The 129,409-nt window shown below is 36.0% G+C and overlaps 9 protein-coding genes and 3 long non-coding RNA genes across 13 annotated transcripts; 3 read left to right on the top strand and 9 right to left on the bottom strand.

The window, feature by feature from the left end:
• Nucleotides 1-4,679: 4,679 nt before the first annotated feature.
• Nucleotides 4,680-5,936, bottom strand: LOC103035506 (dynein regulatory complex subunit 2). The gene has a single exon (XM_049482782.1). The coding sequence runs from the start codon at nucleotides 5,934-5,936 to the stop codon at nucleotides 4,680-4,682; it is 1,257 nt and encodes a 418-aa protein (XP_049338739.1).
• Nucleotides 5,937-9,040: 3,104 nt separating this feature from the next.
• On the bottom strand, nucleotides 9,041-26,485 carry gpaa1 (glycosylphosphatidylinositol anchor attachment 1). Of its 2 annotated transcripts, none has more exons than XM_022678153.2 (13): nucleotides 26,394-26,485; nucleotides 24,508-24,593; nucleotides 24,097-24,276; nucleotides 21,570-21,681; nucleotides 20,279-20,426; nucleotides 18,576-18,677; nucleotides 17,282-17,478; nucleotides 15,615-15,811; nucleotides 14,732-14,885; nucleotides 13,745-13,816; nucleotides 12,371-12,567; nucleotides 10,392-10,562; nucleotides 9,041-9,817 (listed from the first exon to the last, which is right to left on the bottom strand). In XM_022678153.2, the coding sequence occupies exons 2-13, from the start codon at nucleotides 24,579-24,581 to the stop codon at nucleotides 9,574-9,576; spliced, it is 1,848 nt and encodes a 615-aa protein (XP_022533874.2). In that variant the 5' UTR covers nucleotides 24,582-24,593; nucleotides 26,394-26,485; the 3' UTR covers nucleotides 9,041-9,573. The 2 variants fall into 2 exon arrangements, with proteins under 2 accessions (XP_022533874.2, XP_022533875.2); XM_022678154.2 differs by having other exon boundaries at nucleotides 24,508-24,590.
• A 709-nt stretch (nucleotides 26,486-27,194) lies between these two features.
• On the bottom strand, nucleotides 27,195-42,175 carry LOC103037032 (lymphocyte antigen 75). Its single transcript, XM_049482781.1, has 15 exons — nucleotides 42,075-42,175; nucleotides 41,922-41,992; nucleotides 41,563-41,586; nucleotides 41,423-41,449; nucleotides 40,831-40,964; nucleotides 40,078-40,212; nucleotides 39,086-39,194; nucleotides 38,939-39,002; nucleotides 33,852-33,925; nucleotides 33,101-33,124; nucleotides 31,087-31,113; nucleotides 30,790-30,926; nucleotides 28,852-28,986; nucleotides 27,540-27,648; nucleotides 27,195-27,447 (listed from the first exon to the last, which is right to left on the bottom strand). Exons 2-15 carry the CDS (start codon nucleotides 41,971-41,973, stop codon nucleotides 27,380-27,382), a joined length of 1,119 nt encoding a protein of 372 aa, XP_049338738.1. The 5' UTR covers nucleotides 41,974-41,992; nucleotides 42,075-42,175; the 3' UTR covers nucleotides 27,195-27,379.
• A 4,834-nt stretch (nucleotides 42,176-47,009) lies between these two features.
• Nucleotides 47,010-52,732, bottom strand: LOC111194333 (galactose-specific lectin nattectin-like). The gene is made up of 8 exons (XM_022678159.2): nucleotides 52,673-52,732; nucleotides 52,476-52,580; nucleotides 52,284-52,325; nucleotides 52,134-52,160; nucleotides 51,896-52,020; nucleotides 50,193-50,327; nucleotides 49,733-49,841; nucleotides 47,010-47,135 (listed from the first exon to the last, which is right to left on the bottom strand). Exons 2-8 carry the CDS (start codon nucleotides 52,534-52,536, stop codon nucleotides 47,053-47,055), a joined length of 582 nt encoding a protein of 193 aa, XP_022533880.2. The 5' UTR covers nucleotides 52,537-52,580; nucleotides 52,673-52,732; the 3' UTR covers nucleotides 47,010-47,052.
• Nucleotides 52,733-63,536: 10,804 nt separating this feature from the next.
• On the top strand, nucleotides 63,537-69,650 carry LOC103030232 (uncharacterized). Its single transcript, XR_002650989.2, has 4 exons — nucleotides 63,537-63,606; nucleotides 68,089-68,127; nucleotides 68,209-68,423; nucleotides 69,583-69,650. It is a non-coding gene; the product is annotated as an uncharacterized LOC103030232 (long non-coding RNA).
• A 347-nt stretch (nucleotides 69,651-69,997) lies between these two features.
• Nucleotides 69,998-71,264, top strand: LOC111188235 (snaclec 5-like). The gene is made up of 2 exons (XM_022677719.1): nucleotides 69,998-70,001; nucleotides 70,900-71,264. Exons 1-2 carry the CDS (start codon nucleotides 69,998-70,000, stop codon nucleotides 71,262-71,264), a joined length of 369 nt encoding a protein of 122 aa, XP_022533440.1.
• Nucleotides 71,265-72,631: 1,367 nt separating this feature from the next.
• LOC111194205 (lactose-binding lectin l-2-like) lies at nucleotides 72,632-80,277 on the bottom strand. Its single transcript, XM_049482844.1, has 8 exons — nucleotides 80,198-80,277; nucleotides 80,034-80,104; nucleotides 78,792-78,815; nucleotides 77,961-77,987; nucleotides 76,170-76,300; nucleotides 74,595-74,729; nucleotides 73,370-73,478; nucleotides 72,632-72,792 (listed from the first exon to the last, which is right to left on the bottom strand). Exons 2-8 carry the CDS (start codon nucleotides 80,083-80,085, stop codon nucleotides 72,725-72,727), a joined length of 546 nt encoding a protein of 181 aa, XP_049338801.1. The 5' UTR covers nucleotides 80,086-80,104; nucleotides 80,198-80,277; the 3' UTR covers nucleotides 72,632-72,724.
• A 3,089-nt stretch (nucleotides 80,278-83,366) lies between these two features.
• LOC125803972 (uncharacterized) lies at nucleotides 83,367-84,680 on the bottom strand. Its single transcript, XR_007440434.1, has 2 exons — nucleotides 84,632-84,680; nucleotides 83,367-84,322 (listed from the first exon to the last, which is right to left on the bottom strand). It is a non-coding gene; the product is annotated as an uncharacterized LOC125803972 (long non-coding RNA).
• A 385-nt stretch (nucleotides 84,681-85,065) lies between these two features.
• Nucleotides 85,066-89,949, bottom strand: LOC107196907 (lactose-binding lectin l-2-like). Its single transcript, XM_049482779.1, has 6 exons — nucleotides 89,886-89,949; nucleotides 89,386-89,412; nucleotides 88,751-88,899; nucleotides 87,431-87,568; nucleotides 85,990-86,098; nucleotides 85,066-85,890 (listed from the first exon to the last, which is right to left on the bottom strand). The coding sequence occupies exons 1-6, from the start codon at nucleotides 89,947-89,949 to the stop codon at nucleotides 85,820-85,822; spliced, it is 558 nt and encodes a 185-aa protein (XP_049338736.1). The 3' UTR covers nucleotides 85,066-85,819.
• Nucleotides 89,950-91,742: 1,793 nt separating this feature from the next.
• LOC125803958 (lactose-binding lectin l-2-like) lies at nucleotides 91,743-101,108 on the bottom strand. Its single transcript, XM_049482778.1, has 5 exons — nucleotides 101,048-101,108; nucleotides 99,748-99,893; nucleotides 93,819-93,953; nucleotides 92,307-92,415; nucleotides 91,743-92,109 (listed from the first exon to the last, which is right to left on the bottom strand). The coding sequence occupies exons 1-5, from the start codon at nucleotides 101,106-101,108 to the stop codon at nucleotides 92,039-92,041; spliced, it is 522 nt and encodes a 173-aa protein (XP_049338735.1). The 3' UTR covers nucleotides 91,743-92,038.
• Nucleotides 101,109-102,303: 1,195 nt separating this feature from the next.
• LOC125804044 (uncharacterized) lies at nucleotides 102,304-104,248 on the bottom strand. The gene is made up of 3 exons (XR_007440542.1): nucleotides 104,221-104,248; nucleotides 103,617-103,643; nucleotides 102,304-103,519 (listed from the first exon to the last, which is right to left on the bottom strand). It is a non-coding gene; the product is annotated as an uncharacterized LOC125804044 (long non-coding RNA).
• Nucleotides 104,249-109,865: 5,617 nt separating this feature from the next.
• Nucleotides 109,866-127,907, top strand: LOC103047721 (alanine aminotransferase 2). Its single transcript, XM_049482967.1, has 12 exons — nucleotides 109,866-110,224; nucleotides 111,746-111,835; nucleotides 113,384-113,492; nucleotides 114,353-114,483; nucleotides 114,590-114,833; nucleotides 116,261-116,340; nucleotides 118,013-118,149; nucleotides 121,412-121,586; nucleotides 122,592-122,747; nucleotides 124,103-124,215; nucleotides 127,531-127,623; nucleotides 127,675-127,907. The coding sequence occupies exons 1-11, from the start codon at nucleotides 110,120-110,122 to the stop codon at nucleotides 127,619-127,621; spliced, it is 1,431 nt and encodes a 476-aa protein (XP_049338924.1). The 5' UTR covers nucleotides 109,866-110,119; the 3' UTR covers nucleotides 127,622-127,623; nucleotides 127,675-127,907.
• Nucleotides 127,908-129,409: the final 1,502 nt, after the last annotated feature.

Below are 129,409 nucleotides of genomic sequence, written 5' to 3'. Positions count from 1 at the left end.
ATACGTTGATTCAATATAAAAGCAATTTTAACAGTTTTCCTATATTCAGATGGTCAAAGAACAACAATACTACCAGTTTTGTCAAGTTCAGAGGATCATAATAAAAAGGGCACAGTAATATATGTTGTTATTTAGGCTATTCACAGTCTACTAGTTTCAATTTTTTATTTGGTGTCAAATTCAACCGACTATTTGATAATCTGTAGCTAGGGCAACAGGTAAATTATTACTTTATTCTCCTTTTATATTTTTAAATACCAAGTTCGGAGGGTCATAATAAAAAATGGTACAGTAATATCTGTAGTTCTTTAAGCTATTCACAGGATACTAGTTCTATTTTCATAATTTGGTGTCAAATTCGACAGACTAGTTGATAATCTGGATTTAGGGCAACTGGAAATATGCAGAACAAGCATATTGTTCTTACTCAATATTTCTTAAGTGCTGAGTTCAGGGGATCATAATAAAAAAATGGTACAGTAATATTAGTAGTCCTTTAGGCTATTCATAGTATACTAGTTCTATTTTCATAATTTGGTGCAGATGGACGATATCATCATTTATGACCCAACAGTAGCCACGCCCACTTTTTTGTTTTTCCAGAAACATGCACTGACCTTCTTTAGGTCCCCTTACCTAAAACTTTAGCAGGGACTGTACAGAAAAAGATCAAATCGGGTATATAATTATATGAATTAGAGAGTCAGGGATGAAAATTAAAATGTCCTACTGCTACAAATATGCCTAATTGGCATATTATTATATTATTTATTATTATTATATTATATATATATATATATATATATATATATATATATATATATATATATATATAATTAACTATATATATATATATATATATATATATATATATATTCTACTATTCTATTATCTAGGTTACAGCTTGTCTTAGTTTTTTTTCTACATGTCTGTAGATATATAGTAATTTTAAACCTTTCATGTTATTCATGCAAATAGAATAAGCCTGCTCATTGTGCCTGTGGAAACATGCTCATTGTCAACCAGTGTCAGGCACGTTACTTTGAAAAAGTAATTAGTTATATTTACTAGTTACTTCTCCAAAAAAGTAACTGAGTTACTAACGGAGTTACTCCACTATAAAAGTAACTAGTTACCAGTAAAAGTAAATATTGCCTTACTTTTGTTACTCGCCCCTTAAAAAATGTACAAAAGAAAATAAATTATGTAATTTCTATTATTATTAGAAAAATAACAAACGAAAATAAACCCAAAATGTTGACAAAAATATAATCTTAACGAATTTCAAAACATAGAAACGAAAAACGTTAAAACCGTATTAATATAACAATTTAAAGCAAAAAGTTATAAAGATTTAGCGTCAGTCATAAGGAAAGCGCGCGGCATTGCGATAAAAAAAAAAAGTTTTAAATAAGGTCCTATCAAGTGAAGTAAAATATATGGTATTAAATTCACATATTTATTGATATTTAATCAAGAGAAATCAGGCAAAATGCGCTGCGCTCTCTCTCTCTCTCTCTTCCGCAGCGCAGAGCTGAATTCAGCGCGAGGCTAGAAATAATTTGAAAACTCAGTTTAGTTAAATAAATTAAGATGAGTAAGGACCTGTAAAGTTAATCAAATAATGTCAAATATAAATGATAGGTTGAGGTTTTGGGGAGCTGTTTCAATTATTTGAAACTGAAACTAACTGAAACTTTTATTATTCTTTGAAGCCTTTGATTGTGTTTTAAATTAGTTTATATTTTATATTAATTATTTTTTATTCATTTTAAATATTTTTATTATTTTATTTATCAAATTATTCTTTTCTTCATAAGATATAAATTCTTTATTTTTTATGTATCAATTTTTTATTATCTTTTTAAGTCAAGTCAAGTCAAGTCAAGTCAAGTAGTTTTATTGTCAATACTGCATATGTACAGGACATACAGAGAATTGAAATTACGTTACTCTCCTTCCCAATTTTACAGCAAGTACAGATAATAGATATAATAAAGGAGAATGGGAGACACTATGAGTACAATACAGCAGGGACACAAATAGACATACATGAGACAAAAACAAGGTGCAGTGGTGTGGGGGAGGAATAGATATATAAATATAATAAATAAGTAAAAATAGATATATAATTATAATATAAAAGAGTGGGAGACACTATATGTTCAATACAGCAAGACACAATAAACATACGTAAGACAATAGTGCAATATTGATGGTGATTGAGATGGAATGACAGTAAAAATAGTAAATAACAGTAGTGCAAATACGGTATATGGTATATAGCTTAAGAATGGTAAAGTGAATGGGTGCGTAAGTCCTTAAAGTTCACAGTTTAATTAAGTGGAATTAAAGTGCGTATTGACAGTGCAAGTATATCAGTAGTGCAGGTGTTGTGTAGTGCAAGTCCGTTTGGAAGGGACCAGTACTTTGTGCATTGTAGTGCAGAGTTTCAGTACTTTATTAGTGGGGGGGTTCAGGATGCTGAGTGAGTGTGTGCTGGGGGCAGGATTGGGATGGGGGGTAGAGCAGGAAGAGAGTTCAGCATCCTCACAGCCTGATGGATGGGGCTGTCTCGCAGTCTGCTGGTCCTGAAGGCATTTCTGGCCTTCAGGAGCTTGTGGACCTCTCCTGTCAGCCATGGTTTCTGATTCGCTCGAACAGTGACGGTCTTGAGGTCGGTTACATCATCAGTGCACTTGGTGGCAGAGACAGTTTCTGTGTACTCCTGAATGTCTGTGGAGTTGTTGTGGGTGGCAGCCTCTCTGAACATATTCCAGTCTGTTGTGCTGAAACAGTACTGAAGTGCCTCTGAGGAACCCTCTGGCCACACTCGTACCTGCTTAAGAACTGGTTTGGTGACTTTAACCAGTGGTCTGTAAGCTGGCATTAGCATAATGGTGAGGTGATCAGAGGCTCCCAGGTGGGGGAGGGGGGAGGCTCGGTAGGCTCCTCTGTGTGTAGTAAAGACCTGGTCCAATATGTTGTTTCCCCTGGTTGGAAAGTCTATGTGTTTAAAAAGTCCAGAAAACACACTCTTTGGGTCTGCATGGTTGAAATCTCCAGCCAGAATGAGAAAAGCATCTGGGTGTGCTGTCTGCTGTTCACTGATGTACTGGTACAGTTCATTCAGTGCTTTACTCCTCACGCTGTTGTTGGAGGTCGGAGGGATGTAAACAGCAGCGATCAGCACGGCGGAGAAATCTCTCGGTAGATAGAACGGACGGCATTTGATAATCATCAGTTCCACTACCGGTGAGCAGTGTTTACAGACCACAACAACGCTCCGACACCAAGCATCGCTGATGTAAACACAGAGCCCGCCGCCGCGGCTCTTACCTCCGTGTCCTATTTTTCCTTACTTACGTGTATATTTTATTCGTCTATAGTAAGTGTCAGTTTTTATTTCTAATTTCTAATCTAATTTTCTTTAGGCTATTCACAGTATACTAGTTCTATTTTCATAATTTAGTGTCAAATTCAACAGACTATTTAAAAATCTGGAGTTAGGGCAAATGGAAACACAAAGAAAAGGCTATTTATTCTTATACAGTATTTCCTAAGTGCTAAGTTCAGAAGGTCATAAAAAAAAACTGTACAGTAATATTTGTAGTCCTTTACGCTAATCACAGTCTGATAGTTCTATTTTCACAATTTGATGTCAAAATAAAAAACTGTACAGTAATATTTGTAGTTCTTTAGGCTATTCACAGTATAGTAGTTCTATTTTAATAATTTGGTGTCAAATTCAACAGACTATTTAATAATGTGGAGTTAGGGGAACAGGAAATATGGAGAACAAGCAATTTGCTCTTATTCAGTGCTAAGTTCAGAGGGTCATAATAAAAAATGGTACAGTAATATTTGTAGTTCTTAAGGCTGTTCACAGGATACTAGTTCTATTTTCATAATTTGGAGTCAAATTCAACAGGCTATTTGATAATCTGGAAATACCCAGAACAGGCAATTTATTCTCAACATATATTCTTTAAATGCTAAACTCGTTTTGCTTAGCCAAATCTTGCTAAACCCCAAAAGTCTTTTTTTGATTGGTTTGATTGATATAAACACACACACATATATATAAGCTTCATACGCTGCAGTAGACTTAGTTACTCAGATAAATATTTATATATATATATATATATATATATACGTATACATATATATACCTCTCAAATAGTGTGCAACAAAAACCTTTACTGTTAAACTAATCACCTGCGTAACTAAGTCTACTGCAGAGTGTGAAGCTTTTAGTTTCTTGATCACATTACCATTCCACCTTAAAACACATTTCCATTCCACCTTAAGAGTTTCCCTAAATTAAAACAAAATTTCTCTACGTTAAAAAACAGTTCCCTTTTTAGACCCCAATACGCCCCATCATTCGCACCCTGACACTAATAGATAATGAAATAAATAAACAAGAATTTATTTACATAAAGAGAGGGAACCCCCCCCACCCCCAAACAGCGGAAGAGTGATGACGTCATGAGTGATCTGAGTCATAAGTCATCTCGCTACCATCATTGCCTTTTATTCTTTTTATATTTTATAATTTATGTTTGTCATACTAATAGCCTTTTATTCTTTTCTTTTGTTGTTTTTTTTTTTATGCACTTGCAGAATAAAACCTCATTCTGCAAGTTTCAGCCGGAGCACTGAGTTCTACTGTTTCCTCAAAGCCTCGGCAGCTCTTCCAGCTGCTTCTCCTTAATCCTGAGCTCGAGCTGCTTTTTCTCCTGCTCTAAATCTGCCTTCTCCTTCTTCAGGCACAAGCATTCCAGCTGAACCTTGCTGTAGCGCCCCCAGAATTTTTCCAGTGCTGCGCTATCGTCCAGTATTTCCTGCACCAGCGGGTGTTCTGATGGTGCTTCCATCGAAGTGCATGCTTCCTCCTGACTCAGCTGCTCAGCATCTAATGACGATGCCGAGGAAGATGGAAGCTTCTCCTGCTCTGTCTCTAACTTGCGGCACATTTTGGCCAGACGCAGCAACCTCTCGCTTTTTTCTATGAACCTCTGTAACTTGTCAGTGGTGGTTTTGCTTTGGCTTATAAGATCGATCAGCCGTTTTTTCTCAGCTGCCTGAGCCATGCTGATCTCAGTGCGGAGCTTAATGGTCTTATCTGTAACCTCCTTAAGGCTTGCACGAAGGTCACGCAGAGTTGCCTCATTCTCGCTCTCGGAGCTCATCTGATTTCGAAGTGCAGTGATGGCGTCCTTAGTTTTATGCAAGACTCTCTCACTGCATTCGAAAGAAACAGGGATGTCCCTCTCATATCGCATCTGCTTTGCCGGAAACTTGTCCACTAACTCCTGTATGGTGTCTTTCAGATCAACATAATTGGCATAAGTCTTCTCTCTGTACTGCTGTTTCACCTCTTCACAAACAATATGATAGTCCAGCGCGACCTTGCTGCTCCTTTCAGAACTTCGCAGTTCATCGGCCAATGCAACGTGCTTCACATAGTCCTCTTCTTCACGGCGGGTGATTGCGTCCCATTTGCAGCCACTCTCAGCGCTAAAATCGTCAAAGGTTTTTTCTTCCCAATCTGACTCCGTATCTAGCTGTTTCTGCCTCAGCAGACGATCCATAAACCGCTGCTTCATCTGCTGGGGCCTCGCTGCCTGCTCCACACCTTTGTTCAGATCCTGCGTCAGTGAGGTGGTGATGCCCTTGGTCGATTCGAGCGCCCTTTGAAAGGTCTTGCTGTATTCCCAAATTTCCCCCCTCAGCTCGTCGGCTCGAGTCTCGCGAAGGATGGACCGCCACTTGCCTGTCACCTGAGCCTGTATTTTCTCGCTGGTACCAAGTTCGCTCAGCATCGTCTTCATGCGGCGCTGAACCCGCTCCATGGCTTCCACTCGCTGTGCAATTATTTTATCCTCCGTCAGTGCCGATCCTTCTCTTTTGTCTCCTCTCTTCCTAGACATGGCTGCTTTTGTCTCCTTCTGTATATATATAATACAGTCCCAAACACACACACACACACACAGTACTAGTCTTCCGCATATGCGTGCTTTGAGCTGGGTAGGCTTACTTATATAGCGTCAGCTCTGATGACGTCATCGCGCCGAACGGCATGAGGCAGTCGGTCATGACGCACCCGGCGCTAGGACCCAGCAGCGCCAGAGCAGCGCTTGTGAGCTTGTGTGCATGTAATTTGTTAGACTAGACCGGCAGGGGGCGCTCCGGGCCGAGCGCGCTCAAAAACTATTGGGTTCCTATGGAGCGTTTGAGCAAAATCTATAGTTTATAAACGTTTAATATATTGTATTAAATCATTATCATACTGAAAAATGTAATTATTTACTCATTCCCTCAAGACGGACCATTATCACACGTTTGCGAGCATTTCTGCCTGTTTTGCTGGGTGATGTTGGTTATAGCCGGCTGGAATGTGCTTAGGTTAGTGTAGCTAGCTTTAGCTTAGCATTAGCTTAGTTTAGCCTACCCTGGCTGGTTACCGTTCCGACTATTAGACTGCGGCCGAGATGACTGATGGATTTTCTTTCTATTTATTCCCACAAAAGACGAGCCAGCGCTAAGGGCTGCGGGCGAATGTGCCTTGGCTGGGCGCTAGCCTGTGCTAAGCTAATGAGCTAATGCTGCTGCTGCTGGCGGAGGTGATGATTCAAAAAGGTCTTGTGTTTATATGCCGTTATTTGGCCACGCGTCCGCGGAGTGATACAGATTTAGTGTGAGAAGGCCGTTCGAACTAACTATTGTGTGTGTGTATATATATGTATATGTATATGTGTATATATATATATATATATATATATATATATATATATATATATATATATATATATATATATATATATATATGGAAAGTTTTTAACACAGAATGGAATAATAATAATAATAATAATAATAATAATAATAATAATAATAATAATAATAATAATAAAACATCATATCCAGTCAGGACATGACACATTAACCTTCCAGTTAGTTCAATTTTACCCCAGCAATATGAATCTGCCAAAGTTTATGTTGCATTCTATATTAGTTTGTTGACTATTTAAATAGCCTTTAAAAAAATCTACCACCCACCCACCTCATACAACCAGAATACATATTATGCGACCATGTAGACATATACACTTCACCATCAAATCTCACTGATTTACCTTAAATGTTACATAGAAATCTTTTTGAAGTTTAATGGCTTTATATTATTTCTAAGTACATATGTTTGTAATCTAAAACATTAAAACAATATTTAATGCCATCAACAAAAGTAACATCATTTATCCTCTGGGTCAAATATAATATGGTTGTCTTCTATCCTCCCCCTGGCACGACAGACAAATAAATGACATAAAAAGAAAAGTTGCTTTTGTCTTTTAATTACAAATGTTTATTCTGGAAAACATCACAAGCTCAAATTTTGCATTAAATCAAACAAGATGAATTGGAGTCTAGAGGACTGTTACATAAAATAATTTTTATATAGTTTATTAATAGTGCATAACGAGGAAATAGTAGGATGTTAAGAACAAAGAGGAAAAAAAAGATGATTCTTAAAATACTGCAGATTCAGGGGTTTTATTTCCCAGGAACAGGTTATGGAAAACTGAGTATGTTATGTTTCAGTCCTGTTGAATCCTAAAGGAGAGTTAAAAGGTGAAGAATATTAACAAGAGGTCAATACATGAAATTGGAAATAGAAAATGTTAAAGGAGGATATGGGCCCTAACAGAGACATAGAGAACAAATTATATTCAATGAGCAAAACAAACAAAACCCACGTATGAAGATGCTGCTCTATGAAAATGATCATCTTTTATATTGACTCCAGTCCATACTCAAGCCTCGTCAAGTTCTTGCTTAAAACATTCACATTAATATGAGATATTAAATAAATTAGCTACGTGCCATCAATTCTTATGGATATACAGTACGGTAACAAAGTTGTAGGCACCAAATCAAATCTTTTTTTCCTGTTAAAACAGATCATATGCAGATTAAAAAAAAAAAAAAAAAAAAAGATATAGATATATATAGATATATATATATATATATATATATATATATATATATATATATATATATATATATATATATATATATATATATATATATATATAAAGAGAAGTACAGTTACATACTCCTGCCAAACACAAGAAATTGTTTAAAATGCAGACTCTTAATTGTCCTACCAACAAAAAAAGCAGTGTACACTATAAAGGATATAAAAGAGTTAAACGTGTTACTTCATAAATGCCAGTATAAATGTTTTGTTTAGTCTGTTTTGTCTCCTGGATTCATCTTCTTGCTTGTTTTATGTTGTGTTGTGTTTTTGGAAAGTAATAAATGGTAAATCATATTAGTTATTCTACCTTTAGAGAGAATAATTTTTTTTTATTTTATTTATTTTTTTTTTTAGGTCAAAAACATTTTTATTTCAGTGCATCTCCTGTAAAAAGAACCAATATTTTCTCATTCTGAAGAAGTAATGGAAAAGTAGAAGGGTTCCAGATTTCTCCTGGACGGATATGTTTTGGTACCCAAGTGTTCAATTCTATCAGCTACTCACCTGATTTACCATCATAAGGCTCTGATTTACCAAACCAGCTGTTGATACGATGAGAACTATGAGAGCGGGAGATCTTTGATACATGAAATCACTACCTTATGTATGAATGTTATTTGTATTTATTGTTTGTTTTTTGATTGTACTGAGCGGGTCGACCAGAGTAGGATGGGTTCCTCTGACAGAGTCTTGGTTCCTTCCTTAGGTTTCTTCCTCTTAAAGCAAGTTTTTCCCTTGCTACTGTGTCACCATAAAAATTGGCAACTCTGTGGCACTGCTTATAAGAGGTTTGGACCCATTTTTCTCTGTAAAGTTGCTTTGTGACATACGTATATATATATATATATATATATATATATATATATATATATATATATATATATATATATATATATATATATATATATATATATATATATATATAAATTAAATTGAATTAATACTGCTTTCAGTGTTATTCAGATAAATGCCTAAAACATTTGCCAGTACTGTATATTCAAAGAGGACCTAATTCTATTCATTTGCATTTTTTTTCAATTGGTACATGCAGACATTCATACATGGTAAAAAAAACTAAATAAATAAACAAAAAATTATATAAAACTTGCGTTCCAGTGTCAAAATTGTTTTTAACTTTCTTCAAGGTGTAAAAGTACCAAGTTTGTGGTTTGTGCAAATAAATTATTCCTTTTTTTAATGATTATAAAAAAAAAAAAAAAAAACACGACCAGAGGTGGAACAAGTGTTCACGTTTACCTCCCATTTTTTTGCCACTTAATTAACTCCTGGAGGTTCTCGATTAGGCATTGATTAACAGAGCTCCTCCCACCACATTTCTGGCCACACCCTCTTTGGATACACAGTAAGCCCCTCTCCATCTCCCATTCAACATATTCCTGATAGTATCCTTTTTTTTCATCATTAAAACTGTGACAGCGGAGGAGGAGGAGGAGGAGGAGCAGAGGGCTGGTCAGGATCTGAGCCGAGCTGATCCGGGAACAGTTTATGTTCACAGGACTGAGAACTTCTCACTTCCAGAACAGGATGTTCCAGAGCAGCAGCCAGCAGGGGTAAACGAGCAGCGCCAGCAGCGGGTAGACCAGAGAACCGAAGAGAGAGTGGTCCAGGATTCCCTGAGAGATGACTGACAGGAAGAGCATCCAGCCCTCCGACAGAGACACCGGTGCTTCCTGCAGCTCCTGGAAGATGAAGACGCAGTAGAGGATAGTGCAGCCAGGACTCAGCAGTACCATCGCCAAAGCACTCACGGCCCTGAGGAGCAGAGAAACGCAGCAGAGAAATATAATTAAATCATTAAAATATCCAATGTAATAAATACAGAATTGTGCAGCAAGAGGACTTTTTAATTAAAGAAGAAATCCAGTGTAAAATAGACTTAAGGTGTAGTGAAATATAAAAATGAGTATGAACTTCTGTTGAATCGCCCACCTCCATTTACTCACCACCAGCATTCCAAAACACAGCGTTTTTAGCCAATGCTGCCCAACAGGCTTACAAGGACCTAGCCGTGTCACTGAGCCCCCTTATAAAGACTTGGGCTCTCTAGACACCTATGTAAGACCTTATGCTAAAAATCTTGGCGTAATAATGGACTGTGATTTTAAGTTTGAGAAACAGTTAAACTCTTATTAAATCCAGTTTCTTTCAGTTAATTATAAATACTGCCTCCATCATTATTCCACAAACCCAACTGATACCAGATATATAATAATCTGGAAATTAGCAAATCACATATCAAGTGTAAGTATTAAATTGCCATTATATATTTTTTTTAATTATTATTTATATTACAGTCTAGTCTCTGTCTGTGTGTTATTTTACTTACTTGGGCAGATGTGGTGTGACGCAGGCGGCCACAGGCACCAGTGTGATGGCTAAGATGAAGCCCAGGGAGAAGTTAATGAGAGCCGTGCAGCCCAACAGCACAGCCAGGTACAGCAGAGCCACCAGCTTCAGCACCCTCCAGCCCTGCTCCGTCCCCTCGCCTGAGATAAACCTGAGGGGTGAACAACAGATCACTTTAAACTGCAGCATCCATGACTAGCCCACTGCTATAAATCACATGTCCTGCGCATTACAGGGTTCATACAAGTTTTAACAAATATATTTCCATCATTTTTTTTTTTTTATGACTTTTCCATGCCTCCAAGGCAAATTTTCATGACCATCAGTGCGGACATGGACAATAAAACCAAAAAGCAACTAAAACTGTAATCAAAACTGCTTACAAATTTGATAAGGGTGATATACAATCTTTAATAATAAAATAAGCGTCAGATCCTGAGAGCTTCATTGGGTAAATAGTGGCTAAATTACTGAATTAACTCAAGTATTTGTTAGATTGTAAAGAAATTTATTTTCTTCATTTATACAGTAAACGCAAAGATTTGTAGACTAAATTACCATGACTTTCAAAACCTTCTCATACCCGTCAACTCTCCCGTTTTAGCCGGGGAAACTACTGTATTTTACTCATCTTTCCCGCCGTTCTCCCGTATTAATATTTTCCTGTAAATTTCCCGTGTTATATTAGAATAAAAAAAAAAAAAAAACTTTTATTATTGAGGAGACAGGGCACTGGCCACTGTGTGTCTCTTAACCAATCGTAGTGCCGGTTCAAGGACAAAGTCCCGCCTTTCAGGTGAAACAGCCAGTCAGGTTCCTGGTTTTGCGGAGCACAAAGTAGGAAAGCCCCGCCCCCCTCGCTGTGAGAGCTAGTCAGAGCAGCTGACGTTAAAACATATCTGGATATACAGCGATTTTTCTAAAAGAGTGGTAGCGGAGCTAAACATGTAAACTGTGATGACGTTTCTGATAGCTGTTTAAAAAAACTCATCTCTGAATTGAAGCACATAGATCAAACCGGCTGTGTGCTTAAGAAAATACAGCTTGTGACTCAGTTAGCTTAACTTTAGAATTAGCTAGATAGATGGTCAGGGTTTGAGAAAAATCGTTGTTTATTAATTTAGGATTGCAGGCCTACTGTAAGCTATAATGAACGAAAATCCATTTATTTTATTAGTCCAGGCCTAGTTTTAGGGTTTGTTAGAATTTGTTCAAATTGTGGTGTAATTTACTGTTTAGAAGGGGCAGAAGAGATGGTTGAGCTGGAGAGAGAGAGAAAATGTGAAGAGGGCTGAAAGTAACTGAATTGATCAGGACTGGACTGATCAATAAAAAGAAGTATTAATGAAATTATTAATTGTGTAGGCCCCTTAGGACTTATATTTACTTATGGAATATATCTGGTCCATGTCCTTTTTGTAAAAGCTTATGATGCTATTTTTCATCAACGTGATCAATCATTTTGCAGAATGTGTGCACCCTTCAATTTCAATTTTAAATCTATTTTAAAAAATATGTAAATATACATGTAAACATCTAGAAAAGGGTTTTACTTAAACTGTATTATAAGAATTACATATGTAAGAATGTCCACAATATGTCAGTGTCAACAAAGATAGACCTATTAGATTCTGGTAGTCTAATTGTAGTTTGTAAAAGGTTCACAGGTGGTTATTTTAGATTTCTTGTAAACCTGTCTTACAATGTAAGGGATTCTGAACCTCGGTTGGGTTGGTGGGCGGCTCGAAGCGGGTGATGGAAAATTTCCCTTATTTTTAAATCCAAAACTTGACCGTTATGCCTTCTGGGTATTTTTATTTTTCCAAAAACTAATCCAGGCCTGGAAATTGCTATTTTCAAACTTCTTGACTTTTACCGTGCGAACCCTGCATGACTGAGTATGACTGACTGTGTTGTGCAGGTGCACATCATCCATGTGTGTAAGCACACTGTACCTACCTGTGTGTGTTGTGGGGCAGTGCCAGGCCTGCAGTGTAGATGGCTATAGCAGTGAGAACTACAGCCTCGGTCTCGGACACGGGGAAGTGCTCTACTGCAGTCTCCTGAGAGAGAACCGGCAGGGTGTACAGAGCCACGCCCGTCAGGTGACTGATCACCACCGGAGTCAACACGGACAGAACCCCTGGGCTGGACGGCTGGAGGGAAAATTTAATATGAACAGAGCACAAAAATAATAATAATAATAATAATAATAATAATAATAATAATAATTATTATTATTATTATTATTATTATTATTATTATTAAGGATTTGGGTTTGGTTGAGTTTTTTTTTTTTCATGTTGTCTTGTTAAATCTTTGGTGATTAATCTAAAAGTTTGTTAAAGTCCCCTTTAAATAGAGCCACATTTGTGGGCATCAAAATTTGTTGCCAAAAAGGCACCAAGGTCCATAGTGTCCATGAGTTACTCTGCTGATAGACCATAGTGTTTGATAGGGGTGTCTCGACTCTCTAAATCCACGATTTTATTTTATTTCCGATTTTAGGGTCACGATTCGATTCTCGATTTTCTTTATTCTTTTTGTTTACAGCAGAGAGGCCTATGCCAGTTTTAGATTAGTCTATGGTCATTCATTGGTTTGATTCATCAAATTTACAATATCTTATTTCAAAAGTTGAGCTTGATATAAGTGATGCAAAGTGATACGAGTGATCTGTAATACACCACATTAGGCACTAATGGTCAAATTTAAATAATTTAATCAAGATATATTTGTAATGCCACCTAGTGGCTTTTTTTGGTAGCAGCAGTGTGCACTATTAAAACAGCAATGTGCAACATAACAAAATAATCAAAAAATACAGGAACAGTCATGTAAAAACAAACTGAAACAAACTGAACTCTATCCTACTATAACAGTTAAACATGAAAAATAAGACAGATTTTTCGGTCCCTGAGAAAGGACAAGTGTTTTACTTTAATAAAGATATATTATTAACTTTATCTGAGAGAAAGATGCTCCTTAAGGTACCAAAACTATTAACATATTTGAGGCTAGACAAAACAACTGTTATTTTTATATTTTCAAGTTTTTCTTTATGAAGATGAGAATGTTCACATTCTCTGGAGAAAGAGCTGCTCTTTGAGCTACAGTGTGCTGCGCCATTTCCGGGAGGGATCGTCGATCCTTTTTTGACTTTGATGCTCGAGACCATGAAATAATTTCGATCGATTTCGATGAAATAGCGAAATCGTGTCACCCCTAATGTTTAAGTAACAGCATTTGAAAGGTAGAATGACGTTTACTGTACAAATCGATGTAGATGTGAGTCAGAGGGGAGTCAAATGAGCCCTGGTTGTTGATACTGACCGGTTCCACCTCGCCGACTCCATCCTCAGTTACTTCAGTTGGTGTTCCCAGCTGGACCCATAAATCTAATGCCTGTAATGCAGTTAAGGATTTTTTTTTTTTTTATACTGGCAAAAGTATCTGCTGGCCTGCATTGCTGTGTTAGGTGATGTGTGGCTTGGATGGATTTGAGCTCCTCAGCCATGAAAACTCTCTATTCCATGAGTCTCTCATGAGAATCTGATCTGAAGCTACATAAAGTTTGGAGGTCTGTAGGGATGTAGTGCTTAGTGTAAGTACACCCAAATGTCAGTAAATCCTGACGGACAGATAGCAGTGTTCTAATCAGTCTGCAGATCCAACTGAATAAATCTCATTGAATAAAAAGTAAAGTTTTCATTCACGCAAAAAAAAAAAAAAAAAAATGCATATGAGAATTCATTTTATACAATTTTACAGCAACAAATTAAATCCATGGTACGTTGCCTTTTGCTAGGTGGTTTAGCCAACACATAGCCCTATGTATTAGGATATAAATAAAATGTAAAGGCTATTAAAGCAGCTGCTTTAACATAAAGGTGACTGAATTAGGAGAACACAGTGTTATGGTTTAGGCAGAGATGTATACTAATGAATTAGAACTACTTTACTACAGTACTTAAGTAGTAAAAAGCCGTATCTGTACTTTACTAAAGTATTATTTTATTTTCTCCAACTTCTACTTGATTAGCCAGTCAATCAGCCAGTCACTGAAATTTTGACTTCTTTCTGTAACTACAATGCCATTGTATTTTTAATTTTAGTACCTTAGTAAAAAAAATAGAATAAACTACTTGCAATACATAAGTAGCAAAAATGTCAAATATTTTACTACTTCTACTTAAGTATGATGCATAAAGAACACTAACATTTACTCAAATCCCTTTTTTGACAGACTACTTGTACTTTTACTCAAGTCTGAATCTCTAGTACTGTATACATGTCTGGGTTTAGGCAGTGTAAGGATACTCGCAGCAATAGTATGGTGGCCAGCAGGCCAAATGCTGGCATGTAGTAGCCAATAGAGACGAAGCGAGAGAGCGAAGGCATCAAATAGAAGAAGTAGGATTGATGAAGCCGCTCCAGGAGATTGTTCAGCTTCCGGAACATTCCCTCCAACAACCTGAAAAAACAAATGAACACAAGACGAATATTTAATGTGCAAACTTATAACTATATTATATACAGTATCTTAAATAAAAACTTGATAAAACACAGTGGATCAACACCAGCAGATGACATGTCTCTCCATCCAAACCATCACTGATTGTAGAAACTTCACACTAGACCTCAAGCAGTTTGGACTGTGTCTCTCCACTCTTCCTCCAGACTCTGCTCCCTTGATTTACAAATAAAATGTAAAATTTACTGATGATCAGTGATGGTTTGGAGAGACATGTCATCTGCTGGTGTTGATCCACTGTGTTTTATTATCAAGTCTAAAGTCAGTGCAGTTTTGTTTTCCCACAAAATCTTACAGCACTTCATGTTTCCTTCCCTCTGCTACTGAGACTTTTATGCAGATGAGGATTTCATTTTCCAGCAGGACTTGGCACACTGCCCACACTGCCAAAAGTACCAACTGGCTTTATTTAATATTCTAATTTTCTGAGACACTGATTTTATGGGTTTTCATGGGCTGTAAGCCATAATCAATCATCAATAACAAAATAAATAAACACTTAAAATTGATCACTCTGTGTGTAATACATCTATATAAAATGTAAGTTTTACATTCTAAACTAAATTACTGAAATAAAATAACTTTTTAAAAATACTCTAAATTTTTGAGATGCACTTGTGGTCAAGAACTCTTTACATTTTATCGTATGATAATAAAAATATTACAGACCTGCCAACAGTGGTGGTGTCGGTCTTGTACTGTCTGAAGCTGTTGACGCCGCGGACTGTTGCAGCCTCAATGTGGTAGCGGAGGAAAAGGCCATGGTCACCCCAGGGACGCCCACTGGCCTGCTTAAGCACCATCAGCATCATGGTCTGGACAGCGTGAGTGTAGCCCTCTGCAGTGTCCCAGTCGCTCCTCTGAAGCTGAGAGAGGGCAAAAAAAAAAAAGCACCAAAATAACCAAGAGTAAGTATTATAGCCCAAACAGATTACAAATGTATTTAAAAAAGTAATCTTCCTTCTAAACTGCTAAAAGTATTCGCTCATACATCCAATTTATTGAATTTATGTTCCAATCAATTAACTCCATGTCCACAGGTGTATAATAATAAAAGCAGCAGCTAGTCATGCTGGGATTGCTTCTACAAACATTAGTGAAAGAATGGGTCTCAGGCTCTTAGGAGCTCAGTGAAATCCAGCACTGTGGTACCGTGTGATAGGATGCAGCACCTGTGCACCAAGTCCATTCGTGAAATTTCACTACTCACTACTAAATATTCCACAGCCAACTGTCAGTGATACTATGACACAGTGGAAGCAACTGGGAACAACAGAGACTCTGTGCTCGGTCAGTGTAAAATAACAGGGCGAGGTCAGCGGATGCTGAGGAGCATAGTGCACAGAGTTCACCAACTTTCTGCAGAGTCACTATACATCACTACACATCTCCAAACTTCATGTAGCTTCAGATTAGTTAATAATCACTACACACCTTCAAACTTCATGTAGTTTCAGATCAGATCACCACTACACACCTTCAAACTTTATGTAGCTTCATCACTACACACCTCCAAACTTCATGTAGCTTCAGAGTTCACCACTACACACCTCCAAACTTCATGTAGCTTCAGATTAGATCTTCACTACACACCTCCAAACTTCATGTAGCTTCAGATTAGATCACCACTACACACCTCCAAACTTCATGTAGCTTCAGATTAGATCACCACTACACACCTCCAAACTTCATGTAGTTTAAGATTAGTTCATCATCACTACACACCTCCAAACTTCATGTAGCTTCAGATTAGACCATCATCACTACACACCTCCAAACTTCATGTAGCTTCAGATTAGATCAACACTACACACCTCCAAACTTCACGTAGCTTCAGATTAGATCATCACTACACACCTCCAAACTTCATGTAGCTTCAGATTAGATCATCACTACACACCTCCAAACTTCATGTAGCTTCAGATTAGATCAACACTACACACCTCCAAACTTCATGTAGCTTCATATTAGATCATCACTACACACCTCCAAACTTCATGTAGCTTCATCTTAGATCACCACTACACACCTCCAAACATCATGTAGCTTCAGATTAGACCATCATCACTACACACCTCCAAACTTCATGTAGCTTCAGATTAGATCATCACTACACACCTCCAAACTTCATGTAGCTTCAGATTAGATCATCACTACACACCTCCAAACTTCATGTAGCTTCAGATTAGATCATCACTACACACCTCCAAACTTCATGTAGCTTCAGATTAGTTCATCACTACACACCTCCAAACTTCATGTAGCTTCAGATTAGACCATCATCACTACACACCTCCAAACTTTGACAGTATAGAGCGTATTCTCATCTCTCCTACCTTCCCCTGAATGGTGCACATGACGCCTATCTTCTGGCAAAAGGCGTGGAAGAGGTTGGCCAGGTCCAGGTTGGGGAGCTGCCCATTCAGCCCTTCCAGAATCAGGTCAAGACTGGTGATAACATCACTGCTGAGCTCCAGAGAGAGAGCAGCCTGGATGGAGCCGGCACGGCCCTGCAGGGGTGTGTAGTCCATGCCTGAAACACCATGTGAGAAGAGGCATTAAGTCAAATCCAGTATATATTTATTTACAGGGTTCATACACATTTTAACCAATACATTTCAAGGATTTTTAATGACTTTTTCATGCCTTTAAGGCAATTTTTTTGCAGTATATATAATATATACAATATATATAATATGTAATATTTAAATTCTCTGAAACACTGATTTGTAGATTTTCATTGTCTGTAAGCCATAATAAAACAACAATGATAGACACAAAAATAGGCTTAAAATAGATCTAGATAATATATACGTTTTATTTTATTCTAAAATAAAATAACTTTTCAATGATATTCTAATAAAATGTTGACTCTCAGGATTTAACTCAGAGCTGAAGTATTTGTTATATCAAAATATATATAGTTTTTTTCATCAATAAACTGAAACAAATATTTGTAGAGCAAATTCCATGACTTTTCCAAAACGTTCTGGGTATTTATATTTTTCCAAAACGTATCCAAGCCTGGAAATTGCTCATTTCAAATTCCATGACTCTTTCTGGTTTTTCATGATCGTACAAACCCTGTATTTATATAAATGAAAAATCACAATATTTACTAATAAAATGTGTCAGTTCTGTAATTTAGCCCTACGCAATAGAGCTCTCAGGATCTAACTCTGAGCTGAAGTATTTGATAGATCAAAATATATATTTCTTTCATCGATAAACTGAAGCACAAATATTCGTAGAGCAAATTCCAAAAAAAAAGCCTGGAAATTGCTCATTTCAAATGCCATTACTTTTTCAGATTTTTCATGATCATACGAACCCTGTATTTATATAATACAAAAAAAAATTAAAAAAAAATCACAATAACTAAACTGCCTCATTTCCTGTCCTTTTACTTCATTACTTACAGAGTTTCCACAGTGGGGTGGGGGCCTTCTGGACAAGAGCTGAGCTGAACTGAACAACTCGTCTAGGCCTAAAAAAGGTGTACTTAAAATTTAAGGAATATGAAGAAAAGCATCTGAAAATCTTGAGTGGTTTTAAAGCTCCACAGTTGGACCAAGATGGACCTGATCAGTCATTTGTGTTTGGTTTTTAAAAAGCACTGAAAGTACTCACCAGAGATGTTGGTGTGATGGTAACCCTCTAACCAGGCCTGCATTCCAATGAGGTCATGCTCATTCACCAGGAATATGATGTCCTTCGCCCAGTAAATCTGATCTGAGAGAAGAAGAGGGGATTAGAGTGCTACATACACTATTCTATTGCATTTGGTGATGAAGGGTTGGATGCAGCATGAATCTTTCCACATTACTGTTTTTGAGCTAATCTAAAGTTAATTAGATAAAGTGATTAAACCAGCTAATCTGTAAGCAATAACCCAGCATTCTAGTTGTTACTGCTTTCTAAGGCAATTTCCTACAACATTCTTGAGCTATAATTTGTCTACAGTGTGTGTGTGTGTGTGTGTGTTAGACGAGTAGTGAGTGTGAGCAGGTGCAGTACAGGACAGGACTTCCTCTGTAGTCCAGCCAGTTTCTCCCTGCTGCTGCTTTACTGTAGGAGGTGGGTATCAGCAAGAGCCACATGGTCTTCACTGGCCTCGCCTTCATTAACCTCCACAAGCTAAGATCCATTAGTGTATCTTCTAGAACACCATGCTGACTGAAGATTTCCCATGAAAACAAACAGTATTATATATACACTTTTATTTTATACAATTTTACCAAAAGTATCTGCAATCGAAAAGCAGACTATTATATAGGACCAATTGCTACTTTTGGCAGTCTGCCAAGTCCTGCTGGAAAATGAAATCCGCATCTCCATAAAAGTTGTCAGTAGCAGAGGGAAGAAGCATGAAGTGCTGTAAGATTTTGTGGGAGAACAAAACTGCACTGACTTTAGACTTGATAATAAAACACAGTGGATCAACACCAGCAGATGACATGTCTCTCCAAACCATCACTGATCATCAGTAAATTTTACATTTCATTTGTAAATCAAGGGAGCAGAGTCTGGAGGAAGAGTGGTTGAGGTCTAGTGTGAAGTTTCTAGTTTCTACAATCAGTGATGGTTTGGAAAGCCGTAAGCAACTTTTATGGAGATGTGGATTTCTTTTTCCAGCAGGACTTGGCCCACTGCCCACACTGCCAAAAATACCAATTGATCTTATCTGATATAATATTCTAATTTTTGAAGACAATGATTTTTGGGTTTTCATTGGCTGTAAGCCATAATCATCGAAAATAAAAGAAATAAACGCTTATAATAGATCACACTGTATTTAATATGAGTTTCATATTTTGAACTGAATTACTGATATTCTAGTTGTTTGAGATGCACTAGTATATGTAAATCATACAAAAGCTATATTCTTACACATTAAATGTTTTGTATGTGTATAGATCATTGTTTTTATATGCAAGAGCCTTGCATTTCAATTTCTGACTTGAACCAATATTCACTATAAGCACCATTACCCAGTTATATCACTGGAATAATTTTCTATACTGCACATAATTGTATTTATCATATTAATCGGCTGTCTACTGTACTGCATGTTCATGCACCTTGTGTCTTGTCTTGCATAACGTCTGTCTAATGTCTTTCTTTGCACTAACGTCCCTCTGTATTGATGATTTAGCCACACAGTGTTTCATTTTACAATACAACCCAGTACCAGTGTAACAACAAAGTTGAATTGAATAGAAATGCTACAAAATTGGACTTGTAACGGAGTCTTTTAACCTGAAGTCCACCTAAAATGACATAAGTTGCATGACTGTGACAAAACATACTAAGCTTAAAAGAAGGCACCTTACTTCTAAAATACTGTGCCAGACCCAGCAGAAGGCCCACTGCCTGGTTGTTGCTGTTGTCAGGACTGCAGGGGGCACTAAGCACCAACGCTTCTGTTCGTGGAGCTCGAGGAGCACGCAGGATCCCATACACATTAATGCCTTGGACCATCTGAGGGAGAGAGGAGTTAAATAAATTAAAATTTATTTATACATAATAAATTTTAACTGATGTCACAAAGCAGCTTTACAAAAATGTGGAAGCAGGACAGAGGATCAGACAAAACATTGAACAAGAACCTGCAGTGAGCAGTGGAAGCAAGATAATTATAAGTCCATCAGAGCTGGAGGAGGAAGGAACCTTGGGAGGAAATTATGAAATACTTTTGGTAATAGTGTATTTCAGTGTTTTTAAATGTTAGCTAGTTTAATCTATCTCCTCTCTTTCTTTTTTCCTCCTTGTCACCTTGCTAACATGAGGTGTATATACGTACTATTGCATCTCAAAAAATTAGATCATTGAAAAGTTACTTTATTTCAGTAATTCAGTGTAAAATGTGAAACTCATTAAATTGATGTATTACACACAGAGTGATCCATTTTAAACATTTATTTCTTTTATTGTTGATTATTATAGCTTACAGCCAATGAAAACCCTAAAATCAGTCTCTCAGAAAATTAAAAAATTATATACAAGACCAACTGGTACTTTCAGCAAAACACCAGCAGATGACATGTCTCGCCAAACCATCACTGATCATCTGTAAATTTTACATTTCATTTAAAGTAAGTCAAGGGAGCAGAGTCTGGAGGAAGAGTGGAGAGACACACAGTCCAAACTGCTCGAGGTCTAGTGTGAAGTTTCCACCAATCAGTGATGGTTTGGAGAGACATGTCATCTGCTGGTGTTGATCCACTGTGTTTTATTATCAAGTATAAAGTTAGTGCAGTTTTGTTTTCCCAAAAAATCTTACAGCACTTCTTGTTTCCCGCTGTTGAGAACTTTTATGGAGATGCAGATTTCATTTTCCAGCAGGACTAGGCACACAAAAGTAACTTTTCAATGATATTCTGATTTTATCAGATGCACTAATACATTAAATGACAAGCAAAGTGTAAGTGTAGATGTGTGGCAGCAGGAGCAGTGCAGGATGCAGACTCTGCAGACCAGCCAGTTTCTCCCTGCTGCTGCTTTACTGTAGGAGGTGAGTATCAGCAAGAGCCACATGGTCTTCACTGGCCCCGCCTTCATTAACCTCCACAAGTGAGGAGCTGTACTAGGAATCTGTGTGTATGTGTGTGTGTGAACACTCACATATCGCTCCTTGTTCTCATCAGGAAACGGCAGAGTGCGAGAGAAGCTTTGGGTGAAGACCTCCAGCCCTCTGTCCTGCATGGTCTTCACCAGCCAGTCTACTGGCATCCCCCTGCAGGAAGAGAACAAGAATAGAAGACAGTTATGTGGAGAGTGTGCGAGGTCACCATGCCTGATATCAAACATAGACTATAGTGTTATACTACTGCATGAACATTACTGATATTTCACATTTGAAGACAAGCAGAATTTGTGCATAAAGATCTGCTCTGTGGAACTAGGTTAGAACTAAAGAATACATTACAGTAATATTTACATTTATGGCACTTAGCTGAAGCTCTTATCCAATGTGACTTACAAGGTTATTGCTATTACAGAGGTTAGCCAATATAGTGTTAGGAGTCTTGCTCACAGACTCTTATTGGTGTAGCACTGCACAGTCACCCAAACTTGGAATTAAACCCCAGTCTCGCACATGGTAGTTCACAGGCAGGCAAAAAAGCATTTGCCCCTAGGGGTGTGACGAGATCTCGTGGCACGAGATCTCGCGTGATTAAAACGGCCGATATTTCTCGTCAGGCTTAAACCTGTCTCGCGGGGCAAAACAACAGTTAAGTGTGGACTTTTTAAGAGGGATCTGGCAACCCAGTAGCGATAGAGTATGATGGCTGAGCAGTGAGAGAATATCTCAGCAGAAGAGGAAAATTCAGGCATTTGTATAGAAGATGCTTCTGCTACTTTTAAGTTGTATGTCTTGCTGCATTTTGGCTCCAGTGGAAACAATAAATGGTAACAGAGTGACCAACAAGACAAACCATAAGTAAATACTGTAAGTAAATCCTACACGTGACTGTTTCATAGGCAGGTGTACTAATCCCTTAGCTCTGTACTGTATTAAAAAATAAAGTTCCGTCTCTGTTTGCACTTCAAGCATAGTCTTAATATGACTGGTTATGGTTATGCATAGTTAAATTACAGGAGATTTAGGAGAAAAAAAAAAACAAAAAAAAAACCACAAAGCATAGTCTTAATATGACTGGTTATGGTTATGCATAGTTAAATTACAGGAGATTTAGGAGAAAAAAAAAACAAAAAAAAAACCACAAAGCATAGTCTTAATATAACTGGTTGTGGTTTGCACTTATTGTTTGCACTATATAAGACCTAGAAAAGTTTTATTTTTATTTTTTATTCTTATTTCTATTTCTTATAGAATTAATGTGTAAGAGTAACCAGTCTGTTAAGTTTGCGTTATATGATTGTCAAATAAAACTGTAGTTTTCAAGCCATTTTTCATTTTTGACGTTTTCTTTAAAATTGTATTTTTAAATCTCGTCTCGTGATATTAGTGTCTCGTCACACCCCTATTTGCCCACATACAAATTTATTTTGTTTTTGCTTATTTGTCATACATTTTTCAAATGAACACATACATTTAATAATCATACAAAGATAAACTAAGCTAAAATTAAAAGCAGTCTCCGTTTACACATCATGGCTACGGGTGTATAAAAGCAGCACCTAGGCATGTCGACTGCTTCTACAAACAATAGTGAAAGAATGGGTCACTCTAAGGAGCTCAGTGAATTCCAGCTTTGTGATGTCCAGTCATGAGGTTTTCTTTCTACTAAATATTCCACAGCCAACTGTCAGTGATATTATAACACAGTGGAAGAGACTGGGAACCACAGTGACTCTGTGCTATGTCAGTGTAAAATAACAGAGTGGGGTCAGCGGATGCTGAGGAGCATAGTGCACAGAGTTCACCAACTTTCTGCAGAGTCACTACACCAATCACTACACACCTCCAAACTTTATGTAGCTTCAGATTAGATCAATAACAGTAGAGAATACGGCCGAGCAGCTCCATCCAGGCCTTACATCACCAAGCACCACGCAAAGCGCTAGATGCAGTGGTGTAAAGCAAACCCCCAACTGGACTCTAGAGCAGTGGAGACATGTTCTCTGGAGTGACTAATCACGCATCTGGCAATCCAATTGACAGGTCTGGGTTTGGTGGTTGCCAGGAGAAAACTGTACTTGTCTGACTGCATTGTGTCAATTGTAAAGTTTGGTAGAGGGGGGATAATGATGGCATGGGGTTATACTTCAGGAGTTGGGCTCGACCCCTTAGTTCCAATGAAAGGAACTCTTAGTGCTTCAGAATAGCACCAGTGCACAAAGCAAGGTCCATAAAGATATGGATGAGGAAGTTTGGTGTGGAAGAACTTCACTGGCCTGCACATTAACCTGATAAAACACTTTTTGGATAAATTAGAGCAACATCTTTGAGCCAGGTCTTCTTATCCAGCATCAGTGTCTTACCACCCAAAAATGTGCTTCTGGAATAATAATAACAAACCCCATAAAAACACTCATAAACCTTGTGGAAATCCTTCCCAGAAAAGTCAAAGCTGTAATAGGTGCAAAATGTGTGTGAAGGCAGACAAGCAAAAACTCTCAACACAAAGTGAACCGGACCAGAAATAGAACACGCCTTGTTCAGGACAAATTAGGTCTCACTTACCCAGCCTTTCTTTTGTGGCCTGCGAATTCCCTCCCAGTGGCCAAGGCTCTCTCTCCTGCTGGAAACCGTTCCTCCACCATGGTAGAACCCATGGCATTCTCAGACATGTATGTTCGTAGAGTAAAGGGTTCAAACGCCAGGCCCATGAACCAGGCAATGCCCGCCAAATAGCACACCACGCTAAGAAGTGAACCGAGGAAAAACAGAAGATCAGAGCAGTTAGAAGACACAGAGGAACATTTACAGAAATCAAAGCAGAGCAAACAAAGCTTTCTACCTGATTTTCCACCTGAACTGATTTAAACACACTATATAAACAACTCGGCAGATATCTATCTATGAAAAACAGCAAACTGCAAATACACAACACTAAGGATATTGACTAACTACGAATGAACACTGGAGACATACCATATAGGTGTGTTAAGGCGGGTGAGGAGAGTGGTCAGGGCCTTCCGTCGATTGGGGTCAGATAACAAACCCATGGTGTTCAACTGCTAAAATGGGAAAGGAAAAAAAATATTTATATTTGGAAAATACAATACAATTTTAGAAAGCCATAGACCGAGTCAATTTCTGGAGAAGTGAGAAGATTAAGCAGAGTGATAAAAATAGTGAAGTCTTTATATAAATACATTATATTGCTAAAAGAAATACCTGCCTGCCTGCATTAGGTTTGGGATTTAAAGCTTGGATGAAGCTGCTTAAACACAAAACCCCATTTTGAGCAAAACTTCAGCCTACCAGCAGACCAGGCAACATCCTATCATAGTACCATGCTGGAGTTCACTGAGCTCCTCAGAGCGAGCCATATTTTCATGACTAGGTGCTTGGTTTTATACACCTGTGGCAATTAAAGTAACTGGAACCTAAATACAATCATTTGCATGTGACAATGGCATTTAGACGAGTAGTGAGTGTGAGCAGGTGCAGTACAGGACAGGACTTTCTCTGTAGTCTGGCCTGTTTCTCCCTGCTGATGCTTTTCTGTAGGAGGTGGCTATCAGCAAGAGCCACATGGTCTTCACTGGCCTCGCCTTCATTAACCTCCACAAGCTTAGATCTGTTAGTGCAACAATGCCTAAAATGCTGTAGTTTTAGAGAAGCTAGCAAGTTTAATTTTTCCTCTTACTCAATGTTAATAGAACCTGCTAGACTAGTTAAGCAAGATGTTTCATTTGCTTTGCTAGATGGGTCTAGGAACTGACTGCTAATCTGGAACTGCTGGGTCTAGGAACTAACTGCTCGGTCTACGAAATGACTGCTGGTCTGGAACCACTGGGTTTAGGAACTGACAGCTGGGTTTAGGAACTGATGGCTGGGTCCAGGGACTCAGTCTAAAACTGCTGAGTCTAGAACTTGAACTACTGAGCCTAGAACCTACTGAACTGCTAAGCCTAGAACCTGCTGGTCAGCTCTTAGGCTCTACAAATAAATGATGTCTGCCACGCCATGGTTTAATGTAATTAACTATCTATCTGCAATATTGCATGTATTTAATTGTTTCTATAGTATTTATAATAATAAAAAAGAACTGATATTATATTACTGATACAATTAAATAAACATTTTCAAAGAATACAAATGATTTAATTTACTGAAATGTAAAATAGCAACATATTTTCTTGCACAAAAAATAAATTAAATGGAAAAATCCTGCACCCCTAATAACATTTTGATGAACTGTTTTGAACCTGCTGAGTCTAGAACCTGCTGAAATGCCGAGTCTAGAGCCTGCTGAAATGCTGAGTCTAGAGCCTGCTGAAATGCTGAGTCTAGAACCGGCGGAACTGCTGAGTCTAGAGCCTGCGGAACTGCTGAGTCTAGAGCCTGCTGGTCGGCTCTTAGGCTCTGCAAATGAATGGTGTTTGGCTTCCTATTGAAACTGTCCGTTCCACCATAAGAAGGACAGCGGTTAAAATGGGCAGCCCGAACACGCCGCTCTCATAGCCGCACTGTAAGTGCTGCAGTATTTTAGGTGGTTCGGAAAATTCGAGAAACCCAAGCCACAGTATTATAATTACGTGGCCCGGTTTTCTTATCTAAGGTTAAATTACCACTACAGGCCTTTCTCCACGCATCTAATCAACAGTTCCCCAGAACCGCGAGGCTAAATGAGGGTAAATAAATTAAAATAAAGCGCAAATACAGACAGGGCTTCGAGTCCAGCCCGTACTCGCCGCTTACACCGGCTTTAGGACTAAACCTGCGGCGGCCCTGCAGCTTTAATCTCAGATTATTAATCATCAGAGTCAGATTAACACATCAACAGTATTAATATTATAGGAGATTCTCACCTCAGCGCGGAAAACAGCGATAAATTACGATCAGAAACGAGAGAAACCAGGGCAGGGAGCGGCCATCTTCACCCGGTATCATGGGAAGCAAACCGGAGGAGCAGAGCCGCGCTACAAAAATACAAAATAAAAGCCCTTTTATTACCTAATTACATCTCTGGAAAAAAATTAGACCACTTAGAAATAATTCGTTTCTTTCGTTTTACCAAATTGAAAACCTCTGCAATATAATCAACGAGGAAGATAAATTATCACATGCCATCAAACCAAACTGAATTGATTGAATTTTTGCACTAGGATTAACGTACATTTATCCAAAAGCAGTGTGAAAGACTGGTGGAGGAAAACTTAAAATTAGGGCTTTTTCCCCAAATATTGATTTCTGAACTTCTAAAACTTTATGAATATGTTTTCTTTGCATTATTTGAGGTATGAAAGCTCTGCATGTTTTTTTGTTATTTCAGACATTTCTCATTTGCTGCAAAAAAAAAGCTTCTATTTTTTTTTCTTAATACTTTTATAAAATTGTATAAATCCAGGGTACAAATTGTTTCCACTTTTGTCCAATTGCATGATAATACATTTTTATTAATTTCAGGTTTGGGTCTTGGCTTTGCATATTTTAGAAAAATACTATGTGCATGCATATATAGTGATTTGTTGTATTTTACACTTTTCCTTCATTAAAATAGATAAATATATTCCCCCAAAAATTATTTCACATAAATTTTTTCCCTTTGCCGCAAGTGTCCTGTTGTGTGATGCTTGCAAGAACAAAAGTGAAACAAAGTAAATCATTACTTTTTTGCAAAAATGAATCAGGTTTTGTTTTTATTAATATTTTACAAAAGGTGTACAGAAAATGAACAATACATTGTTTTCAGAGATTAAGAAATTTTGCATTACATAAACAGAATAAAAGGTTAAGATAAAAAAAAACATCTAAAAATATATAAAACAGATGTGTGTTCATGGATTACAGGGCTTCACAGCTTCCTCACGCAGACAAATGGATTCCCAATATGACATTGACAGTCATTCCAGTTCTTTGTGGCTGTAGACAAAGAAAAACAAAAATTAACATTGAAAAGATTTTCCAGATTTTTGCTAATTGCAGTAATATAAAGTTTTAATGAATAAACGTACAGCCCCAGTTGATGGCTACACAGCACTCCCCATTGATATGATTGGGTTCACCAGGGTTCCATTTGCTGTATGTAAATTTTGTCCCATCAGACCAGATCCAGCTGTTCTTCTGTTATTTGTTAAAATAAAAAAAAAATAATTTTAGTTTATTAGAGAATCTAAATGAATGTGACGGCTTAATAAGTTGCTGTGGAAATTTAAGAGGAGTTAAAAACATTTTAAAAACCTTTAAATAGGAATTTTAGGCATATTTTCAGAGATGGGGTATGGGATGTTTAGGCTTTGTTTAAAATGGCTGCAAGACTCCATTGATGAAAATTATTTTTACTATTATCAATATTAATTTTTAGAAGGCAAATAAAAGAGTTTAGTTAGAGTCTGCAGTGTGCAACTATTTTACAGTCAAGCATGGAAACATAATATAACACCAGGGTTGTCCTAGTCAGGTTATTTTGCACCCCAATATATTTTAGCAGCAGTCTATATAGTATAAAGTATATATATATATATATATATATATATATATATGTATATAAGTATACAGAGCTTTCATACCTCAAATAATGCATTTTTTTTTTGCATTTTTAGCGAAGTGTTTTAAAAACAACTGTGACAGTAGTTCACTTAAAGTACAATGTATCATGTAACATTTTAGCAAGTAAATTAAATTACTACATGTAAAAAAATTAAAGTAAATTTTTTACTCGCTAAAAATTGTAGTACAGTAAATTAAAATGTAATGTTATACCCAACGTGTGCTACTTACAAAAGACAGGAAAAAGAAGTCTATTTGAACACTCCTGATGTTAAATTTATTTAACATCAATTCTTAGTACATTTCTAATACACCTTGTGTATAATAATAATAGTGATACAGTGGTAATAATCATTAAATGTATTAAAATTTTACTGTAAGTATATTTAAAAGATGAGGTTTAAAAGTTACTTAGGTATATTTTAAATAGTTCCGTTTTAGTACAGTTAGGTACACTTAGCACAATTTAAGTAAGACTTTTGTACTATTTTTATATATTTAAAGTATAATAAGTACAAAAAAAGTTGTCCCATTTTAGCACTCTTTAAATATACCGATTAATAATGTGGCCACAAGTACACTACTGTATTATGCTGTAGTATAATAATGCATAATAATGCATTATAATGCTTAGTAAACTTTAATCTACTTTTTTCCCACTAGGGTCTGCATGTTAAGTATGCATTTAAAAAATATACTTAAATGCACTTTTCTTTTACAAGGGTCCTCACAAGCCTTTTGTGTAGTTACTTTTGTTCGGCATCCATATTATCTTACCTTCTGACAGTTGGAGAGGCCAATCCATGTTTCTTTCTCGCTGGGGTCATAAGCACGGACCAGAGCCTTCACCACCTGATACTCATTCTCACTGTGTATCGAGGCCAGGTTTCCCCCCAGATTTATACAGTAAGCCTAAAAAGCCAAACAAAATATCCGTGAACTGCTGATCAGGCAAAGCCAGGCCTTTCACGATAAAATAGATTTTTTAATGGACGGTGAATTGTCTCCATTTTGGCATTAATAAAGGTTTATGCTCTCTTATCTATAATAGTAAAATCATTCAATTACATCATTTAAAAAAGTAAAGTAACTTTTGATAGTAAGGGAATAAAAAAATAGAATTAAAAAATGTTTAAATGTTCTACATAAAAACACTTATTTTGTAAGTAAAGTCAACACACCAGCTCAATCACTTTAATAGGATCTTCTAAGAAACTCCAGAACATGATTCTAGTAATCTATGCTCTTGAACTGCTTGTATTCAGCAAACTGTTTGCAGACTTTCTTGTGCATCAGCTTCAGAAGAAGCTTGCTTCTGATTTGATGCAGCGTGTGGTGTATGGGCAGAGCAATGCAGGCTGACCTCCCACTTCTTCAACCTCTGCAGCAATGATGGCTGCCTTTGGCCACCAAACTGTTGCTTAATTTACTTAGTTGAAATCTTCTTACAGTTTAGGCCATTTTTGTGAAGAGCAAACATTAAATTTCTTACATTCTCTTTTTTTTTTTTTTTTTTTTTTGCCATGAGGTGCGATGTTGAATATCCAGTGGCAAGTCAGAAAAAATTACACTTGAAACACCAAATACAGAGGACAGAGGACATCCAATCTATATGGCTATACAAGCTGTACACTAACTAAAGATAAAACTAGCATAAGTTATATACTAGTTTTATTTTTATAGTGTTTCCCCATGAAAATATATAATAAAATATTTGCAGAGCAGGACTGTGAGCGGGGAACTCACTTTTGTTAGATGCTGTAAATGCACATAATGTTAATAAAATATTATACCACAGTTAGTTCTGACCCTGCAATGTGATTGGCTGAGGGGCGTTCTATGAGTGCCATTATCAGCCAGTAATGCACTGTAACTGAAGCTCCCCATGTATTACTCTGCCATTTACAGGTAACCAAGCAACGAGGCAGTGCTTACAAGCCAAACAGCGCAGCTACAAACAGAGCAACAACGAATTTTTATTTTTTTTTATTTTATTTTTACTTGCGCAGTGTTTTAATAAACAGCGATAATGGAACTGTGGTATAATCGCAATAATACACTTGAGGTTTGTGCTATAATGTGTAATATTGGCACTGCTCTTCTGATCTACGTCCGCAGCACAGCAGTGCAAATATTACATGTTATAGCACAAATCTCAAGTGTATTATTGCTTAAATATACTGTAAGCATGACACTACATATGTAAGACTGTGATACCATTTCTTTTTTTTTTCAGATTTTTCCCCATTTTTCTCCCAATTGTCCCACCCCTTTGTGCGTCCCCATCACCGGTGACGCCCGTGACCCTTGAAGGATGCGGACGAGCACACGCCTCCTCCGACACGTGTGAAGTCAATCACCCCTTTTTTTGAGCTGCTGCGGATGAATCATTGCCTGAGCAGCTAGCGCGCTCGGAGGAAAGCACAGTGGCTCGGTTCCGATTCATCCGCTCACAGACGCCTCGTGCCGCCCAGTGCCACCTTAAGTGTGATGGGGAAAGAGCGCCATCTACCCACCCCAGAGGGAGCAGAGCCAATTGTGCTCCCTCTAAGCACCGGCAGCTGATGGCAAAGCTGCATGAGCGGGGGTTCGAACCTGCGACCTCCCGCTCATAGTGGCTGCGCATTAGACCGCGGGACCACTCGGCGCCCCTGTGATACCATTTCTAAATCTCTCTTTAATAATTTTTAACTAAACAGAAATCAGAGAGATTACCTCAGCGGTGACCCAGTCCACAGCTTGGCCAAAGTAGCTGAAGCAGCGTCCGTTGAATTTCACCCAGCCATACGGACAGCTGGGCTCACATGTGTCCTTCTCAGAATTCATTCTATTTACTGGGCTTTTGATTTGTTCTGTTCAGGAAAAAAACATGCAGGATTAAAAAATCTTGAGTTGGCTGGTGTTGGATTAGTGCAATTCCACTGTTATTTCAGCTTTTAAAAAAATGTAAAGCAAAGTGAAAGCAAATTAAATTGTCTTTAATTTGTGGAACCAAACCAAGTATCTTTTTACCTTGAACTAAAGCATGTAGATCAGCTTCTAGAAAAACAGACAGATAAACAGACAGACAGAAATCATGTTAATACAGTTATTGGTTTGAATTATATGTCAGGTTCTGTACCATATTTTTCGCACTATAATTTGCACTTAAAATCCTTAAATTTGACCAAAAATCATCAGTGTACCCTTATAATCTAGTGCTCCTTATGTATGAATTTTACCAGTAAGTTTGTAAAAAGCAGTAAAGCCACTCCGCTATAGTGCAGAGTTAAAGTTTAGTTCTATAGTTTAGTTCCCCAGCACCAGACTCGACACTAGCAGTATTAGCATAAGCTGCTGCTTTGGCTGTCCAGAGGTGAGCATTATCGGCCTGTAGTCTGCTGCTAACCCCGGCTAGCACTGCTGCAGCAGGATTAGCATTACCTGCTAACTGCTCTAATCACTAGCTCTTTCGATGTTCAGGGGTGAGTATTATCGGCCTGTAGTCTGGAGCTAACCCCGGCTAGCATTGCTACAGCAGCATTAGCATTACCTGCTAACTGCTCTAATCACTAGCTCTTTCGATGTTCAGGGGTGAGTATTATCGGCCTCTAGTCTGCTGCTAACACCGGCTAGCACTGCTGGAGCAGCATAAGCATTACATGCTAACTGCTCTAATCACTAGCTCTGTCGCTGTTCAGAGGTGAGTATTATCCACCTGTAGTCTGCAGCTAACCCTGGCTAGTACTTCTGCAGCAGCATTAGCATTACCTGCTAACTGCTCTAAGCACTAGTTAGCTCTTTTGCCATTCAGATTTTTTTTTCAGGAGAGAAAACTGTGTAGATCAGGGGTGTCCAAACTATGGCCCGCGGGCCATTTGCGGCCTGTTTCCTTTTTTGGAGCGGCCCGAGAGGTATTTTAGAAATAGAATGAAAGTTGGCCCGCTGTTAAGCAGGTTTTTATAATGTGAGATTCCAAGTTTGAACGCTAGGTTCAGAAACAGAAACAGGCCAAAGAGTCTAAAAGCGGAGAAAGTGCACATTTCTAGCACAGAAAAATGGGCCAAAGAGTCTAAAAGCGGAGAGAGTGCGCATTTCTAGTGCAACAAAACGGGCCAAAGGGTCTAAAAGCGGAGAGGGTGCGCAATTCTAGTGCAGAAAAACAGGCCAACGAGTCTAAAAGCGGAGAGAGTGCGCATTTATAGTGCAAAAAAACGGGCCAAAGGGTCTAAAAGCGAAGAGGGTGCGCATTTCTAGCGCAGAAAAACAGGCCAAAGAGTCTAAAAGTTGCCATAATTAAGGAGTTTAATATTAAGAGACATTTCATTAATCATGAAATTAAACATCAATGTGAAAAATCTTAGTTTACACAACATTGTCAAAGATGAAGATAGTAAGTCAAGTAAAATGGTGTGTAAATGAAATAATCAGGAAAAAAGTGGTATATTTCATTATTTGTTTTATTACAGAGTCTGTGGCCCGTGACTTCAAATATATTTCTCCTTCTGGCCCTCAACAAAAAAAGTTTGGACACTCCTGGTGTAGATCAATATCCAGCACTCCTTTGACTGTAAAATGAATTCGCCTTATAATCGGGTGCACCTTATGTATAAAAATAGACCAGAAAACAGACATTTAGTGACAGTTGCCTTATAATCTGGTGCACCTAGTGTGAAAAATACGATATGTATTTCCATCTGGGTAACAGGTTGTGTTTAACTGTATCTAGATATTTACTTTTAAATTTACAAATTACAGTGCTTCATATTTTTTTATGATAAGAGGCAATATGAGGTAAATGCTGGATGGCCTGTTTGTAAAAGCCTAATATAATCTTAATGTTAATGCATCATTTCAGATAAAATATGCATGCAAAAACTGGAAGAAGTTCCCATCATCCAATGCTTTACAAAAGAATCACCCGTTTAAAGATTTCTTATACCCACACATGTCCTTTACAAAAAAGTTTTGTTTAATTTTGTATTTAGATTCTATGTATTTTATAGGTGTTTTGTTTGTATGTGGCTAACAGGTGTAAAATTATTACCTGAGACAGGTTTTATCACAAGACCTGCAATAAAGCAAAATGGTAGAAAACAGCAAATTAGTCATTGAAAACAATCTCTTCTGTATAGTATACACAGATGGCATACATGAATGGTGTATATCTCACAAACTCTCCTAAACAAACTCAGTAAAAAATGACTATATACTATATATACAACTCTGAAAATAATAAGAGACCACTTAAAATTTTGAGTTTCTTTGATTTTACCAAATTTAAAACCTCTGGAATATAATCAAGAGGAAGATGGATGATCACAAGCCATCAAACCACCAAACTGAACTGCTTGAATTTTTGCACCAGGAGTAAAGCAGCATACAGTTATCCAAAAGCAGTGTGTAAGACTGGTGGAGTAGAACATGATGCCAAGATGCATGAAAACTGTTATTCCACCAAATATTGATTTCTGAACTCTTAAAACTTTATGAATATTAATGTGTTTTCTTTGCATTGTTTTAGGTCTGAAAGCTCTGCATCTTTTTTCATTGGCTTATTTCAGCCATTTCTCATTTTCTGCAAATAAATGCTTTAAATGACAATATTTTTATTTGGAATTTGAGAGATTTTTTGTCCGTAGTTTATAGAATAAAACAACAATATTAATTTTAATCAAACTTATACCTATAAATAGCAAAATCGGAGAAACTGATTCCGAAACTAAAGTGGTCTCCTAATTTTTTCCAGAGATATATAGTATATGGTCACTGGTACGTATTTAGATTTGGACTCTTACCAGACACTGATGAAGCCACACAGAGAAAAGCAAGTAAAGATATTTCCATCAAACGACCCATAATGTCTTTTCTTTAGGGACTGCAAGCAAAATCTGAGGTGAGAAACTTCAAATATAGAACATTAAAAAGCAAGAAACAAGTAAAGAACATTTTTTTTTACCTGTGGTTTGTTCTTTATGTTGGTCTCGATGAGGTGCAGCTTGTGGTTTGGTTGTGGTTGAACCACTGGGAAAAACTGTTGTAGCTTTATGCTCCTCAGAGGTGGAGACCCCTGCACACTCCAGTCCCAACACATGTCTCCTCCAGTTGACAGCACTGTTTACAAAAACGTGACCATTCCTAGCACAGTCACTCCGTTTCCTTCGTGTCTCATGTTTTCTCACGTTTTCTCATGCTCTTCTGTTGTAACATTTATAGGTATGATAGTTCACTGATAAGCATGCGTGCCTGTGATAATAAAACATGAGCTCTGTTGTGTTTCATGAGTTCTTAAGATGTATACAGTGCATGAGCATAAAGTGCTGTGAAAATGTATTTGCCCCTATGGATTTCTTGTGTTTTGCTTTTTTTTACCCTATTAGATTTTTCAGATTAGTCAGAACAAATATAACCTGAGTAAATATAAAAAACATTTTTTTTATTATAAATTCATTTATTAAGGTAAAATCTACATACAATCCATGTGGAAAAAAGTTTTTGCCCCTAAACTTAATAATAGCCTGGTTGTATCACCCTTGGCAGCAACAACTGCAATCAAACTTTACTTAATACTGGCAACTAGTCCTTTTCATCTCTGTGGAGGAATTTTGGTCCACTCTTCTTTACAGAATTCTTTAAATGTTTGAGCATAAACATCCTGTTTAAGATCTTGTCACAGCATCTCAATCATACTTTGACTTGGCCAGTGATGGTATAGTTACTTTGAAAAAGTAATCCGATTACTGATTACTGATTACTCCTTTAAAAAGTAACTTAGTTACTTTATGGATTTCTTTGATTTTAAAAGTAACTAAGTTACTTTACAAGTTACTTTATTAGTTACTTTCAGCAGCTGCAGACACCACCTCCCGCCGCCTTAACATAAACATTATAACCAGTTTCCCCAATATTTCCCTTTGGAAAATGCATTTTTATAAAAATAAAAAAATTAACTTAAGATAAATATTTTTTTTATAAAAAATAAAATATGGTCTTTCTTGATTTTACTTAACATAAATACTTGTTTTTATAAAAAAATATATAAAATAAAGAAAGTCTTTCTTGACCTGACATATTTAACACTGTAAAACTAAACATTGAACCTGTTGTTCTCTGCAGGGCAGCAAGGAGTGGTTTTATAAAACAGAACCGTGTATATGGTCTAGGCCAGGGATCAAATATATGCGGACTGTGGTCCGGGTCCGGACCCAGACTTTGTCCAATGCGGACCCAAACCAATAAACTACTGAGAAGGATTTCATTCTGACTGTTCATTGAAAGCGTCAGAACTTTTCTTGTCTTTACGGTATACGCACTCTGCGGCACAAAATCTTCAAACGCTCTCCTCTGCCAATCAGATCTGTGCAGACCGCTGCCCTGGCTAGTGAATTGGGACGCGGCCTTTATAAAGAGACAGGGAGCCCGAGAACTGGTGGAAAAACGAGAACGGGTGGAAACTAAAGACACGCCGAGCGCGAGAGAGAGACGGGAGAAAGCGAGACGTGTGTGATTGGGGGAGAGCGGAGGGGGGATGGGTAAGGGAGCTCGGTGTGTGTGTGTGTGTGTGTGTGTGTGTGTGAGGTGGAGAGAGAGAGAGAGAGTAACGCACAGTGACTTGGATAAGTAACTTTAATCTGATTACTGGATTGGAAATAGTAACGCGTTAGATACTGAAAAAAAGGGTCAGATCAGAGTAACACGTTACTAAGTAACGCGTTACTGACATCACTGGACTTGGCCACTCTTTGCTTTGGGTCATTGTCCTGCTGCAGAACCCAAGTACACCTGAGTTTAAGGTCTCGAATTGATGAGCAGACATTCTCCTTCATGATTTTTATTGTAGAGAGCAAAATTAAACAAATTCAGTTCCATCAATTAAAGAATGTTGTCCACGATCTGAAGCAGCAAAGCAACCCAAGATCATCACACTACCTCACCTACCTCATTAACAGTGATAGGAACCAACGGCATTACTTTTTTCAGTAACGAGTAATACTAATTATTCTGACTGTCACTATAACGCCGTTACCATTTCCGACACCCCGTTACTGCACGCTACTTTAGCCGCTCAATCAACTTTTTCTTTGCGCATACAGACAAAGGCGCAAGTGTGTGTGTGCACTGTGTGTGTGAGTCACAAGGGACGGGAGGATGAGATAACCAACTAAGCAATGATTGGCTAAGGTATAGTAAGATCAGAGAAATCAGGTGGGGGTCACGGGGGTGAGTAAGATAAAATAACGCAATAGTTGCTTTTACTGGTAACTAGTTACTTTTATAGTGGAGTAACTCAGTTAGTAACTCAGTTACTTTTTTGGAGAAATAATTAGTAACTACAATTATTTACTTTTTTTAAAGTAATGTGCCCAACACTGCTCATAATTACTTTATCTCTCTCTGTGAATAATAGCTCTCCCTGTGGTTTGCTGGAGTCCCAAAGCTTTAGAAATTATTTTGTAACCTTTTCCAGACTGATAGATGATCAATGACTTTGTTTTCTCATCTGTTTTTTTTATTTTTTTTTTCAGATCAGGGCATAATGTGCTGCTTTTTGAGATATTTTATCTGTTTCATGTTGTCAGACAGGTTCTATTTAAGTGATTTCTTGATCAGACCTGGATGTGTGTGTAGTGACATTGAACTCAGATTGATTTAAGGTGCATCAGTATGTCTTTGCTATCGTAATGACGAGAAAAGTATGCCTTGCACGTCTTGAAACGCACAGAAGGCATTGTACTCATTTTCTTAATTAATTATGGGTGTGTTTTGGGCATAACATGCAATAAACCAATAAGTGTGTCACTTGCCATTCCCTTTATGAGGCAGGTGAGCTCTGACTTTGGCGCGTTCATATCTTAATAGCACAGTGCTTTGTGTGTCTCAGCAGAGGATACTGACCTGCGTGTTCACACTGTGAAGATACACCATACAGTAGGCTACAATCAAAGTAAAAAATAATGCATCAGGACTGGTTGGAAAGAAATGAAACCTTATATGTGTAAATGTAATTGTGATATACAGTATGTAATTGATTACAATATTATAGTGAAAGAATACAATTATTGGGAAAAAGTGTACAATAAAGTAGCTTTAATAAAGATGTTACGTTTTAATGTGGAGTCAGGTTACTGACCACTGTTATGAATGAGATAACATGTTACACTAATTACGGTGTCCATGTAAAGATAAAGTCCCGCCCTTTAGCAAAAAACAGCCACAGTGTCCTAGTAGGGTAGGTTAAAGTATACTATGCATTATTATGTTTTAGTGCACTAAACTGTACTTGTAGCCACAGTATTAATCAGTGTATTTATAGAGTGCTAAAACACTGTTGTACGTATTTTCCTTGAATTGTATAAAAATAGTACAAAATCTTACTTAAATTGTGCTAAATGTACTTAACTGTACTAAAATGGAACTATTTTAAATACACTTAAGTCACATTTAAACATACTACTTTATGTATGTAACCCAATATTTTAAATATGTTTACAATAAAATTATAATACATTTAATGAGTATTACTATAACTGTATCACTATTATACACCGGGTATAGTAGGAACGTACTAAGAATTGATGTTAAATATATTTACATTAGATTACAAATATGTTTTTAGTTCCTGTCTTTTGCAAGTAGCACACTTCTAGTATACCTTGTTGGGAATAAAATATATTTTAATATACTGTACTACAATTTAGTTGTTACAAATGTGCTTACTTTTTTAGTAGTAATTGTTTTAAAAAGTTACTTTCCAAAAAAGTTACATGATACATTGTACTTTAAGTGAACTACTGTAACAGCTGTTTTTTACACACTTTGCTAAAAATGTGCAATAGTATATTTGGAAATTAGTATTTCAGAAATATATTGAATTACATTAAATTAAAAGTGTATGTTTATTCAAAATACAATATACACTATTAGGTATGATCAAAGTTTACTTTCAAACATTTGATGAAAGCATAATATTAATCTACTTTTAATATATTTTAAGTACATAAGTACATAAATCTGTTATTGTATTTACAGCATACTTAGACATTTCTCAATATGTTTTAAGTGCAATAAAGTATATGTTTTTATCACCAGGGTGCGCAGGCGCAGTAGACATTAGAAGCTGAAAAATCAAGCTTTTTGTGCATTAAAGAGTCGAACAGCATAAACAGTTGATTTAGGTTTTTATTAGAGGACCTCATTAATAATTTTAAATATGTTTTTAAAATGAGAATCCTACATTTGGTTTCCAGTATTTTGGTCATCAGGGTTTAAGGAAGTATTTTCTCACTTCTTGCTAAATTCCTGTAAAATGATTGTGACATGTTTGTGATAAGAGTGATTAGGAAGGTTTCTGAACTTCTTATATTACATGTGTTTACAGCTTTACAACTCAGTTACGCCTCTGTTTAGTCTGTGTTGTGTTTCTTTGAAGTTGCTGCACGTGATCTGCTGTTTGTAGTACCATGCAAATTGTGCAGCCATTAATCCATCCATCCATCCATCCATCTTCTTGGGTCCAAAATAGCAGCTAATTTAGATTTTTTTTTTACAATGAAAATTGGATGAAAACTCATCAAAAAGTAATATGTAGAAACGAGATGTATATATATAATAATAATAATATATATATATATATATATATATATATATATATATATATATATATAATATATATAATATTATATAATAATAATAACAATAATAATAATAATAATAATAATAATAATAATAATAATAATAAAAAACAGTGACCACACTTTAAATGAATTATTCTTTATTCACATGCTTTTTTTTTATAACATTTTCTTAATTTTTTCTTTATTTTTATGAATGTAGATTAACATCTTAATCATGAATGGAATGTATTTCTTGGGTATCAGAGTTTCACAGCCTCCTGACGCAGACGAAGGAGTAGGCCTTGTTGCATGCAATATCATTCCAGTCCTTCTGGGCTGTAGGCAAAGAAAAAAAATGTGATTTTAAAACTGAGTTAACAATAATAAAGAAATAACTTTAACTACAAACTGAAACTTACAACCATAGTTGATGTGCACACAGCACTCTCCACCGCTGTGATTGGGCTCCTTGTTGTTCCACTTGCTGTACCTGTACCTGTTCCCGTCAGACCAGAGCCAGCTGTTCTTCTGAAATTGTGAACACATTTATGGGTTATATTTTTATAGTATCATTTTTTAAAATATTTTTTAATGAACTTCTCCTCAGTTTAGTTAAGCCAATTGTTATGACTGCAGATCTACTGTATCTGTGTCATTCAGGATTTAGTTTCACAGAATTTCACAGCGGGTTTACCCTATTTATATAATTATAGCACCACCATGTGGAGTACTGGATTAGTAACTTTAGTAAGTCTAATTGGGGGACTAGTCTTTAGTGTATAGTTTAAAACACCTATGTTTCAATTTTAAAAATCCATATTTGATGACATGTATCCATAATGTATCGCAAACAATAAAATATACTCTGATACTAATACAGTGTTGTACGGAGCCCAGGAGGGGCCGTGGATAAAAAAACAATAATTAAATCGAGTGAATGATAAAGCAGTTTGTGCTCTCGTTTTCTTTAATTCTGTGCAAAATTAAATTACTTTAATAGTGTGCAAAATCTGCACATTGTATTATAAAACTGTGACAAAAGAGCATTAATAATCAGCAGGATGTAAATGTAGATAACTGATCATCATCACAGCAGCCCTGTAACAGATCAAGAGAGAAAAATGCTCCTTTCCCTCTGAGCTTCTTTTCTTAGTGCGCATAAGAAAACGTTCACTCGAATGACAGAAAACGTGAGCGCGAACTGCTATATTGTTTACTCGATTTAATTATTTTTTTTATCAACGGCCCCTCCCTGGCTCTGTAGTGTTGAGCTGTGGAACAGTGGGACTGTGTTTTCTGGAAGGATGATGCTCTATCCAGTACTTCCATCATGTGGTGGGATTCCTCACTACATTTTTCCCTTACAGTATCATTTTTTTTTTCTAAGGCAGCTCCAGCTTCCTTATCTTACCTTCTGGCAGTTGGAGAGACCGATCCATGTTTCTTGCTCTTTGGGGTCGTAAGCACGGACCAGAGCCTTCACCACCTGATACTCATTCTCACTGTGGATTGAGGCCAGGTTTCCCCCCAGATTTATACAGTAAGCCTGGAAAAAGAGCAGAAATTAAATCTGTAACACAGTTCTTACTTCCAGCTGATTGTATAGAAAGGAGTTGACAAACCAGGTAAAAATCCAATGTTTTGCCCATTTTGTAAATATTATTTATATAATTATTTATAGAAAATAAAATTATACAAATATGTTTTGCCTAAAATAAAATGTAACTTTGGCTTTATGATCATCCTGACCTACCTATATTGATTCAACATGCCTGCAACTCTAAATCAATCACATTTTCACTAGTGCAAGTTGCACTACAGGGTGGATGATTTTAGTGAATATTGGCATTTGATAAAAGCATGGCAGAGCTAGAGTGGCAGCCAATAAATAGTGAAAATATGAAGTGATATACTGTAAAGTAATTAAACTGGAAGATTTCTGTGTAGCCTGAAGCCTTATAAGTATGATAAATAGTATATATATATATATATATACAGTATATATATATATATATATATATATATATATATATATATATATATATATATATATATATATATATATATATATATATAGTCCCAGTTTTCTGATAATGATCCAAAAGCTTGATATTAATCTACTACTTATATGATCTTTGAACTGCATTATGTCAGAGTTTCGTACCTCAGCAGCGGCCCAGTCCATTGAGTACCCGAAATAGCTGAAGCAGCGTCCATCAAACTGCACCCAGCCGTAGGGGCAGCTGGGCTGACAGTGCCTCGCCTCAGCGGTTCTCTTTACTGGGTTTTTGAGTTGCTCTGATGAGGGAAAGCAGATGTTCAGTTTTTTGCACAAGTAGTCATTTGTTCATTGTTATGGTTGTTTGATTATTTCAGGTTTAAAATAAAAAGGTAAAGCAAAAAACAACCGACAATAGTACTCGCCAAAAAATCCACTGGCAAAAACTAGACAAAATATATGTAATTTGTGATGTTTATTCTTATACTAAGCAGACAAATCTGCCAATGGGATAAACATTTGTTTTCTTACTAAGATTCCTGAAATAATTATTTTTTCTTAAACTGATAAGAGTATAAGATATATATTACAAGATTTAACATATAACATTTTACATCTTATAAATTACTTAAAATAAGGTATCTTACACTTACGCAAGGCTAAGTAAGACAAAACTTCTTATCAGAAAAAAATGTAATGTGATTTATTGCCTTGTAATTAGATAATTTTTTTTTTTGCACAGTATGCAGTTCCTTACCCATAACAAGCCTGTTCAAGTCAACCTCTGAAATTAGAAGTCGAAAAAAAGATAAAGTTAATAAATCTTAATAAATATTATAATATGATATAATATGTTATTAATAAATATTATGAAATAGCATGAGTTGCCATTATTACCTGACACAGGTGTGATTGTCAGGCCTGAAAAAATAGACAATGAATTAAAGAAAGATTCTGATTTTACATTCACATAAACAGTTCTCTAAAAAAAACTTACAGATTTCTTTTAATTTTTTAGGTGAGGTTTAGGGAAATAACTACGGAGCCTCTGAAGGGACATGGTGTATTTTTTGCGTAAAAAAAGGGGTAAGCACCATATACTAAGTTGTGAGCACCAGATAGTACCCAGCTGCCCACCAACGTCAATAAAAATTCATTTTAGGTCTTTTATTACATAAGGAATACACCATGTCCCTTCAGAGGCTCCGTAACTAAAAGTTCAACAGCTAACTGCAATAAAGTGGAGAAATTCTTACCAATAGCTGATGAAGCCATGAAGAGAACACAAATCAGGACCAGATGATCCATACTGACTCTTCTTCAGCAGCTGAAATAAAAGTCTGAGGTAAGAAAGGATAGATATGCACTACTGAATATTAATAAAGATTAATCAGAATGAAGTTTAATACCTGCAGATAGAGCCTGGATGAGGAACAGTTCGTGGTTTGATGTATCAGTGGGGGAAATTCTGTGGCTTTATATATTTTTTAGAAAGTGGAAAACACCCACTAAACCCACTTTACACACCACCATTCAAGAGGGTGATGTCTTGCTTAGCAGCTGTTGTGACTCCATAGTGTGTACACTTGCTGCTGCCAGCCAGATGCTGTTTAATGGATTTATTAATATGGCAAATAACCATAGTATGCATGTGACTTAGGTTTAAAAAAGACAAAAAAAAGAAAGAAAACTAAAAAAAAAACTAAGCTGTCCTAACCATTATAGATTTAGAAATGGGTATTTAATTTTTTTTTTTTTTTTAATGTTATTTATTTTTTTAGCAGCATAATGTAATTTAATATGATGTATACAATTAGAATATTTATGGTTGCACATTGTTATTTAATTATTTAGTTATATTTATCTTCTTGTTTTGCTTTTTTCTTATTCTATTGTTTCTTATTTTTCTGCCACAAATTCAATCTCACATTTTTCAAGATTGTTCAGTCTTATGGTGTGAGCTGTGTCTGTATACAGCTTTTAAACCCTGTTTTATTCATGCTTATTCTTTTTTTATTTATTCTTTTTTTTATTTCCATTTTTGTTTTTTTAACTTCTCTTTGTTTTTTTCTAATTTATAAAGCATTTTGAATGACTGTTGTGCTATATATATATATATATATATATATATATATATAAACATGCCTTGCCTTGTCTTGTATTTGTTCGTTTTCATCCCCATAGGATCGCTATTCTTTTTTTTTTACAGATTATTATTCTGTATTTTTGCTAAATCAATACCATTTTGGATATATCTCATGGCAGACCCTACAAATTTACTGTTGTTTTGACCTGATCTAATTTATTTATCATTTTGGTTTTATCCCTTGTGACTCCCAAGTTGTACTTTTTTTTGTTCGGTATGTTTATAGGCAGTCAAAGATTGCAGTTTCTTTGCAAGATAACTTAATAGAAACAGCATTGAACTGCAATATACTAAAATATAACTGCATGTAATTTTGTAACAATGGCAGTTAATTGTTAAGGAAGAGATTGGACTGAAACGTCTTTATTCTGGATTAACAGGGTATTTATTATATATATTTTCTGCATAAATAACACCAGGCATTCTCACAGGGCACACAGGAAAACTCAGGCTTCATCAGACCTCTTTTTTTCTCTTTTTCAGACATTTTTTGGCCAGTTTTGATCAAGGCAATTCATGCTCACTCGCTATCCACTGGGGTTCCTAATTATTTCCCCAATGGTAGCACAACCTACCTACTGATACCAGGGCAGGAGAGTCTCTCACTACCTTTAAGAAGCTCCTAAAGGCAGAGCTCCTCAAAGAATACTTACTCTCCTAACACCTCTAACAAACTAACTATAGGGGTTGGACAATGAAACTGAAACACCTGTCATTTTAGTGTGGGAGGTTTCATGGCTAAATTGGAGCAGCCTGGTGGTCAATCTTCATTAATTGCACATTGCACCAGTAAGAGCAGAGTATGAAGGTTCAATTAGCAGGGTAAGAACGCAGTTCTGCTCAAAATATTGCAATGCACACAACATTATGGGTGACATATGGGTTCAAAGGAGGATAAATTGTTGGTGCACGTCTTGCTGGTGCAACTGTGACCAAGACAGCAAGTCTTTGTGATGTATCAAGAGCCACGGTATCCAGGGTAATGTCAGCATACCACCAAGAAGGACCAACCACATCCAACAGGATTAACTGTGGAAGCTGTAAGAGAAAGCTGTCTGAAAGGGATGTTCGGGTGCTAACCCGGATTGTATCCAAAAAACTTAAAACCACGGCTGATCAAATCACGGCAGAATTCAATGTGCACCTCAACTCTCCTGTTTCCACCAGAACTGTCTGTCACCACAATAAATTATTGTGGTCTAAAACCAGGTGTTTCAGTTTCATTGTCCAACCCCTGTACTTCTAACCTCATTTCCTTCCTCCCCTACTTTCCTCCTCTATCCCACTATAAACTCCTCTTTTAGGCCTTGTCAAATAATGTTTTGCTTTGAACATCTATGTTCTCTATTGTTAATTTGCATCCTTATTTATAAGCAGCTTTGGATTAAAGGGTCTGATAAATGTAATGTAATGAAGTGAAATGTAATATACTGTAATTGCAACAGAGAAGCAAAATTCAGTTATATATTTGAATAACTAAAACCTGCAAAGCACTAAACCTGCCATCCCTGCCAGACATGGCTTAAATTAATATTTATTCAGTTAAAGCCATAGAAGTAATAGAGGACTCTTATCAAAGGCAAACATTGAGTGAAGTAATTTAATATTCCTGAGATAGGGGAGATATTGACTAAAGGCTGCTTCTGTGCAGTCCTATGATTCAGATATTTAGAATTATTTTATTTTGCTAACTGGCTCCTGTCACACAATAGCATTCATGCTAAGCATTTTTTCAGGATTTAAAACAATTCTTAATTAATAATTTATATGTAGTCCATATACTTTAGAGAATTGTTTAGACTTATATACAAGTGTAAATTTGATTGCTGTATTGTTTTAATTTTGGGTTAATAGTCTTGACCTCCCCAACCCATCATTGGGGACAATTAATATTTGATTCTGTATTGTTTTTAGTTATTCATGTTTGCTTTTTTTCTTTTCCAATAAAAAATAGACAGATTTTGATTTAGCAGTAACAAAATTAACTCACTCTATCTATGATAAAGGACTTGGAGGAGTGTGCCAAATGCCTCCATTCATAAAGATTTTTACATGTTTCACTTCATTTAGGTGAAAGTAGTTGAAAAACACTTTCAAATACATATATTTTAAATACTCAATACACAATATAATTCCAAATACTTATCTTCATATATTTCAAATGCAAGATACACAATATGACTTCAAATACTCAAATTCATATATTTCAAATCCAAGATACATAATATAACTTCAAATACTCAACTTCATATATTTCAAATACAATATACACAATATAACTCAAAATACTCAACTTCATATATTTAATGTACCTGAAATAGAAGTTCGAAAGCTCTTTTTAAATAGTATAAAATATATTTCCATATAGTCAAGAAAAACTGAAGGAAAGTCCAAATCCTTCACTCTATCACCTGAAAACATGAAGTGTGTTCAGGTAAATTTCTTGTGTAATTTCTATTTTGGTCGGGAAAAACTGAAAAAGGTGCTCCACTGACTGATTAAAACCCTGACAACAGTCAATCATCAGAATCCATTCCTGTAGGTGCTCCAAGCGCTTGTATTCCCCGCTTGTTAAACACATACACACACACACGCACACACACTCAACAATAAACAGAATAAAGAATAAAATAACATTGCTGGTCTCTTAAATGAGCTTCTGGTGTACCTTCACAGCGTGAACAAGCAGGGCAGTGCACAAGATACGCGACAAAAGGTAATTACAACTGGCGGACTGATTTATTCTGTTTATTTATTTTTTTTGCCTAGTTTATCTTTTCTTTCTGACATTAAAAATGAACCAGAATTTTATTATTTATTTTCTCTGTTTTATATGGTTTATATCAATATGATTATTCTTCAAAGCAACAATTTTACTTTATTTATTGTATTTATGTCAATAAAGGTACGTTCCTAAGTTCATTAGATCTTTGTATTTGTCTCTCTTTCTCTCCTTCCTTCCCTCCTTCCTTCCTTTCTGCCAGGCCACAGTGACCACACCCCCATGCCCCAGGCCACGCCCCCCAGTGAAGAACTGTAGATCATTTAAGCAGCTCTGCTGTAGATCTGAGACTAGACCAGTCCTGCTGACGAGTGGATGCAAGATAATTTGAATGTCAGTACAATATCTACATATTTACTGTATATGTGCTGAGTCTTTTGTGTTTATAAGTGTTATCCTGCTGTATTAAATCTGTCTTGAACTCATTAAAAAATAAATCATTTATAATTGTTATCCTGCAGCTTATTGTAAAAAAAAAAATCAGTCCAGAATTGCTTTTGACAGATTTATTGAAAGAGTATTCAGGCAAGAAACAGTTTAAACAGTTTTCTCGATACAGAAAGGAAGAAAATCACAAAAGGATGGAAAACAAAATTACAAGAAACCATTAGAGACATTGATTAAAATAATTGATTGGTTTAAAATAAACTCTTATTTTTCTCTCGATGTTTAACCTTATGGCCTTAGTCAGACCACACAATAACCAACAAATTCAACTCTTCGCTTGCTATTTGTCAACCCCTTGTTATCTGTTGAATCAATGCCTTGGTTTGCTAATCATCTGTGGTGTGTTCAATCTCCAGGAAAACTTTTACCGATTTTGTCCATTTTGGAGTCCTAAGAATACCAAGAATACAATTTCTGACCCTTCCACCACAGGAATTACCAACCTTGCTCTTGTTCCTAGAGAGCTAACACCTCTATCCTATAACTAAGGCTAATGAGACTGTAGGTGAAAGTGGCTCAAATTTCCTAATCAAATCGAGTGTTCAATTAAATTGTTCACTTTATATTTTTAATGTGCATATATCTGCCATTTTTCTGAAAAGTTTGTGTAAATAATGAGTGGAATAATGGGAATAATGAGTGGGTGGAGCTAAAGTCTGCTGTAAGGTATAGCTTTCCAGGAACAGGGTTGGAGACCCCTGATCTAACTGCTCTCTCAGAAAGTGTTTTCCCACTTCAATCTGCATTTATATAAAATTACATACAGTAAATGCTAAGCTTACACATCTTGCAGACTCTATCAGTCTACAGAGGCCTTGCGTGGTAGCGGTTACATCCCCTGATTAAACTCTAAATTCCCCTGAATATATATTTAATTCATTATAAATCAACAGACAATCTTAAATATAAAAGATAAAAGAAAGAAAAAGAAAGTTGTAGATCTTATTTGGACCAAACAGAATGCAATCTTAACAGTATCAGTCAGGGGAATGTGTTACTTGGCTGTCAGCGTTCAGGCGAGCCTCTTCACACAGACAGAAGCAAGCGCACCTGAACAGAGGTTATCATTCCACTCCTTGTTTCTTGTATGCACATCTGTAAAGAAGAAACACAGGCTTTGAAACAAACTCCACTATACACTGAGGTGCTTCATTTTATCACAGGTGGGTCAATATCAATGTGTAGTGGCTTGGAGAAATATTTAACATTTTGTCACCTTACAGCCAGAAACTTAAATGTGTTTTATCGAGATTTTAAGTGATAGACCAACACAAAATAGCAAATAATTGTAAAGTGGAAGCAAAATGATACATGGTTTCAAATTCTTTCTGTACACTTTTAAAGTTCTCAGGGCCTTATATTAACCCTTGTGTGGTGTTCATATTTTTATTACTCGTTTACTTTGTTACTTGTATTTAATTCAGCAAAATTAAGCAATTTTACATTAAAATGCTTTACACATGCTTGCTTCACCTAAATTGCAAACAATATAAACAGCTTACATGGTTAATATTTGCTCTTTACCTTTCTTATGTTACATTTCTTTCAAAAAGTGCTACTCTTTTTTTTATTAGTTTTTTAATAAAATGTAAAAGAAAATGAATTAAACTCAAGATATGAGTAGAAAATTTGTTTAGTTTCAAATTTACAAATGAAGCAATGTTTATTAGCCCTTGGCTAAACATACTGTGTCACATCCTGGTCTCGTCTCATGTCTCTGTGTGTCTTCCCCACGTGACCTATGCTCCCCTGTGTCTCCCGTCTCAGTACCTTTCCACCACTTGTCTCATTTGTAGCTCCGCCCCTTTCCCAGGTGTTTCCTATTATAGTGCGTTTCCTGTTTCTTTAAATAGCCCTCCTCTGCCACTCTGTCTCCGTCGGTCTTTGCACCTTCCTCTGTTGTCTGTCTCTCTGCGTTTCTGTGTTGCTAAAGCCCTAGTTCTGTGTTTTATTCCTAGTTTGTTTCCCTTGCTCCTTATTCTGTGTTTTTCTGTTTATTTCTAGTTTCCTGTTTTTATCCATTGTTTTTCCTCCCTTGCCCTGCTTAGTTTAGTTTTCCCTTGTCTAGTTTAGCTTCTTGTTTATTTCCTTGTTTATTTCTAGTCCTTCTCTTGTATATATTCTGTTTATTATTTTATTCTCTAGTTGGTTTAGTTTAGGTTCTCTGATTTGTTTTGGTATTTGGTTATTTGTGTATTTATCCCTGCCCAGTTTTGTTTTGTATTTATTAAGTCTCTCGCTTGCTTCTTTGTTTATTTACTCACGGTTTGTTTGTTAGTTATTATTTATCGAGTTTAGTTCCTTGTTGTTATTCCCTGTTTGTTTATTATTATTATCTCTTGTTTGTTTATGTTCTCTAGTCTCCCTCGTTTATTTTGGTTTATTATCTTTGTTACGTGTTTACTTGTTTCTTCGTGTTTCTTTGTTATTTATTTAATAAATTATTTATGTATTTCACCCTACCTGCACTTGTGTCCTCGTCTCCCTGCCTGGGTACCCTGACATACTGTATGTAATATAAATGGTTGGGGGGTGGGGGGGATTGGGTGTACAGTGTGTGTTTATCGAAAATGTGTTTTGATATATGTTTTTCACAAAAAATGAGCCAATGCCAATGAGTTTGAGTTAGAAAAAATATTTTTTTAGTATCATTTGATGAAAAATGAAAACGGGTCCCACAGACCCGAACACCACACAAGGGTTAAATGTCAGTACCTCCAGAATTCTACCAGTGAAATCTGGAGCTATCTTTAACTTGTTAGTGGTGTACATATTAGCCATTTTTTTGCATAGGCAACTCTATGCCCCTATCATCATCATTGTGGCTTGTTGTGAGCATCGACTAAAAGCGCTGTATTTCATAATGCTGGGGGAGAACAGAGGTGAGATATTCAACAATGGTTTGTACTCATTATTATGTTTCACTACAACCCAAGTCCATTTTGCACAGGAGTTCTCCTTTAAAAAGTTACCTTTGACAGCAGTGACATCACAACTTTAACACTGTTTTATTTCCAATTAAATTGATTGATTTCAATTTATATTCTTAATATTTCTCATATTGTCTCCACACTTAGCTGAGGTAAGGATTAAGCTGAAAAATATGATTTATGTGTGGTCTGGTAAATAGTCTTATAAACATGAAAAGTGTTCAACCAAGTATTTTTTTTCTCATTTTGAAGGTCAAAAGGCACAGCAGTGTGATAGCAACTCAAGTGATTTATTAAAACCAGTAATTAGCAATGTGTTATCAAGATGTATTTGAGAAAAGAAATGGACAAACTGTGTTAGACTGTGGCCCTGCTAGTGATGTATACCCCTCCTATTAGCAGCAGATATCTGAATACAAACATACAGTCATATGAAAAAAATGGGCACCCCTATTAATCTTAATCATTTTTAGTTCTAAATATTTGGGTGTTTGCAACAGCCATTCAAATCAATAAAATGATAAGGGTGCCCATACTTTCGCACCGGTCAAATTTTGGTTTAATGCATATTGCACATTTTCTGTTAGTACAATAAACCTCATTTCAATCCTGAAATATTACTGTGTCCATCAGTTATTAGATATATCAAACTGAAATGGCTGTTGCAAACACCCAAATATTTACAACTAAAAATGATTAAGATTAATAGGGGTGCCCAAACTTTTTCATATGACTGTATGTTGGCTTTGAGCTGAAGCTTACCAAGCCAGTTGATCTGCACACAGCATTCGTCATTGAAGCGGTTGGGCTCATTTGAATTCCATTTGCTGTAGTCGTACTTTGTCCCATCAGACCAGAACCAGGTGTACGGCTGAAAAGGAATAAGAACAAAATAGAGGCCAATAGAGTGGACAGCAAATGTTTGGGCAGCTTGGTCAAAATGTTACTTTAATAAACAAACTAAATGTAATGTAACTAAATAAACAAAAGACGCAAAAGGAATGAATTTCAAGATTAAGCATTTTATTTTATTCAGTGGTTATTCCAAGTTTACTTGTTTAGATTACCATCTTTTACAGGTTCAGATTAACACAAATATCATTGCCAGTAGCTAGTAAACCCATTATTATTATTTTTTTAATTATAAAAATGATTATGACTATTGCTGTTTGCTTCTATATTAATGAGAATCTCCCCTGCAGTACTGCATCCTGTTTCTTACCTTCTGGCAGGCGGACAGACCGATCCATGTAGGGTTCCCGATGGGGTCGTAAGCTCGGACAAGAGCCTTCACAAACATGTTTTCGAGTTCAGTGTGTATGGAGGCCAGATTAGCACCCTGAGAAACACAGTAGGCCTAGAAAGAGAGCAACAGTGACATGTGAGGTTCTAATGCATCTTTTCTTTGGGTCAATATCAATGTAGTTGAATAATTTGTTGGGTCAGTGGTTAAATATCAAATGTTCCTTTTTAAAAGTATGTTTCCTTTTAGTGTTAAAGGAAATGTTCAGAGAGCGGCGGCACGACAGGCAGTCTCTGTCCTCTGTCTCTCGCCTCACTGAAAGGCTGACGTTAAGTGAAGTTTAGGGGTTAACTTCATCTAGCACTCAGTACTGTATCTTTATAACTAAGGCTGTATCTCTGAAAACATTTTGTCCTTTAAGTTTTAGAGCTGTAATAATTGACTGTGGTTGGAGGGGTTTGATTGGGGACGAAAGGCAGGTAGACGTTCTCTGCTTCAGTGCTGTTTAGCCAATCAGTGACGATATGTTTGCATATATAAATATTCATGAGCAAGAGCGAAAAACCTGTTTTTCTTCAGAGACCTCTAATTCAGTGATCTAAAGCAAGGCTAAATAGAAACACCGGGGCACCTTTTACACAAAAAACGGTTCACATGGCATTCATCCATACTAGAGACCACAACTAGACTGTTTAAAATGAAGTTAAAAATGATGGAATGAGACCTTTAAGCTGTTCAAATGTTAAACAAATGTCACCTATTCATCTTGGGATAACCTAGGGTGACCAAACGTCCGTATTTCCCGGGACATGTCCTTATTTCACGTCCTGTCCCGGGCGTCCCGGATTTTTTTCAAAAAGTGATGTCCTGGAAAATGTCCTGTTTTTTTAAATGACCTTCATTGGACCATTAAATTTACAGGCACTAGGGCACTGCGCACAGTGCTGCGTGTGACATAATCCCTGAGTCGCGTTAGTGAGAGCAGCCCTCTTCTGGGGGCTCTGGGGGGTATGCAGCCTAGAGGGGGCGCCAAATCAAAACTCCACATAAATTTCCTCTCCGGAGAAACAGCTTGCACCCCCCACCCCCCATTCACCACACAGCCTATCACTCACCTCGTCCACAGTGTCTCAATATCTATTGAACCATTGAACAATTTGTCTATGATAGGTTTAAAAATAAAGAAAACTTAAGAAAACGTAAAAAAAATAAATAAAACAAACTAAAACCCTAAAACAAATGTGGAATAACAGTTCAGTCTAACTGCTGCTCTTATAATAACATTTAAGAACATGGCAAAAACCTCATTTATGTACACATATTCACGTAAAAATAAAGTTATTGTAAAAAAAGTGATGACCTATTTAAAAAGCAACAGAAGTTGTTCATTTGTATAATTTCTAACATATTTAGGGTGTTTTTTACTCACTTTTTTCCCACTCCCACAACCTTAATCCTTTACAGCTTCAAAAAATGTATTATGCAAATTAGGTGTTGACGTCATTTAGCCAGGTGTCCTGGTTTACCCAAATAAAAATATGGTCACGCTAGATAACCCAAAGCATTGAGGCATTCTTTAAGACATTAAACTTTAACATAAATGACATCACAACCTTCACACTTCAAAAAGTAAGGAGCCTCTAAATGACGTAATTCAGATCAACTTAACAGGTCAGACATACCTCAGCACTGGTCCAGTCCCTATATTGAGAAACGTAGGTGAAGCACCGATCTCCATATTTCACCCAGCCAAACGGACAGTTAGAATCACATGTAGCAGCCCTCTTCACTTTGTTTTTGATTTGATCTGTTCACAACACAAAACAAAAAATTAATAGAAATTATTAAATGGTTAATGATTAGTAGATGAATGATGATAAGTAAAAAAAATCACAGCTGAAAGCTATATCAGTTCCTTACCTTTAACTAGGGCATTCAGGTCATCCTCTAGAAGTGCAAACAGATAAGTTATTATATAAGTGGTAATATATAAGATACATTATTAGTCCTACACTAATAATGGCTTTACTACGGGAAAAATATTATGAGGAGCTGAACTGCCATCATTACCTGTTACAGGTTTTATCACCAGATCTGCTTTTGGATGATTCTCTAAAAAAATGATGAAAAAAATAATCACATCCTCAATCACGTGCCAAGTATACAGGTTTACGTTAAAATTAACCTGTCCTACAGGGTATGTTTTTCTACATTTTTCACACAGTTCTTGATGAGATGCATTGAGATTCTTAAAATTCTTACCAGAAGCTGCAAAAGCAACAAAACAGACAAAAAGCAGGGACAGTTCTGCAAAACGACCCATGATGATGAAGATAGTGATGGTGATGATGAGAATTGCTCTAAAAGCTGTGAAAATCAAAGTTGAATTAATACAAATATTACATATTCAGCATAAATACAGTTAAAGTAAAACATTGCTCAAGTTCAAGTTTTCATACCTGTAAGATCTTCCTATTGTGGCTTGACAACGGGATTTGATGAACCAGCAGTGAAAATTCTGTCGTTTTATACTCTTCAGAAAATAATGGCCCCCACCCAACCCCCCTCAGATCCAAATAGTCTTATCTTGTGAGCATCTTTAACTGAAATATGATCTTTCTTGGCAATTGCTCATTGTTTGTTTAACCTTCAGTCACCTTCTTCTTGTTGTCACGATAGGTTGGATTTATTGACACGTGTGGAAAAAATTTAGTTTTTTTTTTTTTTTTTTCGTTTCTTCTGAAATGAAGACCTTTGAATAGAGTTTATTCTGATTTTGTTGGAGTTACTGTCAGCGCTGTCCAGAGTAAAGGCTTTCTTTTAGATTTTGAAGCATGGTTTCTGTGTGGATTTGACTACATTCAATGACAAGAGTTTTAGCAGTTATCATTATCATTATTCCAGACATCACTGGGCTTCTCCTCTAGAAAAGCCAAGCTCTGCGGTCAGAGAATCCAAAGTATGTATTAGGCATCCGATACAGAGACCACTTCAGTTTCTGAATCAGTTTCTCTGATTTTGCTATTTATAGGTATATGTTTAAGTTTTCAGAAGTTCAGAAATCAACATTTGGTGCAATAACATTGTTTTATATTCACATTATGCATCAATTCCATGCATCTGGGCATGTTCTCCTCCACCAGTCTTACACACTGCTTTTGGATAACTATATGCCTTTACTCCTGGTGCAAAAATTCAGGCAGTTCAGCTTGAATACTTATTGTTTGATGGCTTGGGATCGTCCATCTTCCTCTTGGTTATATTCCAGAGTTTTTTTTATTTGGTAAAATCAAAGAAACTCATAATTTTAAGTGGTCTCTTACTTCTTGCAGAGCTGTAAATGCTCAAAGTACAGAACAAAATATTTCCTAAACATCCTGTCAAATGTTGGAGCTTTTATACATTTTAAAGCTGAGTAAATTATTTTAAAATTATTTTAGTCATTTTAATTGAATATGTATTTTGAAGTTGAAAACATCATATAGTGCATTATATTTCAGATGTTTTAGGTCAATGATACATCATATCATTAAATCGTTACCATTTAACCCTTGTGTGGTGTTCGGGTCTTTTGGGACCCGTTTTCATTTTTCATCAAATGATACTAAAAAATATTTTTTCTAACTCAAACTCATTGGCATTGGCTCATTTTTTGTAAGAAACATATGTCAAAACACATTTTCGATAAACACACACTGTACACCCCCCCCCCCCACACACACACATTTATATTACATACAGTATGTTTGACCAAGGGCTAATAAACATTGCTTCATTTGTAAATTTGAAACTAAACAAATTTTCTACTCATATCTTGAGTTTAGTTCATTTTCTTTTACATTTTATTAAAAAACTAATAAAAAAAAGAGTAGCACTTTTTGAAAGCAATGTAACATAAGAAAGGTAAAGGGCAAATATTAACCATGTAAGCTGTTTATATTGCTTGCAATTTAGGTGAAGCAAGCATGTGTAAAGCCTTTTAATGTAAAATTGCTTAATTTTGCTGAATTAAATACAACTAACAAAGTAAACGAGTAACACAAATATGAACACCACACAAGGGTTAAAATAAGACTACCTTTATAAAGGGTTTATAAATGGTTTACAATTAGTTTATTAATGGTTACTAATTAGGTTGTAAATGTCTTAAAGATCATTAATAATCAGTTATAACACATACGTGGAAAGGGCAACAATGATCTGTTGTTTGCCAAATAGTGAACCCACAGCCATCTATACTGTTGCCCTTTCTATGTATGTGTTATAACTGATTATTAATTACAACCTAATTAGTAACCATTAATAAACTAATTGTAAACCATTTATAAACCCTTTATAAAGGTAGTCTTATTTTAAAGTGGTACATCATATTCTGCAGTGTATTTCAGGTATTTTAGGTCAATGATGGTTATTTCAGATGCATGTGATGATGTTTGTACTTAAGTTGCTGTGTATATTTGCAGAGACATGTGCTAAAATGTCTTTATGACAATCTTTGTAGATCATATCTTTTTGTTTGTGCTCACATCCTTTATCTGAAAAACTAATATATAATTATTACTCTATGTCTGTGTATTTACAGTAGAGGTTAGAAGGTCAGGTTATTTAGAATGGCCTCTCTCACAATCCTAATCCTAATACAAAATATTAGATTTGTTATTCTTAAATTCTGAGTTTCTGAGAGACAAAAACGTGATCACATCATCCGGTTAACCCTCAACAGTCCTGTAATTCTATACTAAATACATTATTATTTTATTTATTTTTTTATATTTAAAAATGTATATTATCAAACACACAAACATATATACACTTGATAAAGTGTGTAATATTAAATCAAGTAGTTTCCTTATAAACCAATATACAGCCCTGAAAAAAACTGAGATCACTTCAGTTTCTGAATCAGTTTCTCTGATTTTGCTATTTATAGGTATATGTTTGAGTAAAATGAACATTGTTGTTTTATTCTATAAACTACAGACAATATTTCTCCCAAATTCCAAATAAAATTATTCTCATTTAGAGCATTTATTAATGAGAAATGGCTGAAATAACAAAAAGATGCAGAGCTTTCAGACCTCAAATAATGCAAAGAAAACAAGTTCATATTCATAAAGTTTTCAGAAATCAATATTTGGTGTAATAACACTGTTTTTTAATTACATCATGCACCATTTCCATGCATCTTGGCCTCATGTTCTCCTCCACCAGTCTTACACACTGCTTTTGGGTAACTTTATTCCTTTACTCCTGGTGCAAAAATTCAAACAGTTCAGTTTGGTGGTTTGATGGCTTGTGATCATCCATCTTCCTCTTGATTATATTCCAGAGGTTTTCAATTTGGTAAAATCAAGGAAACTCATAATTTTTGGTGGTCTTTTATTTTTTTCCAGAGCTGTATATGCACAAGATACAGAAAAAATATCAAATTTCGGAGCTATTATACATTTTTAAGCTGAGGAAATTGACGTTTAGTCATTTTAATTTAAAATGTAATTTGAAGTTAAAAACATAATACACTGCATTATATTACTTAAGTTGCTGTGTGTATTTGTATAAGGTAGAGGCATGTGCTAAAATGTCTTTATGACAATCTTTGTAGATCGTATCTTTTTGTTTGTGCTCACATCCTTTATCTGAAAAACTAATATATAATTATTACTCTATGTCTGTGTATTTACAGTAGAGGTTAGAAGGTCCGGTTATTTAGAATGGCCTCTCTCACAATCCTAATCCTAATACAAAATATTAGATTTGTTATTCTTAAATTCTGAGTTTCTGAGAGACAAAAACGTGATCACATCATCTGGTTATCTGCTCAACAATCCTATAACTCTATACTAAATGCATTATTATAATATTATTAAGTATTTAATAATGTTGTGAAAGTAAGATTGTCAGTGGCACGGATGCAAAGTGTTTTTAATAAGCTTTTTGTGCACTTTTTAAGTCATGAATGCCTTGTTTAAAATGTCAGGGCTCTCCGGATTCTAGAACGGAGGTATAGAGCTACTTTGAGCTGGATAACGGTGGAAAAAGTGATTTATTGGGGCAAAAAATGCCCTGTGTCACCCAGTCTGATTTCTGGATCTCAGAACGCTGTGGGAGAACGGAGGTAAGCTATTCATCAAAGGTAGGTACTTTTTATCATGTTTTACTACAACAAAAGTCCATTTTACAACAGAGTTCTACTTTAAAATACAGTATAAAGATAAAAATGATTTTTTTTTTTGCTCTTTTGTTGCTCTGCCACTAGTTTTTAGTTTTTAGTCTTTAGTGTAATATTAGTAGTCTAATTTGCTCATTCATTACTTCAAGGTCACAGACATCCCCTCCTGGACATTTTCTCAGAAAGAACTACATTATTACATACATTAGTTACATAAGTAAGGGTCTCAACCAGAGACTGTAAAAAAAGATGGACGTCGTGTCTCCGTTCCCATTCATTCAATAAAAAGGAAGCCAAAATCTTCCTCCATGTTGGCGATCCTGAAAAGCCAAGTCTGTAGAGCGCAGTAGAGACCAGAGGAGGGAGAAAGACTGTGGAGAGACAGCCTACTCATTTAAATAACCCCGCCCCCTGAGGGCTGCCTCGAGGTCACAGGCTGCAGAGCGGAGCTGACGGTAATAACCACACCTTTTTTAAATAGATCTGAATAACATTTTAAAATATGAATTCTGTGGGGAAATAAAAATTTAACAATATAAGCAGAGGTTACACTAGCTGCTGCATTTAAATAAAGCAGGTACAATTACAGTATATTAGAAAAAAACGTGATTGAAAGTTGTTCTGTTTTGCCATTTAAACCTATGGGGATGGGTGGGGTTACCCAGCTTTCTGAAACCGAACAGCAGGGGGCGCCCGACCTGTGGTTTAGAGACTTAAGTGAATTCACTTATTTAGAAATGTCACATAAGAACATATTAACAGACACAGTAATGTTGTTGAAATGTTAGGTTTTGGACCAATTTAAATTTTATCTCATCCATTGACTGGTAGTCTCTTAAGTCAGGGGTAAGTGCTCATCAGTCTAAACAGCTGATTCTGCTTATCAGACAACACATTGAGCAGGCCTTTTCTAAATCAGTGTCCCTCATGTACAGTTAGTGCTGACTCTAGATTAATAATCCCTGTATAAATTCATAGAACTGGGCTTTCCTTTTTTGAGTAGGCCAGTGCCAGTTCTAAGGCTCCTTAACCTGGTTGCTGGCAGCAGTCCTCAATGGGATTAACTATCCTAGTCTAGTCCTAGTTCCAAACCCATGGCTCAACCTTTCAAGCAAGAGCAGCGATCTTTAAAAGGGAAAAACTATGAGGGATTTCATGTACAGGATCCCTGTAATGATTGTCTTGGACTTGTAAAGATTACAGTGAAGCCCTACTACCTTCTGCATTCAACTTCACCAAGTTGGACCAGCACAGAGCCTACAAAAATTGCATTGAATGGTCAGTATTACCATTTGGTTCAATGAATGCTCCAGCTACCTGCTGTATGCTTGTCTACTTGGATGATATTTTAATCTACAGCAAGACTTTGACAAGCTTGTAGCCTATGTTTGGCAGGGTGTTTAGCTGCATCTGGATAAATAACTGTTTGTGAAATTGAAGAATTCACTTTTCCATGTTCAGATGGTCACTTTTCTATGATTTGTGGTATGTGAGGTGTGAACAAGTCACTAAGTTGCAAGGAGACTGGAAGAACTTGACTGGCCTGCAATATTCTTGCAGCATTTCAATTTCTGAATTGAGTTTCAGTCAGTTTAATTAAATATGTATTCCAAAGTTAAATATATCATATACTGAAGTATTTCAGTTTTTTTAGGCCAATGATGTCTCCATGTGATGATGGTTCCACTAAAGTTGCTGTGTGTATTTGTATAAGTTAGAGTCATGTGCTAAAATGTGTTCATGGACATTTTTGTAGATCATATCTTTTTGTTTGTGCTCACATCCTTTTTCTGAAAAACTAAGATATTTATCACTCTATGACTGTGTATTTACTGTAGAGTGATCTTCATGTGGAAAAACATGAGGGACTTCATCCCTGTCATAACTGTCCTGAACTTATAAAAAACACAGTAAAACATACTACCCTCTGCATCCAACCTCACCAAGTTGGACCAGCACAGAGCCTACAACCATTTCAGGGTAAAATTGACTTTTGTTGTAGTAAAACATGATAAAAAGTACCTACCTTTGATGAATAGCACACCTCCGTTTTCCCACAGCGTTTAGAGATCCAGAAATTTTAAGTTTGTCCAAACACCCTTCAGACTCAGTGACACGGAGCATAATTTGCCCTGATACATCACTTTTTCCACCGTTATCCAGCTCAAAGTAGCTCAACACCTCCTTGTTAGAATCCAGAGAGCCCTGACATTTAAAATGAGGCATTAAGAACTTAAAAAGTGCACAAAAAGCTTATTAAAAACCACTGTTTACATCCCATAATGCTAGCTTTAGCTCCGAGCGCCGCCATTACTGATCTGGAAATGACATAGACATATATATATATATATATATATATATACATAGACTCTGGCTGCTATGCTATAAGGAGTCTATGACTTTATAATTATCAATATTTAAGAAATGAGAGAGAAGGGGTAGGGAAAAAATATGATTAAAGGATTAAACATAAACATTAACTGTGTTAATTCCTGGATTAGACCAGACCAAGAATATACAGTAGGATTTTTTAGCTTTGGTGATCTAAAGGAAAAAGGCGGTCAATATGCAATCACTTTGTTTGTATCTTTGTATCTTTTTCAGATTGTATTCTCTGGAAAAAAAAAGGACAGAGTATCTTCTGGAGACCAACTTTTTTTGCTTAGTAATAAGGAAATGGAGAAAACACAGATATACCCAGCGCTTATGGTAAAAAACCCAAGGAGGCTTGAGAGAGAAACCAAGGTTATTTTTTTCTTTTTTTGTTTTATTTTTACTTTTCACACTTTTAGTACTTTATAGTTTGACGTTTTTTATTATGTCTTGTAGCTTTTTATTTAAACATTGCTTTGTATTACGTCTTTTATCTCTCTGTTAAGCACTTTGCCTCTGTGACTTCTGTAATGTTAACATTTTAGAGATAAAATATTTTTTAATTTTTTATTCCTAATCGTTACACAGGATAGAAGTGTGAAAATCAGTATAGATCAGGGGTGTCCAAACTACGGCCCGCGGGCCATTTGCGGCCCGTTTCCTTTTTTGGAGCGGCCTGCGAGGTATTTTAGAAATAGAATGAAAGTTGGCCCGCTGTTAAGCAGGTTTTTATAATGTGAGATTCAAAGTTTGATCGCTAGGTGTCAGAAACGGGCCAAAGAGTCTAAAAGCGGAGAGAGTGCGCATTTGTAGCGCAGAAAAATGGGGCAAAGAGTCTAAAAGCGGAGAGAGTGTGCATTTCTAACGCAGAAAAACGGGCCAAAGAGTCTAAAAGCGGAGAGAGTGTGCATTTCTAGTGCAGAAAAACGGGGCAAAAGAGTCTAAAAGTTGCCGTAATTAAGGAGTTTAATATTAAGAGACATCATGAAATTGAACATCAATTTTAAAAATCTTAGTTTACACAATACTGTCTAAAACAAAGATAGTAAGTCAAGTAAAATGGTGTGTAAATGAAATAATCAGGAAAAAATTATTATTTAAAGTGGTATATTTCATTATTTGTTTTATTACAGAGTCTGTGGCCCATGACTTCAAATATATTTCTCCTTTTGGCCCCCAACAAAAAAAGTTTGTACACCCCTGATCTAGATAAAAGAAACTCATAGACATGACTCGGATAGGACAGATTAAAGCCTTGTGACAGTGTCAGAAATGGTTTTAAACATTTATTTCCTGGATGTTAGTCTTTTTTTCCCTGAGCCTCTTTACACCAAAGTATGAATATATTTGCTCACATTGAATATCATTCCACTTCTTCTCAATGTTATTATTGTAAGTAGTGGCAGGTGGCCGTAGTCAGCCAGCAGACAGCTGGTCTCAGGCTGAACGTGTGGGCAGTTTTAACTCTAAAAAAGGTAAAAGGTTGGAATTAGTTCTGATTAAATTTATTATGTACATAAAAATGAAAAGATTAGCAGAATGTGGCTAACTATTTTTTATCACTACATGCAAAACTACGTAGTCAGTGTAGCTGTAATGCTTTATTGTGTGCAATATTCAATTCGCAATGTGATCACTACTGTGATCTCTTTATCAGCATTTGTGCAGTATGTTTAACGTGCAATATTTTCTCACCTTTTATTTTTGTTATTTATTCACTGTTAGTCCTTGTGCAATAATACTGGTCACACCCTACCATAATCATATCTCCTCTGACCAAACTGTTCCTTTATTATATTTTTTTATTTATAATTTTTTGTATGTATAGATTTATTATTTTTTATTTATTTTTTTTCTTGACCTGTTTCTCTGGCCTTTTCCTCTGTGCTGCTGTAACATTGCACATGAAAAATTATCTTGAAAGAAAACAAAAGGCTCACAAATAATGAAAAAAGAACTTTTAAAGAAGCCACAAAAGAAGTGAAAAGATCTTAAAAGAAAACAAAAGGCTCACAAAAGAATGAAAAACCATATCTTGAGCAGCACCTAAATACAATGCACAAACCGGCAATTTAATCTATCAGTAATCCAAACAAATAACAATACAAATATATAAAGAAAATAAAAAATAATAATTTATTTGATTGAGTTTAAAACATTAAACAGTTATGCCTGCAGTGCTGAAACATTTAAAATAGTTCTGTGTTGAGGACATAAGTGCATATTTGAGTTTAAATTGATCAGACGTGTAGGAACTCTGATTTTACTCAATTGCTCAATTGGAACACATTCATTTTGTACTCACTTTAAGTGGGTATTCTCCTCTCTTGATATTCTCTGGTTGGGCATTGCTGGTTCTCGCATGTATTTAGTTCTGGCATGTTCTCCTGACAAAACGTGTTTCTGGAGAGCAGCCAGGTGAGACAACGATTTCCTGGAGTAAAAAATCGTGTAATTTGTGATCCTGTGTTGCTGATCAGTTATTTAGTGTGAAAGTATCAACAACTGAAGACCTTATGATTACAGCATAATCAGTCATGTTGTGTGAACAGCACAATTACCTCCTTGCGCTAAATTCCACTTTTTCTTGTTCTTTGTGTAATACGATAGGTCTCTCTGAGTTCGTAGGGAGTATATGCATGCTGCACATGACACTGTTCTTCAGCCTCACTGTCTACAGTAGCTAAAAAAAGAAAATCCTCAGAAATACAAGTTGATCAAAGAAACGTTAGGGTGTCTACGCCCACCTCGGCTCAGAGCTAAAGCTGGGCTGCAGCAGAAGGAGCTATAGCCAAAGAGGAGCTTAAAGCTTCTGTTTACACAGCTAGTTAATGTTAATAAGTAACTATAGGTTTAAATCGGATCTCCGGTTGATTCTGCATTTTACAGAGACCTTAAATATACACTAGGGAAGCACAGTTTGACAAGGCAGCACAACTCGACAGAACACCGGTCAAAGTGGACGACGTTCATGTCAGATTTTATGATATAGAGTGGACTCTGGGTCTTCGACGTGGTGAAACTGCCCAATCAGTAAATCACTGGGGTAAGAGTTTTGTACCGTTATTTCAGCTAAAAGAAACGTTATCAATGTTATCAATGTTATCTAGACATTAAACAAAGTTTAAGAGTTAACTTTGTCTAGCACTCAGTGATGTACCTTTGCTATAACTAAGGATGTATCTCAAAACCTGTCTTTTTCAAGAGACCTCTAATTCAGTGATCTAAAACAGGGCTAAATAGAAACACCGGAGAACTTTTTTTTCACAAAAAAAGGCTCACATGGCATTCATTCATACTAGAGACCAAAAGGGGACAAATTGCTGGTTCATGTCTTGCTATCCAGGGTAATGTCAGCATATAATACCACCAAGAAGGACCAGAGAAGGTTATTTCCTCTGCTGTAGGTTCCATAATTGAGGTAACCAAAGACAATGTAACTTATTGTTTTAGTTTTCTCTCATAAGTACCTCAAATATTGATTTGTTCTGCTCTTACTCATTATTATTACAAATCTACTTAGTAAATATTTATATCATTACTGTTGTATCTCTCATGTGACGGTTCCTTTTGAATGAAAAGATAGCAGTGTTTGAGGATCACTGTCCATGATCTACAAATAATACCCACACTTTATTCAGCTAGACAACGGTAAACAGATTTTATCTAAGCTAATTTGCATTTAGTCATAGGTGTTTGTATAAGGCAAAGCATTGTTCTACATTGTGTGCAGTTATTGGTTTTTTAGGTCACATGTTTTCTATGCTAATTTCTTATTAGCTTATCTATGAAGGAACAATACTTTCATTCTCTTTACTGCATGTTTAGAACCGTGTGTAAAATGCTATGCAGGACAGAACATTGTAGATAGTAATCACTTAAATTAAAATGTTTTAAAAGTTTTAAAACGTAGAGTTTTTTAGGGTCTAGAATTGGCCAACTGGAATACTTTATTGCACAACCCCAAACAAGAATTCAAAACTTCAGTGTCTCTGCAGTGTCCAGGGCCTGGACGCTGCAGTAAAAAAGTTGGTGGAGCTGAGCCAAAAAACTCCAAGTCCCAGAATCCCTAGCGGTAATTAGCACTGACCAGGCTCAGCTGTGAGACACAGCATAAAACCCCCAGTCAAGCAGCAGTTACCTGCTAAATAGAAACACAGGAGAACTTTTTTTTCCACAAAAAGGCTCACATGGCATTCATTCATACTAGAGACCAGAGTTCAAAAGGGGACAAATTGTTGGTGCACGTCTTGCTGGCGCATCTGTAACCAAGACAGCAAGTCTTTGTGATGTATCAAGAGCCACGGTATCCAGGGTAATGTCAGCACACCACCAAGAAGAACCAATCACATCCAACAGGATTAACTGTGGATGCTGTAAGAGGAAGCTGTCTGAAAGGGATGTTCGGGTGCTAACCCGGATTGTATCTAAAAAACTCCAATAAAACCACGGCTGATCAAATCACGGCAGAATTCAATGTGCACCTCAACTCTCCTGTTTTCACCAGAACTGTCCCTCACCACAATAAATCATTGTGGTCTAAAACCAGGTGTTTCAACCCCTGTACACACTAGTGAGCACACCACACACACCACTGAACTAAGCGCATAAACCCTCTGTAAATAGCTAGCACTACTGCACTGGATTTGATGTGGTATTTGCCGCAGTATCTTTGCATATTGTTTGCATATTTTCTGGAAACCTGTTATGTAAATCCTAATTACCTGCCAAAGCATAAGACAAAGACAGAGCTGTACTGACTCTAAGTAGTTTCCTTTATGCCTCTGTACACGTACACACATCATAAAGTGAATAGACGAAAAGAGCAACAGACAACACAATCTTTAACAGGTAAGAAACTTCATTACCTTTTTATTTAAAGGGTAACTGCATAAGAGGAACTCACAACACATTCATAATTATTTAATTATTTAATAATGCATTTACAAAGCAATGTTTGGTATCACTTTATTTGGATGGTCCATTTAAGAGTCACATTTTTATTTACACTTTATACAAATAACTGCATTGCTCAAGAATCAAATCAATATATAGACACCAAAAATGATGATGAACAGGTTCAGGAACTGCTTTTTCCACAGTCAGTCATGCTGCTTAATCAAGGCTGTAAGTCAATGGATACACTGAAAAAAAAAAAATACTTAGAAAAAGTTTTCCACCTTTCTGCATTTGCTTTTTTTTAAGTAAATTTAATTTCACATAAATTAAAGTAACTTCAACTCGGTTTCAAGACTTAAATGTTACATAGAGTAAATAAGTGAACTGAACTTCAGTCAATCCTTACTTTTAGTAAACTTTACTTCATTTATTTTGCTGAATCAGTCCTTTCTTTTAATAATAATTATAGTTACTTAATTTATACAATATTATTATATATAATTTTAGTTAAAACACACATTCAAATATTTACATAATATCAAAGATTTATTTTGTAAGCAGACCAAGTCTCACTGTCTTAACACACAAATGGCACGTATTACATTCTTTTTAGTAAAAATAATGTATTACATGCCATCCATGTGTTGAGACAGTGTAATATGTGTGTTTTAACTAAAAATATTTAAATTTCAGGAATTATAATATATTATGTATCATAAATTATTTAAGTAATATTGTATAAATTAAGTAATTGTAATTAGGTAATATGGTCTGCAGAAATTAAGTAAAGGTGACTTGAAACTAAGTTGAAGTTACTTAAATTGATCTGAAATTAAATGTACTTTAAAAAAGCAAATGCAGAAAGTTGTAAAACTTTTTTAAGTAAATTTTACGCAGCTATTTTTTCAGTGTAGAACATTCATCATTTTCATCTGATCATCATTTTCACACATGGATTGAGAGAGTTCACCACAGAGTCCAGATCTTAACCTCTTTGAGAAAATTTGGGATGTGCTGGATGGAGAAGAGAGGCTTTGAGAAGTGGTCAGACTACATGCAAGATCTTGGTGAAAATTTAATTAATGCAACACTGGATTGAAATAAATCTTGTGACATTGCAGAAGCTTATTAAAACGATGCCACAGTGAATGTGTGCAGCAATCAAAGCTAAAGGCGCTCCAACCAAATATTAGAGTGTGTGACCTTTATTATTTTGGTGGTGATTTTTTTTTGGCCAGGCAGTGTAGAACACAGAACCTCTAGTAAACCCAAGCAGAGGCTTGGAAAAAGTCCCTCAGAGCTTAAGGAGGAACAAACTTTGGGAGGAACCTTTCCACACAAGTATTATCAAGGCTAATAAATAAGGGGGGACCCATCCTCCTTTGGTCAAACAACTTATCAATTAATGTTAACAGGTCATTCACATACATCCATATAGGTCTAATATATTCATGCAAAAAAAAAATCCTATTTAGAGTTTGTATAAACTTTTTATGAATTTATGAAAACAGACAATATCTAACTCTGTTAACACAGAGAGGATATTCTTTTGTAATATAATAAAATATAATATAATATAATATTTAATATGATATTGTACAGCTTTATACATTAGTATGCATTATGCTCATGTTGTGTCAACAAAGCCTCTTTCATGCATATACAGTATCATGTTACGAGTGCTTTCATAAGCTAATCATAATCAGCTTAAATAGAAAAAAAAATCATAAATAAAAAGAATGGCTTTTTAAACGCATTATTTAATGTGTCTTTTTCCGAGTATTATGAAGCCCCTGTATACAGAAGGCACCCTTTAAACAAAATGTTACAGAAACATCTTAAGGAAGTGTAAAGTTTAGGTTAATGAGCATTAATGAGCCTGAGCCATACTTTGCTGTTTAGAAAATCGATAGCATTTATTTACAAAGCTTTTATTAAGTTTAATTCCTACCTTTTACATTTTTTAAAGAAATATTAAAGATAATGTAACTCTGATATGTGTATTATTTCACTTGTTTAATTGTTCTTACATTAGTTAATGGTGTATGACCAAATTAAATGTGTGTTTTTTTCTGAAGTAGTTTCTTTTAGTTTTTTTTTCTAATCAAATTTATCACAATTCCACCTAATTATTCATATTTTAGTAGATTTATCTTTACAAAGTTACTTATCTTCACAAATATTATCGTATCTGTTTCTGTTTGCACCAAGCAAATTTATGAGGTTGTTGTTCGCAATTGTATTTGATATTTTATGCAATTGTATTATAAATTCTATATTATATTATATATATATACAGTATTATATTTTGTTAATTATCTTGTTTGTTTATCCGGTCTTATCTGTTGATCTACTGTTTGCCCTCAGAGTCTGTGACGGTTATTATTTCCTTTAGAAAATTTCTGAGGGGTTTTCCCTGTGTGCAGCTCTGAAGTTTGGCATTTCCTCTTAAAATTGGCTTTTTCCAAAGCTTGTGCCGATAATCACACTATCAGACATTTGCAGATGACACCGATTGGGTGTTAAAGGGACTTATTCAGTTCAGTGTTAATCTCTGTATTAGCTTATATTATTATTATACAACTATACTGTTATTTTGCGTAAATATTATTGTTATTTTTATAGGTGCTTTCTTTACCTCACTTTTTGACGTGCAGTTTTCGAGATATCGACACCGTTCCAACTCCATATTGTGCGGCCTGATGGTGCGAGGCGTACTTGTATAAACCTTTTGATCGGACGTGCGGTTTTCGTAAAAACTTCGTAAATGTACGCTTTTTTGCCCATTGAAAATGAATGGGGAGAAATTCGCACGCCCGTGAACGTAAAAATTTTAAGATATCAAAACCAACCCCGGATGACCTACAGAAATGATCCTGTTCTTTCCGAAAATATGCTGTATGAAATGATGTACAATTGTTCTACAAATGTTTTACCGTAGGAATGAATGGGTGCACGGAACCCCTGTGAGTGTATGGAGGAGCTATTGGATAAAGCAGCTACCAGTCAAAAGTTTGGACACCAAGCAACATGCAAACATATTATTACCCGATCTATGGAAATACGTTACTTAGCAGCCACCTACCAACACCATAGCAAGTCCTTAGCAACCACCTAACAATACCATAGCAACACCATAGCAACCGCAATTATTACCATAGCAATGCCTTAGCAACCACCTAGCACCGCCTTAGCAACCACCTAGCAACTGCTTAGCAACACCATAGTAGCCACCATGCATACCATAGCAATGCTTTAGCAGCCACCTAGCAACCTCTAAGCAACACCATAGTAACCACCATGTATACCATACCAACGCCTTAGAATCCATCTAGCAACACTTTAGCAACCACCTAGCAACTACTTAGCAACACCATAGTAACCACCATGGATACCATAGCAATGCCTTTGCAACCACCTAGCAACTGCTTAGCATCACCATAGCAAACGCCATAAATACCATAGCAATGCCTTAGAAACCACCTAGCAGAGCCTTAGCAACCACTTAGCAACACCTTAGCAACACCATAGTTACCACCATGGATACCATAGCAACTCCTTAGAAACCATCTAGCCACACCTTAGCAACCACCTAGCAACTACTTAGCAACATCATAGCAATCATCCCAGATCCCATAGCAACACTTTAGCCAACACCTAGCAACACCTCAGCAACCATCTAGCAACTGCTTAGCAACACCATAGCAACCACCATGGACAACACAGAAATGCCTCAGCAACCATCTAGCAACACCTTAGCAACCATCTAGCAACTGCTTAGCAACACCATAGCAACCACCATGGATCCAATAGAAATGCCTTAGCAACCACCTAGCAACCAGCTAGCAACACCATAGCAACCACCACATATACCATAGCAACACCTTAGAAACCACCTAGCAACACCATAGCAACCATCATAGTGAATGGCGGGAGCCATTTTAGCTGCACAACCACCCTGTGTTTCTTCAGGAAATGCACTTTTCTAGTTCTGCATGGTTTTCCGTGTAGACCACTTCAGTTCCTGAATCAGTTTATCTGATTTTGCTATTCATAGGTATATGTTTGTTTAAAATGAACATTGTGGTTTTATTCTATAAACTACAGAGAACATTTTTACAAAATTCCAAATAAGAATATTGTCATTTAAATAATTTATTTGCAGAAAATGGAAATGGCTGAAATAACATTTTAGACATTAAATAATGCAAAGAAAACAAGTTCATATTTATAAAGTTTTAAGAGTTCAGAAGTCAGTATTCTCATTATTTCAATAGCATGTTCAGGATCTGCTATTATAGCTTGTGTCTTTGTGTGATGTGTAGCCCTTAACTGTGTTTACCTCTGAACAATCCTATTCAACGCTTAGCCCCCTTAATCCTACATCTCTGGAGATGTCCCTGGTCTGAACATTCTGTTTTTTTTTCTTCACAGTCATGAGTTCAGCACAGCAGTCTATCCTGATTTTCTCAGGTACAGTAATATAAATAGCTTTATAATAATCTGTACAATTATCTGCTGCTTCTTTACTGATGAGAGCTTTTAATCCCACAGCTCTGTGGACTCTCTGCTTGGGTAGGACCACTCAGTTTCATGTGATGAAACAAGCAATGGTCTGGACTGAAGCTCAAAAATACTGCAGGGACTATTTCACTGATCTGGTTACCATTCACAACCAAGAGGAAATGAACACCATAATAGCAAAAGTGAATGGAATAACCGGCCATTTTTGGATAGGATTGATGCCCAAAATGCAAAACAACAGTATTGTAAGTAAAAAGTAACGTGTGATAAATTAGAATCAGTGTTTTTACTAAAATATACATTTTAAATATTTAAAATGGCAATATAACACATGGTCCAGCACACTATTTCCCCCAATTATGAAAACTCCATTATACTCTAAGCAAACATGTTAATATACTGCACAAATATTAATTCTGTTTTTATTTTTTAAAATAATTCTAGCCTTTTTTATAACTCACAAGTCTAAACATATACTTTTTAGTGCCTTTTAAACATATAAAGCCACTTATTTTTGTTTAGGAGTCAAAATAATCCATGTGTAGTTTGATTGTTGCATTATTTAAGATATTACAAACCTTCCACCTGTGATTGTATCTCATTTATAGTTAGTAATTAGGTTTGTTTGTAAAATCCATTAGGTTTTTCTAAGATGATGATGATGATGATGTTTTCTGCCTAGTTCCCTAGTCTCCCCTAGTTGTTGGAACAAACTACCTTCCACTACCAGATCAGGAGAATCTCTCACTATCTTTAATAAACTCCTGAAGACAGAGCTCTTCAAAGAGCACTTACTCTCCTAACACCTCTAACTAACTACCTTCTACTACCAGATCAGGAGAATCTCTCACTATCTTTAATAAACTCCTGAAGACAGAGCTCTTCAAAGAGCACTTACTCTCCTAACACCTCTAACTAACTACCTTCTACTACCAGATCAGGAGAATCTCTCGCTATCTTTAATAAACTCCTGAAGACAGAGCTCTTCAAAGAGCACTTACTCTCCTAACACCTCTAACTAACTACCTTCTACTACCAGATCAGGAGAATCTCTCACTATCTTTAATAAACTCCTGAAGACAGAGCTCTTCAAAGAGCACTTACTCTCCTAACACCTCTAACAAACAAACTACTTCTAAGCTCATTTCCTTCTTCCCCTCCTTTCCTCCTCTGTCCCATTATTTCCCTTTGGTCTCCTTTAGGCCCTGTCTTAATTTTTTTTTTTTTTACCTTAAACTTCTATTACCCTATCTTTAATGTACATCATTATTTTGGACAAAAGCTTCTTCCAAATGTAATGTAATGATGATGATAGTGATGATGATGAATATGATAATAATGATGATGATGAATATGATAGTGATGATGACGAGGATGATGAATTAGGTATTAATTTGTTCTTAGACCTGGGTCTGGTCTGATGGGAGCAATGCCTCGTACAGATACTGGAATACTAGTCAGCCAGGTGCTGCTGGGATCGGTAACTGTGGGGAATTACGCAGTGAAGGTGCATACAACTGGACCGCTATAAGCTGCACTAACTTACATTACTTTGTCTGCTATGACGGTAAGTAGTAACACACACACACACAAAATCACACGCCTGGGTTATTGTGTATTAATTGCGTGTATGACTGTAAAGCAGAGTGATATCATAGCACATTGCTATTTTAGTGGCGCAGCTACCTGGATTTGTCAAACACGTCCATTGCAGCTGGATTTAGGGCATGTCAGTGTGTCTTTTGTATCGTGAGAGTGCATATATGCCTTGCACGGCTTGAAACATACAAAAGACGTATACTATTTCTCTTAATTAATCATGGGTTTGTTTTGGGCAGTTGTCGTTTCCTTTAAAAGGCAGGTGCGCTCTGGCTTTGGCGAGTTTGTATCTTAACAGCACGGTGTTTTTTTTCGTCTTAGCAGAGGATGCTGACCTGCACGTTCGCACCAGCAGCTTACTTAAGGGAACAGCAAAGTTGAATTTTCCTTTTTCTCATTATTGGTGAGGTAAAATCTGGATTTGCGTGCTGCAGCATGCCCGTGTGTGTGTGTGTGTGTGTATGTGTAAAGTTGTACGCGTGCTGAGTGTGCTTAAAGTGCATCAAGTTCCTACATGACTAAGATAGGATTGGGTGGCTGAATGTTGACCGTTGTCAGGGTTTTACTCAATCAGTGGAGCACCTGTATTTCCTGCCATCAAGATAGAAACACCTCAGAAATTTACCTGAACACACCTCACTTTCAGACCACCACACACATCAGTGTAGCGGCGCAGGTGCAAGATGTGAAAATAGACTGTTGACAGGGTGTAAGCATAGATAGCAAAGAGCATCGCAACATGCCTTTTGCATGGTGTATGAGAGGGCACAGGGTCTTTGATATTTGTACAGAGCTGTATGAGCAAACCTGCTCCACATTAATACATTAATTCTTTTAAAATACTGCAATCCTTGCACTTTATGTACATATGTACAAGTCCCAGGTCAAGTCACATAAAAATTATATACTTTTGGTATTTTTATGGAGTGAGAAAAAGGGCCTATGCACATTGTTTACTACAGACACTCCTGCATTAATGGATTTTATAATTTCCTTTGAAGATTACACAAGGCCTAAGGTCTAGTGTCAAGCCTTTCTTGATGATTATATTATTAAAATCTTATTAAATTCTTTAATTTAGTAGGGATTTTGGATGAACATATCAGATTTTTGTGCTTGCAGAAACTCCACTGATTCTGGTTGAAGAGAAAAAGACGTGGTGGAACGCTCTGAAATACTGCAGGGACAATCGGATGGACCTGGTCTCTGTTCACAATGAAACAGTTCAGCGCTTGGTGGAGAATGTTACTAGAACTGTCTCCACTCCCTTTGTGTGGTTGGGCCTGCGTCACACCTGTGCTCAGGACTTCTGGTTCTGGGTCATTGGATCTACCGTCTGCTACCAGAACTGGGCCCCGGGGAACGGTACGAGGGTGGAGGACTGCAGCGCGGGTGAGAGGTCAGGAGCGGTGCAGCCCGGGAGTAAGCAGTGGGTCAGTCTGCCAGAGACTCATGAGCTCTACTTCATCTGTACCCCCTTTACCTAGCCTTCGAGAAGGTCTGGCGCAAATGTTAAGCAATACTTCAAGATTTAAATGTTTAATTACACAAGATAGACATATACAGACAAATACAAAATATCTTTGTGTGTGTAAAGGGGGGGTGGTGTGTTCAGTTCAGTTTTTGTGTGAGTGTGTTGGGTGTGTGGTGGGTGGGGTGGGGATCAGCTCTGTCTCTGTGCGTTGAGGAGTCTGACTGCCTGGTGGAAGAAGCTGTTGCAGAGTCTGGTAGTGGAGGCTCGGATGCTCCTGTATCTTCTGCCGGACGGCATCAGAGCGAAGAGTCCGTGTGAGGGATGGGTGGGGTCATCCACAATGCTGGTGGCTTTTTCGGATGCAGCGTGTGGTGTAAATCTCGAGATGGAGGGAAGAGGGACTCCGATTATCTTGGTTTTTTCTAGTTATCCTGTTTTTGGTTCATTGTTTGTCTGTTTTCTGTCTTCAATAAATATTACTTGCGTGTGCACCCGCTCTTCATGTCCTCTCCTTGCTGCACAATTACATTGAGCTTTGGAAATGAATACAAAAAATTCCAATTTAGGTCTAAGTCTTTAGGCCCTATTATAATGTCCATCAACACTTTATTTTCACACCTAAATCTACACTGATCTGGAAGTGAGTAGTGTACAGGTAAATTTCTGCCATGTTCTGCCAACTGCTGTCCAATACAAAACAAATATCTCCAAAACAGCAACTTTAGAGGAGAGAGAAAAGGATAAACAGCTATTTAGTCCCAATCCTCTGAGTTCCCTTTAAATTGTACATGTGGTAAAGCTCTTACTATCACTGTTAAACATGATATCCCTGAATTCTAGTGTTGATTTCTATGATTTAATTTCACCAAGTGATTTAAGTGATTATCGATTAATTTCGATCACTGTAAAAAACAATTCTGGAAGATGATTTCCCCCAATGTCCTTCCTCTGTTTAATAATCTGTTCTTAACCTGGATGTGAAAGTTCTTAACCCGATTTTAGTAGTTTCAAAGTTTTTCTCCTTAGATGTTTCCTTTGCTTGATGCAAATAAATTAACTCTTCTGAAAAAGATTTACGTCTTTTTTACAACCACAGGATGAGTCCTTTCTACATGGTTGTTGAAGTGAGAAGCTACTCCCTGCATCAGTTTAGTTAAATAATTTGTTGCCAGCTGAAACAACATAATTACCCATGCAGTAATTATCCAATGGGAGGCTCTTACCTATTCTAATCATGTGTTTAATTATTTTTTGTGAAGATTTGTGAAGTTTTTTTATCAGTGAATATATATGTCTGATAAGAATCATATATAATATATAATCATATATAAAAACAAGACAAAAATCACATGACTCATGTATTCACTTTCTATGCTTTATTTTTATTTTTTATTTTTAAAATTTTAATGATTAAGAGATTTTATTGCTATATTTTAATGTAGATGGACATTATTTTACTGGCTTCTTAGAATTTCACAGCCTCCTGACGCAGACAAATGGATACTTATTTTTACATGGGATATCATTCCAGTTCTTCTGAGCTGTAGACAAAAAAAAAAAACAGAAACAACATTTCAAAATATGTAACTTTAAAAAAAGAAATACAGCTCTGGAAAACATTAAGAGAGCACTTCAATTTCTATCAAATTCCAAATAAAAATATTGTCATTTAGAGCATTTATATGCAAAAAATGAAAAATGACTGGAAAAACAAAAAAAAAGATGCAAAAATTTCAGACCTCAGATAATGCAAAGAAAACAAGTTCATTTTCATAAAGGTTTGAGAGTTCAGAAATCAATATTTGGTGGAATAATCCTGGTTTTTAATCACAGTTTTTATGCATCTTGGCATCATGTTCTCCTCCACCAGTCTTACACACTGCTTTTGGATAACTTTATGCCTTTACTCCTGGTGCAGAAATTCAAGCAGTTCAGTTTGGTGGTTTGATGGCTTGTGATCATCCATCTTCCTCTTGATTATATTCCAGAGGTTTTCAATTTGGTAAAATCAAAGAAACCAATATTTTTTTAAATGGTCTCTTATTTCTTTTCCAGAACCATATATGAAAATATATATAAAACAATTTATACAAGATGTAATAAATACATGAAACGTACAGCTGTCATTGATGTGCACACAGCACTCTCCCAATTTGTGATTGGGCTCTCTTGGATTCCACTTGCTGTACCCATACCTGCTCCCGTCAGACCAGACCCAGCTGTTCTTCTGCAATGGCAAAGGAATAGTAGAAAATATAAGTAAATATCTATCTATCTATCTATCTATCTATCTATCTATCTATCTATCTATCTATCTATCTATCTATCTATCTATCTATCTATCTATCTAGCTAGCTAGCTAGCTAGCTAGCTAGCTATCTATCTAGCTATCTATCTACTGGTTCAGCACTTCCATATAATGACCAAAGCAATGACCTAAAGCCTAAATGTTTTGTAGGGTAAGACAATTCAACAGATAATCAGTACAACACATTTTTATAAGCACATTTTTATAAGCTATGGATAATGCAAAAAAAAAAAAAAAAAATAGCTATAAAAATTCTACACAACCATTTGCATGAATGACAAACACATTTGCAAAATGTGAAACACAATGAGAAATGCATTAATGCATTTATGATGTGCACAAGTAACAAGGAAACGTGGAGATTAAATGAACTGTTTTGAGAATTCTGTTTTAAATTCTGATCTGAGAAATGTACCAAATTGACTGAGAAAAACTGTAACCCTTTCAGACAATGGACAATGGACATGGTGTATTTTCTTTTTTTTTATTTGATGTTTTGGTCCATATATCACTATTTGAGACCAGTTGTGCATCAGAATAGACCATGAACCAGCCAATAAAAAGTTTGCAAGCCAATGAAACAGTAGATTAGCCCTGCCCCCTGCACTGAAAAAAACAAGAGCTCCTATTTTCTAATTTTTATGTTATTTAGAACCCTTTATATTATGGAGATTAAGATAAATTCAATATTTTAGTTAATTGGATTTGATTTTTATATATTAGAGTTTTTTATGTGTGCATTACAGACAGAAAACAACATTCATATAATTGTCTCTCACTGGAACGTAATTCAGGTCTGAAAGGGTTAAACATTAATTTTGTCCTCTTTTATTCTTTATAATTATTTATATTACTATTCTCTGGTTTATGTTGTAGTAAAATATGGGACTCTGAATGCCTACAATGCAAAACCTACTACTCCATACTCACCATGTGTGTTGCTGTTATATTACTAATGTTATCATAATGTTAAATTGTTAAAATGTTCACAGTTATTTTTGTTTTGTTTGCTGTGTGGAATTAGTTTTTTCTTACCTTCTGGCAGTTGGAGAGTCCGATCCATGAAGATTTCTCTTTGGGGTCGTAAGTGCGGATGAGGGCCTTCACCATCTGATACTCATTTTCACTGTGGACTGAGACCAGATTACCACCCAGATTAATACAGTGAGCCTGGAGAGAGAGAGAGCAGATAATAAAATGAACAAATAATCTATCAATTGTTTTAGATATGAGAAAAATCTCATCTAATTTCTCCTGAATATACAAAGACTGTCATGGTCAGAACAGAATAGCAGACAAGCGCAGATACTGATAAAAATAAAGTATGTTTATTATAATAATAAACAGATGTAATCAGGGTCGATACAGAAACAATGGTGATCACCAGTAGACAGAGCAATGAAGACAAAACCATACCATAAACGAGAGACAGTCCAGAGTTCATACACAAGCAATCCAGTATCAGAGATAATCCAAGAGGCGGTGGTGAAAGCACAGTCCAGGTCATACACAAAACAATCCAATATCAAAGGCAGAGGCAAGAATCGGCGTCGAGAAACAAAAAGCAAGGTCATACACAAAGTAAACTGAGACAAGAGATAAGTAACGCTTTGTACGAGGATAACCTACAATACGCGGCGTGGTAGTCTGTTTGGCGTGCACCTTTATAGTGCCAGTAATCAGTATTCGGGACTTCCAGGAGGAAGCAGGTGAGGTGTCACGTGATCAGGTGAGTGCGTGATGTCAGCGGGTGGTGCATTCTGGGTAGTGTAGTTGTTAACCTGAGAACCTCCGTTAGAGCTTGGTGTGGAAGGGACAGAGGAGCTAACAGCACCAGACGTGACAAAGACAGCATAACACATCTTTTTTTCTACATAGTAAATGAATACTGAAGTCATTCAGACTATGGAGGAACACATAAGGAATCATATAGTAACTTAAAACTGTTAAATAATCCAAAATACTCTGTGAAGAAGCATTTAGGTGCTCTTGAGAACGTATTCTGAGAATGTATCCTGTACAACAGAGGAAATTCTTACTCTTCCTTTCCTGGGGCGGTCCTGATGAGAGCCAGTTTCATCATTGTTGTGACTGCACTTGAGAATACTTTTAAAGTTCTTAAAATTCTTCTTTTTGGATTAACTGACCTTCATTGTTTCACTTAGTTAAGTATTTCTTCTCATACTATGTATTAGAACATTACTCAAATATTCACTATTCACTGTATACCTGTAACTCTACCTCTTCACTACTTTACTTTAACTGATGCTCTCAAACACTGTATTAAGAGACAAGAAATTCAAGTAATTAACTCTTGATGAGTTCAGCACAGCTGTTAACTGAAAGCCTGAATTCCAGGTGACTCTACCTCATAAAACTGACTGAGAAAATCTAAAGCCAAGATGTGCAAAACTGTCTCTATCTAAGCAAGAGGTGCTACTTTAAATAATCTAAAACATAAAATATATTTTGGTTTCTTTCAATTTTAATATTAATCTACAATGCAGAAAATATACAAATATACAGTGTATTTATTGGTTTGTAGAAAACTTCACAGTTTTCTCTTTAAGCTTTATTTAAATAATTATGAGATTTTACGGTAGAATTTACCTCAGCACCTGCCCAGTCCATTTCACTGCCAAAGTAGGCAAAGCAACGTCCATCAAACTTCACCCAGCCGTACGGACAGTTGGGTGTACATGAGTTCTTCTCTGATGCTGTCTCAGGGTTTTTGATTTGTTCTGTTCAATGGAAAACACATTGTACAATATTATTACATGTTTATTATCACATTATTACATTATATTACACACTGCAAAAAGTGAAGCATGGAGCTGTTCATTCAAGCTAATAAATATGATTGAACACATAGTACAATTATTGACTTCATTGTGAAACTCAACCTTTTTGAATTTTGATGTGTCAATTTTGATTCAGACTAAATTAATTACAATTCTGAAGGAAATAAACCAAATGTTTTGGTTCCACTGAAATCATACTCGAAGAAAAGAGATAAGGATGTAATATTTTTAATTTGAATCAAACATGAATTGCGCATGCGCACTGTGGAGCACGGGAGAAGTTGTAGAGAAGTGCTTCAGAGCACTGAGGGAGAGAGGGAGAAAGTGCCTGAACGCGCTCGCGAGAGAGAGAATGAGAGAGGGAGAAAGTGCCTGAACGCGCTCGGGAGATAGCAACGCATGCTTATGGTATTGTGGCGTCGGGACTGGAGGGCGGGCGGAAGGAATTATGGGAGCTCACCCTGTTGGGGGAAGTGGGTGTTTTTCTGCGTGTTTATGTTACTGTTTATCCCAGAGTTTCATGTCATGTTTTATTATCACTGTTCTAGTATTATTCATGTAGTTATCAGTTATGTGGTTGTTTTGTGTAAGTGCCTCACCGTTTGTGTGTTTTCTGTGTGTGGGAGTGGGGTTAGCTGCGTTGGAGCTGTAGTTAGTTTCACTTTCAAAAGTGGAATCCCATGAAAATCCAGCTCTTAGTGTCCTCCTCAGAGCAAAATAAAAAGAGCAAGAGAGCACTGAAACGAATCTCGCTGGTAATCCGTCCTCTTCCACGCCACAGTAACTTCTGGAACTGGAATATGCTGCCATGTTTTTTTTTAAGTTCGGTTCAATTTAAATGTATTAGTTTGGTTCCGAAACTGAAATGTAAAGAATTTAACTTGGGTCAAGGTGAATAATTAATATTGGGTCGAGTGAAGTAATATGGTTTATGTCAAAATAAAATAATCAGGTTGTAACAATTGACTTTATTTAGATTGAGTGAAGTCAAATAGTTTAGATGCAACAAATGGACATCAATTTTTTTAATTTGAGCAGGGCTACACTTTTTACAGTGCACTATAATGACTTTAGTTTGTTTCTAAAGTTTTAAATAGTAAACAAATGTTGGTACCAATCCAAAATAAGTCTCCTTTATAATGGGCTTATAAAGAGTCTATGAATAAATTGATTAATTATCATTAATTAGGTTGTAACTACTTTACAAGCCATAAATAAGCAGCTATAACACATACATAAAAAATAGCAATAGCACATATGGCCTGTCCTTTATGTAATCTGTTATTTATTTAAACCTCAGATATTCCTGAATACTTACTTAACTTACTTTGTCCTTTCCATCAGTCAGCATTAACATCTGTAAATTTCTTTATTATTTAACCACAAAAGATTAACCATTTATCCAGTAATCATAATGTGGTTAATACTAACACATTAACATGACTAAACTTTCTTTCTACACTTTCTATATTTTTCTATATTCATATCTTATTTATGGTATTTTCAACCTAATTTATAATACTAACAAACATTTTTATAAAGGAGAAAAGTGGTACACAATTTTCTTTTGATTAGAGAGTTAATTTTAGATGTTCTTTACCATGAACTAATTGATTCAGGCTGGAATCTAAAAAATAATACAGAGAAGAAATGTTAATGCAGGCATTACAAGTACCAGTGACAATAAATGTAAAAAAAAAAATAAAAAAAAATTCAAGGCTAAGAAACGATTATTAAACAGTTAGAGATATTGTACAAGGCGTTATTACATATATACTATGCTCCCCTTTAGTGTGTAGTCATTTCCCCATGGACTTTCTCTTTCTCTATCTAATTGTACATTAATATCTAATTGCAATAAGTACAAACTTTTTATTTGTTTAACAAAACTTTACATTTGTTTTAGTAGGGATGCATCAATACCAACAGTTGAGTATGTGTTTTGTTTTAGTAGCTGAAGTTACCAACCAAAGACTACTTAGAACTGAGCAATCTGGTGCATCATGAAAAAGTGTAGTTGTTAGTGTAGTGCAATGCAACAGTTAATTTTGATGTTAGAGACACATTATATACATTTTTTTTTTATTTACTTTTCCAAACAAGCAAATTGTTAAGACATTATTAAATCATGCTTAGATAAAAAAAAGAGTTAAGTTTTACTCTATGGACATACCATATTTTTCGCACTATAAGGCGCACTTATACACTTATACGCCTTATACTCCAGTGTGCCTTATAGTGTGAAAAATACAGTATTTTAATTTCCCCAGTGTCCTCATGTGTCAAGTTATCGAAAACAAGAGTTGTTTGTTCATTAGTGCAGCAATTTGCTCTAGGTATCAGATGTTGGTATCAGAGTTTGGTTGGTGAATACTAGTGAGCACTAGTACATTTTGAATAATACAATGAATAGCTTAACTACCATCATTACCTGATAAAGGCTTTATCTCCACACCTGATTGAAAGAGAAAATAAGAAAATTAATAAACAAAACAATCCAACATCCTACGGGCCCTATTATACACCCAGTCTACAGTCTATATTCACGTTTTGTGCCCACACTGTTAAAATAGCATCTAAATTCATGAATAAATCTACACTGATGGTCTTGTGTGGTGGTCTTGAAGTGAGGAGTGTTCAGGTAAATTTCTGGTAAAATTTTGGCGACAGGAAATACATGTGCGCAACTGACTTATTAAAACCCTGACAACAGTCAACAGTCAGCTGCTCATTCCTATCCTAACCATGCAGGAGCACTGTGTACACCTGTCTCTCTTAAAGAGAATGGCAACTGGCACACTGATTGGTTTATTTTAAATTACGCCCAGAAAACACTTATGGTTAAAAGGCAGATTCTTGTTGTTTAGCTGTGTAGCTGTTTTCATCAGATTTTTAATGCTGAGCTGATCCTAAAGTGCTGACTCAGCTCCTTTTAGTTATTTTCTAGAGGGAAAGGGCAAGGAAAGCTTACAAAAGCTCACGGAAATTCAGCATTATATATGTTTTCCTATTTTATTTAGACTACTGTCAAATATTGTCAATTATGTATCATAAATATATGTATCAATCTATTCAATACAATGATGATCCAAGATTAAAATTACTGCTCTTTTGTCTTAAAATTGTAGATTATCTTTTTCCAATAACATATCTGAAACTCTGATTTTTTTATTGTCCCTACAAACAATAAAAAATCCCAGGCACTAGTTCATTCTTATCAAAACATGGTCAAATTAATGCAAATATCAAAAATGGATTACAATTCATTTAGCAAATACATTTTAGTAGAGTAGGATCTCTTAAAAAAATAACAATATTTGACATGTTTAGTAAGTATAGGTTGTTCAAGATACCAAAAAAAAATTCTTAGGGCTCTAAAAGCAAATTAAGAGACTTAACTCATGCCTTTTTTAGCATTTTCGAGAAACGCGAGACAAAAAAAAGACACACTGACATGCCCTAAATCCAGCTGTGCGATGCGTAATTGACCAGTGCGCTATATATCGCTAAAATAGGGCCCTTTATCTTTTAAAATACGTTTTAATTTTTACAACTGAAGTGTATCTTGCAGATGATACATCTAAACAAACCCTAATTGTACATTTTTTGTATATTTTTGTATTTATGTCCTTCAGTTGAATCATATTTGAGTCTAAAAAAGTGAAACTCTTACCAAGAGCTGATGAAGCCATGAAGAGAACACAAATCCAGGCCACACGACCCATACTGGCTCTTCTTCAGGAGCTATAGTTTAAAAAAAAAAATAGTCTGAAGTGAGTAAGAGCAGGTATAAACTAATGAATATTAATACAGATGATGTAGAATAAAGGGTAATACCTGCTGGCTGTTCTTCAAATAGATGTAATAAAGATGAGGATCTGCTTGTGTGGTTGTAGTACCACCAGAGACAATGCTGTCGCTTTATATTCTTTCAAAATTGGTGGACACCCACCACACACCCCAACTCAAACCCACTTTATCTAGGAGGAGACACCATTATTTCAGTCCTTATCTTTTTTGGGAGGTGTTCTGTTTATTCTTGCTGCATGTTCTCCATCTTGTCTGCTCTCCTCACTGCCAGCAAGATGCTCCTTAATGAATTTATAGATTCCAAATTCCATAATCATGATAACCATGTTATGCTTATACAGCACCAGTCAAAAGTCTTAGAACACCCCTACTGTTTAGTAGTCCATTAGCAGTGCTGTACGGCCCAGACAAGCTGTTATTTTATTTTCTCATCTTAGCAATGACTAATAATGGAATGTAGTAATAACTACACTTCTTCACCTGTCAGACCAATAATTCTTCTCCCTACTGCAGAAACTCAGACTTATTCCAATCATGTTAAACAGAGCTAAAGGCTAAAGCTGTTGCCATGTGGGTCAGCTATCCATCCATCCATCCATCCATCCAAAAATGATCTATCTAAAAATTATCCATCCAAAAATGATGAGTTTCTTTCATTTTACCAAACTGAAAACCTCTGGAATATAATCAAGAGGAAGATGGATGATCACAAGCCATCAAACCACCAAACTGAACTGCTTGAATTTTTGCACCAGGAGTGGCATTAAGATATCTAAAAGCAGTGTGTAAGACTGGTGGAGGAGAACATCATTTTTTCATTCATTTTAAAATGTTTGGTTGTGGTCTCTAGTATTGATGAATACCATGGGAGCCGTTTTTTGTGTGAAAAAAAAGTGCTCAGGTGTTTCTATTTAGCCCTGCTTTATTTCACTAAATTAGTGGTCCCTGAAGAAAGACATGGTTTTGCTCCCCCTCTCCCTGCGGACCCCCACTCCTACTCCAGCGCTGTCTGTGGGCAGTCCTGAACCGAGGTGGGCAGGGCCATGAACTCCCTGGTTGATGTAGACACCAGAACCTTTCCTGATCAACTTGTATTTCTGAGGATTTTCTTTTACTAGCTACTGCAGACAAGGGAGGCTGCTGAACAGTTTCATGTGCAGCATCATATACAACTCAGAGCGGAAGGAGACCTTTAAAACTTAATGAATATGAACTTGTGTTTTTTTTATTATTATTATTTATTTCATTATTTGAGGTCTGAAAGCTCTTCATCTTTTTTGTTTTTTCAGCCATTTCTCATTTTCTGCAATTAAATGCTCTAAATGAAATTGTTTTTGGAATGTGGTTGAAATGTTGTCTGTAGTTTATAGAATAAAACTCAGATTAAAGCTCAGTTTAAATTATTTTAAATGTTAAAGTTAGTGGGTCTCTGTGAACAGATCTGAAGATTTCTCTCTTTCCCTAAAGCCTTTAGAAAAAAAGAGTGTAGAGACAGATGAGCACATATGAGCAGGTAAGTGATTTAAATAGCCAGATATAAATATCAACTATTTCAATATATTAATTTACATAACGCTACACATTTAGATCGCTGTCTCTTATCAGTTATTGCAAATGTTATGTTAAGTAAATTGGTATCATTAGTAAGGTGTGCTTTCAGGAAAGGGTATCTTTGTATTGCTGTATAATTCAGATGTTTATAGTTTTATAACTCAGAGTCATATTGCCTCTCAGGCTCCTGCCACTGAGTCATTCCATGACAGTGCAGACTGACCTTTAAGTATTTCGTTTGTCAGTCCTATTACTATCTGTCTGCCTGCCATGAACTCCTTCTGAAAGAAGGATCTTCTGAAAGAGACTCCACTTCCCATGATGCACCTGTGATCAAACCTCCGGACATGCTGGGTCATGTGACGCAAAATAAAATAAAAAATATTTTGTTAAACAAAGCAGAATATGTTTTATCCTTTATATTCTTCTGAGTAGCACATTTATCTTTGAGGTATTTTAATCTCAGTGTCTTCATGAGGGAGAGTCACCTGGAATAGTTTTCTCAGCATCTTGAAGGAAGGAGTTCCTGGAGGTGCTGAACAATAGTTGCTGCTTTTTCTTCACTTTGCTGTGAAGCTCCAGCTCATCCCAATTAAATCACCTCAAATCACCTTAATCTCACTTTTTTGTGAAATAACTTTTTTACTGTTTACTACATAATTCTATATGTGTCCCTTAATAGTTTTCATGTCTTTAATATTAATCTACAATGTAGAAAATACATTAAATTAAATTAAATTATATTATATTAAGGTATTTGTTAAATTTACCAGCTTATAAAGCAATAAATGCCTGTACCCACCCACACAGACATGGCCATCACCTCCCTTTATTTAATTTGATGGCTGTTTCCGTGATAAATATTGATTTAAGTAATTTGCTGCTGAGATAAGACTGGTAAGGTTGACTAAAGGGTGTTTCTGTTCTGCTTTATAGCTCTATGACTCAGTTATTGTGTTCTTTAATGAATATATAGTTTGGAACTGTCACTGGTTGACACTCTGGGCTCTAAGGGCATTAAAAGAACTTACATATACCACAAACCCACATGATTTATATCAAATTATTAAGAACAGTCTTCACTCTCTTAATAACAAGGTCTCATTAGCTCTAGATTAAGTGTAAAGTGATAATCTGGCCCTAAACCTGAAAAATCTGATTTAAGAATTTTTTAATACCACTTTACAATAAGTGTCATAAATAACAGCACTAATAACAGTAATAAACATTGTTAAATGTTATAATTAAGAAATCGTTAAAAGTAACCAAATTTTAATGCTGAAGAATGTTGTAAAAATAATAAATTGACACATTCGTTTAATTTTTTGTAATTATTAATAACTAGTGTCAAATGAATAAATTGTTAAGGCATTCTTTTATAAGTTATATTAATGAATGCACCCTTATTGTAAAGTAAAATGTTACATATATAGAGCCCCAGAAAAAAATTAAGAGACCACTTAAAAATGATAAGTTTCTCTGATTTTACTAGTTATAGTTATATGTTTAAGTAAAACTAACATTTTGGCTTTATTCTATAAACTACTGACAACATTTATCCCAAATTCTGAATAAAAATATTGTCATATAAAGCATTTATTTGCAGAAAATGAGAAATGGTCAAAATAGCGAAAAAAATTTCGCTAAAAAAAATATCAAATTTATATTTATTAAGAAACAAAAACAATACAAACAATGCCCATTACAGAGATAAAGGGTGTCAGGGGCCAGCAGGAGAGGAAACACGGTAAACAGGAAGGCTACACTCCGATATACTCGCTTCTGAACGGCAAAAGGGCTAACTAGCGTGATTAGCAGGTAATGCTAATGCTGCTCCAGGAGTGCTAGCCGGGGTCAGGAGCAGGCTGCAGGCCGATAATTCTCATCTCTGACTAGTGAAAGAGCTAGAGCTTAGCGCGGTTAGCAGCTAATGCTAATACTGCTCCAGTCTCAAGTCTCAGAGCTGGTGAACTAAACTCAAACTCCAATGCTGTAATTCAGTGAAGTGGTTTTACTGCTCTTTACAACCTGACAGGTAAAATTCATACATAAGGAGCACAAGATTCTCATACAGAGTTCCCCAATGGTGGAACAAACTACCTTCTACTACCAGATCAGGAGAATCTCTCACTATCTTTAATAAACTCCTGAAGACAGAGCTCTTCAAAGAGCACTTACTCTCTTAACACCTCTAACTAACTACCTTCTACTACCAGATCAGGAGAATCTCTCACTATCTTTAATAAACTCCTGAAGACAGAGCTCTTCAAAGAGCACTTACTCTCCTAACACCTCTAACTAACTACCTTCCACTACCAGATCAGGAGAATCTCTCACTATCTTTAATAAACTCCTGAAGACAGAGCTCTTCAAAGAGCACTTACTCTCCTAACACCTCTAACTAACTACCTTCTACTACCAGATCAGGAGAATCTCTGACTATCTTTAATAAACTTCTGAAGACAGAGCTCTTCAAAGAGCACTTACTCTCTTAACACCTCTAACTAACTACCTTCTACTACCAGATCAGGAGAATCTCTCACTATCTTTAATAAACTTCTGAAGACAGAGCTCTTCAAAGAGCACTTACTCTCCTAACACCTCTAACACACTAACTACTACTACCAGATCAGGAGAATCTCTCACTATCTTTAATAAACTCCTGAAGACAGAGCTCTTCAAAGAGCACTTACTCTCCTAACACCTCTAACTAATTACCTTCTACTACCAGATCAGGAGAATCTCTGACTATCTTTAATAAACTTCTGAAGACAGAGCTCTTCAAAGAGCACTTACTCTCTTAACACCTCTAACTAACTACCTTCTACTACCAGATCAGGAGAATCTCTGACTATCTTTAATAAACTCCTGAAGACAGAGCTCTTCAAAGAGCACTTACTCTCCTAACACCTCTAACTAACTACCTTCTACTACCAGATCAGGAGAATCTCTCACTATCTTTAATAAACTTCTGAAGACAGAGCTCTCCAAAGAGCACTTACTCTCCTAACACCTCTAACTAACTACCTTCCACTACCAGATCAGGAGAATCTCTCACTATCTTTAATAAACTCCTGAAGACTGAGCTCTTCAAAGAGCACTTACTCTCCTAACACCTCTAACTAATTACCTTCTACTATCAGATCAGGAGAATCTCTCACTATCTTTAATAAACTCCTGAAGACTGAGCTCTTCAAAGAGCACTTACTCTCCTAACACCTCTAACTAACTACCTTCCACTCCCAGATCAGGAGAATCTCTCACTATCTTTAATAAACTCCTGAAGACAAAGCTCTTCAAAGAGCACTTACTCTCCTAACACCTCTAACACACTAACTACTACTACCAGATCAGGAGAATCTCTCACTATCTTTAATAAACTTCTGAAGACAGAGCTCTTCAAAGAGCACTTACTCTCTTAACACCTCTAACACACTAACTACTTATAACCTAATTTCCTTCTTCCCCTCCTTCACTCCTCTATCCCATTATTTCCCTTCGGCCTCCTTTAAGCCCTATCTAAAGATGTTTTACTTTGAACTTCTATTACTTTTGTACTTGACTATTGTAAGTCGCTTTGGACAAAAGCGTCTGCCAAATGTAATGTATTGTAATGTAATGTAATGTAAAGGATTATAAGGCACACTGACGATTGACATATAGAGTAAATTCTACCCAAACAAAGTTAGAGCAAGTAGTTTTTCTGCATGTGATAGATTTGATGTGTATATGCCTGCCGTTTATTCTCACAACAAAGCAGTAAATTGCTGGAAATAACTTAAATATTGCACCTGTTTTCCCCTCAAATGATACTGTTACATATACAGGTAGGATCTGTATTCATAGTGCATCCCAAGATGCATTGTGTTCTATAGTTTTACAACAGAACATTGTTAAAAATTGTTAAACGCCATTAAAAGTTTACTGTATGAATTTTAAATATAGCATTTGGTAGAAGATAGCACATTTTGTCTGAACCCAGTTATTATTCTTGCGAGCAAAAGTATTGGAACATGTGGCTGTCAGGTATAAAAACAGATTCATTGCTATAATGATATTTTATTGATATAATGACATGATTTTCCTGTCTGTCAGATTTTAAGGAAGCTTTTTGGCACAGATGAAAGCAAATTTAAAATTGCATGGAATGTCGTTCCAGTTCATCTGAGCTGAAAACAAAGAAGACAAAATATGAATTATAATTAATTTATGCAAGAGTGCACTCAAAACACCAAAGAAACAGCTAAAGAATAAAGCTTACAACTTACCACCAAAGTTCATATGAACACAACATTCTTCATATGCAAAATTGGGCTCATTGGGGTTCCAGTTAGTGTAAGTTAATTTGCTGCCATCAGACCAGATCCAATTGTATTTCTGCAAGGAAAAGCAGACAGACAATTAATTTAACATAATATTTAAAAGTCATCTTTAAACGGAAAATGTTAGCAATTAGAAGTCTGTTTTTTGTATAATGAAAAATTATGTATGACATTAAATGTCACTGACTAATGTCATATCTTCAAAAAAGCAACCTGCTGTGTGAAGGACAAGAAAAAAAAGGTGTAAAGTCGGTGTAAAAATATTATTTTTTTAATATTTCAGTTATTATGTTATTATGTTATTATGTTATGTTATTATGATATTAAGGTATTATTTTGGAGCATTTCTATTGGTCCATTCATTCTTCATCAAGTTGTGGCCTTGATATTATTACCTATTATTACTATTTAATATATTAAGCTCTGTCCCTGTACAGTTATCTAAACTATGAAGAAAAACATATGGAATTATTTAGTACACAAAAAATGTTAGACAAACCAAAATATAAAACCAGTTTTATAGTTTAGATTATTCAAAGTAGAACCTCATGCTTAGATTAGACAGTTTTGCACATCTTGGCTGGATTTTCTCAGTTTTATGAGGTAGAGTCACCTGGAATTCAGGCTTTCAGTTAACAGCTGTGCTGCTGAACTCATCAAGAGTTAAAAACTTGCTATAACAATAAAATATCAGTATTAAGTAATGGCATAAGCTGTTCATAAATAAATTGAGTTTTTGTATTATTTTAAAATGTTCTGAATTGTAATCCTACTCAATCCTATTCATCTAAAAAAAAAAAAAAACATGTTAAACAAACCAGAATTTATAACCAGTTTTAAGTTTTAGATTCTTCAAAGTAGCACCTTTTGCTTAGATTAGACTGTTTTGCTCATCTTGGCTGGATTTTCTCAGTCAGTTTTATGAGGTAGAGTCACCTGGAATTCAGGCTTTCAGTTAACAGCTGTGCTGAACTCATCAAGAGTTAATTACTTGAATTTCTTGTCTCTTAATAAAGTGTTTGAGAGCATCAGTTAAAGTAAAGTAGTGAAGAGGTAGAGTTACAGGTATACAGTGAATAGTGAATATTTGATGTTCTATTGTTCTAAGCCAGGTTATGGCGAGAACTTATCAAATAAAGAAAAAAAGGACTTTAGAATGACTTTATTTTAAGAACTTTAAAAGTATCCTTAAGTGAAGGCACAAAGACCATCAAAAACATTATGATTAAACTGGCACTCATCAGGAACACCCCAGGAAAGGAAGCGCAAGAGTTCTCTCTGTTGTACAGGATAAGTTCATCAGAGTTCTCAGCCTCAGAAACCCCAGAAACTGGAATCCTCTTCCACTGTTTCTGATGAAAATTTTAATAATTGAACGTAATTTTACCTTCTGACAGGCTGAGAGTCCGATCCACACAGCGTATTTGTCTTTAGGATCTTTATCTCGGATCAGGGCTTTCACCAGCTGGTACTCGTTTTCATTGTGTATGGAGACTAAATTGGCATCAAGGCTTAAACAGTGATCCTAGAAAGAGGAAAGACATATTTTTGTGAAAAATAAACCAAGCAATAGAGTTAATTATGAGGTATAAGTGTATATTTTATATGTACAAAAAATGGTTTTACTTTATCTGAAGTCTACCCAGCTGGCACACAACTGACCTTCAACGTTAAAATGTGTTTAAAATATGACTAAAGTAATGTTTGTTGTTGTTTTAACGTTTAAATAACGTTGAATCAACATTTAATGTTCAATGGTTGTGCTAACGTTGAAATTTTAACAATGAAACAATATTTAATGTTCTGTAGGTATCCTTTGAAATAAGAGTTACCAAAAATATTTTTATTTTAAAAGCAACATGTTCGATCACCAGTGTTGGGCACGTTACTTCTAATTTTTTTTAATTAGTTATAGTTACTCGTTACTTCTCCAAAAAAGTAACTGAGTTAGTAATGGAGTTACTCCACTATAAAAGAAACTAGTTACCAGTAAACATAAATATTGTGTTACTTTTCTTATTCGCCCCGTAAAAAAAATGTACAAAAGAAAATAAATTATGTAATTACTATTATTATTAGAAAAGTAACAAACGAAAATAAACCCAAAAGGTTGACAAAAATATAATCTAACGAATTTCAAGAAATAGAAATGAAAAAGAAAATTACTAAGACTTGTAATACTGAAAACAAAAATAGGAAAAAATAAACACGCATCAAATAAAACTGTTTATTTATTTAAAAATAAATAAACAGTTTACACTGTTTTAAATATTTTAGGTAACTCTCTCTAAAATATTTACTATTAGTTTCACTGTAGCATTAAATACATCTATTTTATCAGCAGCAGATTCAGACTGTTTGAAGAGCAGGGGTTTAAAAATAAAAAGGGGATTTCCATCAGGAAACTTTCCACCATTGTGTAAAGGGCACATTTTAATATTGTACAAAGATAACCTGAGTAAATATAAAAAGCAGTTTTTAAACGTCAATTTCATTGAATAAAAAATCTTTAGTCCTAGACAATATTTCTGTAATGATTTCCACACTAATAGATGATCAATGATTTCGTTTCATCATCTGTTTTTGAATTTCTTCAGATAAAGAATTAAGATTAAGTTGCTTTTTAAAATGTTTTAACTGCTTCTGTTTAACTGATTTCTTGATTCTACAAGTCTGTTTTTTTATTCAGAGAGGAAATGATACTGACCTCAGCAGAGATCCAGTCAAAAGTATTGTTAAAATACTTGAAGCAGCGTCCGCTGTAGGTCACCCAGCCGTCCGGACAATACGGAGAGCATGATGAAGAGTGGAGCACAGTAAAGTGCTCGATCTCAGAGATCTTTCCCTGCAGAGAGTCTGAAGGAAAATATATATTTTTAATCATTTAGAAAAAAAATTAATAATTTCTGCAAAATACAACAATTTTAAACACTGAATTTTTAATCAGAATAAATCAGAATGAGAATGTTAGAAATCTCACATAGATATTACAAAAAAACTTTAATAAATGCTTGTATACAGATTTCCAATCCAAATTATTATACATTTTGTGCAAAACAGCAACTTCACAGAAGGAAAAAAAGGCTTGTATTAAAATCCAATGTTAAAATATATAGATTTGTGCATATATTTTAGTGAAAAAAAATCGAATAAGCGCTCTATACTTGTCTAAAGGAAAACAAAAACGTTATTCTGCAGAAGGAAATAACCATTTTAAACGTTTTATTATTTTAATTATATTATATATTTATATTTTTTATATATTATATTTGTATTTTTTATATTATATTATATTATATTTTATATTATATTTTCATTTATGTTTTTGAAATGATGTTTCACCTTTTACAACTTTATCCCAGTCTGTTCCTAAACACCAAGCAGAAAGACACAGAAGAAGGCATTGAGAATATAAATTTAATGTTTAGAAATAAAACATGGACTTTGAAAACAAGGGCCTAATAATATAATCATAAAAATATTACATAAAAAATAACTATAAAATTGTGAGGCAGAGTTTAAGAGTACATAAAGACTACATAAATAGTAAAACGTAAGAATGAATAGATACAAAATATTTAAATTATAAATAAAATAAATAAATAAATGAAAAGGGGAACCTTAAAATTATTAAATTGATCAATATTATTACCTTGTGTAGGTGTCACAGTCACAGCTTAAACAAGAGAGAACATGGCAAATTATTCTCTAACAGTGTTAAATATTGTCTATAAATAAAGTATTATTCAACTCCTTGACTATTTCTTTATATATATATATATATATCTTTATATACATTCTGTTTAAAATTCACAACTGATACTGTAATAAATGTAACTCACCGAAAGCTGTTGAACTCACAGAGATGGTGAAAAGCACAGGCAGGGTAATCAGGTAATGGATCATGTTCGCTGTTCTGAGTCACGATTTAATCTTAAATCATGAGAAAAAGGAAGGATGGGAAATTTCGAAATATTGCAAAGATTATATACAGCCTCCATCTCTGCCAGCGTCCGCCCCCGATGTATTTAAAAATGCATGTTAAAGCAGAATTTGTGTGTACGTGAGCAGTAGCACATAGTACCAGTCAAAAGTTTGGACAACACTTCCTATTTATTGTCTTTTCTTTAGTTTTAGTTTTATACATATATATGTATACTCATAAAAAATAGTTGTACTCCATAGAAAGTAATGGATCCAATACTTTCTATTAAGTACAGGCCCTATTTTAACAATCTATAGGCTATAGGTAAAGGGAAACAATCGTGTACCGTGCAGCCTGATTTAGGGCGTGTCAGTGTCTGTCTGTCTTTGCTATCATAATGATGGGAGAAGTATGCCCTACATTGCTCAAACTATAGACTGTGTATAGCTGGACAGAGCATCGTCTTTCAAAAGTGAAGCCACCACAGGTCGGGCGCCCCCTGCTGTTCGGTTGCAGAAAGCTGTGTAACCCCACCCATCCCCATAGGATTCAAAACAGGCAAAACAGACAACTTTCAATCACGTTTTTTTTCCAATATACTGTAATTCTACCTCCATTATTTAAATGCAACAGCTAGTCTAACCTCTGCTTATATTGTTAAATTTTTATATCCCCACAGAATTCGTTTTTTAAAACGTTATTCAGCTCTATTTAAAAAGATGTGGTTATTGTAAAAGGGCGGGGTTACACCTAGCCGGGGTGGGATCATAGACTGTGTGAGCTATGTGGAGGCAGCCCTCAGGGGCGGGGTTATTTTAAATGAGTAGGCTGTCTCTCCACAGTCTTTCTCCCTCCTCTGGTCACTACTGCGCAGACTCGGGTTTCAGGATCGACAACATGTCGGAAGATTTTGGCTTCATTTTCATTGAATGAATGGGAACGGTGACGCGGCGTCCATCTTTTTTACAGTTTCTGGTTCAAACACTCAAAAAGCATGTACTAATTCTATTAATTAATCATGGGTGTGTTTTGGGTATAACATGAAACAACATGAGTTAGGGGTGCTCTGAGGTTTTGGCAGATTGTTATTTTAACGGCGCAGCTACTTGGAGGTGTCCAATGCTTCTCAGCAGACTATACATTTACGGTAACAGCAATGTTATTTTTAATATTTGTATTCCCTTTATTGTTAATGTAAAAGTTGGGTTTGTGCACTGCTGTTGTGGGCGCCTATGTTGCCATAATAGCAATGAGCATCTGACTGTTTTCTGTCTAGGATATTCTTAGTCAGTGGTGCACCTGTGTTTTACATTGCCAAGATAGCAATACGCCAGAATTTGACCTTGTGCAGTGTGTAAGATAGGCCCTTAGACTGATATGGAAAAATCTTGAGCTTTTTTTCTTGATATTTGCTGAGCTACACATACTGTACAAATGTAGGGTGTAACACATTGTAAATCTATGATTCTTAATAGAGTTCTGTGTTAATCCATCTCATGCAGATTGAATATTCACACAATATTCTCTCAGTTCCTGCAGATTTTGCAGTAGTGGTGTGATAGAAGCATCACACACATTTCCAATCAGGGATATGTCTCAGGATGCGCCTGCACATGGCATAGCATCTGTATCTTCAAGATTAACTCTTGTGAAGTGAAATTATGTAAATGCTTTTTCTTAGAGTAAATTGATTTGTGACACTAAACAATACAAAAATGCAAAATCATCTTTATTACTATAATAATGATTACATGTTATTCATACTGTCATTCATAGTGATAGATATACAGTAGTTTCCGCTCAGATTATGGACTATTAATGTTTCTACCATCAGGAGAGTTCTTCAAAAACCTTTCAATCCCATCAACCGCTTACAATAACATCAACAATCATCTCAACCACCACCTTACAGCTTTCATTATTGTTTATTTAACTGCTAAATTATATATTATTCTACAGTATATTATGTTATAGTATGCTATATTATTCTAATATTCTGGCATTCAATTTTAGAATGAGCCATAAATGGATCTATGGATCAAAAAAGAGAAAAGAAATATCATCTGTATTTCAGGCGAGCTTCTTGACACAGACGAAAGGATAGTTAAGAGAACATGGGATGTCGTTCCAGTTCTTCTCGACTGAAAACAAAGAGAAAAAGGTATTGGAAATGATGTCAGCTATGCAACATTCCAGTAAACAAACATGGAATTCAGTATCCCCGCCAGGAAAAGCACCCCCTCCTAGCATGGTGCACGCTGTGTCGCTATGTATATAACCGTGACATTTGGCGCATATTTATAAGTACGTTAAACGGATTATCTCCGCTCAGACGTACCTCCAAAGTTCATGTGAACACAGCACTCTTTTTCTGTATAATTGGGCTCATCAGAGTTCCAGTTGGTGTAATGTGAATTTGCGCCGTCGGCCCAGATCCACATGTATTTCTGCAAAGTCAAGCATTCAAGTAATTAGAACTGGATGCCTAACCTAAGAAAATGAAATATATGTATATGTTATAAATTTAATTAACATTTACATGAATTCAGATTAAAATAATGAAAAGCTCTATTTTTTTAGGGCTGGTGTTTTGTCTCAAACTGATGATGATGGAATTGTAGCTATTGGTATTATAGATATGTCCACTAATCTAAACCCCAAAAATACATTCGATAATTCCATACACCACCGATCAAAAGTTTTAGAACACCCCAAGTTTTGAGTGGTGAGCGGTGAGTACTGTTTGCTACACCTTCAAAAGACTGGAAACTGATACAGGAAGATGTCTGGCTGACCCACATGGCAACAGCTTAACCAAAAGCTGAACTTAACATGACTGGACTTAGTCTCAGTTTCAGCAGTGAAGAGAAGATGTAGAGGTGAAGAGATAAGCAGTAATAAAGTAACTGATAGTTTTATGATAAGGTTGTCTGTGATGTACAGCACTGCTACTGGTCTACTAAACAATATGGGTGTTCTAAAACTTTTGACTGGTAATGTATTTGATTCTTACAGGTTCTATAGCCAGTGTGAAGACAATACTTTTTATTGAGTTTATTGAGGCTAGGCCTCGATAATGCTTCTAATACTTCAGAATGTGTTTCATGGTGTTTCAAGTATCAATGTAATGCAAAATGCAATCGGCAGTATGTAGGTATGTATCAAAAATTAATTTTCTGAACTTTCTGAACATGGATTCAAAATGACCCGCATTCTTTTCCCATGTTTTTTCATGCTAGCTGAGGTTTTCTTAGTTCTATCTTTTGAATTCTATTTATTTAGATTTTTTTATATCTTCTTTCTGATCACCACTAACCATTATCTTCATTGTTTTTTAAACATGTTTAATAAACTGAGTAATATATTAAATTCTGAAAGACTGAATTCATTTATTGCTAAATAAATATATATAAATATAATAGAAACATTAATTAATACTTGAAGTTACATAGAAAATTTGAATGGTAGTGTTACAAAAAGGGCTTTTATTCAAAAGGTTAAACAGGAAAATTTCAAATAAAGATATCTGATGATTGATCAAAAACAAGTTAATTGAGGAATACCCTAAATACTGAATGACTGAATTAATTTATTGCTAAAATATATCATAGAAACATTGATCTATTCTTGTGTGATAAAAAAGTCCTTTTATTCAAAAAGTATGAAAAAATAAAAAAGGATGTACTATAATTAAAACAAGTTAATTGAGTCGTAGTCCTGCATCATGGGCACCATAAAGTCGCTAGGTGATAAAACATACAGGTCAAAATATCGTGTATCATAGTGTATGTTTTATTTACAGTGTATATATGATCTGAATTCGGTTTTATTTGTTTTATAATAATTTTACCTTCTGACAGGCTGAGAGTCCGATCCACACGGGGTTCTCATTCGGATCTTTACCTCGGATCAGAGCCTTCACCAGCTGGTACTCGTTTTCATTGTGTATGGAGGCTAAATTGGCACCAAGACTTAAACAGTGATCCTAGAAAGAAAATCATTGATTATTTCATATGTTAAGCATTTAAAAGTATGGTAACACATGATAATGAATGCATTTATGATGCATTATTTAGCATACAATCACTGTCCAATGAAAAAACATGTATCTCCAAATGAGCAGCTTAGAAGGAGAGAGATAATACCTTCTTACATTTTAGTGGAATTATGTATTTAAAAAGAGTTTATTTCAGGTCATGTTGGAAATTGTTTTTATTGGTCTATTTATCAAAACATTTGATAAGTACTTGTTTTTCATTAGACCGACAATTTAAAAATACCCTATGATTTTCATGTGTTATGTGCATAATTCCTGTGACTTAATGACTTAATGTATCATAATGCCTTATAATACACTATATTTCCATAAGTATTCGCTCGCCATCCAAATCATTGAACTCAATAAAAATCAATAATACAACTATACAATTATGCAATTATGCAATATTATAGTCCATAGTCTTTATTAATAAGAAGTAAGCTTTATATTGAGTTATATAATTTTTTATTTAATGTATCATTTATTTTATTTCAAAATTGTATTTGAAATCTCATCACTTATTAATTGCCCTGTATCGTAAAAATGATTCAGTCTAATCTATCTATCTATCTATCTATCTATCTATCTATCTATCTATCTATCTATCTATCTATCTATCTATCTATCTATCTATCTATCTATCTATCTATCTATCTATCTATCTCAATGTTTTTTTAGAATATTTCCCTCTGAGATCAATAAAGTATCTATCTATCTATCTATCTATCTATCTATCTATCTATCTATCTATCTATCTATCTATCTATCTATCTATCTATCTATCTATCTATCTATCTATCTATCTATCTATCTATCTATCTGACATTGTGGAAGCCACAGTATGTGAATAACTGAACCGTTTTAAACCAATAAAACTTGTTAGAAGGGTTAAAGGTGTTCTGACTTTAACAGAAATATGACTAATATAGCTAAAAATATATATATCTTTAATATTATTAAAATCGAAACAACATGATAAAATAGATAAGACACAGCACTTAAACCACAGAGGTAAGCAAACACGATGTTCTGATAAGAGGTTGTGGGTTTAACAGTATCTGCAGTAGAGATAAGCATCTGTTCCACTGGAGATGTCAGCGGTATTGTGGGTAGCTCTTAACTTAACTAAACTTTATCATGTCAGTTTTTGTACCAGGTTTCTGTGTAATGCTGAATAAGATCACATTTAATTACTCAATTAACTACTCTTAATTATTATCAAATTCAGCATATTTTAGTTGCAATAGGGAAATGACTACCCATTAACAGACAGTGGGTGACAGTATCCTAGAAAAGAGAACTTGCCCAGTATGTGAATAACACAAATTAACAACTTACAATATCAAATAAAAGACATAAAGCATCTCTTAATTGTGAATTTCTGTGATATCAGCTTACAAAGTGCATTTCACTTTAAATAATGTTAGATTGTACTTGTAGTTCTGAGTCTTTTCTAAGTCAGAAGTTGAGAAATTGGGAAAACAAAAGTGTTTAGGTTCATCTTACTTTAAAATCCTCTATGTTAAATCTACTTAAAATGTCAATGGTCAATGTGCCATTCCTGGCGTTTTCAGTCTGCCTGCTCTGCACTCAGATTCACACATTAAAGACTCCAATTCCCAGCATGCACTTACACCAGACCTTCTGGGATCTGCTGATCATGTGACGCTGCGGTGTTCATGCTCTCCTAGCTTCTAATTGCGCACATCTGTCTGTGTTTGTATAAATACCCCTTTTTTTAGTTGCTTCTCGCCAGATTTTGAATCTAGTGCTCTTCTACTAAGTCAGGGATGGGCAACTGGCGGCCCGGGGGCCGCACACGGCCCTCGTCATCACTCAGTGCGGCCCGCGAATAGATAAAAAATAATTTCATAATTTCATAATAAAAAAAAAAAAAAAAAAAAAAAAAAACGTAATTCTACTTTTGACCGCTAGAGGGCGCTGCCAAACAACCACGAAAATTGACATTGACATCCAGTCCATTGTGAGCCAGCAGGCCAAACCACAGCTCTCTCATTAGCTTCAATAAATGTTGGGCCTCTGTGGTCTAGTTTTCTGCTATTATTGAATGAGCTATTTGCAATCAGTTTTTAAATCTTTTTTGTTCTTTGTTATAAATGAGTTCAAATGCCTTTTGCACTTTTATAAGCAAATGTTTTGTCCTTGTTGCTTATGAAGGACTTGTTATAATGAACTTATTTTACACAGAGGAAATACTGTATTTGCAATCAGTTTTTTAAGCAAACTTTTTGTTCTTTGATATGAAGGACTTCCTTTTTGCACTTTTTTTAAGCAAACGGTTTGTCTTTTGCCGTATTAAAATGCATTAATATGCAGAAAATAGTTGTTGATAAATGTTGGTGCTGTAAACATACAGATATAAATTCATATAAAATTTGTTCTTATTGAAAATCATTTGTAGCGTTTTTCATATTCAATTATTTGAAGTGCGAGGTCATGTGGCCCTCCAATGGTCATGCTGAAAAAAATGTGGCCCTCTCCATCATGGAAGTTGCCCATCCCTGTACTAAGTGTTTCTTTTCTTTGTTTTTCTTTGTTACCAACCAGTTTTTGTGTTATTTTTTGACTACTCTTTTCCCTTTCTATCATCTGACTGACTACCCCTTGTCCTTGGTTTGTCCAGTGTGACACAATTCAGAGAGTTGCCTTGATTTTTTAAGGTAAATCAAACAAAAAAAAAATCCAATGAACCAATCACATACACAGTTGCAGGCATTAAATTCAAAATGAGTGAATATTTCCAAAAAAAAAATAATAAAGTTAATTTGTTTTACCATTAAATATCTGACTCTGTAGTATATTCAACTGAATATAGGTTTAACCCTTGGTGTTCAGTCTGTGGGACCCGTTTTCATTTTTCATCAAATGATACAAAAAAAAAAAAATTAACTCAAACTCATTGGTATTGACTCATTTTTTGTGAAAAACATATCAAAACACATTTTCGATAAACACACACTGTACACCCCCCCCCCCCCTCCTACACATTTATATTACATACAGTATGTTTGGCCAAGGGCTAATAAACATTGCTTCATTTGTAAATTTGAAACTAAACAAATTTTCTACTCATATCTTGAGTTTAATTCATTTTCTTTTACATTTTATTCAAAAACTAATAAAAAAAGAGTAGCACTTTTTAAAAGAAATGTAACATAAGAAAGGTAAAGGGCAAATATTAACCATGTAAGCTGTTTATATTGCTTGCAATTTAGGTGGAGCGAGCATGTGTAAAGCATTTTAATGTAAAATTGCTTAATTTTGCTGAATTAAATACAAGTAACAAAGTAAACGAGTAACAAAAATATGAACACCACACAAGGGTTAAAAAGGATTTGCAAGTTAACATCCTTCCACCTTCAGTTTGGGTTGCAGCTAAAAATATATATATTTTTAATATTATTAAAATCGAAACAACATGATAAAATAGATAAGACACAGCACTTAAACCACAGAGGTAAGCAAACACGATGTTCTGATAAGTGGTTGTGGGTTTAACAGTATCTGCAGTAGAGATAAGCATCTGTTCCACTGGAGACGTCAGTGGTATTTTGGGTAGCGCTTGGCTTTGGTTAAGAAATTTTTCTTCAGTTCTATCAGTTTCCTGTGTGATGATAAGTAAGATCATATCTGATTACTTTGGTAGATGTGTGTATTTATAGCATGGGGTTTTCAACCTTCAACTATCAATATCATATTTCAAATAGTACAGATCTCTGATATATATATATATATATATATGAATACCTGATAAAGGAATATAATTAGGAGAGACTGGGCCTGTCCACACCTGCCATTTAGTATCTGGATACAATCTGGATAGACTTTAAAATCTGATTCTGTTTACACTTGTGATTCAAATGCGTTCAGAGTGAGTAGATGAGATCCCATTTTTTGTATTTCCCCATGTAAAAAGTGAACATCACTATATCACTGGCTTATATAAAGAAATAGCATTAACCTTCCCTTTATTAACCCTTTCAGACCAGAATTATTTTCTATTCTAATCCAAAATGTATTAAACAAATTGTTATAAAATTAACTAAAATATGTAATAATTTATTAATTAAGTGTATTTATTGGCTGGTTCGTGGTCTATTCTGATTGACAACAGGTCTCACATTACACATTAACAATCATGTAATAACAGTGTAATTATCAGCAAAATATGCATTGGTACAGATTTATTACAGTTGTACAGGTTATGTAATCACACACGTATGTCAACATCAATTTGTCTAGATAATGTGTGTGTGTGGAAGTCATACCTGTCAAGTTTTGGATTTAAAAATAAGGGAAATTTCCCGTATCTCTTACATTTTAAGACATCCGAATCTGATTCCGGTTCTGAATGTTGTGGACATTCCTACATATGTCATTCTTAAATACAGGCAAATTAAAAACCCTTTTCTAGATATTTACATGAAGTCTTTACCTTTTTTTGGCTCTTTTATATGATATTTCTTATTTATTTAATGGATTTAATAGATTGGACTTTTAATTTTAAAGTTAAGCTAACTGAGTCACAAGCTGTAATTTTTCAATCACACAGTGTTTAATCTGTGTGTTTTGATTCAAAGACAAGTATTTTTAACCAGCTATCAGAAACAGTGTAATCACAGTTTACATGGTTAGCTCCGTTACCTTTCTTATAGAAAAATCGCCGTATGTCCAGATATGTTTTAACTTCAGCTGCTTTGACTATCTGCCTAAACTCACAGCGAGGGGGGCGGGGCTTCCCCACACTGACCCTCATCAGCGCTCCTCAAAACCAGCAAGTTGATTGGCTGTTTCTGTTGAAAGGTGGGACTTTCTCCTAAAACCCGCACCACGATTGGTTAAGAGACACACAACGGTAATAATAAAGTTTTTTATTTTATTTTAATATAATACGGGAAAAATACGGGAAATTCCTAATGCGAGAGGACAACGGGAAAGAGGAGCAAAATACGGTCGTTTCCCGGCCAAAACGGGAGCTTGACAGGTATGGTGGAAGTTCTGTAAAAATGCAAAATAATTAAGTAAATTTCTTTAGCAGTTCTAGTCAGGAATAAGGACTGTGTTTTTTTTTTTTTTGGTTTTTGAATATTAAAGGTCAAAATATGTATATGTAAATATGTAGTAGGTTTAACTGACGTTGATACACATGTGGAATAACATAAGCTGCACAGCTATAATTAATCTGTAACAATCACTATTTGTATGCATTATTACATGCATTGTTAATGTGTTACTACACGTTGTTAAGTGAGACCTTTGCTTGTTTGTTTGTATATTTTTGTAATTCGTCTGTAAAGTGTCTTTGGGTTTTGTCTTTGTGCTATATAAATGTGATTTATATGATTAACTTTATTATAACAGGAAATACAAAGAAAGTAGAAAATAGAAAGTGATTAAGATGAGGAATATGATTTCTGTGTAGTCTGAATTATTATAAATATTACAAATATTCAAACGATCTAAAAACCCTAAGTGTTGAGGGTCAAATATGAAACTATATTTTGATAAAAACCCATTTTTCATTGCCTGACAAAATCAGTTCACAGAAAACACATTCTATTTTCACTTGTATTAAATGTGAACCCGCTCGCAATGCATCCTCAACTGTTTATCGCCTGACTTTTTGGTCTTATCACCAAAAATGCACATTAATGCCAGGTGTAAACAGGTTTATAAAGTCTCAGTATTTGGCAGATTAAATAAAGAAAACGGGGCTCACCTCAGCAGAGGCCCAGTCCATTTCTTGGCCAAAATACTTGAAACAGCGTCTGTTGAAGGTCACCCAGTCTTTTGGACAGTCAGGAGAGCATGAAGAGTAATACAGAGAAAAGTGCTCCAGTTCAGACTGTTGTGTTTGCAGTGAGTCTGTAGGACAAAAAAATAAAAATAATAAATAAACAAGGACAATAATCATTTAAATTGTGATTTATTACAGATTGTATGTGATTTTTTTAGATTATGTGTTGAAATTATTGAATGTTTTTTACTCTACCTTTCACTACTTGATCCCAGTCTGTTTAGAACACAAGACAGAAAGACAGTGTTAATGCTCTTTTACAAAATAATGTACTGTGGCAAATATACAAAATATATATAAAAAAAAATGGTAACACTTTCTATGAATGTCATCTCTATAAGACGCTATAAACATACTCATAACACATTATGATGCATTCATGAGGCATTATAAACATGGCTATACATATTTACAAAAAATGTATAATTCATCATAGCCAAGTTTATTATGCATCACGAACTGTGATTATAATGCATTAATAGCTGTCTTTATAACATGTTGTACGTCAATACAAAAGAAACTCAGTCCCAGCTTGCAGACTGTAATATAACTATAAAAGCTTCCAACTTATAAACACACCCTCAATAATACTATAAATATATTTTAAACACTCATAAATTATTCTTGTCTTAAATATAATACTAGTTATAGTCAATTATAATGTATTATAACAGGTCTTTGTGCGCTCTAAGTAAGTAAGTAAGTGCCAGACCTTCAATGTAGGACTAGATTATAAACGATATACTATATATTTTAACATATATATATATATATATATATATATATATATATATATATATATATTATAAGCACAGCTTATAATGTATTATGATCACCAGTCATAATGCTTAATAAACATGGCTATAATGGATTATGTATTTTTTTATAAATATTTATAGCCATGTTTATAATGCCTTATGAATGCATTATAATATGTTATGAATGTGGTTATAGAGTCTAATAGAGATGACATCCATAGAAAGTGTTACCAAAAAAAAAAAAATATATATATATATATATATTTTGTTTGTTTTGTATATTTGTTTTTGTGTCTTAGTAACATTAGCATTATTACCTGGTGTAGGCGTCCCTTTCGCAGCTTAAATAAGGGAGAAAATAGAAAAATATATTTTTTAAAAAGTCTTACAAAAGTACTATAAATACAATAATATGTAGATCATATCTCATGGTTCAAATTAACACCAAAAAATATAAAACTCACCGAAAGCTGCTGAAGCCACAGAGAAAGCAAAAAGCAAGGGAAGTTTAATCAGATAATTCATGCTCTCTATTGTAATAGGTGGTTGGAGATGAAAGCATGCAGATAACGGTTAACGGGTGAGAGGTTAGAGCCCAGAATGAAAATTATTACAAGAATACTTGTAACAAACTCTACACACCCTCTATCTCTGTTGGTGTCCGCCCCCTGACCATATTTGGTAAATTCATGTTAAAAGGGATTCGTGTGGGCATGTGTAATAGTTTAATGTTAATTAATTAATTAATGAATTAACAGATGCCGGTGCTCCGTCCACACTGATTTCGTACTGCGCTTACAGCACCAAAAAAAAAAATAATATCAATCCTGTGAAAAATCATCAATTTAACGTGATCATAATAACAACTTACATGGGAACAACAAAATATATAAAAAATATATATATGTAAAGCATGTTAATAGAGTACAGTACAGGCCAACATTTTGGACACACTTTTTCAATGTGTTTTCTTTATTTTTATGACTATTTACATTGTAGATTCTCAATGAAGGCATATATATATATATATATATATATATATATATATATATATATATATATATATATATATATTCTAGTTTCTTCAAAATAGCCACCCTTTGCTCTGATTACTGCTTTGCACACTCTTGGCATCATTTTCTCAATGAGCTTCTCAAAGAGGTGGTCACCTGAAATGGTTTTCCAACAGTCTTAAAGGAAGGAGTTCCCAGAGGTGTTTATTAGCACTTGTTGCCCCTTTGCCTTCTTCACTCTGTGCTCCAGCTCACCCCAAACCATCTGGATTGGGTTCAGGTCAGGTGACTGTGGAGGCCAGGCCATTTTTTGTTAAATACATAAAACTCCACATGTGTTCATTCATAGTTTTGATGCTTCAGTGAGAATCTACAATGTAAATAGTCTTTAAAAATGAAAGAAAACTCATTGAAAAAGAGAAGGTCTGTCCAAACTTGAATCTGTGAAAGATGAATCTGTGCAAAATTTTGAGGTGCACAACTAAACAGTGTATTATGGTAGCTGCTCATGAAGCTGCTACACCTCATGAAGAGACAGAAAATGGAGAAGAAACGAGTTCTACAGCTCAATAAACATAATTTAATGAGCCCTAGTCAACAAATATACACTAGAAAGACAACTAGCTATCTTTACTAGCATTTTGGAAATGCAGACCTTTCTCTTAAACACGGGATTAAAACACATCTGATTTCAAATTAAATCCACTATATTTTAAACATTATGTAATTTAAAGTCTTATTAAAGAAGAAAAACAAGCACTTAAAATTCTTTAATTTTCCCATAAATCATCAGTGCTCTTTATAATTTGGTGCATCTGTATGAATTATGTATGAATTCTACCAGTCAGCTATTAAGGAGCAGTAAAGCCACTCCGCTAAAAAAAAACTAAATTATAAGGGTGAGTTTTTAAAGTTTTTAAAGTTTCTCCAGCACTAAGGCTGGGTGCAGCAGCATTAGCATTAGCCGCTAACTGCAGAGCTAGTTCTTTCACCGCTCAGAGGTGAGCATTTTTGGAGTGTAGTCTGCGTGTTCGTAGTGATAAAACAATTTTGCACCGCCTTAGTGCTGCAAAATAAGCCACTTAAAGAGGAGGAGAGTAAATTGGAATAAAGTGGAATTGAATTGAAGTGAACCTCAGCACAAGCCCAGTCCTTGGGGGTTTTCTGATTAATGTAGCAGCGTCCATCAGACTCCTCCCAGCCATTGGGGCAACCACAATCACAAGTTTCATTAAGTCTCTCCTGACTGGCATCTGACCCAGAGGAGAAGAAACGATTAAACATGTGTTACTTCCTTTTCACATCAACACTGTTTATATTATTGATCAGTTTAGACCCTCACCGAGCATTTGAGACTAGCCTCGTGTTTCCATTGAAGCATAAACACTATGTATGTTTTTACACTCTACACTGTTAAAAGCATGAATTCCTCCAGAAACTTTTGTAGGTTTTTCAATTGGAAGGAGTGGATGAAGCTTTTAGAAAGCTTACGTTGCTTCAAGGAACATTTTCTCCCAAGGCAGCTTAAGGGGTTCCCCCACAGTTTCAAATGGAAGAAACTTCCAAAACAACCTCAAGGAACTTAAACATTTAGCAGTGACTGTATTTCAAACCATGTTAAGTTTGGTCGTATTGGTTGATTAGCTTGGTTATATTGATCATGCCTAGAGAGCAGCTAAATCATCAACCTCACACAAAAGCAGACCTCCCTCATGCTGATCAATAGCTAAACTGATCAACCAGCTTATCCAGCTAGAGATTTCCATCAGAAAATAAGAGTTAATTTTGAATTTTTAGAAAAAGTAAATTTATCATTTTGAGATACTGTCCACTGTTGGAAAGCAAGTCACAGAGTTTTTTTTAGGACATATTGATCTGTGCAGCTGCGTTATTTGCTTTTTACTCTGGCGTCGATATCAGCATCTAGAAAAGCAAACAGAATACATTGTTTGTACTGGTGAATCTCAGCATTTACTGTTTAACTGATCAGTGTTACTTCATTCTTCATTTTCAACATTACCTGCTACAGAGTTCTCCACGTCAGATGCTAAGCAGAAGAAATGGAACAAAAACAAATGTGATGATTAATATTTCATTACTAAAGTATAGAAACATAACCATTAAACACATGGACAAATAATCATCCAAGATTAGTGTTAACCAGCTGCACCTGTGCACCACCCAATATAAACCACAGCTAGATAGATAGATAGATAGATAGATAGATAGATAGATAGATAGATAGATAGATAGATAGATAGATAGATAGATAGATAGATAGATAGATAGATAGATAGATAGATACTCTATTTATCCCGAAGGAAATTTAGGTCAGAGTCAAATCAGACTTATCTGTCGCACCTTTGTAGAGGGGTGACCGGTAACAGAGGGTTTAAGAAAAGAAAAGCAAAGAGAAGAAAGGAAGAGAACAGAAAGAGAGATCTCAAAAGAAAGTCACACGAAAAGAAAATGAAAGATTGCCGAGATTTGAGTTTAATTGTGTTTTAAATGTATTTGAATTATGTTGAATTTATTTGAAGCAGAATACATTGTTTGTACTGGTGAATCTCAGCATTTACTGTTTAACTGATCAGTGTTTCTTCATTCTTAATTTTCAACATTACCTGCTACACTGTTCTCCACGTCAGATGCTAAGCAGAAGAAATGGGACAAAAACAAATGTGATGATTAATATTTCATTACTAAAGTATAGAAACATAACCATTAAACACATGGACAAATAATCATCCATGATTAGTGTCAACCATGATCCATGATTAGTGTCACCTGTGCACCACCCTATATAAACCACAGCTAGATAGATAGATAGATAGATAGATAGATAGATAGATAGATAGATAGATAGATAGATAGATAGATAGATAGATAGATTGTTTTAGTTGTATTTATTTGAAGCTAAAAGCTGTCTTTAGTTAGAACATGCTTTTTTGTGCCTCCTCTGAGTTTTTTCCCACCCATTCTCCAGTATCTTTGGTGGAGAAACAATTGCATATCCATTTTTCTTATTAGCTTATTTTTTCACAATTATTATTAGAACTGGATAATACATAATAAAACTAGTGTATATCCATACAAGCAAATAGTTTATTTTAAATACATATATAGCCATGAATATATTTGTAAGGGCTGGTGCCCGACCGAGGCATCCTCCGGGGCATCGGAGGGCGTGCCAGGCCAGCCCCGAGGGTTGATTGGCCATTTACCAACACCTGCTTTGAACACCTTTAAGCAGCGCCAATCAGCCACTCGGCGCTGGATCTTTGAAGCTCGTGAGAGCGAATCTATGCCGGTTTTCCGAGCGAGCCCCGGCTCTCTATCTCTTCCCTTTGTTGTTTCCTTTCGAGTTTGGTGGAGCTGTGTAGAGCAGTGAGCTCCACAGCCGCCATCTACCTGTCTCTAGTCTGGTGGAGAAGAGCGGTGTGCTCTTTTCTGCCGGCCCCTCTGGAGTCTCTGTGTGTGTGTGTGTGTGTCTGTGTGTGTTTCTCACCGCGAGGCACGCGATTTGTTTACCTTTTCTCTCCCGCGCTGTTCCTCCCCTCTCTGGTGGAGCAGCGTTTAAATCCACAAGCACCTCAGTTCAGTTTTGTTTTCTTTGGAAGCTCTTTTGTTCAGTTACTCCTTCACCTCGTTTTATAAGAGGTAGCTGCACTTCCTCAGCGATCCTAGTTTACGTTTTCTCCCCCTCTCTTTCACTCACGCTCGGCGCCAGGTTTGTTTTCCACTCTCGTTTTCGCTGTCCGCCCGTTTTCGTTGCTCCGCCCCTTTCGGCCGAGGCCCTTTAAAGAGTGATTAAAGCGGCCGCGTCCCAATCCGCTCGCTGGAGCGGGGTTTAATAATAATAATAATTATATGTATATATATATATATATATATATATATATATATATATATATATATATATAATATTATTATATAATATTATTATATATCCTATTAATATATATATTAACGATTATATATTAATTCTTATTATTATTATTATTATTATTATTATTATTATTATTGTTATCCTTTTTTTCTTGGGTTTACCTGCTTCGAGATCTACTGCTCTGCACTTGGATTCTACAACCTTCTGGGCTGGAGAGCTATCGCTCCCCACCCATTACAATATTGATTATATATTAATGTATTCTGCACAATATATATATACTCTATTTATGTTTTCCTGCATCTGTTCTAATGGGATCTGGGGTTTGCACAGTTTTTAATCATCTGATAAGGTGTCTAAAACCTCTGCACTGTACTTCACCATTTAGTCACATCACTAACTTTAATTTTCCCACCCCTGCACCTACAACACCTAAGAGTGCTATTCATAGATCTCCTTCCTGAGTCTGAAACCACACTCACTACTCACCCATAGCTGTTGCTGCCATGCTGACAGTGAAGATCAGCATCAGCTTAGCCAGAGAAACCATCACTGCTCAGGTCTTCAAGTGCTGAAAGCTCAAATACGTAATAATCACTTCAACACAATGAGTTTTCACTGGTGGAATAATGTGTTCTAATCTGTGCAATAGTGCAGATTAACTCGGGTAACACACTGAGGTTAGTGCTGCACTTTTATATGGTGAGGTGACGTGATCTCCCCCTTCAAAACCCCCAACCGGTTCTGACCTTTAACACTTTTACACAATAAAAACACAATAAAAACACAAATCAATACACACAGAGTCACCTTGAACCTGAGAGACCCACATTACTGTAAGAGCAGCAGAGTAAACATGGCCTTCTTCAGAGCATTAAGGTCTCCGGTCACTTGAACCACGCTCACAGGCTTCCTGTAATCACCTGCACTGATTGTTGGTAAAGTAGAGGGTTAAAGTTCACATTTCTTTATTTAATTTGACTAAGAAAATATTTGTAATGATTCCACTGCCACGTTTCAGACACAAACATTCAACAGTCCAGAAACATCTCTAAACTTTATTATCATTCCACCATATTTATCTGGATTTAGATGGGTATTTTGGGTGATGCCACAGAAAAATGTAATTCTTGTAGGTCTATACAAACTAATAATCCAGTAAAAAAAAAAGTCTTACCCTATACATGTGTCACGTCTTAGCCCTGTCTCATGTCTCTGTTTGTGTCCCACGTGACCTGTGCCCCTGTGTTCTGTCTCAGTACTTTTCCATGTGTTTCTCATTTGTAGCTCCGCCCCTGCCCCAGGTGTTTCCAATTCTAGTGTGTTTCCTGTTTGTTAAATAGCCCTCCTCTGCCACTTTGTCTCCGTCGGTCTTTGCACCTTCCCATGTCGTTTTGTCTCTCAGCGTTTCTCTGTGTTTTCATATCCCGTTTCCTAGTTCAGTGTTTATCCCGTTTTACTTCTAGCTCCTTGTTTATTTTGCTTCTTTTCTCCCTTGCCCAGTTTAGTTAATCCTGTCTTGTTTTAGTTCCTTGTTTGTTAGTATTTGGTTTATTTTATTATTTGGTTATCCTTGTTCTGTTTAGTTATTTTAGTCTTGTTTCAGTTACTCGTTTGTTTCTTTAGTCTCCCTGTTTTGTTATCGTTAACCCCTTATTTGTTTTGGTTATTGGTTATTTGTGTATCTTTGTTTCATGTTACTTGTTCCTTGTTTTCTTGTTATTTATTTATTAAATTATTATTTATTTTCACCCTACCTGCACTTGTGTCCGCCTCCTCGTCTCCCTGCCTGGGTCATCCGTGACAACATGACTAAGATGGTCAAGCTAATCAATTAGATTGGTCATTAATCATGCTGATAAATCAGTGTGGTTATAATGGACATGGTGGTTCAACCAGCGGCATCATGATGGTAATGCTTGATGGTTTCCTTTACCATTTTGAGAAAACTTAATTTTGTGTAAGAGAAATTGAAAGTCTTGTAAACATAAATGGACTGGTAGGCCAAGGAAGTCGTTAATAGCCACTGATGGACCCACACCTCAGGTGGATTCATGAACTGAAAGAATAAAGATACACTGCAAGATGCTGAATTAACTTCAATTCAATTTCATGCCATCGAAAAAAGTTTTGTTCTTCACCATTTGATAACTAGCTTATGGGATTTATACCTACTGTATGTCTACTCAGCATCCACCTTCGGGTTCTTGGGCAAGGCCCTAAACCTCTTAAGACTCTGTGCCCTCATACGGGGACATTTCATTTTGGCTTCTCTGCCCTGTTATACTTAGTTTTTTAAAACATTGGCTTTAAACTTTGGCCTCATAGGGAGATCTTACCCATACCATCTAGTGCTCACATAAAAACATCACACTCAATTGTTTTAATTCTAGATAGCGGGAATCCCAGCCAAAGGTTTCTAAAAAAAATTTCATCCAATTTTACTTTTAAAATGAGTTTATTTATTTACTGTAGATAAGGATAAAATGTAAGATGTTGCTTTTGGACTACTTAGTTTTATCTGGTCCCTTATAATAAGGATCATTTTATTTCTAATTTTTTTTTTCATTTTCTCTCCAATTTACAAGACCAATTAACAAGCCTACTCATTAGGACTCCTCCCCCATCACTAGTGATGCCTCAAAACCAGGAGGTTGACACTAACACTAGTGTCCTCTTATACATTTGAAGCCAGGCTCCGCCTCTTTTTTTCGAACAGCGTGTTCGAAGGAAAGCGCAGTGACGCGGTTCCAATACATCAGCTCACAGATGCCTTTTGCTGATCGACATCGCCTTTTGGAGTGATAAGAGGCCAGTTGTGCTCTCTCAGGGCTCCGGTAACCAAACCGGCAATCCCCTGTTCATTTTGGCAGCGCTTAGCCCGCTGGACCACTTGGAGCCGCAAGGATATTTTTACATCATCAAATAAACTACTTTTTCCATATTAGAACATTGTTTTTTGCAAAAATTACTTTCTGTCAAAGCTTGGTTTTTATACTAGTTGTTGGGTTCTACTAATCCCAAGTAGCTAGGAGAAATTAAAAATGTACATCAAGCAGGGTCTGAAGTCTGGGTCTCAGGAGGTTAAACTTTTGTACTCTTTGGTATTTCTACCATAACCACTATTTGTAAAGACTACGGTCTAGTAATGTCTCAGCAGTTAGAGCACTGGATTATTGATTATTGATTGGTTTTTGTAGGTTTGATACCTGAATTGGCAACCCAGCTAAGAATTTTTGGTTAAAAAAAATCAATGTTCTTAGTACATTCAATCTGTCAAGTTTTCTGGATTTTCTTAGGTTTTCACTTACTACATGTAAGGGCTGGCTCCAGGGCTAGGCGCCCTCCGACCACCAGAGGGGGGCAACGGGCAGCCTCAGGTAGCAATCAGGCCTAATCAGGAACACCTGTGGGTTGGTTTTAAAAGAGTGAGGATCACAGACCAGCAGTTGCTGTGTCTTTGTGTGTGTGAGAGTGTGTGGGAGTGGCCAAGTGGCTACTATTCCTTATACTTTCGAGCTCTCGAGTCCCTGAGACATAATTTCTTTCTTTCCCTCCTTTTCCCTTCCTCTTAACAAAGAGAGAGAAAAAAAGAGTAATAAATAAATAAATAAGGCAGTGCCTTCCTTTTCTCCTTTGTTTTCCCTATCTCAGTTTTTCAGTTTTCCTTTTGTTGGAGGAGCCATTTTGTTTAGTTTAACTATTTTTCCCTACCCCTGGGAAAACCAGCCTCCTCCTGGCATCCTTTGTTCTCTTTTTCCCGCCAAAATCCCCACATTGGGTGCGGGTTGTTCTTTGGTTTTCTACCTCCTTTTTGGACCCACCTCCTCTAAAACAATCCCTACCATTTCTCACCACAGCTGCTTTTGCTAAAAGAGTGGTAGAGCACTCTTCTACCAATTAAACTTTGGTTTATTTTTTATTCCAACTTAATCTGCTCTCAGTCTTGTCTACACTGCCCTTGGGTCCTATTAACTGCCTTTACTAGGTAGCCCTTACACTACTACCATTGTTATACAACCCATTATTGTGAAATGGGTTTAGAAAATGTCCCTAGAACTTTAATTCTGTAATATTAATCTTCTAACTTTCCTGCAACCTTTTCAAAACATTGCTCATGTTGGTTACAATCAGAGACCAAAATCCAGATGTGTTCAACACAACTGGTGAATACGCTTGTCTTTACCATGATGTAATTCATTGACTGGTCCTCAGAACTGTCCCCAGACTAGACATATTCAAGTGTGAAACATTAATATAATAAGTTATCATGGCTTACAGTATACCACAGACCAGTCATGTCAAAACTGAAATACAGCATGATTCTGGTCTTTTTTCTCTGTTAATAACTCCAGCATTCGTGTCCATCATTGACAGCTTTCCCCCCAGATTCACAGCTCATCTTCAACCAGAGCAAGAGACACTTGAGCCTCATACTTGAATGGACGTCTAGTTAACCACAGTCCCAGATCTTTTTAGAGTTTTTCTGACAGTGTTTAAAAAAGATTATCTCAGGAGTTCACAGAGATATCAGTATTAGGAGATCAGGGATTGCTAAAGCTCTGTGCTCTGAGTTATTCTGGACTCTGGCTCAGAGAAGAACACTTTCAGCTGAAACCAAAACTTACAGAAGCATGTCTGTCTTGAGCGAAATCAATCCAGACGTGAGGAGAATCAAAATCTCGGAGCATGACATCTTAGACGAACGAGCAGAGCAAATTCGGACAGAGATTAGACAGGTAAGACATTCTAAAATATGGAACTGAGACCAGATACTGTATAACTCTTTATAAAGTTCATGTGTTTGTTACATTTTGTTTGATAATCTATAAAAACTAATTATCCAGTTTAAAAAATCTTATGCTATACTGGTAAGATAGCTGGTTAAGCAGCTCTTGACCACCTTGGTCATTATGGTCCTGCTGGTCAATCAGCTTGGTCACTAATCATGCTGATAAACCAGTGTGGTTATAATGGATTATAATGGTTAAAATGGTTGGAATAAACTTTAGGATTATCAAAAATCACATTTTTGATCTGTGCAGAGTAAGAAAACTTGTGAGTCTAGAATACATAAAGGGACTGGTAGGCCAAGGAAGCTCTTAATAGCTATTGATGGAAACACACTTCAGGTGGAAGGTTATGTTAAATAGTCCCTGATCTTTTCGAGTTTCTCTGACAGTGTTGGAAAAGTTTATCTCAGGGATTTACAGAGATGTCAGCTTTAGGAGATCAGGGATTTCATACAGAAACAGCACAGATAGATAGCTAAAGCTCTGAGCTCTGAGTTATTCTCGTTTTTACCTAAAACTAAAACTTACAGAAACATGTCTATCTTGAGAGAAGTTGCTCTTCAAAAGTAGGTTCCAGAACCTGGAACGTTGGTTTGCAGCAGGAACTAAAGAATACTATTTTTTCAGAGCGACTGCAACTACTTTTGTTCACCGCTGCTGTGCAATGCCTTCTGTTGATGATGTATGATGTGACATTTTGGCGGTTCCAGTAAAACTGGTGGAAATTCGGACTGGTTTCTCCCCAATTTACACGGCCAATTATCCAACCCACTCATTAAGACTCCCCCTATCACTAGTAATGCCCCAACACACCAGGAAAGTGCAGCGGCTCAGTTCTGATACATCAGCTCACAGATGCCCTGTGCTGCAGTCATCACCGTAGGAGTGATGTGGGGAGAGAGCGCCATCTACCCAACCGGAGGGAGCAAGGCCAATTGTGCTCCCTCTGAGCGCCGGAAGCTGGACCACTTGGCACCCGTAAAGCAACACAGTTCTTATAAGCCCAAAAGAACTGGTTCAAGAACCAAAGATGATAACAGCTCTGGGATATGTGCGGAATACCCTGCATCCAACTGGCATTTTTAGGCAGAAAAATGCTTATCCACACACAGAAATAGTTTTCCAGGAATGTTTCTACCAGATTGCCAAAAGTTGTAGCCCAACGAACCAACGAATCAAAAAGCTTCGGCAACTTCAAGTGCAGAGCTAAAGGACCTACTGGTCCCACTGTAGCAACATTCTCTGGTAAATGTTCTGCAGGATGCTATACGGAACCAGTATACCTCCATCACGCCCAATCGTATCTCATCTTGTAACCAAACTAGTGGAGCCAAAAGTGGTACTAAAAAGCCTCCATTCTATTGTAGAGGTTTCTCTAATAAACGTATCCAATAACATTATTACATTAATCATATTGTTTTTTCAATGCATGTATTTATGTACTTAAGTCACTGGCTTGTTTTGCAGGGTTTGGTAAAGCGTTATAAAGATGTTATTGATGTCTCTTCTGGAAATCCTCATGGAATGGGATTGAAACCCCTTACCTTTGTTCGTCAGGTAAGTTCTCTCTCCACAGGTCACAACCCCCAGTCCCTCAGCCCTCAGTCAGGTCAAACATTAATATAACTGTAGATTTTTGTATCTTCCTGGGCTCTGTTTCAAACTGTAACCTGTATAACTTACCAGTTAATGATTAAAACCCATCTTGAGCTGGAACAAGGTTTACCGCTTCTTCAGCCACACCCCATTTGTTGTGTCTCTCACTATGTGCCTTAGCCCAGTGGTGTTTAGACCAATGACCAAATGAAAACTCAATTCAAGGACCATCTACAAAACCTTTTCACAAAGCCATAGATATCTACATGTACCCTTTGGCAGATTGCTATTTCAGGGGTGCAGCTACCTGGATGTGTCCAACGCTTCTCAGCAGAGAAAAAATGACCTGCTCATTCACACTGTGTTGTCAAGATAGCAACACCTGCTGGTTGCTGCCTGACAAGGTTGTATTTACGGTCATGTGTGCACCTCTGTTTTCCATTGCCAAGATAGCAATATGCCAGAAATTTACTTAAAGACACCACATTTCCAGACCACCACACCCATCAGCCTAGAAATATTCAGAACCTCCGCAATGAACGTTACAGCACGCCTTCAGGAGAGTGTAAGACAGGGCCCTAAAAGTTGTATATTTAGAAGGTTCTCTGCAAACAAGTGTCTGCTAAATGAAACAGGAAGCCAGTGATTTCGGTTTTAAGATGGACAAAGATTTTAAATTGGACAGCCAGATCTCTCTATTTGTCAAGTCCACCTTTTTTTATTTGAGGCAGCTGGCAAATGTGAAGTCATCTCTTACACAGGAGTACTTTTAAACAGTAATCCATGCCTTCATTACATCCCGGCTGGATTGTAATGCACTTTACCTTGGAGTTAGTCAGTCCTTCCTCAGATGCCTCCAGTTGTCGCTGCCCTTCTTTTAACTGGATCATGAAAGAGAGAGCATATCGTCGCTGTCCAATGAAAAACATGTACCTCCAAAACAACAACTTTACAGAGGAGAAAAAATCCTTCTAAACTTTCAATGTAAGCCAATATAAAAAGAGTTTCTTTTAGGTCATTTTGAAGAGTTTCTTTTGGTCCATTCCTTAAGAAATTATAAAGCTCATTTTAGCTCACCTTACCTTGCTGAGTTGCTCCATCTCCATGTCTCTGCTCAATGCCTCAGGTCAAAGAGGTCCAGCTGCTCCTGGAGGTGCCAAAGTCAAAGCCTAAGTTTAGAGGGGACAAAGCTTTTTTAAAAGGATGCTTCCAATTTATGGAACAACCTACTATTACACATTAGGCAGGCCTCTTCACTTTCTGTTTTTAAAACTAGTCTTAATACTCATTTTTATTCTTTCGCTTTTGACCCAATGAGATTTGTTTTTATCTTTTGTTTTTTATCTTGTCTTATTGTTTTGGTTTTTTTTTTTCTTTTTTTTTTCAATTATCTATGTACAGCACTATGTTTCAGATAATGTTGTTTTCAAAGTGCTTTATAAATAGAATTGAGTTGAATTGAGTTGAGTTGAGCTGAATGAACATTAACCTGTGTGGACTGTGTTGCAGGTCCTGGCCACCTGCTTCTACCCTCCCCTTGTTCACGATGAGAGTTTACCCCTGGACGTGAGACAGAGGGCCCAAAGTCTTCTGGCAGAATGTGATGGCGAGAGCATAGGTGATATTATACCACAGTTAGATCCGAACCTGCAATGTGATTACCTGAGAGACATTTTATAAGTGATATCATTAGCTGGTAATGCACTGTAACCAAAACTCTCCATGTATTACTCCTCCACATATAGGTAACCTAGCAACGATGCAGCACTTACAAACCAAATACAAACCAAATACAATGTTATTATACACCACTGGAAGCCGGTGTATCCCAAAAGCAAAGTGCACAAACGGCATGTTTCCAATAGGCAGTGCAGACGAAGTCCACACAAATAAATTGTATATATTTTCCAGTCAATATAGGATATTTTAAGATTAATGTAAAATAGGGAACCCTTGTAATTCCAAAGGTCTTGCTGCTGGAGACACCGAAGTAAACTACATTTTAATTCTTAAAAAAAAAAAAAATTCTTACAAAGTCAAAAAAGTGCTGGATGTTAATCTACACAGATTTCTCTCAGTTTATTTGGGTGAGTAAAGCGCTTATATTTATTAACAGTATGCTTAAATTCCCACAATTTTTACGGAAATGGCTGAAAGTAGAGGCCACCCTAACCTAGCAACAATGCAGCGCAGTGCCAATATTACACGTTACAGCACATTATAGCACTCCCTCCTGTGTATTATTGCTTAATTATAGTGTACAGATTAATGTATTAGTGTATCTCTTCAGTATCTCTTCACTGCTGGAATGTTAGTTCATCTATTTAAATTGTATTGGTCAAAATAAATATTTATAGCATTATGTGCCTGAAATCATGCTTTATCATTGCTTTATAAGCAAAAAATGTGTTTAAATAATAATTCATAATATTATCCATTATTGCAGTAAACCAATATACGGAATGTGTCTGTTAATAGGTTCATATCCTGCTACATATGGAATGAAACACGTGCGAAGCAGTGTATCCACATTCATCACCAGGAGAGATGGTGTTGTGTCCGATCCTGACAACATCATTATCTCGAATGGTTCCCAGCATGCTCTAATAGTGAGACAAATTAGAAAAAATATATGTTAATTCTTATGCTTAAAGCAAATTTGATTTAAAAAAAAAAACTGCATGTTTTATTTATTTATTTTTTTTTTTCTCTCAGCTAATATTGAAGCTGTTGGTTCAGGGCCGGGGTTTACAGCAGACAGGGGTCCTCACCCCCGTGCCCTGCTACCGCAGCTTTAACAAGGGTCTCGTCGCTCAAGGTGCGGTCTCGGTGCCGTACTACCTGTGTGAAGAGCAGGGCTGGACGGTGCAGGTGGAGGAGCTGCGGAGAGCCCTCCAGGCTGCTAGGGGGCACTGTAACCCAATGGTGTTATATCTCATCAATCCAGGCAATCCATCAGGTAACTAAAGAAGCACAAATGAATTATGAATTCTACAATTTTGTCATCTATCTATATACATATTGAGGGGAGACGAGGTTGACACGCCGTAAGATTTTAAAAGGTCCGATGTAACGAGGGTAAGAGCTTGCAGAAACCACCACACGAGTCTAGATCCTTAGTTGAGTTAAGAGCCAAACCCACTGCCCAGAGCAAAAGGTTGGCACCAGATGCCACTTTGTTTCTGAGAAGCTACTGGAGACAGGAGAGATCTACAAGCTTTCTAGCTTTTTTCCAGTAATTGATTGACTCTTTCTGTCAAAATGTTACTTTAATTCAGTAATTCAGTTCAAAATGTAAAACTCATGTATTATATAGATGTATTAAACACACAGAGTGATCTATTTTAAGCATTTATTTATTTTATTGTTGGTGATTATGGCTTACAGCCAATTAAAAAACCCAAAAATCAGTGTCTCGGACAGTGCTTTTGGCAGTGTGGGCAGTGTGCCAAGTCCTGCTGGAAAATGAAATCCACTGGAGGAAGAGTGGAGAGACACACAGTCCAAGCTACTCGAGGTCTAGTGTGAAGTTTCTACCAATCAGTGATGGTTTGTAGAGACATGTCATCTGCTGGTGTTGATCCACTGTGTTTTATTATCAAGTCTAAAGTCAGTGCAGTTTTGTTTTCACGCAAAATCTTACAGCAATTCATGCTTCCCTCTGCTACTGACAACTTTTATGGAGATGCAGATTTCATTTTCCAGCAGGATTTGGCACACTGCCCACACTGAGTACCAAAAGTACCAACTGGTCTTATATAATATTCAAATTTTCGGAGATATTCTGAGGTATTCATTGGCTGTAAGCCATAATCACTAACAATAAAATAAATAAAAGCTTAAAATAGATTACTCTGTGTGTAATGCACGTATATAATATCCGAGTTTCACATTTTCAACTAAATTACTAAAATAAATTAACTTTTCAATGATATTCCAATTTTTTGAGATGCACCTGTAGAACAATGATAGATCTACTGTGCTTAAAGGCTGACCAATTAGAATGCAGAACCCACACACAGCAAACAACTGTAGATTTACTAAGTGGAGTGTTCACCAGTGATCTTTGCGCTGACCATGGTGACTCTACATATGGATTTATTTGTCGTCTCTACCAAGATAAAAGTGGACTTACTCGTTCCTGAAGATGTCACACTTAAAAAAATAAAAACTTGTTTTTATTTAATTTGTCATGAATAAAAGTAATAGAAACCAATAAGATTATGTCATTTAAAGAGTCCACATTGTACTGTTAATACTTAAAGTAAAAATTAGTACTAAATGAGAAGGACTGTGTGAAATGGCTCCAAACATTGGAGAGAGTTGTATCATGTCTCAAGCTAATTTTAACCGAAACTGTGCTAATATTTCCCATCCTTTCACCAGGTCATGTGCAGAGTAAGGCCTCTATAGAGGAGGTGATTCGCTTTGCTGCAGAAGAGAGGCTCTTCATTATGGCAGATGAGGTGACTCATAAAAATCCACATTTAATTTTATTATATGAGCTTCTTTTTCAATATATATCAATTTGAAGTTTTATGTATTTAGTGTTTCGGTACCACTTTAAAAATAAGGCTCCTTTATAAAGGGTTTATAAAGTAGTTTAGCAATGGTTATAAATTAAGTTAAAACATAAGCACTTACAACACAACAAAAAAAAAACAACAGTGAAAATGCCTTTTTTTAACATATCTAATAAAATAATATAGAAAGTCAGTTTAGTCATTTAAATATGTTATAAAGGAGCCTTATTTTAAAGTGGTACCATTGTTTCTATTGTTTAACATACACTGACATGCCAAATGTCTCATGACTTTTGCCATTGTGTCCCATAGAAGCTAATTAACACTGCTCTGACCAATGGGAGTCGATAGCTCTAGCCAGACACTGCCGGTCATGATCAAAACCACAGACTGTACTGTCCACTGTTGGTGGTAATGCCTTCTATGGTGTTCAGTTCAGAAAAATACAATGTCTCATTCATCTCCACCCACTATCAGACTTCCAGATCTCCAACCTCCTCAATTCACTTACAAGATAACACCACATAGCTTATTCAGCTGTGGGCATTTCCAGGCTTGTCTCTGAAGTAACACATCATGATTAATTTACATACTGTTATCCTATGGCTATTGGCTTGGAGTTTAGCAGTTGTTTTACTTTTTATGTTAAAGGTCTCATTCCATCATTTTTTCATTCATTTTAAATTGTCTAGTTGTGGTCTCTAGTATGAATGAATGTCATGTGAGATGTTTTTTGTGAAAAAAAAAGGGCTCCGGTGATTCAGTATAATGCTGCTTTAGTCTAGTGGAGGAGTGGGCGAGGAAAAACGATAGGATTTCAGCTCTTGCTCATGAATATTAATACATGCAAACATATCGCCTCTGATTGGCTAACAGCACTGTGAGGCAACAGTGCTGTATACACTAATACCAGTCTTTGCAATTTCATATGTTACTTTACAACATGTGTAATAATGCCCTGCTAAATGCAGTTCAACCACTGATCCAGACTTAGAGCTTCTGTAAAACGGCAAATCCCCTGGAGATCCTATTTGAACACTATAGTTACGTACACACAGAGGTGGATAGTTCAGGTCCAGAAAGTAAAAATCTACCCCGGGGTGGATTTTTTTCTTTTAATTAGTGTAAATAGACCTGTTCTAAAAAAAGTACACCTACCTATCTCTATTGTAGTTCGCTGGTGGTGTTCCTCCATAGACTAATTCTAACCATTTGTTCCTTATCTCTGAATTACTGGGGAAAGCATAGAACACTGATGTGTTATTCGCACAAATAACTCAGGAATGAACTGCCATGCATGAATACTAATTCACGGGTTGACATAGACGCGGTGTTTTTTCTTGATCGACTTGTTTTTCTGAATACTTTCTTTTACTAGCTACTGTAGACAATAGAGGTTGAGGAAGAGTTGCATATGCAGCATCATATACAACTCATACAAAGAGACCTATAGTATTTCACAAAGAACAAGAAAAAGTTAATTTTAGCGGAAGAATACCTACCATAAAATTTCATGATCAGTGGACCAATAGAAATGCTGCAAAATGACTAGGAATAATTTGTCTTTTACACAAAAATAGCTTTAACTGTCTCCTGTTTTGTTTCATCATGCCAGGTGTACCAGGGCTGTGTGTTTGGGAAGGACAGTGAGTTTTATTCGTATAAGAAGGTGTTGTCTGAGATGGGACCTCCGTACTCCACTAACGTGGAGCTGGCCTCCTTCCACTCCGTCTCCAAAGGATTCATGGGAGAGTGAGTTTTAAAAGTGGAAATATCACATATTTATCTTTACTTTAAACTTACCGGCAGTAGTTAAGTATTTTGGCATGTTATTCCATTTCTCTCTTCTGTAATGTTTGAGCACTATTCTATTTGCTAGCAATGTGTGTGTGTTGTGCAACTGTGTCTATTTTACCAAGCTGTGCAACCCAAAAAAAATTCTGATAAAAGTTCAAGCTACTAATTGTTGATAGGAATGGGTCAAATGGTTCAGGTTTAAGTACATAAACATTAATCGTATTAAAAAATAATGATTTGATTCCCTGAATTGTGTAAATTTACCCTCTTACAAGGACCTGTTCAGTCTATATTTTATATGGTAGGTCTATTTTAGCAGAGAGAGACAGAATATAAATACAAATAAACAGAAAAAAATATTACATAAAAGGTAAAAATGTATTTGTCTTTGTTAAGTAAAAAAATAGTATTGAAAAAAAATGTTTAATACCCCTTAACCTGCAAAAATTTGAACCCACCACAGACCGGTTATGTGCCCACAAGGCACACAAATTAGTCTAGGTCCCTTTAAGAAACATCTTTCTTCTGTATAAAAGACTCTTTGGTCACCATGGGCTAAAGAACAAGCTTGGTGACCAATGAAAGGAGACCAATTTTAGTGCAATAAGTTAAAATGGGACCACTTTAAAATAAGACTACCTTTATAAAGGGTTGATAAATGGTTTCCAATTTGTTTATTAATGGTTACTAATTAGGTTGTGAATGCCTCAAAAATCATTAATAATCAGTTATAACACATACATAGAAAGGGCAACAGTATAGATGGCTGTGGGTTCACTATTTGGCAAATAACAGGTCATTGTTGCCCTTTCTATGTATGTGTTATAACTGATTATTAACTGGTACCATTAAAATGTAAGAAATATAAGATCAATACAGCCAATTGTCTTTTTCTCTGGAGCTTAATTATAGATCTCACCTCGTGTGGTATCATAAGGCCCGTAAGGATAGTTCTGAGGAAGAAGGAATGAGCTTGTTAATGATCTCAAGGGAGCTGGGAGCACAGTCACAAAAAAAAAAAGAAAAACACATTTTCCCTAATGGATTGAGATACTGTATTCCCTTCTGTTGAAGAAGGCTCATGAAAAGACCATTTGAAGTTTGCCAGTGATAATCAGGATCAGTGGTTTTCAAACTGTGGTATGGGTATGACTGGTGGTACACAAAGCATCCCAAGGTGGTACACTAGATGACTTCAAACAATTCAGCTTGCATTAAAATATTGAGGATTGAAATCTATCAAATTTCCAGCTGCAATTTTTATAACAATCAATAAATTTGTTTTTATATTTTGTGCCTTATATGTAAGCCTACACTTCAGTCCTTCACTCTCAAAAATACAGTTTTAACATCATAATTATTAACATCAGTTTCATTGGCCCAAGTGTAAAACTCTGTGGAACGCCACCAGTGATGTCAGTAACGCGTTACTATTTCCAATCCAGTAATCAGATTAAAGTTACTTATTTCAGTCACTGTGCGTTACTCTCTCTCTCTCTCTCCACCTCATCTCCTACACACACACACACACACACACCGCTCCCTTACCCATTCCCCCTCCGCTCTTCCCCAATCACACGCGTCTCGCTTTCTCCCCTGTCTCTCTCTCTCTCTCTCTCTCTCTCTCTCTCTCGCGCTCGGCGTGTCTTTAGTTTCCGCCCGTTTTTGTTTTTCGCCAGTTCTTGGGCTCTTTTTATAAAGGCGTTTTTTTTGTGGCCGCGTCCCAATTCACTAGCCAGGGCAGCGGTCTGCCACAAATTTGATTGGCAGAGGAGAGCGTTTGAAGATTTTACACCACACGTGATTGGAAGTTCACTGTGGTGCAAGAAAAGACAAGAAAAGTTCCGGTGTTTTAAATGAACACTGTCAGAATTAAATCCTTCTCAGTAGTTGGGTCCGGTATGGGTCCGTATTGGACAACGTCTGGGTCCGGACCCGGACCGCAGTCTGCAAATATGTGATCCCTGGCCTAGACCATATACACGGTTCTGTTTTATAAAACCACTCCTTGCTGCCCTGCAGAGAACAACAAGTTCAATGTTCAGTTTTACAGTGTTAAATATGTCAGGTCAAGAAAGACTTTATTTATTTTATATATTTTTTATAAAAACAAGTATTTATGTTTAGTAAAATCAAGAAAGACCATATTTTATTTTTTATAAAAAAACTTATTTTTTTTTAGGAAATAGTTCAACTTAATAGAGATAAATTGTTGCTGTTAAAATGCATTTTCCAATAAAGGGAGTATTGGCAAAACTGGTTATAATGGAGGTGGTGTCTGCAGCTGCTGAAAGTAACTAATAAAGTAACTTGTAAAGTAACTTAATTACTTTTAAAATCAAGTAATCCATAAAGTAACTAAGTTACTTTTTAAAGGAGTAATCAGTAATCAGATTACTTTTTCAAAGTAACTATACCATCACTGAACGCCACAACATATGCTGCGTCAACCAACAGTCACCAACAGGTCACAGCAGTTTATAAGGAAGTAAACACTGTAGTTCACTGCTTGGCACTGGTACCACTTTAAAATAAGACTACCTTTATAAAGGGTTTACAATGGTTTACTTTACGGTTAGTTTATTAATGGTTACTTATTAGGTTGTAAATGCCTTAAAAATCATTAATAATCAGTTATAACACATACATAGAAAGGGCAACAATGACCTTTTGTTTGCCAAATAGTGAACCCACAGCCATCTTTATCGTTGCCCTTTATACGTATATGTTATAACTGATATTAATGATTTTTAAGGCATTTACAACCTAATTAGTAACCATTAATAAACTAATTGTAAACCATTTATAAACCCTTAATAAAGGTAGTCTTATTTTAAAGTGGTACCACGGCACGTATGGTTTTCCTCCTTCCTTCCGTCTGAGATCTCAATAGGAATACTGTATTAACCAGCAAACAATAATCAGTCAAACAGCTTACCATAGAAAACAGGTGACGATCAATTGGCTAAAGATATGAGGACATGTATGTGTGTGGTCTACATGTCTAGCTTACTGTGTATAAGCATGTGTGTGACACATGTGTTCCTGTAAATTGACTTGTAGGTGTTTTTTTGTGACAATTTAAGAGTTTGAGAATCACTGGACCAAGGAATACAATGCTACACAGACAAAACCAAAATTACTCTTTGAGACAGAATGCAATTTTTAATTTAGATTTGATACTAGTTGTTCTCCTCTCTTCCCTTCATGTGAGCAGGTGTGGTCTACGCTGTGGTTACGTGGAGATGGTGAACCTTGACCCGCAGGTAATGCGTTACGCTTACCAGGCCTTCTCCTTTAACGCCCTGGCGTCCGTGCCCGGACAGATCACCCTGGATGTGATGCTTAACCCTCCACAACCTGGAGATCCTTCATATGCTGTCTATGCTCAAGTGAGATCACTATAATAATAATAATAATAATAATAATAATAATAATAATAATAATAATAATAATAATAATACTATACTATATTTATATTTTGAAATACAGTACTAACGCATCTCAAGAAAAAATTTAATATCACGGAAAAGTTACTTTATTTCAGTAATTCAGTTCAAAATGTGAAACTTATATTTTACATAGATGTATTACACACAGAGTGATCTATTTTAAGTGTTTATTTCTTTTATTGTTATATATTTTTAAGACCATTTGGTACTTTTGGCAGTGTGGGCATTGTGCCAAGTCTTGCTGGAAAATGAAATCCACATCTCCATCAAATTTGTCAGTAGCAGAGAGAAGCATGAAGTGCTGTAAGATTTTGTGGGAAAACAAAACTGCACTGACTTTAGACTTGATAATAAAACACAGTGGATCAACACCAGCAGATGACATGTCTCTACAAACCATCACTGATTGGTGGAAACTTCACACTAGACCTCAAGCAGTTTGGACTGTGTGTCTCTCCACTCTTCCTCCAGACTCTGCTCCCTTGATTTCCAAATGAAATGTAAAATTACTGATGGATCAGTGATGGGTTGGAGAGACATGTCATCTGCTGGTGTTGATCCACTGTGTTTTATTATCAAGTCTAAAGTCAGTGCAGTTTTGTTCTCCCACAAAATCTTACAGCACTTCATGCTTCTTCCCTCTGCTACTGACAACTTTATTAGAGATGAGGATTTCATTTTCCAGCAGGACTTGGCACACTGCCAAAAGTACCAACTGGTCTTATATAATATTCTAATTTTCTGATAATCATCAACAATAAATACAATAAACACTTAAAATAGATCACTCTGTGAGAAATACATCTATATAATATATGAGTTTTTTGAACATTTTGAACTGAGTTACTGAAATGAAATAATATATTTTTAAGGGTATTCTAATTTTTTGAGATGCACTAGTACTGTCTGTCCAACTAAAAATGATGACTTTATGTCTTTTCGCAGGAGGTCAAGTCAGTTATGAGTGCAATTAAGAATAATGCACAGAGGATTATGGATGTTGTCAGCGGCTTGCCTGGCATGACTTGCCAACCCATAAATGGAGGGATCTTTATGTTCCTGCGCCTGCATTTATCCAAGGCTGCGATTGAACACGCCGAGGTCAGTTTTACAGTTTTAACCACATATGCTAAGGTCCATAGCAGCATATTTCCTTTCACTGAGAAAATCTACATTAAACTGCACTATACTTACTCTGATCTAAAGCTTATTTTATCAGTGATACCCATCCTGTACACTAAAGTCATGTGACCCCATTAAAAGCCTTTTTCTCCGTGCTTCACAGTTGGTATGATTTTCTCAAATTCTAATGCTGGTTTGTGCCAAACATGGTAACTCTTATGAAATTATCCCGTGCAACAGAGGAGACTCTGGCTCTTCCTTTCATGGGGAGGTCCTGATGAGAGCCAGTTTCATCATAACTTTTTGGAGACTGCACTTAAGGATGCTTTCAAAGTTCTTGAAACGTTTCAGATTGACTAATTGACTAATTGATTTCTTCCTTTATTTAGTTGAGTAGTTCTTGCTTCTCATAATCTGGATTTAATGACTTAATGACATGACTTAAATATTCACTATTCACTGTATACCTGTAACTCTACCTCTTCACTACTTTACTTTAAGTGATGCTCTCAAACACTTTATTAAGAGGCGAGAAATTAAGTAATTAACTCTTGATGAGTTCAGCACAGCTGTTAACTGAAAGCCTGAATTCCAGGTGACTGAAAAACTAATCTAATCTAAGCAAGAGGTGCTATTTTAAAGAATCTAAAATGTAAAACATATTCTGGTTTGGTAATAGTAGAAATAATCAGAGGTAGAAAAAGTACTGAAAATTGTAATTAAGTAAAAGTACCTTTACTTTGCTGAAATTCTACTCAAATAAAAGTAAAAGTACCCATCTAAAAATCTACCCGAGTAAAAGTAAAAAAGTACTCAATTTAAAATCTACTTAGAGTAAAAGTTACATAAAGTTACTTTTGTTTATTTGATGTAAAAAAAGTACAAATCATAAATTAAATCGTTTTTAATGAACTATTATTCCAAATAATAATTTGGACCTTTCAGGCAGTATTTGTTCAGACCACCCCATAAAACATTTTCAGGAACAAGTGGCAAAGGTTTCTATGATCCATTTTTTTTTCTTTACTTTTAAAAGGTTATGGTCATTTATGGTCATTTTTTTTTAATTCAGACAATTAGTTTTTTTTCCCCAGCATTTCATTTGTTATTTAATAACGGGGAGTTTTCCAATGTAGCGAAGTAAATTACTTGTCAAAATGAACTTGAGTAAAAGTAAAATGACCTATTTTAAAAACTACTAATTACTCATAAAATCTACTCAATTACAGTAATGTGAGCAAATGTAATTTGTTTCTTTCCACCTCTGGAAATAATCTACTAAACACACATTTCCTTACTTATGTTCAGTTTATGTAGTCTTTCTATGTTCACAGGAGAAAGATCTAGAACCTGATCTGCTGTATAGCATGAGGCTGCTGGAGGACACAGGCCTGTGTGTGGCACCTGGATGCGAACTCAGACAAAAACAGGGCACCCACCACATCAGGTACTGTCAAAATTAGTCAGATTAGTTTTGGTTTCACACTGCAGTTTAACCAAGTTAGTATTAGGGCTGGGGCGACGCGTCGACATAATCGACGTCATCGATTACAAAAATACATCGATTTGCATAACGTGCGTCGGCGCGTCGTAAACATGGCGGCGCCTGTGGAGAGCATTAGAGGTTAGATCGGGCCCAAAAATTCCAACTGGCTGTTTTCGGGCTGTTTTAATGAGCGAAATATGATCAGAATTATGTTAATTAACACGGTAACATAGAAGCATAGAACTATTATTTAATTAAAATGATTTTTAAGAACAGCTAAACACAGTTCTGCAGGTCAAACGCGGAGGAGTTCACGTGCGAGAGACAGAGAGAGAGAGAGAGAGAGAGAGAGAGAGAGAGAGAGAGAGAGAGAGAGATTTGCGTGTTCTGGTGAGAACTACTCACAGGTGAAGGTTCTCTTTGATCTCCTCGTGCTCCTATTCTAGTCCCATTCATAATTCTGCAGCTCCCTCAGTGTTTTCTGTCGTATTTTGCGGCTAGCGCGAGCGCTTACAACTGACACCGTGGACCGCGAGGTGCCGCCGCGTTTGTGCCGAATCCGACTCTCTGCTGAATCTGACTCCCGCTTCGCGGACAGAATCGGCACAACACCCCCGCTGTAGAACTGCGGTAGTGAAAACAGCGCTTATAAATAAATTAGTTTAGTTTCACTTTCAGTTTTCGTTATTTTCGTTATTTTTTTTTTTTAATAAAAATATAATTAAAAAACAGACGCCTACATCTCGGACTATTTTCTGGAGCCCGGGTCGGATTTACGGGCGGGCCTCGGGTCATGTCGGGTTTGGGCAGAGAATCTAGGCTCTAGAGAGCTTGGACTCCGGAGAGCAATCTCCAGCTACAAAAAAACGCCAGCGGGCATCTAAAGTTTGGGAGCATTTCACGCAAAAGGGCAACAATGTGGTCCTCTGCCATATGTGCAAAAGGAGCACTTGAAGCGCAAACATCCAGGAGCACTATGTCAACAGGGTCACACAGTAAGTTACCGTTTACATCAGGGTCTCCGCGGGTGTCCTTAAAAAGACTTAAGACTGTCTACCAAAGGTTTTAAACCTGCCACAGGCAGAAATTATACATTTTTGGTTTATATTTATATATATAGTTTCCAGAAACAGTAGCATTATTCATAAGTTCAGGTGTTTAGCTAAGCTAGCTGCCTTAAGTTATTTTAGCTAGCGCCGTCGGCGCTGCGGTGTCACACCGTATTCTGTCACCGTCGGAATTTTGTGACCAGTGCTCACGGTTATGAGCGTTCATTGGCAAAACGGAAGCTTTCTATACCTACACCTTACCCTCAGCCCTAAACTGAACCGTTTTGGCCAGTCGGGGTAAACATTAGAAACAAACACGTTTCGAATCGGCCAGTGCACCGGTCTGCTGAGAACTACTTGCCAGTGGTCACAAAATCTAGCGGTCACAGAAAACAACACACGGTTGTGGTGTATGGGAGCTTATCCATTTTTAGCGTTATAGATCTAAACAACGTGCTGTACATGTAAGTGATTATAAGTGTGGGGTTTGGTTTAGTAGGCTTGTTGTTGTTGTTGTTGTTATTATATATAAATATAGTAATTTATCGTTTGCTTTAAAACGTAAAATAATAATTATTTAAATATGTTTCTCAATGAATAGATTAGTCGACTAATCGAAAAAAATAATCGTTAGAATAATCGTTTAAAAAATAATCGTTAGGGACAGCCCTAGTTAGTATGTCCTCTTATCACCACCAATGTGGGCGAAGTCTTCCTATACTTCTCAAAAAAAATATTTGAATATCATTGAAAATATATTGAATTTCAGTAATTCAGTTCAAAATATGAAATTCATACAGTCATATGAAAAAGTTTGGGCACCCCTATTAATCTTAATCATTTTTAGTTGTAAATATTTGGGTGTTTGCAACAGCCATTTCAGTTTGACATATGTAATAACTGATGGACACAGTAATATTTCATACAGCTTCTCCTTGTGTAAAGTGCGCTGTATTGTTGACCGATGCACAGTGACACCATCTGCAGCAAGATGATGCTGCAGCTCTTTGGAGGTGGTCTGTGGATTGTCCTTGACTGTTCTCACCATTCTTCTTCTCTGCCTTTCTGATATTTTTCTTGGCCTGCCACTTCTGGGCTTAACAAGAACTGTCCCTGTGGTCTTCCATTTCCTTACTATGTTCCTCACAGTGGAAACTGACAGGTTAAATCTCTGAGACAACTTTTTGTATTCTTCCCCTGAACAACTATGTTGAACAATCTGTGTTTTTAGATCATTTGAGAGTTGTTTTGATGAGCCCATGATGCCACTCTTCAGAGGAGATTCAAATAGGAGAACAACTTGCAATTGGCCGCCTTACATACCTTTTCTCATGATTGGATACACCTGGCTATGAAGTTCAAAGCTCAATGAGGTTACCAAACCAATTTTGTGCTTCAGTAAGTCAGTAAAAAGTAGTTAGGAGTATTCAAATCAATAAAATGATAAGGGTGCCCATACTTTTGCACCGGTCAAATTTTGGTTTAAGGCATATTGCACATTTTGTGTTAGTACAATAAACCTCATTTCAATCCTGAAATATTACTGTGTCCATCAGTTATTAGATATATCAAACTGAAATGGCTGTTGCAAACACCCAAATATTTAGAACTAAAAATGATTAAGATTAATAGGGGTGCCCAAACTTTTTCATATGACTGTATATTATATAGATGTATTACACACAGAGTGATCTATTTTATGTGTTTATTTATTTTATTGATGATGATTATGGCTTACAGCCAATGAAAACCCAAAAATCAGGGTCTAAATTTTTTTTTTAAAGGAATGGCAAGTAACACACTCATTGGTTTATTTCATTTCACTCCCAAAATACACCCATAATTAATTAAATAAATAAGTACATGCTTTTGCTCATTTTGAGACACGTCCAGGAAGCTACGCCATTGAAATAGCAATCTGCCAAAGTCAGAGCACACCTGGCTCTTAAAAAGTATGGCAAGTGACGCGCTGATTTATTTCACATTACATCCAAAACTCCCATGATTAGTACATGCCTTTTTCACATTTTGAGTGGTGCAAGGTGTACTTTTCCTGTCGTTACGATAGCAAAGATACACTGACACACCCCAAATCAAGCTACATGGTTGACGACTCACCTAAAGATTGCTAAAAAAAGGTCTATCAAATCAATGGTTCAATAATTAGCTAATGTGTATTTTTTTATACCATATGATAAATGGCATGATTTGTTTTCTTTCTCTTCAGGATCTGTCTGGCAACCCCAGAAGAGATAATGGAAGATGTTCTGCACAGGCTGAAGAGTTTCCACCTTCGCTTCATAAAAGAGTTCCCCTAATTAGTGTTTGCCGATCAGATAAAAGGCTGCAATCAGAGATCAGATTTTGGATTTTTCAATATAATATATAATTTGTCTTATATAATATTCAAAATTTTCTGAGCTACTGATTTGGGGGTTTTCACCATTTTTTTTTTCGATAACCCACGTAACCTGTTCATAAGTACTCACACACTGCTCTATTAATTCCCAGTATCATTCAGTGTTTAAGCACATGTTATATGATTTCATGTACGTAGGTAGATATCAAAGAAAGTGTTGAAAGAATAAACATCAGTCAATCATACGTTTTCTTTATAGCTTCTTTACATTTGATACAATTAATCAAATTATTAGTTCAATACATTCCAACACAATAAATAAGCAAACGCACTTTAAACATGTCTTATCTTTTTGTGGTAATGAGATAAACACCAACTCTAGAACTAGGAAGACTTTTATCTTCAAGATAAGATTGTCTTCTGCTCTCAGTGCAAAACTAGGTATTAAAAAAAAACAACAAAAAAAAACTCAATACCAAATACATCATCCATATCCAGTTAAGCCTCCAAATATATATATATTTATATATACACACTCTCAGGTCATGACCTCAGCGCCAAAGGTGGTTTTTGAATAGAGAATTAAAAAATAAGGGAATTATGAGGAAAAAAATAACTTTTTTTTTTGTTTGTTTTTATTAAGTAAACAGGGATGCTTTAAATATTCTGCGGTCGAAATTATTCCTTCAAAAACAGCAAAAAGACACAATCCTATTTATTTGAAGACATATTGTGGTTTGTAGATGTGTCTACTGGGATGTAAATTGCAGTATTTTAATTGCTTTTTAGGCTATTTATTATGAAATGGAGAATTGTTGCAAAATCCTTACAACGGCTTAACAAATTTCTCTTGGGCTCTTTTGGCGTAGCATCCAAGATACCCTTCAATTTTCCAATAAAAACGTAAAATGTTATTTGGTAACTAAAGCTGCTGAAATGACTGACATTAGGGCTGCACGATATTGAAAGAATTTTACATTGCAAACTGCAAAACATTTTTGGCGATATATATTGCAATATTAAACAATGCAGGGTCCATGGCGTCAACAACCCCGCCCCCACCCGCATGCTGTCTCACTTCCGTACCAATCAAGAGCTGAGTCAGCGCCGAGCTCAGCTCAAAACCCGAGGAAAATAGCAGAACAACAGTAATCGGCCCTTTAATCAGGTATTTAAATGTCTTTTTAAAAGGTATATAAAAGTGTGTTTCTGGGATTAAAAGCGTGAATTCAGCTGTAACTGGAAATATCTGCACTGCAAAACTGTGCTGGACTGAGGTGCACAGCTTTCCACACGTGCTCACGTTTAAAAGCACGTGCCCAACCATGTGGATGGAGGCCATGCGGTTACCTTTTGTTTACTCCTGCCCCTCCCCCTCGCGCTCCCCCTCCCCCTCGTGCTTCTCAGGCAGCAGCAGCCTGTCTCTCACACAGACACAGAGACAGCGCTGTGTATCTACTTCTTGTGTCAAGAATTAAAACATCGTCCTGCGATGGCGATGCTTAAACTAAATATCGTGCAGCCCTAACTGACATGTTGTCAAATTTGCAACCAGTATATGGAGTAGAGACCCAGCGTCTCAGACTGCCTTCATTGAGTTTAGAGAATAAAGGGCAATAATTCTGCCTGTGTGCTGAATGTAATTGTATGTAGCTGAACGCAGTCATTAGAGGGGGTGTCCACAAACATTTGGACATGTAGATTATGTCGGCTAAGAAAGACCTTATAAGAATCTGCTAGAAGGTTT

This window comes from Astyanax mexicanus, chromosome 8, assembly GCF_023375975.1.
Source record: "Astyanax mexicanus isolate ESR-SI-001 chromosome 8, AstMex3_surface, whole genome shotgun sequence".
Taxonomy (NCBI): Eukaryota; Metazoa; Chordata; class Actinopteri; order Characiformes; family Acestrorhamphidae; genus Astyanax; species Astyanax mexicanus.
Note: the sequence above shows the minus strand (reverse complement) of the source record. Positions and strands in the feature narration are given on the sequence as shown.

Coding starts and splice junctions, on each gene's coding strand:
- LOC103037032 (XM_049482781.1), bottom strand. CDS start 41,973: ATGGATCATCTGGTCCTGATTTGTGTTCTCTTCATGGCTTCATCAGCT. Junction 40,965..41,422: donor CTTGAACAGGCTTGTTATGG/GTAAGGAACTGC, acceptor TTCCCTCATCAG/AGCAACTCAAAAACCCAGTA. Junction 27,649..28,851: donor GCCTCTCCAACTGTCAGAAG/GTAAGATAATAT, acceptor AACAAATAACAG/AAGAACAGCTGGATCTGGTC.
- LOC107196907 (XM_049482779.1), bottom strand. CDS start 89,949: ATGATCCATTACCTGATTACCCTGCCTGTGCTTTTCACCATCTCTGTG. Junction 88,900..89,385: donor CTGGGATAAAGTTGTAAAAG/GTGAAACATCAT, acceptor ATTTTCCTTCAG/ACTCTCTGCAGGGAAAGATC. Junction 87,569..88,750: donor TTGACTGGATCTCTGCTGAG/GTCAGTATCATT, acceptor TCCTCTTTCTAG/GATCACTGTTTAAGCCTTGA.
- LOC103047721 (XM_049482967.1), top strand. CDS start 110,120: ATGTCTGTCTTGAGCGAAATCAATCCAGACGTGAGGAGAATCAAAATC. Junction 118,150..121,411: donor TCCAAAGGATTCATGGGAGA/GTGAGTTTTAAA, acceptor TCATGTGAGCAG/GTGTGGTCTACGCTGTGGTT. Junction 121,587..122,591: donor CATATGCTGTCTATGCTCAA/GTGAGATCACTA, acceptor GTCTTTTCGCAG/GAGGTCAAGTCAGTTATGAG.
- LOC103035506 (XM_049482782.1), bottom strand. CDS start 5,936: ATGTCTAGGAAGAGAGGAGACAAAAGAGAAGGATCGGCACTGACGGAG.
- LOC111194333 (XM_022678159.2), bottom strand. CDS start 52,536: ATGGGTCGTTTTGCAGAACTGTCCCTGCTTTTTGTCTGTTTTGTTGCT. Junction 52,021..52,133: donor CCTGAATGCCCTAGTTAAAG/GTAAGGAACTGA, acceptor TGTTGTGAACAG/ATCAAATCAAAAACAAAGTG. Junction 50,328..51,895: donor GGGACTGGACCAGTGCTGAG/GTATGTCTGACC, acceptor CTCTCTTTCTAG/GCCTACTGTGTTTCTCAGGG.
- LOC125803958 (XM_049482778.1), bottom strand. CDS start 101,108: ATGAATTATCTGATTAAACTTCCCTTGCTTTTTGCTTTCTCTGTGGCT. Junction 93,954..99,747: donor TGGACTGGGCCTCTGCTGAG/GTGAGCCCCGTT, acceptor TTTTCTTTCTAG/GATCACTGTTTAAGTCTTGG. Junction 92,110..92,306: donor TGTTCACATGAACTTTGGAG/GTACGTCTGAGC, acceptor CTTTGTTTTCAG/TCGAGAAGAACTGGAACGAC.
- gpaa1 (XM_022678153.2), bottom strand. CDS start 24,581: ATGGGTTTGTTATCTGACCCCAATCGACGGAAGGCCCTGACCACTCTC. Junction 18,678..20,278: donor TCTGGCACAGTATTTTAGAA/GTAAGGTGCCTT, acceptor TTCTTCTCTCAG/ATCAGATTTACTGGGCGAAG. Junction 12,568..13,744: donor GAGTCGGCGAGGTGGAACCG/GTCAGTATCAAC, acceptor TTTTCCCTCCAG/CCGTCCAGCCCAGGGGTTCT.
- LOC111194205 (XM_049482844.1), bottom strand. CDS start 80,085: ATGGGTCGTGTGGCCTGGATTTGTGTTCTCTTCATGGCTTCATCAGCT. Junction 73,479..74,594: donor GACTCTCCAACTGCCAGAAG/GTAAGAAAAAAC, acceptor TTGCCATTGCAG/AAGAACAGCTGGGTCTGGTC. Junction 72,793..73,369: donor TGTGCACATCAATGACAGCT/GTACGTTTCATG, acceptor TTTTGTCTACAG/CTCAGAAGAACTGGAATGAT.